Source organism: Alexandromys fortis, unplaced genomic scaffold, assembly GCF_014885135.2.
Source record: "Alexandromys fortis isolate MF-2015 unplaced genomic scaffold, M_Fortis_MF-2015_v1.1 scaffold_63, whole genome shotgun sequence".
Taxonomy (NCBI): domain Eukaryota; kingdom Metazoa; phylum Chordata; class Mammalia; order Rodentia; family Cricetidae; genus Alexandromys; species Alexandromys fortis.
The window spans coordinates 5807055-5929847 of record NW_026067953.1 but is presented as its reverse complement, the minus strand read 5'-3'; the positions used below and the strand labels follow the sequence as shown (position 1 = coordinate 5929847).

At 46.6% G+C, this 122793-nt stretch overlaps 3 protein-coding genes and 1 long non-coding RNA gene across 5 annotated transcripts in view; 1 reads left to right on the top strand and 3 right to left on the bottom strand.

Moving 5' to 3' along the window:
- Positions 1 to 7712: 7712 nt before the first annotated feature.
- Nrde2 (NRDE-2, necessary for RNA interference, domain containing) lies at positions 7713 to 41638 on the top strand. Of its 2 annotated transcripts, XM_050151504.1 has the most exons (14): positions 7721 to 7909; positions 13507 to 13615; positions 14590 to 14823; positions 19512 to 19664; positions 23909 to 24359; positions 26154 to 26559; positions 28271 to 28404; positions 30369 to 30489; positions 31532 to 31707; positions 33066 to 33452; positions 34351 to 35276; positions 36161 to 36299; positions 40877 to 40948; positions 41339 to 41638. In XM_050151504.1, exons 1-14 carry the CDS (start codon positions 7846 to 7848, stop codon positions 41462 to 41464), a joined length of 3498 nt encoding a protein of 1165 aa, XP_050007461.1. In that variant the 5' UTR covers positions 7721 to 7845; the 3' UTR covers positions 41465 to 41638. The 2 variants fall into 2 exon arrangements, with proteins under 2 accessions (XP_050007462.1, XP_050007461.1); XM_050151505.1 differs by lacking the exons at positions 40877 to 40948; positions 41339 to 41638 and having other exon boundaries at positions 7713 to 7909; positions 36166 to 36295.
- Positions 41639 to 43574: 1936 nt separating this feature from the next.
- Positions 43575 to 57558, bottom strand: Psmc1 (proteasome 26S subunit, ATPase 1). The gene is made up of 11 exons (XM_050151506.1): positions 57459 to 57558; positions 54203 to 54256; positions 53353 to 53449; positions 51915 to 52039; positions 51293 to 51478; positions 50993 to 51121; positions 50080 to 50176; positions 47596 to 47785; positions 46736 to 46887; positions 45772 to 45926; positions 43575 to 43923 (listed from the first exon to the last, which is right to left on the bottom strand). Exons 1-11 carry the CDS (start codon positions 57459 to 57461, stop codon positions 43789 to 43791), a joined length of 1323 nt encoding a protein of 440 aa, XP_050007463.1. The 5' UTR covers positions 57462 to 57558; the 3' UTR covers positions 43575 to 43788.
- A 13933-nt stretch (positions 57559 to 71491) lies between these two features.
- On the bottom strand, positions 71492 to 73613 carry LOC126507237 (uncharacterized). Its single transcript, XR_007593464.1, has 3 exons — positions 73557 to 73613; positions 72072 to 72182; positions 71492 to 71821 (listed from the first exon to the last, which is right to left on the bottom strand). It is a non-coding gene; the product is annotated as an uncharacterized lncRNA (long non-coding RNA).
- Positions 73614 to 108131: 34518 nt separating this feature from the next.
- The window catches only part of Kcnk13 (potassium two pore domain channel subfamily K member 13), a 93933-nt gene continuing 79271 nt past the window's right edge, over positions 108132 to 122793 (bottom strand). The window contains exon 2 of the mRNA XM_050151513.1: positions 108132 to 110852. Coding sequence (XP_050007470.1) covers positions 109969 to 110852 — 884 coding nt within the window. The 3' untranslated portion in view covers positions 108132 to 109968. The remainder of the gene's footprint in view (positions 110853 to 122793) is intronic.

Sequence of the window (122793 nt, the reverse complement as noted above, 5' to 3'; positions counted from 1 at the left end):
TTTTTTTTTTTTGGTATTTTGAGACAGGGTTTTCCTGTGTAGCCTTGGTTATCCTGGAACTCACTCTGTAGATCAGGCTGGCCCTGAACTCACACTGATCTCTCTGCCCTTTTCTGCCCTTGCCTCCTGAGTGCTGGACCTAAAGGTGTGTGCCATCACCTCCCGGCTTTTTTTTTTTTAATAGTTATTTATTATGTATACAATATTCTGTCTGCGTGTAGGCCTGCAGGTCAGAAGAGGGCACCAGACCTCATTACAGATGGTTGTAAGCCACCATGTGGTTGCTGGGAATTGAACTCAAGACCTTTGGAAGAGCAGGCAATGCTCCTAACCACTGAGCCATCTCTCCAGCCCCCGGCTTTTTTTTTTTTTTGGTATTCTTTTCTCAGTCTTTTCTCATCCCTTATACAGACACTACCTGTTTCTATTTCATTTTTTATTTTATGTGTTTGAATGTTTTGCCTGCATATATGCGAGTGTACTACCTGTGTGCCCAGGGAACCCAGAAAAGGATGTTGGATCACCTGGAACTGCAGTTACAGACACTTGTGAGCTGTCATGTGGGTTCTGGGACTTGAACTCCTGTACTCTCGGAGAGAAGTCAGTGATCTTAACCACTGAGCCATCTCTTCAGCCCCTAAAAATCTCTGTTATACAAAACCAGGAGTGTTCAGGCCATCCTCCTGGCTATTCTTCCAGGCTCTGATGGCCCCTCTCAGGTCACCTCAGTCTCCATTGTGGATCCTTGGGCACACTTGAAAATTTGCACACACTATTTCCTCCAGACGGGCCTGTCTCCTCATTTGCCTGTTTGGTAAATATCACATTTGAAGACTCAGGTAAAGAGTTCTAACTCTGTAGAGTCCTCTAACTCTGTAGAGGTATCTCAGTCCCTACCTCCCCTGTGCCTCTTGTAATCTGTTGTTCATTCATAGATGTCATATAACTATTACAGAATGCCACTGTTTTGGACCAAGCTCCTGCATAGTCTCCAAAGGACTAGACCAAAAATCAAACTGGAGTCACTTGTGCTAAAATTCTGAACCACCAAACCTAAACTTATATTACCTCCTGATGCACTGGTAGGGAGAGGTCTCAGATTTCCAGTCTCCATCCACGTGATAACTTAGTTTCCTCTGCTTTGATCATCACCCTAAAATAAATTTAAACTCACCTGGTGTTGGGCATACACCAGGTTCTGTCTTTCTGTCCCACCTTCAAAGAAAGGTCCACACGCTCCTTGGTCTTCATCTCTGCTTCCTTCCACCCTTTCCTGCTTGTGAGACAAGCCCCCTCTCTTGGAGGACTGGGAGGCTCACTCTAGTTTATAGAGTGAAGTGTTGTCTGGATCCACAACTGCAAATACTTTTTTAAATAGAAATGTCTTTGGATGCGGGCTATCTCTGTACTTCCCTCTCCAGGCCAGGACTGCCTGCTGCAATTCTCCGGTGCTACTGGGATATAACCAGGATCTTTGCTGAGGAAATGGACAGAGAGCCTTGCCTGTATGACTTGAAGCTGTGTTTGTCTTTGAGGCAGGCGTCACCTTACCCTCCTTGGCTGCCCATTTTGTCGTCTCATGCACCAGGGAAGTAGTCATCCAGTGTTTCGTCATTACAGACGCGCTCCTTGAATACTGGTGGACAAATTACTACTTAAGATCTCATGCTCGGGACTGGAGAAATGGCTCCAGAGGAGCAGGGTTCAATTCCAGTACCCACATGGCAGCTCACAACCATCTGTAACTCCAAGATTTGACACCCGCTCACAAATATACATGCAGGCAAAACACCAATGCATATGAAATAAATAAATATGTAAAGTTAAAAAAAAATCTCTTGTTTTTTGGGGCCAGTTTGTATTTTAGAAAACTTGTACAAGAATTCAGCTCTCCTGCAGCTGAATTCTACTAAATTGTGTTTAAAATGCCAGGAAAGACTAACTCCTTTGCTTTATTCCCAAATAAATAGGTATAAGGGGGGAAATCAATTTAATTAAGATTTTTTTCAGGGGGGCTGGAGAGATGGCTCAGTGGTTAAGAGCATTGCCTGCTCTTCCAAAGGTCCTGAGTTCAATTCCCAGCAACCACATGGTGGCTCACAACCATCTGTAAAGAGGTCTGGCGCCCTCTTCTGGCCTTCAGGCATACAGACAGACAGAATATTGTATACATAATAAATAAATAAATATTTAAAAAAAATTTTTTTTTCAGGTGGAAAATGCATTCTTTTGCTCTTTTTGGTAATGAGGGAAGATAATGACAAGAGAAATACAGGCGGGAAGCAATGGGGGAGGGGAAGATACTCAACCAATTGCCACAGCTATGCTTGACAGATAAGCACCAACAAGCCAGAAGAATTGCCAGAGAAAGGAAAGCCAGCAAGATGAAGGAGATTTTAAATGGAACCTGGGACTAACTCACTTCATAAAATGTCACTTTCCTAGGACTGGAGAGATGGCTCATCAGTTAAGAGCACTGGCTGCCCTTCCAAAGGACCCTCGTGGTGGCTCCCGTTATCTGTAAGATTAATCCCAGGGGATCTGATGTCCTCCTCTTCTGGCCTTGGTAGATACCAGACACAAGTGGTGTTAGACACACATGGAGACAAAATACCCATACAAATAAAAATAAATAGAAAAATTCAGCCCTGGCTTTCCTGGAACTCACTTTGTAGACCAACCTGGCCTCTAAATCACAGAGATCTTCCTGCCTCTGCCTCTCAAGTGCTGGGATTAAAGGCGTGTGACATTACCACCCGGCAAATAAAGAGTTTTAAGTGTTTCAAAATGCATTTTCCTATTCAAAGAAAGGCAGTCTGAATAGTGACGACTCAAGTCAGCATCATCAACCAAAAGCAAACTACTACGTATTGTTTTGGGAAGAAGTTCTAGTTTAAGAGTGATCAACACGGGGCTGGAGACGTGGCTCAGCAGGTCCGGTTCTTTGTATTTCTGAGGGAGTTCTCAAACCTTTTGCCTTTTAGACAGACTGTAGACTATGTGAATTATAAACTATGTATATAAACAGGCTGGTTTAACCAAAGAATGATCCTTGGGACTGTCTGGTCACTAAAACCTTTCTGGGCTGGAAAGATTGCTCAGTGAATTTTTTTTTGTTTTTGTTCTTGTTGTTGCTGGTTTTTTTTTTCTTTTTATGATTTAGTTCTTAGCATATAGATCAGGTGCTCATAACCAGGAGATTTTTTTTTTTTTTTTTGGTTTTTCGAGACAAGATTTCTCTGTGGTTTTGGAGCCTGTCCTGGAACTAGCTCTTGTAGACCAGGCTGGCCTTGAACTCACAGAGATCCACCTGCCTCTGCCTCCCGAGTGCTGGGATTAAAGGCGTGCGCCACCACCGCCTGGCTATAACCAGGAGATTTGATGTCCTCTTCTGGCCTCCATGGGCAACTGCATATATGTGGTACACATACATATACATACATACAAAATAAAATAAATCTTAATGAAGCCAAAAAAACAACTTTTCAACCTGAGACCCCCCTCACTGCAATACCCCCACACCCCCACCTCCACCCCCAACTCCACCCCATCCCCACCCTCTCCCCACCCCCATCCCCACCCCACACTGTGAAGCAGGTCTGGATCTTGCTGCTGGTTTCCCAAGGGCACATTTTCATTTACTTCATAGGGACTAACAGAAAATTCCTGAAGATTGAGTGGGTTGATAGACCCGTTTCTCCAGTTTCCCTGAGTTAGTGTGAATTCTTTCTCCAGAGAGATGAAAGGGAGTTTGACTTCGACCTATCATGGGTAGAGCAGTTTAGAAGGCTTTCATTCCTCAAACTAACTGGGAACAGATCCAGGTTCTGGGATCATGACTCTGAGTGTGGAAATTCATGCATTCATTTTGTATTATCTAAGACTCTTGGGTTCCAGGGGCACCAAATGAGCTGGAATTTGATTACCAAGATGGGAAAAATTGGGGGGAAATATGTGGCTGTTTCCTAGAGCACAGACATGCGGGTGGGTTTTGAGGACAACAAGAAGCAGTCCTTGGAGACCCCTAGGACTCCAGCTCCCATCCGGCCTTTCTTCTCTGCTTGGCTGGTGTGTTTCAGCCGAGCTCTTACAGTCTGGACGCACACTGAGTGACCAGCTTTTTGTTTGTTCAGTTCTGGTTTGAAATCCCTGGGAAAGGTTGGGCATGCTAACGTGTACCAAGCTGAGGTAGGAGGCTATTAAGCTGAAGGCTAGCCTTGGTTATGGAGTGAGACCCTGTCTCCGAGGCAAAAAATTAGAAATAAATAACACAAATCAAGAAAATTGCAGGGGAAAAACCTTGGCTTGGGCCTGGCTTAAGTCAGAGCAGGGCGGGACCCCGATCAACTGAAGACTTAGCTGTGCTGGGCCACGTAGTTATTATGACATTATGATGTCACAGGTGACAGGGTTGGATAATGAGACCATATCGTATCAACAGGGGCTTCTTGATAAAACATTGCCTTCCAGAAGAAAATAGGAGTTATGCTGGGCGGTGGTGGTGTACACCTTTAATCCCAGCACTCAGGCGGTGGCAGGTGGATCTCTGTGAGTTTGAGGCCAGCCTGGTCTACAGAGCGAGTTTCAGGACTGACTCCATAGTTACTTGGAAACCCTGTCCTGAAAAAAAAAAAAGAAAAGAAATGTAGGCTGTTTTGTTAACAGACAAGCACTGAGTAGCTCCATATTTCTGTGTCTGTCTCTCAGTGACTCTTGTGTCCATATCCTATCCTCTTATACTTGGAAAGGAGGGGGAGGATTTAAAATTTTTATTAACTATTTGATCAATTAGTTAATCTATTGTGAGTGCATGTCTGGGCTTGTGTGTGTGTGTCACTGTGTGTGTGTGTGGGGGGGGGTCAGAGGACAACGTGTGGGTGCTGTTTCTCTTCTTTCACCACGTAAATTCCAGGGATTGAACTCAGGTCATCAGTCTTGGTGGCAAGCACCCTTTACCCACTGAGCCATCTCATTGGCCCCAAAGGCTACTTCTGATGACTTCCATCTGATGCTTGCCTACCTCTTTCCCATCCCTCACGGCCACAGTGGCTGTCCCTTCACTAAATTCCAGCCCGGCTGCCTGTCATCTAAGCCCTCTGCAATGAACTGGAACCTTCCCCTATCTTCTTCCAGCTTCAGAGACGTTCGGGGGCGACCAGACAAACACAAGCTATTGAGGCGAGGCCAGAGTGCCAAACAGATGCCAGGACACAAGCGTGCCAGGTTAGCATGAGTTTTCGTTCCCTGCCTCCAACCACAGAGATGCTTAAGAAGTGGCTGAGCAGTGCACCCTCTGCCTGTAGCCATGCTCCCCACAAAGCCAAGTGGTGATTTGAAACCGTTTCTGGCTTATGTTGAGAAATCCCTGTCACATGCACTGGAAATACCCAGAATCACAACCAGAGCTTTGTTCTCACACGCTTTGTGGTGGTTTCTGAATGAAGAAAAGAATATTTAGAAGCTGGAGAGATGGCTCAGCAGTTAAGAACACTGAATATTCTTCCAGAAGACCCGGGTTCAATCCCCAGCACCCACATAGCAGCTTACAACGTCTGTAACTCCAGTTCCAGGGGATGTGACATCTTCACAAGTAAATACAGGCAAAACACCAATGCACATAAAATAAAAATAAATAAAGCTTAAAAAAGAATATTTAAAACTTACTGGGAAAAGTTAGGGGCTGGGGAGATGGCTCAGCGGTTAATGGCACTGGCTGCTCTTCCAGAGGTCCTGAGTTCAATTCCCAGCAACCACATGGTGGCTCACAACTATCTGTAATAAGATATGGTGCCTTCTTTGGGCCTGCAGGGATACATGCAGGCAGAACACTGTATACATAATTAATAAGTAAATCTTTAGAAAAAAGAAAAAAAAGTACTTAAATTTTTTTTTTTTTTTTTTTGGACAGGGTTTCTCTGTGTAGCCCTGGTTATCCTGGAACTTTCTCTGTAGAGCAGACTCTCCTGGAACTCAGAGATCTACCGCCTCTGCCACTGAGTGCTGGGTTTAAAGGCGTGCCATGCCCAGCTCAAAACTTCACTTTTAGTTTAACAGATGAGTAAATTTTGCAAAGGTCTAGCAGATACAACTATGGGAAATTAGGCCACTGCCAACTTGTGTGGTTCATGTAGCTTTCACCCTTATAAATGTTAAAAAATAGAAATAATAATATTTCATAGCATTTGATTTTTTTTGAGACAGGGACTCTTTATGAGCCACCAGACTGGCTCATTTTTTAAAAAATGTTTTTTTTTCAAATGTGAAAAATCATTTTTATTCAGCTATAAACACCATTTCCAAGCAAACGATAGTAAAATGATAACAGGTTACATGTTTGTAAATACACAAATACCCAGTATTCCAAGATTCCTTATTACCAATACATTATCATGGGTTTTAAAAACAATTCTGGCTAGGCAGTGGTGGCACAGACCTTTAATCTCAGCATTCGGGAGGCAGAGGTGGATCTCTGTGAGTTTAAGGTCAGCCTGGTCTACAGAGGTAGTTCCAGGACAGGCTCCAAAGCTACAGAGAAATCCTGTCTCAAACAAAACAAACAAAACAAAACATCCCCCCCCCCCCCAATTCTGAAGGCTTTTATATTTAGTTCTTATTTTTCTGAGCGGAAAGAGATGAAGTGATGGCAAAAGACCGTTACCATCTCCAGTCACTGGAAGTGAAGGCAGCCAGCCCCTGTCCTAACCAATGAGCTATTTTACTGCCTGAGATTTGGCTGGACGTGAGAGTCACAGTTGCAGACGTGGAACTATATGAGGGGATTCTACTGCCTTCCTCTCCCAAGTGCTTTTAAGAACCTGGAAACTTAAAGAATGTTCATCTTGGACACACACAATCTAAATATTACAAAGGGTGTTATTTTGAAAGATATCCACCTGTCCTTTGGTTAGATGATGAGAGACACATCTCTGGGTTTAAAAATGTTTTACCTGATTGCTATTGTAGGGCATGCGCACGCAACCCTGCACACTTGGAGGACAGAGGACAACTTTGTGGAGTCTGGCTGGAACTCAGGTAGCCATGCTTGCTTGGCAAGTGACTTTATCATATGTGCCATCTTGTTGACCCCTTCCCCTCCGACTTATTTTTTTAAAGGAAAATGTCAAAAAAAGTAAAAAAAAAATTATAAATACATAATTATACATATAACATAAAAATAAATAAATAGGCAAGTACATGTATTTACTATAAAAAGACCTTTGTTGGAATCTTGAACTACTCTGTATTCATAGAGCATTTATTTATATTATTATTATTATTAATATTTGGATTTGTTTTTTTAGAGACAGGGTTACTCTGTGTAACAGCCCAGACTATATTGGAACTCACTTATGTTCAGAGAGAGAGAGAGAGAGAGAGAGAGAGAGAGAGAGGGAGGGAGGGAGGGAGGGAGGGAGGGAGGGAGGGAGGGAGAGAGAGAGAAACATATAATTTCAGTATCTTGCAGATGAGGAAACTAAAGTTTACATAACTTGATTACTTTGACCCAGTTTACAAGTGGCAGTATGAGTTTAGGGTTGAGCTGGAATTACAGTTTCCACATTTTTTTCCCTCTGAACTTCCTCTTCCGCTTCCTGCTTTTCCAGCTTTCACTGAAGGCTTGGGCTCTAACTACCAGGAAACTGTCCTTCACTGTCCTCACTATTTCCCCCCCCCCTCCCCTCTCCACCGGGCGGGTCTCTTGCCCCGCCTAGCCCAGGGGTGAAGCCCCGGCGGAGTTCAAGAAAGACTACATTTCCCAGAGTGCATCGCGGGACAGAGTCCTCCAACCAGAGCGCTCCAGCCGGCGCCATTTCTGTGGAGGGAGTGTTGGTGCGGCCTGTGAACATGGCGCTGTTCCCGGCCTTTGCGGACGTAAGTGAGGCCTCCGGTGGTGGGGCATCCAGGAAAGGTAAGCATCCAGAGAGAGCCGAACGAGACAACCGATAGATATTAATGGCAGTTTTTCCGGGCCCGGGTCTTTGGCCGTTGTCTCGGATTTGTTTATCCATTTGTATCCCAGAGTTCTCCGCGGCGCTGCAAAGCCTTCTGGGTCTTGTCCGAAGTGTGGAGCCAAAGGCTCTTTCAGGCACTAGGTGGTCAAGTTAGGGGAGGGTTAAGCAAGACTATGGGGCTTATCATATTTTTGGACCTCATTCTCCTAGAAGCTGCAATGATACAACCCCATTGCACAGAGAAACCCACTTCAAACACTTGTAATTGTGGCTAGTGTAATTCTGGTTTCTCTTTCCTAAACTGTAACCCTCAACGAAGTCCGAGACTATTCGTTGTAGCACTCTTTCTTGTCAGCACAGGTCCAAAATATAGATATGTTCAGAGTGTACAGAATGTGTGGACGGATAATGCAACGCGTTGCATGAATGGAGCAAAAACTACACACACAGTGTAAGGTTGAATGCTGCAAATGTCATAGATGAGCCACAGTTAACAACATCATAGAATGGAACGTTCCAAGGTTTTGTAAGCGTTGACTTTGGGGTGGGTAGGATTCGGACAGATAAGAGTATTCAGGGACCTTCAAAGGCCTGTGGAAGAGAGGCATAATGCTTATTTAGGTAAATGTAAACCCAACTATCATAATGAAATTAACTGGTGTTTCGGTGCATAAAATATATTTAATACTGAAAGTGTCAGATCCAGTTTGAAGGGCTGCGCGAGGTGGCACACGCCTTTGATCCTAGCGTTTGGGAGGCAGGGGCAGGTGGATTTCTTTGCCTTCAAGGCCTGCTTAGTCTACATAGAGAGTTCCAGGACAGCTGGGGTTATATATAGAGACCCTGTCTTAAAGACCAAAAACAACAAGAAAATTAACTGTACTGATACATCATATAGCTACAAGTCACTGTTTAGCTTTTTCAGATTTGTCTCAACTTTTTACAGTTGGTTTGCTTGTGAGGATCCAAGAGAATTCCGAATCCTCATTGTATTTTTCTAGACAGGGCGTCAGTTTGTAGCCCTGGCTGGCCTGGAACTCTCAGAGATCTGCCTCCTTAGCATTGGGATTAAGGGCCAGTGCCACCATGCCGGGCACACTGCATTTTCCTCGTGTAACCCTTAGTTCTCTTTCATTCAAAAACCATGCTCTCCTATTTGCTCAGGTGATTTATTTGTTGAGGAAACTGGTTACTTGTCCTGAGGATGTTTCCTACCAAATCTTCATGTAACATGCTTCTTTATCCCATTTCCTACAAACTAATGATTAGATCTCAAGAAATGAAGAAATTTCGGTATAATTTTTGGTTGTTGAAGATAGCATGTTTGGAGTGCTACACGGATGATATTAAATTATTTTAGGAGGATCCAGTCATTGATTTCAGTGCTATTAAGATTGCCCAGTGAATTCATATGTTCCCAACTCTTATCTCTTGGGAAGTTGCCCACCAATCAAACTTTTAAAGTTTTTATTGGTCTGCATGTATATCTGTGTACCGTACTCATGCCCAGTGCTCTCAGAGGCCAGCTGAGGGCATCAGCTCCCCTGGACTGAAGTTACAGATGGTCTTGTCTCCACGGGGGTGCTGGAAATTAAACCTGGGTCCTCTGAAGAGCAGCCAGTGCTCTTAACCACTGAGCCATCTCTCCAGCTTCTCCATCACACTTTTTTTGGTTTTTCGAGACAGGGTTTCTCTGTGGCTTTGGAGCCTGTCCTGGAACTAGCTCTGTAGACCAGGCTGGTCTCGAACTCACAGAGATCTGCCTGCCTCTGCCTCCCGAGTGCTGGAATTAAAGGTGTGCGACACCACCGCCCGGCTTAGGATCACACTTTTATCTGATGATTTTGTGGTAATGATGTTTTTTATTTTCCTGTGACAGGGACTCTCTGCGGGACCCACACTAGCCTCCAGCTTGTAATCTTCTTAAATGAACAAAAGAAGGAACATAGGTTCTCCTGATTCTAGAACTTGCATTATGAACTGTATTGTTTTTATTGCAGTGCTGGGGGTATTGTAATTTAAACATTATCTTTGCAGTTGCTGGGCTGCGTCATAGGTTAGGTCAACTCCTAGGAAAGCGTCTACCGTGGCCATCTTGAATGCCATTCTCAGCTCTGTTTGCTGATGCTTTTTGTATAAGTGAGTTTGTGCTCCCAGCTTCGCTGAAAAATGGGGGTTCTGAGCAAACGAAGGGCTTGGCTTATTCTTAAAAGAGCAAACATCTTAATATCCTTGCTAATGTATTTGTATCATCTGCCCTAGAAATGCTGTTTGAAAGGTCACCCTGGAGGGGTGGCCACTCACCTCTGGAGGCCACTCAGACAGACTAGAAGCCAGTGCTACTTTGCAGAAATGGATGTTGAACTTGGATATGTTATCCAGTTGCAAGTGAAGACCTGTTCTTAAGGCTCAAGCTTATTCATGTCAGTTTGCTCCTCTGCCTGTGGTGGAACTGAGCAAAAGCGTTTCCAGTAGTGATGGAGAAGGAGGGTGCCATGGTAAACTCTCCTCAGAGGCATGTCAGCGTTGAGTATTGGTGATGGACCCTCACCTTGCTGCTGTCAGGTTGCCCTGAAGGGGTAGGGCCTGAGGGTCCCAGCAGCAGATAGGCAGGAGTGGCTTCTGTGTGGGATAGTTCCCTCTCTTCCTTTCTTACCTGTGTGTGTATGTGAGGTACAGTGCCAGGCAAGTTCTAACCCGAGATTTCTGTGCCGAGGCTTGTGTTTCTTTACATTTCTTCCCCTGCCATCCCTGTTAGAGTGTTGGTGGTGTGAGGGTCCACCGGATGCTCTGAGAACATCTCTCCTGCACACTGTTTGTTCCGTCTTTCCCACTTTCCTTTATGATGAAATCTGATTGCTGTGGAAATGTTCTGATCTCAGTGAGCAACAAGGACTATTTTTACCTAGCTTGTGCCAGGAAAGAGACCCAGGGGAAAGGAACCAGTCTCAGAAAGGACGCGGAGACAGAAGGAGAAAGAGTGAGTGAGCCGTTGGTTAGCAGTACTAGGTAGGACTTAGAGAGGACTTACTCCCTTCGAGCTCTATTTCCACATAAATACTGGTATAGTACACCCTAGAGCCAGCCTGTTGAGATTTGAAAGATGGAAAGGCCGTACATGTTTGTCCTGGTGTTGACGTACTGTGGACACTTCCGTTAGTTTCTCCTCCTTCCTTTTCCCCTGTGCTTTTTAATATTTCCTTTCTTCTTTGGAATCTTCCTGTCCTCATTCCTCTCTTTCCTACAGATATTTGTTGAACATCTGCTGTATGCCAAGTATTTCCTTAGCCGCTGGAAACAAGGCAGTGAGTTAGGCAAAGCCCATCTTCCCGAGCTTGCATGCTGTCTCTTTTCATTACGTGCAGTTCCATGAGGGACTAGATTCCAGAGTATATAAAGAACCTGTGGAACTCAATACTAAGAGGACCCTATTTAAAAACGGGTAAAGGTTTGAATAGCTGTTTCTTCAGAGATGATCCATGAATGACCCATATGTGAGTGAAGAGGTATGGACGTTATTGTCATAAGGAAAGTGGAGACAAAGCCACAGTGAAACAATCCACCCGATAGGCTAATGGTAATGGGAAACCAGTAGAACTGTTGGTTAGATACCTGGAAATGGGCTCCTTGCGTGCTGCTAATGGGGACCAGATAATGCAGCTATTTGGTAAAATACATAGTCTGGCAGTTCCTCGGAATGCTAACATGGTTTTATGATCTGATCCAGCAATTGTATAAATATCCACTCAGGAAAAATGAAAGCACTCATGGAGAACTTGTACACATATGCTCTTAGAAGCATGGTTGTAATAGCCACAGAAAAGAAATAACTCAAGTGTCTGCCGGCTGATGAATAGACACGAGTGAGCTACATCACCAGATGCCATGTATTTGGCAGTAAAAAGAACGACGTAATGATACACGGCTGTAGTTTGAATGAACCTTGCAAACCAGAAAGTGGAAAAAGCCAGTTACAAAACGCCACATCGCGCGTGAACTTATGAAATATGTACCACACAGGCAGATCAATTGAGACAGAAAGTAGACAAGTGATGATATAAGGAGGGAGCCAGGGGCATGGGGGGGCAATGAAGGAATAGGAGATGACACAGACTTTTCTGAGGATTCTTCTATATGCTGTCCGTGCTTTTTTCCTTCCTTCACAGTGTCAGTTTAGAAGGTTAGAAGGGACTCTGTAGAGGTATAAATTAGGGAATGTAGGAACAGTTCATAAGAAGTTAGAGGGACACAGAGATGGCTATACTGGTGAAGGCATCCAGAGTCCAATCTCCTGGCTCTACATGTTGGAAAGAACTGGCTCATAAAAAAAGCTGACCCTTCTACTAAATAAATAATGCAATAAAGATTATTTTAAAGGAAGTGGGGATCTGGAGAGATGGCTCAGTGGTTAGGAGCACTGATTGCTTTCTCAGAAGATCCAGGTTCAATTCCCAGCATCCACATGGCAGCTCACAGTTGTCTATAACTCCAGCTCCAGAGGATTTGACATCCTCACACAGACATACATGCAGGCAAGACGCCAATGCACATAAAATAAATAAATCATTAATAAAGAAGTTAGAAATTGTAGATAAGCCAGAGTTTTTAAACATTTAATCATACTACTCAGACGTAATCATTATTAATATTTATACATTTTGGTACTAAAGTTTGACATTTTATGGGCTTTTGTTTGTTTGTTTGTTTTTTTTTGAGACAGGGTTTCTTTGTAGCTCTGGCTGTTGCTGTTGTGGAACTGACTCTGTAGACCAGGCTGGCCTCGGACTCAGAGATCCCACTGCCTCTGTTTCCTGAGTGTTGGGGTTAAAGGTGTGTGCCATCGCGCCTGGCCCTTTTATTTTTATTTCCAAAGAATATTGTTGTAAGAAAAGGTTTGCTCTTGACTACACTAGTGTAGAACATGGAGTCTTTCTTGAGTGGTACCTTCTCTCTCCTGCTGGTAAGCGTGTGGACTTTTCCTGTTTTGGAAACAGGATCTTGCCGTGTTGCAGAGCGGGGCTGCATGCTGTAGCTCAGGATGGACTTGAGCTCATGGCCCTTGTTTCTGCCTCCCACGTGCTGGGTTCCAGGCATGTGCTGCCATGGATGGCTGGCTTTCTAACTTTTAGGAGTTTCCAAATGGAATTTGAGGGCTGGAGAGATGGTGCAGCAGGTTCGATTCCTGGGACTCGTGGTGGAAAGCGAGCACCGACTTTCCGAGACCAGCTGCGTTGACACGTTCAGACCCATTAGACGGCGGGTAGAGTGCATGAGCTCTTGCTATCTTTTAGGCCACGTTGGGTGTGTGGTTTTTGTTTAAGCCACAGCCCAATATTGCAAGAGCATTTCAATCTTAAATATTTTTAGAATGTGTTAAAGCGTGCCCTGTGAAATAAAAGTTTTATGGATTCCACTCTGTTCTGTGGACTGCCCAAGATTCTGGCTGATTGATAATGGCTGTAATTATGGATGCAGTGATAGGATGGGTGGTTTCCTGGTCTAGAAGGCCCATGGCACTAATGTCATTCATCTTTTCTCTCTTTTGCATGTGCAGAATTAGACTGGCTGAGCAACCCAAGCTTTTGTGTTGGGAATCTAACGTCTCTGAGCCAACGAACTGAAGAGGTCACAGCCCTTGCTGCTGAAGGGTCACCACTGACAAGGTACTTGTTTGACAGGTGGATTTAGCCTTGTGAACTGTTCATAGCCCCAGTGATGCTCCCGAGAAAACCCTGAGATGAAAGAACTGATAAGAGTTCGTCCTTTTGCTCAATGTCCAGGGGACCCGTGACCATCTTCCCTCACTTAACTCCTGTGAGTTCTGTGTCCCACCCCCACCTTTGTATAGCCGTGACAAAAGTACATGACACAGTTAGTGCCTATAATTAGGCCATGAGGGAAATGGCATCATTGTGACTCTCCAGTAACTTGATTGACCTCATTAGTGACCTTAAGAATATTGTTAATTTGGGTATTTCTTTAGTTTCATTTTCAACATTTAGATAAAAATAGCTGATATAAGGTAACAGAGGCTAAAGTCTCCTAAGCTCATTTGGGATCTAGATGACACACATCTTCCCTGGCTGTGAAGGAAGACTTTGTGTATCATTGAACTGAGAAGTGGACGTTCACAGTTACAGACTAGATGGCCTCATTAGCATGGTGAAGACATCATTCATACTCCACATACACAGGAAGCCCCTGGAATGATGGGTGATGACCAGGATGGAGTTTGTAATTGGTACAGTTCTGAGGAAGAAGAGCTGTTGTCACCTTTACAAAGAAGGACCTCAGTTAAACCTTTTTTCCTTTAGGATGTCCGCTGGGATAGTAACAGTCCCTAGTAATGCTGCCAGACAGTTTGCTAGAGGGACTGGTAGGTCACTTTCTCCATGAAAGCCGTGTACAATAGGAAAGCACAGGTATAGAGCCTTAGGATGGTGTCCTCACCTGTTTTGACTTTGGGTTCTGTCCTAAAGTCTCTAAGGCGAGTTTAACCCAGGAAGGTATTGTGTAGTGTACGAGCTAGTGGCGAGCGTGTGTCAGCACTTGTGCTTTTTTTGTACATTCTTTACTTATGTGTGATTTCCTCCTACTTCTCTCTTGAAAGTCGTCCCAAAGTTGATTTTCCCAACAGGAGCCCTCTGAGGTCAGCACTCTCCGGTGAGAGTGACACCGGCAGAGCAGCCGCCCGGCTTAGCAGAAACAAGAAGAGAGAGAAAAGGAAAAAGAGGAAACATCAGCACCGCAAGAAAACCAAGAGGACACACGAGCAGTCGAGCAGCGGTGGGTCTGAGTCAGACACAGATTCTGGGAAGGACAGGTCTTCCAGAAGCATCAAGGACAGGCAGAAGGAATCTGAGAAACCCAGGTGGGCGCTGCTTTCAGATACAGTGGTGTTTTAATTGCGATAGTTCTTTCTTGATATTGCCACAGTTAGACATTTGAATGATTCTTTAATCGGTTAGTTGATCAAAAGAGAGGCCTACTGTGGAACAGAGCCCAGCCTTGAACTCCTGATCCGACTGTTTCTCTCAAGTGGTGGGATTATTGGCAGGTGTTACCAAACCTGGCTTGATTCTGGGACGTGGCACATGTGCCATGCATTTGTGTACTGCCCGTGGAGTGGTAGGTTCCACACTTAGAGAGGGGCAGAGAAGTTCTGCGTCCCTCGCCTGGGTGTGTTCAGTTATTCCTGTGTACACACATGTACTACTTCCTTTTTGGTTAAAGTTAACCCAGTATTTAAATTACGACTTTTGTCCTTTCCTTTTCGTAGTTCATGTTTCTCTGGAAGCTCTGTTGATGACCACAGTATTCCCTTCTGTACGGCCTTGATTTCTTTCCATTCCCTTCTCTGCTTTCTACCTTGAGCAAGGTGTTCAAGTCCTACCTGGAACAGTGTGGGTGCTCAACATCGCTTTCCCTCTGCTTAGGTGAACATCCCACTCCATCGAGATGGATATTAGGTGGTATGTGAAGGCACCTGGATCAGGTGCTGGCCTGTTTAGATAAAATACCCTAGCCAAGCAACTAAAGGAGGAACAGTTTATTCCTGCTCACAGTCTAGAGTGTAGCCCATGGTGGCAGGGAGGTCACGGCAACAGGAGCTGAGGTCAGGTTGCACCAGAAGGAAGAGGTAGATGCCTGCTACTGCTCGGCTCTCTTGCTCCCTTTCCTTCGGTGCAGGGCTCAGGCCAGGAAACAGTGCAGTTCAGTTTTCGGGCGAATCTTCCCACCTCAGTCAATCTGGCCAAGGAAATGGCTGCCAGGTATTCCTAGAGGCTACCCAGATCATCTAGCTGATTCCGTACAGTTGTCTGACTTGACAGTCAGTGTGAACTATCACACTCCCCGATTTATTACTTATTTAATCTTTTCTTCTTGTGTGTGTGTGTGTTTTTAAAACATTTATTTAACATTATTTTAACTTTATTTTATGTGCATTGGCATCTTGGCATCAGATCTCCTGGAACTGGAGTTACAGACAAGTTGAACTGCCATGTGGGTGCTGGGAATTGAACCTGGGTCCTCTGGAAGAGCAACCAATGCTCTCAACCACTGGGCCATCTCTCCAGCCCCTTCTTGTGTGTTTTATAAGAGAGAAATGATAGTTTTTTTCCTCAATGGCACACATTAAGAATGTAATGCCATTGAGATTTTTGCATCTCTTTGGGGATTTTTTACTTTTGTTGTGTACTTGGGAGCCCTGCTGATGTTAGAGAGCCAGGCTTCTTTTTAATTTTATGGGTAGGAGTGTTTTGCCTGCACTTCTGTATTCTGTATGTGTGCCTGATACCTGTGGAGGTCAGAAGAGGGTGTTACATCCCTTGGAACTGGAGTTACAGATGGTTGTGAGCTGCCATGTGGGTGCTGGGAACCAAACCCAGGTATCTGCAAGACCAGCCAGTGCTCTGAACCCTTGAGCACTGTCCAGCCCTATTACTTTAACAGTCTTTACAGTTTAATGTCTTTAGATTGAGCTACTGTGTTGTAGCTTCCAGAAACTTTCATTTCTCTCTCTTTTCTAGAGCTGAGGAAAAGCGATTTTAACAGATTTCTTAAGACCATGCGGCTACCATGAAAACTTGAAGGTGGTTAATTTCAGCCTTTGATGGACCATGTCCAAGAAAGTCTTTACAGCACGCTTGTTGTTGTAGTTGGTAATTTTTGAGACTTGGTCTCATGTAGCCCAGGCTGGCTTGAACTCTTGCTCCCATCTGCTAAGCCGAATCTCACAGGCGTGCACACCACAGCCAGCTTCAGATCCTAATAACATGGCTGTTGTTCTTGTGTGAGAAGGCCAGAGGTGCATGCTGGGTTTCCTGTTTGATCGCTGTCCTTGTTATCCTTAGAGAGAGGTCTCGCACAGACCAGCTGGACTGTCTGACCAGTGAGCTTCAGGGGCTCTCCTGTCTGTGCACTGGGGTTAGAGGAATGTGCAGCTGTGACCAGTGTTTTTTTGTGGGTGCTGGGAACCTACAATTGGGTTTCATGTGTTTGCAGCAAGCATTTTACTCACTGGGCTATCTACCCATTTCCCTGGTACATTTCCTTTAGGTCATTTTATTGAATAATTTTATTAAGATAAAAGATTGTTCTAATCTTAGGCTTTTGTATTCTTACCAACTTTTATTTTGATTCTGGGAAAGCTGAGTCGGGAGAAGTGTTTGTTTCCATACAGTAAGGACTCAGATATTAGTGAGTTGTGAGTGACTTTCCATGATGTCAGGAGAGTGGGTTCATGGAGGGTGGCACACCATGTGGGACTCTACTTCAGGGGATCAAGGGACAAATTCCCCAGAGGTGACAACCACTAATTGACCTTTGTTTCCTGGGGTGAGCTCTTTAGCACGAAGTGGAGGCAGTGTCTTGTGCACAGCGGAAACCACACCCCTCATCCATCTTCCAGCTCCAGTCCCCCCTAGGGAGAGACGAGTGCTCACTTCCTCCCCAGGGGCGCTGCTCCCGCCCTTTGTGTGTCCTCTGTGGTTAATGTTCCTTCTTTTGTATATGTATTTGCTTGTTTCCAACAGGCTTGCCCTCCTTCTGTTGCCCCTTAGGGTTTGGTAGAGAAACCCCACAGCAGGCAGTTGTAATTTCCTTCACTATGTGTTTTAACCCAAGGCTTGCCATTCAACAGTTATTTAGTGAGTAGTTATCTTATGTCCCTAAATTACTATTCCCTTATATTGCCTGCCTTGAAGGACCTAGGAGTCTCCAGAATCTGTAACTGTGCCTGGGTAGAGCTACAAAAGGTGGTTTTGCACGCCTTTAATCGCAGCACTCGGGAGGCAGAGGAGAGGCAGGTGGATCTCTGAGTTCGAGGCCAGACTGGGCTACAAGAGCTAGTTCCAGGATAGGCTCCAAAAGCTACAGTGAAACCCTGTCTCGAAAAACCAAAAAAAGAAAAAAAAAACTTGTCGCCTTATGAATTTATTTCTGCAGAGGAAAAAGGATGTTAGAGGCCAGAAAACCTTCCTTTCTGCTTTTCACTCCTCAGAGGTACTGCATTCATTTGTGTCAGTTCAAGAGACAATCAGGGTCTTATCTTTACTGGGAGCTCTCGCTGTTCTGCTCTTTCTGTAGGAGGCCCGGATGTACACAATGCTTAGATGAAGAATCTGAGACCGTGCCAGAGCGATGCTGGAGATGCAGCAAGTCATGGCATGTCTTAGTTAGGGTCTCTATTGCTGTGAAGAGACATCATGCCCACAGCAGCTCTTATAAAGAAGACATTTAATTGGGACTGGCTTATAGTTTGAGAGGTTTAGTTCATTATCATCATGGTGGGACATGGCGGCATGCAGGCAGACATGGTGCTGGAGAAGGAGCTAAGAGTTTACATCTTGATCTGCGGGCAACAGGAGGTGAACTGGGTGTTGTGGCTGGAGCATATATGGGACCGCAAAGTCCACCCCCACAGCGGCACACTTTCTTCCACAAGGCCACACCTCCTAATAGCGTCACTCCCTATGGCCAAGCCTTCAAACACACAAGTCAGTGGGGGCCATTCCTATTAAAACCACCACTTGGCATTTTAAAAAAGCATTCACTTGTAATAAAATGTTTGAAGACTTTTAAAATAAGTTAGGTGAGGTAAGGGCAGTGCACTTTAATGTAAAGTCTTGTCACCTTTGGCCAGGTGGTTGTGTCCTTTGCCTAGTGCTCTAAAGTGTCTTAGAGCAGGAATAATTTTTCCCTAAGCCTTGTTTAGGAAATGCATTTGCAGTTGTCATGGTTTGAATGAGAATGGTCTCCATAGGCTTGTATTTACTTTGTTCCCAGGTGGTGAAATTGTTTGGGAAGGATTAGAAGGTTTGACTTGTGTCACTGGGGGAGGGCTTTAAGTTTCAGAAACCCCATCATGAACAGTTAGTTTTCTTTCTCTGCCTCATGGTTGTTATCTCAAGATGTGAAGTCTCAGCTACTGCCCCAATGCCATGTTCCCTGCCATGATAGGCATGGACTCTAGCCTTCGGAAACTCTAAGCCCCAACAGACTCTTTCTTTTATAAGTTGCCCTGGTCATGGTGTCTTCACAACAATAGGAAAGTATCTAAGACAATAGTTATAGGCATTTAAATATTTGTATACGTTTACTTGTTTATTTCCCAGGACTTCCTGCTAGGACCAGTAAGCTGGACTTCTTTCTCTTTTTGTATTTTTTTTTTTGTTTGTTTTTGTTTTAACACAGCATTTTACTAAGTTGCCCAGCAGGCCTAGAGTTTACGATCCTCTTTCCTCAGACTTATGAGTAGCTCGGACTGTATAGGCCTGTGCTGCCAGATCTGGCTGAAATGAAATCTTTCAAAGGAATGCCTGTATCCTTCAGGGTGTTACTGAGATGGCTTCTCTTCTTGATCAAGTATCATTTTGTGGTTGTAGGTGTGGCCTCATTTTTGAGCCCTTCCCATAGAGAAAGCTTCTTCTCTCTTTTCTTCTTCTGCTCATTGCCGGTGTGGTTATATGTGTACCTGGGTGCTTTTGATGTCATGAGGGTCTGGCAGCTTTAGCCTGCGTATAGTTTTAAATCTCCTCTCCCTTCTTTGTCTGATAGTCAGGGAAGTGATGCTGTTGGTGCTGCTGCTGCTGGACACCGGTCCATTTGGCTGGAAGACATTCAGACTCTGGCAGAAGTCTTCATGACAGATAGGAAACCAGATCCTGCCAACTGGGAGTATAAATCTCTTTACCGAGGGGATATAGCAAGGTAAGTATTGTGTCCTTGGTCTGCTTGGTAGGTCTCGGTCTCTCTCTCTCTCTTCCTCCTCCTCCTCTTTTTTCTATTAGAAGTAACATCTTTCTCCTTTGGCTCTCTCAGTACTTCTGTCTTACTCTCACAGATTCTTGTGTTTTACCCATTGTCGAGCTGTAAAGGCACACGTCCCTTCTGTATTTTAAAATGAATGCTTTAGCTGGAAGGTCATTTTGGGTTAATTTTATCCCTGGCACATAGCATAGTGCCTGGCCGAGTGGGTGTTCAATAAATGTTTGTTCAGGAATAAATCTAAAAATACCTTATAATAATTAACTTTGGTAGGGTATCCAGGAACTCTTTGGTCTGATCTATGTGCCATATGAGAAAGTGGCAAGATCATTTTTATTTATTTATTCAGGCCCACACATATGCCATTTAACAAATGACATTTGATGGTAATGCCTTTGTCACATTATTTCTAGCAGACACCAGCAGAGAGTCATAAAAGTAGGGGGTGGCATTTTGCTTCAGTAATGGTTAGAACTCTTTCTTGTAATCTGTCAAACATATTTGAAAAAAATATGCAGGGTGGTGCATTCCTTTAATCCCAGCTACTTGTGAGGCTAAGGCATGATTGTCAGTCTGAGGGGACTGCTGCTCCCAAAGAACAGCAACAGTGAAACAAAATCTGAGTGTTTACTGACTCCCTGTAGACAGTTGGGACTTTGTAGGTCTTGGTACATAAAGAACAAAGGTGCCACCCCTGCTCCCAGTTCCCAGGTCTTAAAGACCCAAGGTATTGACCCTGGGATTTAAACTCTGAGACCTTGGTGTTCAGTTTTCTTTTCGTTTGTTTGATGTCTGTTTTGAATGGGTAGATTTCAGCCTCCAGTGTGTGACTGTATCTCCTGTGTACTCGAGTCTCACTCATCTTGAGGAGCCGCCCTGCCAGTGTCCTTCACTCTAATACATAGGGCTGTGCTTGTTGACTCTTCTTCCTGCTCCTTCCCCACCTATCTAGTTTATTTATTTGCACTGGATTCATTTGAATTCATGACATTCATTGAAATTCTTAAGTTTGTGTGGGTTTCAGCTTCTGGGGTCAAGGGGAGCCAGTAGGTGATTTGATAAGGATCTTATAGGAAACATACCTTCATTGGGGTAACGTTGCCTTAATTACATACTAAGTTCTACTCAACTCAAGATTCTTGGACAAGTGATGAATGAGATGTACTCTAATGTTGAGCAGTATGGAAGTGTTAAATTATGCTTCACCCATACAGTTTGAAGGCAATAAAAACTATATTCTTGAGTCTGGTAGATGACTCAGCAGGTAAAGGTCCTTGCCACCAAGTCTGACAACCTGAGTTAGAGGTTCAGGACCCACATGTTGGAAGGAGAGACCCACTTCCCACAAGTTGTCCACTGACCTCCATGGGTCACTGTGGCACGCACCTCCCTGCAATGTAATTAGAAACTGGAGAGATGGCTCAGTGGTTAGGTCCTGTGTTCAATCCCCCTCCTGCAACCATATGGTGGCTCACAACCATTTGTAATGGAATATGATGCCCTCTTCTGGTGTACAGATGTGCTTGCACACAGAACACTCATACATACAACACTTACATAAATAAACGTAATTAAAAGTTGCAGTCTTGAAGGGACTGGAGAGATGGCTTAGTGGTTAAGAGTGCTGGCTGCTTTTCCAGAGGTCCCAGATTCAATTTCCAGCACCCATGAAAGAAAAGGAAAAAAAAATATTCTTGAAGAGTAATTGTGTTGAAGTGTATAAAAGCAGTGGGGAAGGTTCAGAGCTATATGATAGCTTTTAAAAGGATGTGTACATACAGCCATATCCAGAAGTAGGTATCTGTAAACAGTGGGACTTTATTTTCCTTCACGTCTCTATTACTTTGTTATTCATTTTTAGTTTTATTCTATGTGTAAGGGTGTTTTGTGTTCATGTGTATCTGTGCACCATGTGTGTGCAGTGCCCATGGAGGCTAGAAGAAGGTGTCAGATCCTCTGGGACTTGAACTACAGATGATTGTGAGCTATACCATGTGGGTGCTGGGAATCAAACTCAGGTCCTCTGGAAGAGTAGCCAGTGCTCTAAACCGCTGAGCTATGTTCAGTCCTCCTACCCCCCAGTTTGTCCTTTGGAGCTGAAGAGTCTGTTCTTTCAGGATCTCGTCATGGCTGCCTTTGGCCATGAGCTTCTAGCTCTGCTGATCAAGTCGCTCTGCATGGAATTCCATGGTAATTCCGCCATCCTACAAACCTTTTCTTTTGGATAACACTGGGTTTTTCAGTCTAATTACTTTAATACTCAAGATTTGCTATCATGGTGTTCAGACCTTGGCAAGATTTAGGAGAACTGTGTTTGAGAAAATATTTCCCTGAATTGGAATTCCCATCACTAGAGCAGGGATGGAGGGACAAGGCACACAGAAAAGGCAGCTGTTGGCAGTGGAGAAAGCAAAGAGGCAGAAAAGCCCAGGCTTGTCTGGGCGTCTTGGAGTTGATAAGGTGGTGGCATCTCTCCCCTATCCTTTTCTTTCTACGTGGCATTTTATTTTGCAGAATTTCACATACATGGCAAAAGTAGGAAGGATTCTATACTAGTATACACCTCCAACATTCTGCCTCTGACACCCGCTCATGCTTGCCTCCTGACCCGCCTGTCCATCAACCCATCTAAGGTTTGGACACATTTCAAAATGAGCCACAGACAGCACAGCACACTGTCTCCTAAGTATGCATATTAGTAACTAGACTTCAGAGCTTTTTAGGGCTTTTCTTTGGTCTAAATTTACGTGCGATTAATCTTTAGTCTTGCATATTGCTGAATACCTACACCTGTGTAACCGTGATCTCTGACACCCACACAGCTCTTCGTGCTCCTCCAGGTAGCTCACACCCCACGGGTGGGGGAGCAGTGTTTGCTGCTGTCATCTCATCTTCTGTTGGTCTTGTCTGCCTAGAATGTTGTAAGTGGGATTACACAGCATGTATGCTCCTGTGCCTGGCTTTTTTCACTCAGCATGGTGTTTCTGAAATCTAGCATGTGGCATTTGTCAGAAGCTTGTCTCATATATTATTCTATTTTATGATGTTACTGCTACTTGTTATGAGTTCTTCTGTTGATGACCACCTGGGTTCTTTCCATTTTTAGCTGCTGAGAATCTTTGAGTACAAGTCTTTGTGTAGACATGTGGTTTATTTTCTTTTGGGCAAATACCTTGGAATAGATTTGCCAGGTCACAGGGTGTGTGTATTTAGTTTTTTTAAAAGATTTATTTATTTATTATATATTATCTATACAGTGTTCTGTCTGCATATATGCCTACAGGCCAGAAGAGGGTGCCATATCTTAGTATAGAGGGTTGTGGTTGCTGGGAATTGAACTCAGGACTTCTGGAACAGCAGGCAGTGCTCTTAACCGCTGAGCCATCTCTCCAGCTGTGTGTTTAGTTTTTTAAGGTACTGCCATACCTTTCCCACCAGCAACAGGTGAGAGCTGTGCTCACAGCATTTGATGCTGTCCATCGTGAAAGGTTCAGTCACCTGGGGTGTGTGCTGTGCCCCAGCCTGGTTTATTTGGTCATTTCCAGGAGGGCTACTGATACTGAATGTTTCATGCATATTTTGCCTCTATGTCTCCTTGTGTGAGATGTCAGTTCACGCTCTTGCGCTGTTTTTAGTTGGGTCATTTGCTGACAGTTGTACACAGGTTTTGTGAGTCTCTGCGTGTTCTGTAAAAACACTTTAGAGCCCAGCAACCTCTTTTCCTTCATAGTAGAAAAGAACCAAATGCTATTTCCTTTGGCTCACTTAAAAAGAAAGAATCTTAAACTGTAGGCTGCCCTCTGAAGCCTGAAGCAGGGTATAGCATAGCACCGGGGAGGGGAACAATTGACCTGACAGACAGGTGCTCCGGGTTCCTGGTTTCAGGACGCTCATTTAAGAATGGGCATAAGGCTGTGATAAGCAAGTGATATAATGTATGTGACAGACCCCAGCTTCAGAGAAACATATAGATCTAGAAGGCTTAGTCTTAAATCCTTAGAGGTGTCACCAGCAGGTTGAAGAACAAGGAGAACTCAAGCCAGGCAGAGTAAGGCTGACGGCCAATCTCTTGGGGCTCTTGTCTATTCAAGGTGAATGCATAAGAATTAGGTCTCAGGATGTTCAGCTGCACACAGGGAACAGGCCACACATCTTTTCTCAACAGCTTGTTTTCTTTCTCTAATCAGGTACAAGAGGAAAGGAGACTCCTGCCTGGGCATTAATCCTAAGAAACAGTGTATATCTTGGGAAGGGACTTCTGCAGTTAAGAAGCATGCACACAAGCACCTGGAGCGCTATTTTACCAAGAAGAGTGTGGGATTAATGCGCACTGAGGGGATTGCTGTGTGTGCTAACACCGAGCCTCCCTCCTCTGAGCCAGTCCCATTTATCCCAGTGAAGGACTCTGCTGATGTGGCTGCTCCTGTTGCAACATGGCTGAATCCTCTGGGGATTTATGATCAGTCAACTACACAGTGGTTACAAGGACAGGGTCCACTAGAGCAAGAACCAAAGCAGCCAGACTCACAGCGGGACAGGGAGAGCGCTGTTCTTAAGGCCAGAGTGGAGGAGTTCAACAGAAAAGTGCGGGAGAATCCTCGGGATACTCAGCTGTGGATGGCCTTTGTAGCTTTCCAGGTAAGTGCCACTGTCCTGGTTCTCTTCCTTTGAAATGGTGATTCTGGTTTGGAGCTGATCCATTTGCTCTGTAGCATCCATTCACCCATGCATGCATGCATGCATCCATCTGGTGGTACTGGGGATTGAACCCAGGATCTTGCATATGCAAGCATTCTACCATTGACCTCCCAAGCTCTTTTTTACTTTATTTTGAGCCAAGGTCTAAGTTGCCCAGGCTGGCCTTGAACTAGCCATACTCCTGCCTCTGCCACCAAAGTAGTTGGGATTATAGGTATGCACCAATACACTTGGTCCTGTCCTGTAGTACTTTTTGAACTGCTCTGAAAAAACTTGGGCCTGGCTTCTTGTTAGTTGTAGCCTTTGACCTGAGCTTGCTCAGAGTTCAGTGAAGAAGCCCAATCCTCTGAGGAATACATGCAGCGTAGGGTAGGGATGCTGTGTTATCTGGGAGTGGAGTAAACTGAATAGATTAAAATCTTCCTTCCCTCCCTCCCTTCCTTCCTTCCTTCCTTCCTTCCTTCCTTCCTTCCTTCCTTCCTTCCTTCCTTCCTTCCTTCCTTCCTTCCTTCCTTCCTTCCTTCCTTCCCAGCCTTGTTTTCACCATGTCTCTTTATTGCTTTATGTTTATCGACTTATTTATTTTTAAGGATTTATTTATTTATTTTGTTTACAGTGTTCTGACTGTATGTCTGCCTCGAGGCCAGAAGAGGGCCCCAGATTTCATTACAGATGGTTGTGAGTCACCTTGGGGTTGCTGGGAATTGAACTCAGGACCTCTGGAAGAACAATCAGTGCTCTTAACCTCTGAGCCATCTCTCCAGCCCCCAGAATGTTTCTTTTTTTAGTGGGGCTTGGGGTGTGGAGTGTGGTTGGAGGGGCTGGGGATGAGCGTAGGGGTGAGTGGCTGTAGGGTTGCTGCTGGGATGGCACCCAGGGCCACATAGATGAGCACTCTCACTGATTGGGATCTCAGCCCAGGAGTGCAGTTTGGGGAGAAAGGCTGAGGACAAGGCAGCCCTGGAGTGCAGAGCACACAAGTGAGGGCACAGACCAGGAAGACAGGTCTGCTCGGAGTTCCTGACTTAGAGGCTGTGACCCATGTCCTAGTATGCACAGCTGTATCTTGTCATTTGTTTCGTTTTTGAGTAGTTAGTAGATTATGGCTGTTTTATTGGTGATATTGGTTCTGTCCTGTTCATGCCCTGTGCTAGTTATTGATGTATAAAACCATGTTGAGAACGACATGGAGGCTAAAGAGAGCTCAGTGGCTAAGAGCTCTTGCTGCATAGTTATGAGGACCAGAATTCAGATCCAGTACCCATGTAACAAGCAAGACATCTGTGTATACCTGTTACTCATCTCTAAGGTTGTGTGTGTGTGTCCCCATCTGTCTGTCTACAGAAAAAAGAGGCTTGCTGGAGAGATCCTGCGTCAGGAATAAGGCAGAGTGTGATAAAGGAGGACAGCTGACATCCTCTTCCAGTCAACAAGTATACACAGGCACATGTGCCTACACACATGCACATATAGTAATAATGTCTCAAAGCCCAGAATGACAAGGGCAGACAGCTCTGGAGATATAAAGGTAGAATACAGCAGGTGTCACAGGCACCCAGGAACTGTGTGTTTACTAAAAGGACTTGTCATAAGTAAGTGGTTTATCAACGGAATCTCACTGGTAGCCCAGTGTAAAAGCAGGAACTCCCTGAGAGTGCTGCAGCCTGAGCACGGTCGAACTGAGGAGCACATGCGTGTAGTTTGCATTAGTAAGCCGTTGTCGTTGTTGTTTAGGATGAGGTCATGAGGAGCCCTGGCCTGTATGCCCTTGAGGACGGAGAGCAGGAGAAGCACAGGAAGTCCCTGAAGCTCCTCCTGGAGAAGAAGCTGGCTGTGCTAGAGCGGGCCATTGAGAGCAACCCAAGCAGTGTGGACCTGAAGCTCGCCAAGCTGCAGCTGTGTGCGGAGTTCTGGGAGCCCAGTGCGTTGGCCAAGGAGTGGCAGAAGCTCCTCTTTCTGCACCCCAACAACACGGACCTGTGGCAGCGCTACCTCTCCTTTTGCCAGAGTCAGTTTGGCACCTTCTCTGTGTCCAAACTCCACAGTCTGTACGGCAAGTGCTTGAGTACCTTGTCTGCTGTTAAGGATGGCAGCATCTTGTCCCACCCGGTACTGCCGGGCACAGAGGAGGCCATGTTTGGTAAGGAGATAAACAGAAGTGGTTGTGTGGGAGGATTTCGTTTTTGTTTGGCTTAATGCTTATTTTAGAAAGGTCTAAATTATCAGAGCAGATTTTTTTTTTTTTATTTCAAGCAAGCATTACCACTCTGGCTATGACAGGTGGGTAGGTAGGATGCTAGAGCCTGCTCGGCTCACAGGGTAGGCGGGTAGATGTTAGAGCTAGCAGAGTTAGAAAAAGATGGACTGGACACCTTTTCTATTTTATCACCAAGTAAACTATTCCAGTCTTAGTTGCTTTGGCTGCCAGTGGTCATATCCGTTGAGACCCCAGTTACAGGGCGTCTGGCAGGGAGGGATATGAATCTTTACTACATACAAGTAAGTGACTGGGATTAAATGTTAATGTTTTTGGTGTGTCCCTTAAGGGTCTTGGCAGCCGTGAGGTACAGCAGGCAGCATATTATGCAGTAGGTGGAGAATGTCACTCTTCAGCTTGGGTTCTGGATTTACCCTTTATTGTGACATTGTGCAGATTCTGATCTGGGACAATGTGCACATTTCTGAACCTGTTCGAGCTTGTTCCTTATTGGGAATAGCAGAATAACATTTGCTTTACAAGACCATTGTGAACACGGAGTGAGATAATGCATGATGTACCTGCATATGACAAGCGCTTATTTCTTTGAAACCCCTGTTAGTAAGAATTAATTATCATTGACATTTAGAGACACAGATGCGTTGCTCTAGAAATAATAGTCGTTCCCCACACTGACAGAGAATCTTGTATTTGGGGCTAGAAGGTACAGTTCCATGCATATGTGATCCCCTAGGTCTAATCCATAACACCAAGACTAAATAAATGACATGAAAGTGTCTCATTTGATATTGTTCATGATATGCTTCTATAGCGTAGTGCTACTTAGTGAATGGAATTACACCACCATTAATATGAGCTGAACGTTTCAAATGTGGAGTTGTGGTCTGTTCATTCTTGGCTGAAGAGATGGTGAATGAATGGTGAATAATGCCATCTAGTGATGGACTGAGTTCAGCTCCTTGCCTTCTCACAGAAATGGATGCCATCCCCGTTTCTCTTGTAATAGTCAATTTGAGTATTGGATAGCTAACATTCAGGCCTACATTTTTAGCTTATTTTAGGATATATATATGGCTGTATTGTTAAAATTTGTGTTTTGTGTAGTTTTGTACAAAAAATAGAAAAACTACACTTTGATTACAGTACTGTTACTATTTTATTTGTTTATTAAAAAAATTTAAGCTGGGCATAGTGGTGTATACCTGTAGTCAGCACTATGGAGGCAAGGGCAGGAGGATCTCTTGAGTTTGGGGCCAGTGTGGTCAATGGAGTGAGTTCGAGGACAGTAAGGGCTACACAGAGAAACCCTGTCAAAAACCAAAAAGAAAAAAATTAGAATTTTCAGATTTCTTTTTGTGTGTGTGTGCACATGTGCACAGGTACCCGAGGAAAGCAGCATGGGTGGTAGAGCCATTGGAAGTGCTTTATAGGTGGTTGTGGAAGCCATCTGACGTGGGTGCTAGGCACTAAGTTCAGGTCCTCTGGAAGAGCCGTCCCTCCAGCCTGTTCGTTCTTTTAAGTCAGGACCCTGAAGATACGGCAGCGGCTTGCAGGTGTTCAGTTGCGTTTTGGAAAATTCTGTTTTCTCGCTGCCGTCAACAAAGACCTGTCCCCTTTGTGCCTTCGCTTGCAGCACTATTTCTTCAGCAGTGCCACTTCCTGCGGCAGGCCGGCCACTCGGAGAAGGTCGTCTCTTTGTTCCAGGCCATGGTCGACTTCACCTTCTTCAAGCCTGACAGTGTAAAAGAGCTGCCTACCAAAGTGCAGGTACAGCACACACTGCCTCCCAGAAGTACTCCAGTGACCAAGGAGAATCCCTCCATGACGCAGTGACAGCACTGGGTCATGCTGGGTAGATCCTGGGCCCCTTCCTCCCAGATACAAGGTCACAGAGAGGGTGGCCTCCTTCCCCAGCAGCCTGTTTAAATGCAGCCCTGTGTCCACGGTTCTCAGCCATGTGGAGCCACGTGTCATTTTCTCTGTCTGGTCTGGGTTGTGTTGCTGCCTCTTCCTTGCCTCAAGTCTTCTCTTGTACGGTAGATGAGGTCAGACTGGGCATTCTGTCAGCAGTCCTCATCATGAAGGGCTTCGTCTTTGAGGTGACAGGAGACGTTTTCAGAGTTCACTCCAGGTGGTAATGTAACACAGCCTAAGAGCTATGCCGCTGTGAAAAACAACCACTTCTGTCTGTCCACTGAAGAAAACTCCATTTTCTGCTTCGGGAAGGGGTCTGGGGGCAGAGGGAGAGAACATCTGGATTCATGGTAGGCCTTCGGAAGAAGTTTTGAAAACTCAGGTCTCATGTGAACTGCCAGGGAAGACCATTTTTATCATGATGCTACATTTAGACAAACAAAATCAGGTTTAAAGAATTCCACCTGTTAATACTGGTGCAACTGCTATTTAACTAGCTATTTAACTAGCTATTTAACTAGCCTTCATATGAAGCAAGTTAATGTGCTGCAATGTTTTAATTCCATGCTGTGCTTCAGAAGTGGCTCTGGGGTGCTGTGGTGAGGATCTGAATCCTCCTGTCCTCACCCCTCTGTGATGAGAGCAGTTTCTGGTGGAACAACACTGCCCACACTAGCAGTGTTTCAAGGGCCCCTGCTGTGTTGCAGATGTTAGATCCCAGCAGCACAGTTCCCTAAGCATCTGCATGCAGCTCAGGGAGGCTACCTATTCAGCAGTGTTGCACATCTGCTGTCTCCCAGGAGATGACATCACCATGACTGTAGCAGCCTAAGATGAAACAGGTAGAGGCTGTAACACTGGTCTGTTTCGGTGGAATAAACCAGCTCGTTATACACACATAGCATACTCTTAAAGAATCAGCCTTTGTTTGAGTGTGTGATTTATTTATTTGTTTGTGGCAGTAATAGGAATTGAACCCAGACCTTTACAATTGGTAGACATTGGTTTTTGTTTGTTTTTAATATCACAGTCTCAAAAGCCGATCTGTAGTCTTTGCAGCCCATTTCCTGAGGGTGACGGGCACTCATTGGCTGTCCATGGCGGTGTCAGCACACTCACCCTGCCCTGCGACTCTCAGCCTATGATGTGCTCCCAGAAACTCGCTTGCCCTCCAAAGGTTCCTTCAGAAAGTTTCCATTAGAGTAGGTTTTGCTGCCGTGAAGTCCTGTTGCTGGTCGATAACAAGATCACTAGCAGGACCCGTCCCGCTCAGGGCTCCATTCCTCTGTTGGGGTGATTGCCTGCCTGTAAGTTGCTGTGCATACTGCAGATCCCACAGTCCAGAAGACAGTAGGGCCCGGCCTTCAAGTGCAGATGGCCTTGTCCCACAGGTACCTCCCTCCACACACCCGTGCCTAAGGCATAGACTGAGTTCCTGCTGTGTGCTGAGCTAGAGGTTAGGGTTCAGGATGATAGGAGCTGCCAGTGGTTAGACTGCACCAGCAGGGGCCAGAACTGGGAAACGCTTTCCTACTCAGCTGCAGACCCTTGTCACCAGACCTTGATCAGCTGTTCACAACCTGATCTTAGAAGTCACATATACCAGGGGTGGAGTAATGGGGTCTTGGAGGCTGCCTGCCAAAATAATTACTTTTTCTGTTGTGGTGTGTGTATCATGAATTGACTGTAAACATCAGTCGTACGATGTTTTAGGGATCCTACGCTCCCCAGATAGCAAACCACCAGGGCTTATTTGGCCTGATGACTTGAGAGTTTTGCTTGTGGTTGGCCTAACTTCTGTATTTAAACTTAAACAGGTGGAATTCTTTGAACCCTTCTGGGACAGCGGAGAGCCCCGTGTTGGGGAGAAGGGCGCCCGAGGCTGGCGGGCGTGGATGCACCAGCAGGAGCGTGGTGGCTGGGTGCTTGTCAATCCAGGTGAGTGCTTCCAGGAAGTTAGGGGCATACCTTTCTTCTGGGGTTAGGTTCCCCTTCATGACTTTCCCTGTAGAATGTCAGCAGACTTAACCAGAGCCCGTGGACTCCCATCTCAGCGTGCAGCATTCGGGGCCTCTGAGTGTTCTACAGTTGCTGTCACCATTTTGTGTCCCTCCTGCCAGGTCCAGTTTCTCCATCCCACAGCGTCACTTGTTTTTGCTGTTCATTTCTTTCCGAGCATGCGTTGTGGTGTAGGTCAGCCACAGTCTGTGTACCCTTCTCTGAGAAGTCAAGGCTCTTGTGTTGGCTGTGATGAGTAGGACTGCCCTGAGCACAGATGCCGAGGCCTTGTTGCTTGCCTTTGTGTGCATGCGTGTGAACCTCAATTCTCACCTTTCTGCAGCTGTGGTGGGAGCCTGGGAGCTTTATAAGATGCAGCCAAACTCTTGCTGGATGTGACCACTCGGTTTTCCTAAGCCCATATTTAATACCACATGTGCAGACTTAGGAAACAAAGTGAAATGCATTGTCGGATACCCTAAATTAACAAACAGTTTCAAATCAACCTGCAGTTATAAGTCATAATTAAAGGTATAAGGCCACTGGCTAAGAATCAGATTGGTTAACCAGTACAGTTATAAATTTTCATTTGTTTAAACTAATTACCTCTAGCTAGCTATTCTTAAAGTGAATTAAAATGAAATGAAATTATGAATCCAGTGAGTCACATGTAGGTGGTGGCAACATTAGGACAGATCATGTTTTTGTCATCTCAGCAAGTTCTTTTGGGCAGTGATATTCTAGAACTTCATTCTCCATTCTTGCCCCCCCCCCCCCAAACGCATTAAACACATCACCGTCCGTCCTTTATCTACTTGTTTTTCCTGGGACCCTCCCTGCTTCACGAGAGTCCTTGAGCCAGGGAGGCAGCATGGTTGTTCTGTCTGTGTGCCACATGCCCAGTGTAGCTGGCACAGAAGACCGACGGGGGTGATGTTGGCTGTACTTTCTGCTCCAGTGAAACAGATGTTTCCTTATCTAGATGAGGATGAGGAGGAGCCAGAAGAGGATGACCAGGAGATAAAAGATAAGACTCTGCCCAGGTGGCAGATCTGGCTTGCTGTTGAACGTTCTCGAGACCAGAGGCACTGGCGGCCCTGGCGTCCAGATAAGACCAAGAAGCAAACAGAAGAAGACTGTGAGGACCCCGAGAGACAGGCATGTACCCTTCACTACAGCAGAAAGCGCTCTCTCTCTCTTTCTCTCTCTCTCTCTGTCTCTCTCTGTCTCTGTCTCTCTCCAGTTATGCCTGGTAGCCAGAAGAGGGCATCAAGTACCCTGGCTTCTTATTCTCTACTATTTCTTTTGAGGCAGGGTCTCTCACTGTTTTGATGCCTGGAATTGATCCAGTCTTCACAAGATACCAACTCATTGTTTGGCCTGTGATACGATGTATGTGTATAGAATGAGACTTTCTCAGTGGATGAGGCTCTCGTGACCCTCTCTTGAGGGGGTGGGTTGCTCTTGCCCACTTGCTGCTTGTCACCCGAGCCTACAGGCTGTCCTGTGGCGGTGCTCAGGCAGTGAGAGCTAGTGGATGCTGAAGTGTCAGATGCTGGAGCCTGCAGGCCTCGGTGCTGACAGCGTTTGAGGCCAGGCTCAGAGTAGGGGTGGATCAGAAGATGAGCAGCCTCTGCTGAAACCTCAGCAGGCCTGGTGCGGGGAGCAGAGAGCCTGGGAGCCCCCAAGCCCCTTTGTTGGTTGAACCTCTGGGATGTTTAAAGGGAGGAGGATCATTGTTTGGTGTTTGAGGATTTCAGAGAATTCACAGTCGAGCGGATTTCTGGAGCAGACTGTCTGAGCAACTTCCTGTCATTTTGCATCTTCTCTAAAAAAGCCCAAGGAGGAAAAGCTTTCTGGTCAGTTGGTGGTTCAGCTTGTTGAATCCTGGCCATCCACTTTTATTGTGCTTGGACCTAGTTTCCTCTACCGAGTGGCAGAGAAGCCAGTCCTTGTGAAAGAACCGTGGGCAGGGTAGTGTCCTTGGCTGTGGGTTAAGTAATATATGAAGTCACGTGCAATTAGGCTGCTAATTGCTCTTTACAGTCCTTTGCTTCTGCTGCCCCTCCTCACCTGTACCTGTGCATCTGTCTCTGAGCAGTGTTCTTTTCTGAAGCAGATTTCTAGAAAGAAACAACAAAGAGTGAGTCTCCCACCCTAAACTCAAAGGTCTCTGTAATGGTTGTCTGCCAGCGCAGCTGCCAAGTTCTTTGCTTCTGAAGTGAACGTGGGCCTAGGTTTTCTGTGAGTCCAGCAGGTTGCTTTGGAAGCTGTTGACTTTAGCCTATTGGTCTTTCCCTCCTTCCCAGCACTCCCTGGGTGTGCGCAAATTCTCATGGCACCTTCAGGCTGCGGCTTGCTGTTGTCCAGCCGCTCACGTTGCCTGGGGAGGCCTCTTGATTTTTGTGTTTTGCAGAAAACTTAGCTGCTCATGTTGGGTTAGTACTGTCTGTAAAGAGCCATGAAGCCTGTGACAGCTCTTGAGTCTCATTGGCTGTGTCTTGTCTTGCTTGCAGGTGCTGTTTGATGACATTGGGCAATCTCTGATCAGACTTTCCAGCCCAGATCTTCATTTCCAACTCATTGAGGCCTTTCTGCAGTTCTTGGGCGTGCCTTCCGGTTTTCTTCCTCCAGCCTCCTGCCTTTACCTGGCCATGGACGAGAGCAGCGTTTTTGATAGTGAACTTTATGATGAAAAGCCCTTGACTTACTTCAACCCTTCATTTTCGGGCATTAGCTGTGTTGGCTACATGGAGCAGTTGGGCTGTCCTCGCTGGACCAAAGGTCACAGCCGCGAGGGCGAGGATTTTATCCGCAATGTCTTCCACCTTGTGCTGCCTTTGTTCTCAGGCAAGCAGAAGTCTCAGCTCTGCCTCTCCTGGTTGCGGTATGAGGTTGCCAAGGTAACTGCAGCTGCCTCCTCCCTCATTTCATGTCAGTGTCTCAGGAGATCACTGCAGATGCTTTCCCCCCCCCCCCCCCGGCGTCATTGTCACCACACATGTGAAGGCAGGCAGGCAGGAGACAGTCCAGTGCTTGGTCTGTTGTCGGCGATTATCCAGGCACTTAGTGCTAAGAACCAGCGTCGGCCTAAGCAGGGTTAGAGGATCAGGGGCTCAGGGCAGGAAAATAAGCTGCTTACTCTTGTGCTCTATAGCTGTCAGCCATGCAAGGTGAGGTCCCAGACTCTGCTCTTCCCTCTGCTGGCCAGTATTAATACTGCCTTCTCACAGATAATATGTTCTCAATTCATTTTAAAAAAAATACATATGCTTTGGTAATTCCATACATGTATACAATGTATTTAGATCACATCTACAGAGTCCCCCTATCTCTTCATGAAACCCCCACCCCCACTTCATGTTTTAATATATAAGTCCTAAAACTATCTGCAGCTAACATACACCAGGTTGTATGAAAATTGTGTCTTTGAAAAGTTCCATTCACTGGATGATTGAATCATGAAAAACATGGAAGAGAGATGTGGGGTCCCAGTATATTTCATCGTTTTCAGCCCTCGGTGAGCTCTTGCCTTGGACAAAAGAGCAATGTGGCCTACCTCTTGGAGATAAATATTTGGAGTGGGTTGGGCCTGTCTGTTGGGAATTCAAGTGAAAACCAGGTTGTGTGCATGCTGGCACCTGTGGCCATGGTAAACCCCAATTTCCTTTCTAGTTCAGGGAGCTGGTGTTAGCCAGATTGGACAGGAAGTGTGGGACTGCTGCTTTGGCAGTGCCTCCTCAGCCTGACGGCAAAGGAAGTGCTTGGGGGACCCAGTGTTGTTCTTTTCTTTTGCTATAGGTCATTTGGTGTCTGCACACTAAAAAGAAGCGATTAAAGTCTCAGGGAAAGAACTGCAAAAAACTAGCCAAGAATCTCCTTAAAGAGCCAGAAAACCGCAACAACTTTTGCCTCTGGAAACAGTATGCACACCTGGAGTGGTTGCTTGGCAACATAGAGGATGCCAGAAAAGTGTTTGATACAGCACTCAGCATGGCAGGCAGCAGTGAGCTGAAGGACCGTGAACTCTGTGAACTCAGTCTACTTTATGCCGAGCTGGAGATGGAACTGTCGCCCGACTCCCCAGGAGTGGCCACAGGCCGAGCTGTCCACGTGTTAACCCGGCTGACCGAAAGCAGTCCCTACGGGCCCTACGCTGGGCAGGTCATGGCCACTCAGGTTCTGAAAGCCCGAAAAGCTTATGAACGCGCTTTGCAGGACTGTCTGGGACAGACTTGTGCCTCAGATCCAGCTCCTGCAGAGTCCCTGGACTGCCTGGGGAGCTTGGTCAAATGCTTTATGCTTTTCCAGTATTTGACTGTCGGGATTGATGCTGCTGTGCAGATATATGGACAGGTGTTTGCCAAGCTGAAGGGCTCTGTTCTCCCGGAAGTCCCTGGCCCGGAGGACAGTGCCAGGTCCCAGAGTTTGAGCAGTGTTCTCGAGGCCGTTACCCTGATGCATACCAGTCTGCTGCGATTCCACATGAACAGTAGTGTGTACCCTCTGGCTCCACTTCGAGAGACACTCTCAGAGGCTCTAAAGCTATATCCAGGCAACCAGGTTCTCTGGAGGGCATATATACAGATTCAGAATAAGTCCCACAGTGCTAACAAGACCAGGAGATTCTTGGACGTGGTCACCAGGTCTGCCAGACATTTGGAGCCGTGGCTGTTTGCAATCGAAGCTGAGAAGACGAGGAAAAGACTGGTAGACTCTGTTCAGAGGTAATTGTGCAGTCTCTGCTGGGCCTCACAGGCCTTTAGGGATGGTTTCTGTTCCCAGCCCCTTGTCAGGTCTCAGGCCTGCAGACGCGGACAGGGCACAGGCCCTGCACACCTGCGCGCTGCTCTAGATGTTTCCGCTAACAGACTGAAAAGTGAGAGAGGCACTTAGGAAGGAACCACTGGTAACCGTTCCTGCACCAGGCCTGGACCTGACCCTTGTTTCTGGTGTACTGAGATGTAATGAGAGCACTGTGCTGTCAGCCATGAACTCTAGAGTTTAGACTCGTCACCTGGGTGACTTTGGGTAAGCACTTCATCTCTTGGACAGTTTCCGCTTCTGTCAAATGAGAATTGTGGAAGAACTGACCTCATGGTCCTCTCAGGTCCCGTGCTCTGAGCTTGTGGCTGCATTAATTGAGTGGTACCATGCTCCACATGCCGTCTTTGACATAGCTAAAGGTCGTCCTGGAAACATGTAGACCAGGAGTCGTGTTTCTGGAATATGTGCTGCTGCTTCACGTTGGGCATACACGTTAGGATTGCTCTTAAAGATACCTCATTTTGCTTGGGTTTTGTTTATTCCGTTGATAGTTTCTTCACTCCCTCTGAGTCTTGTCTACTTTAAATTGAAAGACCTTTTTCTGTCCCCAAGGAGGACTTTGCATTCTGATTACAGGTGGGTTTGTGTACGATTCCTGGGCAGGCTCAGCATAGTACAGGAACAGCTCTGGCCAGTGCCTGTGCTCCAGTCACACCTGGGCACAGTGCTTCCCTGAGAGACTGATGGGTAGGTGGTGCTGACCTTTGTCGTTGCTGGTCTGTCTTCCTGCTGTGGTGTTGGGAATAGAATTTGTCTTAGAATGACCTGAATTCTTTCCTTGCAGAGTAGGTGGTAGAGAGGTCCACGCCACCATCCCAGAGACCGGCCTTACGCATCGGATCAGGAACTTGTTTGAAAATGCAATTCGGAGCGACAAGGGCAGCCAGTGCCCCCTTCTGTGGAGGATGTATTTGAAGTTTTTGGTAAGAAAACATTTTTTGACACTCTTGTTTTGCCAAAGCCCTGTGTCTGAATTTATGAGCAGGACAGATGCAGCTGTGTGTAGCCCCTGCCTGGAGAGGAGAGCCTGTTGTCACCTCTCACTTTGGCGCTGGTTAATCTTTATTGAGCCCGGTTGAGTAGTGTCCTCTCCTTCAACATACCTGGAGAATGGAATTCAGGAGTAGTTACTGGGCTTCTGTTTTCTCTAAATTGACTTCTTAAAAATTGCAACTTGGAAAATGTCCAGGGCTTTTCTTTTTAAAGAAGCTGATATTCTTGCCACTCGATCATAGAATTTGCTGGTCTTTATTTAATTTTGTTATTAAACAATAAGGTTCAGTCAAGAATATGAAGCTCTGAGTGGGACGTGGGGCTCCACAGCACAGGCCCCAGGTTCAGCCTCAGCACCACTGGAGAGGAAGGCAGGGGAAGACAATCTGGCCTAGCTCTTAGAAGTCACGTGGGTGCCTTTCCGAGGGACCCAGAGGACATGTTACCTAGGACAGCTCGGAGCATGCTGGGAAAATGGGCACATTCTTAGGTCGGAGCTAAGCCAGTCCTCATCACCAGGGGTCGCACCTTTGTCTTCCTGAAGTCTTTTGTGTCTAGATGTGTCCCCGTGGTATGCGCGTGTGTTCATATGTGTTGCATGTGGAGGCCAAATGTTAGCCTTGGGTGCCATTCCTCAGGTCTATTCACTCCCTCCCCCCTTTTTAAAATTGAAATAGGGTCTTTCACTTGGTTTAGAACTTGTCAGATAGACCAGGCTGGCTGGCCTGAGAGCCCCAGATCCCCGTCTCTGCTGCCCCAGGGCTGGTTTAACAAGTCTATGCACCACACTCATTTTCTTTTTGTTTTTTTACACAATGTTCTAGGAATCACTTTACCAGCTGAACTGTGTCCCCAACACTTACAGTACTTCTTTAGAGCCAGAAGCCCAGGTTTATGGCTGACTTCCATGCGGAACAGAGGGTTATATGCAGAAATGGTATTTGTGGTGCGTCCTGATTTGACTGCCTGGCAGCCTGGCGCAGCTAGCAGGAGAATCTGGTTTTAGACAGACCTCTCCCTGACTTGCCTGTCTCCCTCAGTCTTTCCAAGCCAAGGAAGGAGCTTTAGAGTGAGCAGGGGCACCTGTGCATTCACCAGTTTCATGTCCCCAGTGTTCAGATGAACAAAGGGAAAGGTCAGTTGACAGAATTTTTACTGAGACTGCAACGAGCCAGCTTTGCTGCTGTTGCCTTGAAAGGTCTGGCCCTTAAGGAATCTGTATCTTTGATGAGGTTGTGTAAAGCAAGGACTGATTAGAGCAGTGACATGGCCGGGCCGTTCCCGAGGCAGCTGGGTAGGCTCCTAGCACTCTGCTAATTAACTACAGGAAAAAGGACAAAAAAGCTCAATTACAAGTTGCGGTCAGCAAGTGGGGGGTTTGGGAGAGACTGCTGTGACAGGCCACCGGAGGGAGGCTTGTTTGTATACTGGGGCCTCTGGGTGGTGTGTAGACATGCAGTCTGTTAGTTTTCCCCTGCAGAAATATTGAGGACAACAAAGCCTACTGTTGCTTGAATCAGACAGCAGCTAAGTTTTCCTACGTAAGTTGGCAGATGGCAGCCTCAGTTTGAGGGACGTTCCAGCTGTTACTCTGTGCACATCAGCACTTTGAGCCCAGCTGCTGGTGTTGAGAAAGTGACGGTTTCGTCCATGACTCTGGTTGTGTTCCTACATAGCAGCGAAGGACATCTGAGTAGATTGCCAGTCAGCCATTATGTGACCAGCTGTGGCATTTCCGGGCTGTCCCCATTAGAATCTCTTTACCTTCCATGTAGTTTGCTGTTAATCTCTTGTCTGTCCATAGGTCTTAGGCCATTTAGAAAGGCCTTCATTTTCAAGGCTGGTGGGAGAGGAAGACTGCATGGGGATGAACCCCTCCCGAGCCTCAGTCTCACCTCAGGAGGTCACACAGGCAGTACTAGAGAGAGGCGGCTCTTACATCTGGGGAGGGCGATTCCAGTTTATGTGAGTGGCTTAAAAATGACATGAGCAGGGCTGGAGAGATGGCTCAGAGGTTAAGAACACTGATTTCTCTTCCTGAGGTCCTGAGTTCAATTCCCAGCAACCACATGGTGGCTCACAACCATCTGTAATGAGATCTGGTGCCCTCTTCTGGCAAGCAGGCATACATGCAGACAGAACACTATACATAATAAATAAAAATCTTTAAAAAAAAAATTAAAAAAAAAATGACATGAGCAAACAGATAGTAGTTAGATGCGTGTGTTTTGAGGTAAGGGTCAAATTTCGCAAAAGCCTGAAGGCTTTGTCTTTTTATTTTTTGAGAGCTGTTGTGTCCACCATCTGAAGGCACACATCAGCTTGGAAGGTACGAAAATGCCAAAGCAGGCGATTATTAAACTCTAGTTAGCTTCTGCAGAAGGTCCTGGCTGGCCTGGTGGTAGCTGCCCCCTGTGGAGAGCAGACCTCGTGTGAGTGCTGGTTCCTGAGCTAGAAGGTGAAGCCTCTGTGTAAGCTCTCCTTCCTCTGCACCAGAATGACTCAGACACTCAGAGACAGGGGTAGTGTGCCAAGCCAGGTCCATCTATTTTTTCCCATCCACAGTTTTTCTAAAGAGAAATTACCAACTGAGTAGACTGAGCAAGGAAATGGGAGGTGCACACTTCCAATCAGCCTCCCTAGGATGGGGATTCGGGCTATTCACAGGGTAAAGAAACACGGGGGACATGCTGCATGGGAAAGGTGATGCATTGTCTGCACTGTGCAGTCAGACCTCACCATTCTCCTCGGGATGCTGTTCTCAATATGCGGAAGTGTGGCCTCCTGATGTCCAAGGTCACACTAGTAATGAAGAGCCATGGCCGTACCAAAAATGGCTTTCGAGCCGGGCGGTGGTGTGCACCTTTAATTCTAGCACTCAGGAGGTAGAGACAGGCTCTGTGAGTTTGAGACCAGCCTGGTCTACAGAGCTAGTTCCAGGACAGGCTCCAAAACCACAGAGAAACCCTGTCTCGAAAAACCAAAAAAAAGAAGAAAAAAAATGGCTTTCGAGCCCCTAAACAGTAACTTGGCAACACATCAGAAGTGCTGTCTGTAGCTACACTAGTAGGAGACTGATAACACAGTCAGCTGTGGGACTCACAGAACTGGTGACTTAAAGCCAACTGAAAACAGGCACTGGTGTGGCGACAGGCCAGCTGCAGTCGGTGGCAGGTCATCATTAAAGCTGGGGTCCTGACCTCCAGGTCTAGGAGATCGTTTGATAGCTGCATGTTGGAGAAGGGCTCTCCCATCCTCAAAGGATGTTTTTGAGCAGCAAAACATCCACATTTACAGTAGTAAGCCCTTCCTTTAGTGAACGCTTGGTGCAAGACTGTGTTCACTAGTCAAGGCTGTGGCTTTGGAGCAGCTCCCTTCTTTGTTAGCTGTACTTCCTTTGGTTTGCACAGAGGCTGCAAGTGCTCTGGGATGTTCTTGGTCTGCCTATAGAGACATGGTTTCCTAGGTACAATACTGTGGGGTAACAGGGAGCTCTGGGAAGGACGGGCTGACCCTAGCATGTTTCTATGAGCAAGGACTCAGTGGACATGAAGAAGGTAGGGTCAGAAGATGCGGGTAGCGTCCAGGAGAAACTGTTCTAAGAGGGGCAGGTACATGCAAGGCCACGCCTTAGAGTTTGACATCATGGAAGGCAGGCTCTCCTGACTCTGGGTCCTACCACACCTGATCTGGGAAGGCAGCTTCCTGTGGTGACTTAGGAAGAAAATACCAGAGAGAGTTACTATTTGTGAGGCTAGCTTCCTTGTGCCTGGGCTTACTGGGGTTCAGGATTAGCTGTCCATGACTGAGAAAGTGCAGTAACAACATCATTTTCTTCTTCCAATAAAAGAAAAAAACAAAGGCTTCCACTTAGTACACACACACACACACACACACCAGTTCCAGGAGATCCAGTAGAGCAGCGTAGATGAGAGCTGTAGAGAGGCCAACATCAGGCTACCTCTAAGGCAGAGTGGCCTCTAGGCTCTGACAGAAACTTTTAATAAGCAGTGGGCAAATTTGCCTTTGAATCTTGATTTATTGTTTTACTTTAGTCTTCTTACTTAGTCCAGGCTGGTTTAGGATGTCATCCTCCTGCCTCAGCCTCCCTATGTGGATGTGCCATCGTTCTTGTCTTGAAGGCCTTTCAGAGAAATGATGTATTACCCAGGAGTCCTGGTTATTTCTCTCTGAAGGTAATTTTCACAAAATGGCAGATCATTTTCCATGCTTATGAAGTCATCAGCCTCACCTCATGGACCTGTCTCGTCCTAAACACTGTCACCAACACCTAGACACAAGGCTTCAGAAGTTAGCAGTGTTGAATGATCCAACACAGCCGTGGCCTAGAGCATTCTCTGGCACCTGGGAGCCATCCCACGGTTGTCAAGATGGTGTCAGCCCACACAGACCAGCTTTGGTATCTGAGGGCAGGTGCAGACTGCACTGTAGCCTCAGCCTCCCTGCCTCCACTACCCACCTTAAACCATCTCTCTCCCTAACTTAGGTTTCCTTAGGAAACAAGGAGAGAAGCAAAGGTGTGTTCTACAAGGCCCTCCAGAGCTGTCCCTGGGCAAAGGTAAGCTTTCAATTTAAACACAGGGCTGTCTTCAGCTTCTCACGGACCTTCCTGCGGGCCTCTGCCCAGAGGTGTTAGGGTATGGCCTTGCAGGGCAGTGCTGTAACCCAAAGGCTTTTCCTAGTGACAGTGTCCTGAGATGGGGCTCCATGGGGTTAGCTGCTTTCCCAACATTCTCCTGCAGTGCCCAGATGACGAGCTGTTGGGAAACCAAACAGGGTGAGCTGTAGTGCTGCCAACCCTGCTAGCCACGTACAGTGAGGGCTTCACTCTGTATCTGCTGCCATTTGTGGTTTCCTCTGGACATGCTGAGCGGGGCAGGGACTCGCTGGGACCCTCCTTGACTTTGTTCCATGCTTATGGCCAGTGTTGGTCTTTCTCTGCTGCTAGGTGCTGTACATGGATGCCATGGAGTACTTCCCAGATGAGCTGCAGGAGATCCTGGATGTGATGACTGAGAAGGAGCTTCGTGTACGCCTGCCCCTGGAGGAGCTGGAGCTACTGCTGGAGGACTAGTCAACCTCCGTAGAACAGAGCGAGCGAGGACAGTGGGGCCCAGGAGAGCCCCCGCTGTGCAAGGGCTTTCTCCACTGTTTGGGTGGGGTTTGGACTTACTGTTTTATACATATTATATATGTGATCAACCATGTACAGATGGAGCCAGGCCAATGATAAACCTTTTATGGTTGAGATGTGTGCAGCTTCTTATTCCTTCTGCTCAACCCCGTTCAGTCGACACTGGCCTGTCGCACAGCATGTGTTTATGATCCTGGGTTAGGCCTCTGACCCCAGCCACAGGCCTGGCTATTTGACATTGAGACCTCCTCCCGCTTTCCCTGGGCTGGTAACCATCCAGCACGGTAGATGGTTAAGTGTTTCCTGTCTTGCTCTGGTGACCAGTAACGTTTACAAGGGCCTTTGGGTTTGCCTGGCACTGCTCAGAATTTGCCTTCTATCAGAATCCAGGTGCCCATGTGCTCAGCAGGCAGGGTACCACCACCCTCTGCAGGAAGCTAGAGCAGGCTGAACTATGACCACAGCTGCTTCTAGTTCACTTTTTTTTTTTATTTTAAGCTGTACGGAGAGCTCTGTAGCACAGCTTTTCCAGTCTTGGTCTTCCACACTCTCGCCAGGTGGCATCCTCAGTGCTAAATTTTGCTGCTGTGTAGTGTCTCATAGGCAGAGGATCATTGAGAATTTAATGCCAACCTGGCCAACACAAGTTCAGATCCAGCCTGGGCTCCAAGTTCTTAACAAAAATAAACAATTTCAAATAGCTGGGCAGTGTAGGTGCAGGCACTCAGGAGGCAGAGGCAGGTGGTTCTCTGAGTTCAAGGCCAGTCTGGTCTGGCTACACAAAGAAACCCTGTGTTTAAAACAAAATCAAGAATACCAAATAAAGTGGGTTATCTGAGCAGGCCCAGTATGGTCTGAAAGTCCAAGGGGGATAGCCGCAGGAAGATGGAGAGGCCTGGGGTACTGGAGTAAGAGGCCTCTACAAGCTGCAAAAGGTCCTCGAGTGACAGCACGTGCTGGCCTCTGCCAGCGGCTACAAGGAGCTGAATTCTTGGACCTCAAGGCAACTGGTTCACCACTTGAGCTTCCAGAAAAGAGTGCAGTGGATACCAAGGTTATAGCTTTCTGAGTGGCCTTTTGACCTGTAAACTGAGATAATTTGTGTAGTTTAAACTAAGGCATGGTGGCTTCAGAAAAGGAATACGTCTTCTCTGCACAGGCCACCTGCCACCTGATGGCTTTGAGGAACCGTCTGTTAAGAAAGAAAATACGACGTGCTATGGTTTCTGAACCTGGAACCAAGGCAGGCACCAACGGGCTTAGATCATTCACTGATTATTTCTTTTAGAGCTCCTCAGCTTCATGGGAACATGTATTGCCCACTGTGGAGCCCTGCAGTCCAGAGAGCAAAGCGGTCTCTGAGAACACAGCCACATTAACATAGCCTTTACTAGTCCTGGCACTGGCTTTGGAGACATGAAGTGGGGGGCAGGGCTGTGGTTGCCAATAAGCTTCCCTAGTGCAGGATCCCCCCTCTGCTGCAGGGAGCTACAGGTGTGCAGCCAGACAGCTGTGAAGTGTTGCTGATGCTGACGACTCCTGTCAACCTGACAGATGCTAGAATCATTCGGAAGACAGAACTTCAACCAAGGAAATGCCTCCCCTCCATCAGACTGGACTACAAGCAAATCTGTTGGGTATTTTCTTCCTTTCTTTTTTTGATTTTTTGAGACAGGGTGTCTCTGCTTAGCTTTGGAACCTGTCCTGGAACTCGCTCTGTAGAGCAGGCTGGCCTCAAACTCACAGAGATCCGCCTGCCCCTGCTCCCCAAGTTCTGGGAGGACATTTGTGCCATCACCACCTGGCATGGGCATTTTCTTCATAAACAATTTATGTGGGAGGGCCCAGCCCATAATGAGTGGTACCATCCCTAGGCAGGTGGTCCTGGGTCTAGAAGCAAGCAGACCGAGCCAGGGAGCAGCCTCCTCCAGGGCTTGTTTCAGGTCCTGTCTCCAGGTTCCTGACTTGCCATCTGGACTGTAAGCTTGAGATGAAATAAACTCCTGCCCCCACCCCCAGGTTGTTTTGGTCATGGTCTTCGGCACAGCAGTAGAAAGCAAACCAGACAACCCTTTATTGGGAGCAGAGAGCACAACACGATGACTGACCACACACAGAGACACCTGGTGGGCACCCTGCACAGCATCCTTCCAGACAGGCTGTCTACTAGCAAACTCACTGGGAAATGGATTCCTTGGGCAGCTTCCCATCCTCCCCAGGGGGTACGGGGAACTCACTAACTTCCCTGAAGGAACTGTGGGTCGCTAGAGATACAGCCCCTCAGGGGTGCCTTCTTGTTTTTTATAAAGAACATTCTCTTTAGATTTTTTGAAGTCTTCATTTGTAACTTTCATTCTGCGTTCCCGCAGGGCCATCAGGCCAGCTTCTGTACAGATTGCCTGAAAGAAAGAAGAGTAGGAGCCAGGCATGATGGGCATCAAGGCCTTAATCCCAGGTCAGTCTGATCCAGTTCCAGGACAGCCAGGGCTACACAGAGAAACCCTGTCTCAAAAAACCAAACCAAACTAAACCAAGTCAAAGAAGAACAGTATGTTAGCCTGAAACGCTTATTTTTATCTTTTGGAATCCAGAGACATATTTTGAAATAAAGTATAAGACAGACTAAACACAAGTTGCTCATTTGGGAACAGGTTATTTTTTTAAATGTCTCATGCATCATAATTTCTAAAAGAATCTGAGATGTATAAACTGGGAAGATTTTAAGGGAGTCTACTGGCCCAGGGACCTGGGGTTCTGAGCTGTGGCTCAGGTTCTGACAGCTGTTGTGGTTTGGTAAATCCTCGTAGCTTCACTTTCATTAAAGGTACTTCTAGGAGGTGGAGAAAGTGACCCGCCAAAGGCAGGGAGTAGCGTGTGTGTCTATTTCATTTACTTACAGTGAAACACATTCCCATTAGCTATGCTGGCGAACAGTAATCATCCTAATGTGTTTTCTTGCCAAAATGTCAAACAAGAGCCCTTGTAACGCATACATTAAGACAATCCCGGGCACTGGGGAGATGGCTTAGGAGTTAAGAGTGCATGCTGCTCTTGCAGAGGACTGAGTTTGGTACCCACTCTGGGCCCACGACTGTAACTCCCCGTACTCGGATGCCCTTTTGTAGCCTCTGCAGTACCTATGCTCCTGTGCACATTCCTCCCCCACATAACTAAAAATTTAAAAAACAAAACTCCCCCCCCCCAATTCCTAAACAAACAAACTAGCAAAGTGAGAATTCCACAATCCTGGCACTGAAAGTTGTTGTGGAAATGGCCATCAGATTATTTACATGGTTCAACCAAAAAGTGGCTGTGTATGAGGATGGGAAAGGTCAGCCATGTAGATTTAGGTGGTGGGCATATAGGCATACACATGCTGGTGTCACAACTTTTCTGAATGCTTGAAAAACTTTAATAAAAGTTCATGTAGTACAATTAAAAAGCATTTTTTAATGAAAAAAAAAAACCCCACTAAACTAAGCTATTTACCCTACTTCTGCAGGACCGATGCTAATGCCCTCGGTGTAGGCACTGGCCCAGAAAAGCACTTGTGTGCCTCTTCTACCTGACCAAGGCACCCACAGAGGAGCACACTCTGCCCCACATTCATTGCTCACAGGCCTTGACAGAACGACTGGGCAGCAGGAAAACCGCTATTAACTCATATTTACTTTGTTTTGTTTTGTTTTGCGAGACAGGGTTTCTCTGTAACTTTGGTGCCTGTCCCGGAACTAGCTCTTGTAGACCAGGCTGGCGTCGAACTCCCAGAGATCCACCTGCCTCTGCCTCCTGAGTGCTGGGATTAAAGGCGCGCGCCACCACCTCCCGGCCTTTTTTTTTTTTGGCAACAAAATCAACAGGTAAAATCAAGTAGTCCATCAATACAAGGTGGGAGTAAGAACACAATGTGGGGGACCCTCTGCAGCTCTGGGGTGACCTTTCCCAGCGTGCACTTCCCTGACAGGACTAAAGGAAACGTCTCACTTAAAAGATCAGGTCACTCAGGCCTGGTACAGTGGGTGGTAAGCTTAATGTTAGTGACTGATTCTTGTGAGTTCACAGGGGTGGGATCATTTACTTCATGGAGGAATGTATTAAATGGCTTCTAATAAAAAGCACATCTTCCATTTGGATGCAGTATTAAACCCACAAATGGCTGTGATAGTAAAAGTTAGGCATCCACCCCTAGAGTTTGCAGTCCTTCCTACCAGGCCAATTCCCAGAAGCAAGCCTACCCAGGTACTCACCTTAATGTCGGCCCCAGACAGGTCATCCTTTGCCATGATCAAGTCATCCAAGGTTACGTCATCAGCCAGGGTCATCCTGCTTGTGTGAATCTGAAAGATCCGCTTCTTGGTCTTCTCGTCAGGCAGGGGGAACTCGATCTTCCTGTCAATGCGGCCTGCAGGTACAGAGCTTTCAGCGGCTTCCATCCAGACCCAGACTTGGCTCCCATCAGGCCTCAGCCCACCCCACAGGCATCAGGTGATGATGTGGGAGTGATACCCCAACATTTACTCCTATGCTTCCTGAACAACTGCATCTGAATTCACCCCACTTGAACCCCAATTTGATACCTTCAGGAATAAACAGGGACATCTCGAATGGCATTAGTGCCCTACCTTAGAAACATTACAAAAGCTAACAGCACACATGGCTTCCAGTGCCCCCTGGATGTAAAGATAAGCTACGCCTAGGACTCTTTAGGGATGAAAGCAAGTGCTCGAGTCTGGGAAGGAAAACATGAACAGTGCAAACCTAGACTGCGAAGGGCCAGGCTGCAGAGCATCCCCCTCCTAGCCAGGATCTCCAGGAGAGAGACTTGAACTCGTGCGTCCATGGGGAGAGGACGACTTCGGGCACCTATCACTTGTTTTCTGAGATTAGGGGCTCTCACTTGGAGCTTGCCAAAAGCAGCTTGCTAGGCAAGGAGGCTGGCCAGTGAGCCCACTATCTGTCTCTACCTCCCCAGCGTGGGGGTCACAGTTGCAAACCATCCACCTTTACATGTGGTTCTGCAGACCAAATTCAGGCCCTCCTGTTGATCGTCAGGCATTTTTCTGATTAGGCTATCTCTCCAATCAAGGAGACGTGTTTTTCGTAAATTATGGTGTACCATGGTATAACACCCCCCACCCCCAAAGCACATTTCAATCACAAACCCATTAATTTTCCACAAGGGAAAAAAAAAAAAAAACAGCAAAATTTGACCTGGTCTGATAAGGGCTGGATCCAAAGTTTCTATTCGGTTTGTGGCCATGATGACTTTTACATCTCCCCGTGAATCAAATCCATCCAGCTGGTTCAGCAGCTCCAACATTGTCCGCTGAATTTCTCTCTCACCTCCAGAGTTTGAATCATATCTTTGGAAAAAAGAGAATTGAAGACCCAGCCATTCTGTTACAAGATCAGGTACAGTGAACATGTAGCATGGAACTCAATGTTCTTTTCTCGGCCCGAAGGCCACTCCCTATCACTCTGGCAAAACAGCATCGGCACCCATGCTTTGGTCAGGACTTTCCTCTAAAGTTTACATCTAACAATGGCCACTGCAATGGATGAGTGGTTAATGCCTTCTGAAAGGGCTGGCGGGAGCCGGCACAGGCCCCTTTTCTCCGCTGTTGTGTTCAATGTTGGAAGACTGAGGACAAGCATAATCCCAGACAGAAGCAGCCGTGAGCAGACACTGATGTTAGATCCTGGTTTTAGACGTCACGGCCCAGAACAGAGGGGAAACAAGCTTTTGCCTTTTTAACTCCCCCTGCCGGGTGTTTTGTTTGCAGCAGCACAGATGAAGACACTTTTCAACTATTACAGATCATGTATCTGCACAGCCTCAACTGCCACCGTTTTTCCTGTCTCCCTGTTGGCCCAACCTACTAACTGGAGGGCAGAGACTACCATTATTATAGCAAGTCCCTGGAGTCTGGATGGCACTGGCTCCATCCATGTGCCATGACACGGTGGTTTCCAGACACTGCCTGGGTGGGTGTTTAGGCCCATGGAGGTCAGAGAGCAAAGTATACAGGAAGGCCTAGCACTGTTCATCTCAACAGTTCAAGCAAGTTTACCTTTTGGTCCCAATGGCATCAATTTCATCAATAAACACAATGGATGGTGCATGTTCTTCAGCAACTCGGAACAGCTCCCGGACGAGCTTGGGCCCGTCGCCTAGGTACTTCTGAATAAGCTCTGAGCCAACCACTCTCAAGAAAGTGGCTGAGGTTTGGTTAGCTACGGCTTTGGCCAGTAACGTTTTACCTATTTTAGAAAAAAAGAGTAGAGCAAAGGAGAAAGCCATGTAAGTGCTGCTAAGAACCCTCACCCTAATGGACAGACACACACCCCAGCAGCTGTCTGGTGCTCTGCTCTCCCAATCTTACTACATACTGTGACTACTTTGAACTCTCCTGAAAGTCATGATAATGTCAGCAAATACCTTTTACTTGGTTATTTTTTTACATTTAAACTGTGTGTGTTGTGCGTGTGTGGAGCATGTGCCATCGAGCACATGTGGAGGGAGGACAGCTTTACTGAGGCCATCCCTTCTTCCACCTTCATACGGGTTCTGATGACCACACTCAGGCTGCCAGGCTTGTGCAGCAGGAACCTTTATCACCGAGCGTTTCTGTGCCCTACTAGGTTATCTGTACACCACTAAAGCAGTGGCTCGCCATGGGTCACACACTGGCTGTCCTGCATAGCACATGTTTACATTACAATTCTTAACAGTAGCAAAATTAAAGATATGACATAGGAACAAAATAGTTTTATGGTTGGGGGTCATCACAACACGAGGAACTGCATTAAGGGTTGCAGCACTAGGAAAGCTGAGAGCCATGGCCCTAAACAATCACGATAATTACCTACAGAAGGAACAGCTCTGCACTAGCAATTTAACAGTCTGTTTTTTTCTGAAGGGGAGCTTTTTCCTGGGTCCCTTCTAAGTTGTATATAAATTTAACAACCAGACATGGTGGTAAAGGCCTAGAATCTGGCATTTGGGAGGTAGAGGCAGGATTAGAAGTTGAATGTCATCCTGAGCCATACAGTGACTTCAAAGCCAGCTTGGCCTTTATGAGGCCCTATGTCAAAACAAATAAACAAACAAAAAAAACTTGACCCATCCAACCCAGTATTAAAGACCAAATAAACTCCGATGAAACCATCAGTGATAAAATATTCTGGGAATCCTAGGCCTGACCCTGGGACACAAAGCAGCTTCCAGCACAGGCCACAGCAAGGCGGTACTGGGGGAGCTTGTGAGTGGCCAAAATACTGGAAGACCAGTCAGTGGAGCCCACAGATGTGAGGTCTGTGGTATGTCTTTCCCAAGGAGGGGGGAGGGGGACAGGTCCTCGATGGATTTCAAATAGTGCTTCCAGTGTTTCTAGTCCCTGCTAGTTTTCTTTCAGGTCACACACACACACACACACACACACACACACACACACACACACACACACACACATGAGTTCTCAACCTTGGTTGACTGTGTACACTGAATCCACTTTGGGAGCTCTAAGCAATGTGGTCCCAAGACCAGTCACCAGAGTGCTCAGTTCAAGGCTTGTAGAGCTGTTGAGACCGTGGCCTTTTGAAAGTGAGTGAGGAGGGCTGGCTGTTGGCTCAGGGTGCTGAGGCAGAACTGGTACAATTCTGGACAATGACTGAGGGCCAGGCTTTGTGACAACATGTGGTGATGATGCGCTCCTTGGTCATGGGGAGAATGGCAGGTGAGAAGTCCCAAACAGGACAGTACATACAGGGTAGGGCCTTTCGAGAGGATGAGATCTTAGTGTCCAAAAGCAGCCAAGGAAACCTGCCAGGTTACAGCGAATCACCAACACCCTCCACCTCCTCCCCCCCAGCCTGCCCACTCATGACCGCAGTGTCCACATCTCACCATTACATGCTGGTGGGTCAGCACTGCAGCTGCAGCCCTGCACCAGCTCAATGCTCTGTGGCCCTGGGCTCACCATCGGCCTCTCTGTAGCTTTACCTTGTCATGAGATGAAGCAGAGTGGCGTCTTGCAGCTTCAGGCTTCTGGGGAAGGGACCTCTCAGTCCCTTGGTAGTTGTTAACAAGGGTCAGTTAGAACTCAACGCCAGTTCTCAACAAATGACCACTCTTGCTCTAATAATGTGTAGAGTAACCAACTGCTAAGTATTGGTCTCCACAGCTTAGGACAACTGACTGCAACGAATTAAATGTGTATGCACACTTATCATCATCCAACAAATACTTAGTACTGCTGCACCAGTATACATAGACCTGATCCAAACACCCTGGAATAACTGAGTGCCATCTCCACTGCAGGTCTGATGTTTGGCCATGTTCCAATGTGTGCATGCCTTTGAGGCCAGGACGAGCATGATCAATCAAGGCTGAGAACTTGTTTATGTTGTGTGTAAGGGGTGGTACTGGTTTGCTGGCCAGAACCTGTGGTATTCAGCATGTTCCAACTCCTCCCCCCCCAGCCGCAGAGTTAAACTAAGGAACTGTGGTGTCCTCTATCTCGCCAGTGATGTGTCTAGTGTCTAGCATGGCATACCTGTTCCTGGCGGACCATAGAGAATGACCCCCTTAGGGGGCTTTATTCCCATCTCCTCATAATACTCAGGATGGGTAAGAGGAAGCTCCACAGATTCCTAAAGAGAAGAAACATTTGGTAAAAATCAAAGTCTAACTGAAGTTATTAGCACGATTTGACATGAAAAAATCTTGCTTTCCACAAAAATAAGCAGGGCTCCTATAAGGAACGCACCTGACTGCCACTTGGGCTAGGCACGCTGAGAAGGAATGCATCTCATTGAAGGTTTTATTGCCTCCCTTCTGAGCCATGCTGTTTCCATTTTTCTTTTCCAGAAGTTAGCCTTAAGCATTATTTAAGTCATTCTGGAGCAAAGCTAAGACTGAAGAAAGTTAAAACTCACCCTTTTCGATTAAATTACAGCTAGAACCTGGAAAGACATCCTGACGGCTGTTCCCACCTAGGGTATTATTACATTATGTGCTTAGCTCAGCTATTTGAGAGGTCAGCAGTGGACATCTGTGGAGCCCTGACTGACCTCCCTAGGGAAAGCAAGCAGAGAGCTGGCCCACAGTCACGGGATAACCACCTCTCCCCAGGTTCCAAGACCACACAGGCACAGGATTTTGTCCTAGGTGCCAGTACCTGTGCAAGCCTGTGTAAGTACACACACCTCTATACAACAGCACATGTCAGCACACCTAGGAACATCACACCCTCACACAAAACAACACTGAATATGCAAAGTGTTAAAATGCTGCAGGACTATCAGTTTACTGTGACGTCAGTTCCTAACAGTACAGAAATCATAGATTCACAGCTGGAATGAGTCAATCAAGAAAAACAAATATGCAAAACAACTCCAAAGCATCCTAGACATGACAGCTATAAGAAACCAAGAAGTCTGGAAACCCAGAGCTGGTCCCTGCCATACCTTAATTTCCTGGATTTGGTTGTCCAGGCCCCCAATATCGGCATAGGTCTCCTGGGGGGCCTTTTCCACCTTCATCACTGTGACCAGGGGATCTGTGTCATCCATTAGCACCCCTATCACGGCATGCACCTGCAAAGGATCAAGGCGTACCATGTGATCAGGAGGTCCCTTCACCCTGTTTATGACAAGCAGTAGCAGTCAGACTGTCTTTCTCTCCTGGTGATCTACTTCTGGGACAAACAGCCAGGTCTAAGAGGAAGAACATACTCTTCTGGGTTTCCTTAAAGACCAGCAACTCACCTTGTGGTTGAGCAGGACTGAACAGCCTGGCTCCAGCAGATCCTTGTCCACAAATGACAGGATGCTGACGTAGTGTTCTGAGCCCACAGATGTGGACACAATGGCGTGATTATCATCAATGATCTCTTCCAAGGTTCCTACAGACATGGGAGTACCCCTGAGATCATCCACTTTTGATCTTTCCTCCTACATAGTAAACCAGGAAGGAAAAGCACATTAGCTCTCAGGGCAGGTGATCCGTTTGTCTGCTAGTCACAAAGCAGCAGAGCTTGCTTCTTCATGGATTCGTTCCTGTTCTGTGGATGTGCATCTGTGTGCGCGCACATGGCCCCAGAGGGCTCTGGGTGGTTCTCTAGCCTCTGCTGCCTAGCTTGCTGTAGGGTGCCAGGACTACAGATGCCGCTTCTCCTGGACTTTTGCCTCTTCGCAAGGGTAACCTGGTTTCCAGGGTGCACAGCCAGTGCTCTTACCTGCTGTGCCACCTCCCTGGCCCAGAGCCACTGATGCTTTTAAAAGCTAGCCAGTAAGAGGCCTGCCTGTTCAACTACGTGAATCCCGCCTGCTGCCCTCTAAATCGTACTCATGTGGTATAGAAGACAGTCATGGAAACTTCTTCACTCACCTCTTGCTTTTCTTCCAACGGTTTCATCTGCTCCTGATTTCTGATGAACTCTTCCTCCATGAGAAGATAGTCTTTTATTCTCTCCAACTTCAGCAGCTTCAGGCGGCACTGAGTGTGAGGCGTTACTGGAATTAAAACATAGGGCTTAATTTAAGGAACCTAAAAACTGACAACCAAGTTTTACTTTATCTCATCAGAAAGCCAGTAAGGACCTGAAGTGCAGGGCTGGCAGCATGGCTCAGTGGTTAGAGTGCTTGCTGCTAAGCCTGAGGACCCGACTCTGTCCCTCAGACTCACAGTGGAAGGACAGAACTGAGTCCTGTCAGCTGTGCTGTGACCTCCACATGCTCACAACTGCGTCTGAGTGTGCATGCATGCACACACATGTACACACACTCTGTGATAAAGGAGATGAAAAGATGGCTAGCAGTTAGGAGCATTTGCTGCTTTTCCAGAGGACCTGGGCTCAGTTCTGAGTGTCCATATGGCAGCTCACACAGTGCTTGGCACACACACAGTGCACATATACACAGGCACACAAAACACTCATACACACAAATCTTAAAAAAAGAAAAAAACCCCAAACTAATAAAGAGTAAACATAAGTTCAGACATGACCCAAATTTCGATATTGAAACACTTCATTTTACAGAATGAAAATGTTTCCGGGCCTGGATTTGTACTTTAAACTGTGGGGCACAGTTAATCCCAGTCCCCAGGAAGCTAGGCAAGGGGGTCGTGAGCCTAAGGACAGCACAACTGAGACCATGTCTCACAGCAGACAGGGCCATTGAGATAAAGGCTCTGGGTAAAGGCACTTGCTGTGAGGCCCAATGACCTCAGTTCCACCCCCAGAAAAGTGACAGGAGAGAACCAACTCCCAAAAGTTGTCCTTTGACCTTTACACGCACACTGCAGCATGTGCGTGTGCCCCCTGTAAAATAATAAAATTTAACAAAGCAACAAATGATTTACATTTTTAATACCTCAGTGGGGCTGGCTATTTAAAGACAGTGAATGGAATTTCTTTCTTTCTTTCTTTCTTTCTTTCTTTCTTTCTTTCTTTCTTTCTTTCTTTCTTTCTTTCTTTTTTTTTTTTGAAAAAGGGTCTCTATGTAGCCCTGGCTGGTCTGGACCTCAGTGACCTTTATCCGCTTGTCTCTGCCTCCTGAATGTTAGGATTAAAGGCATGCACCACAGTGCACTGTGAATGGGATCTCTTAGCATGAGACAAACTCATATAATATTGCATTTTAAGAAAAACTATAACTTGTACACCAATGTAGTGGAAGGCACCACATGAGCTAAGTAGAATGGGGTTAAATAGCCCACACTAATGCTTCAGTCTCCTGAGACTTCCTACCTCCCCTTTATGTCCACGTGACATGCAGAGTAGTTTCCTGGGAGCTGGGAAGAGAGCAGGGGACAAGGTCCTTACCCAGTGGCAGTTTGCTGGCAGCATCTGGTCCCTTTGTTTTCTTCTTCTTTTTCCCCACTCTAGTTGGGACAGGAGGTTCATATTTCTTTTTCTTGTCCTTGAGTTTTTAGAAGAATAGGAAAAAGAAGTCACATGGAAATCATAAAATGCACATTTATTTCTGTATCATTACCATCTATTTCTAGGGGTAAAAATGTTGCCATCTTTTAGGATATTTAAAATAATTGTCCTTTTTATTAATACTTTAAAAAAATAAATTATATTATTTCCCCTTTCTCTTTCATCCCTCCAATCCCTGTCACCCCCATTCCTTACACTGATGGCCTCTTTGATTACTGTGACATGTATGAACACAACCCGCTGACTCTGTAAAATCACTGTCTTTTAAAAAGCAGATCACACATTCTTGCACTCCAAGGTTTAGCTGCACTGAGCAAATGTGATCTCTTTAGAGAGATGGCAGAGACTCAGAAGTTTTCCAGAAGTAGAGAGAGGTCAGCACTGAGTTACCTGCCTGAAGTCTGAGTACGGTGAGGCCCTTCTCACACCCAGCCTGTTACACACACAGGTGAGGCCCTTCTCACACCCAGCCTGTTACACACGCAGGTGAGGCCCTTCTCACACTCAGGCAATCTACTGTAAACCTTCCACGATGTTCACACTTTAGAAACCATTACCTCAGGCTAATATGCTTCTCAAAAACAGGAAGCAGCTGCTCCATCTGTATTCTGGGTTATTGAAATAACTACCACATCACTTTGATTTTTAAAGTTTGTGGCTCTAGAACTCACTGAGACCTAATGGCGGCGGCCACAGCGTGATCAGATCACGTAAGTATCTTCTTACTTACCTTGTCATCCTTCTTGCCACCCCCAGGACCATGGCCACCACTCTGACTCTGACCCTGTTTAGAAAAAGAGAAGAAAACAGAAATTCAGAATACAATCACTTCATAAGAACCCTACGGCTACTATGATTCTAAAACACAGCACTCCCCACTGTGACACTTGGAAACCCACGTGCCTTGCAGCCCAGGTATGCCCTCAGTGTGGAGAGATTCTGCAAATAACCCAACTCTCAGAACCGAGAACCATTCTATGATGTGGCTGTCACTAAGGAGGCTGACAGTCAGGGACCACTCCTCTGAACCAGGACATTCTCTAATATAAACTCCATCTCAGACTTCAGGAAAGCTGTCGCACATACTCCACAGCCACTTATCTCTCCAGAAGACTTTCAACAGCAACTACCGTGCTCCGGTCACGACAACCTGGCTTCTACACAAGTTTCTCTTCCCCACCTGAAAAGCTCTCACCTGAAGGCGTTACTTAACTTATGAAAAGCTCACTGGGATTTCTGATTTGAAAACTGCTTAACACAGGGCAATGACTCAAACTGAGGTACTTTAAATGTCAGTGCACATGTGGGTGCATGTGTGCATGCCAGAGCACACATGTGGAAGCCAGAGGACTTGTGGGTCCCAGAGATAAAACTCCAGTTGTCAGGCTTAACGTCAAATGTCATCTCATCAGCCAATGGTGGTGTTTTAAAGATGAGTAACAATGAAGTTACTGACCAAAGAAGCTATTCAGGCCCCAACCAACCCTAGGCAGGCACTGCTAACTAATAAACTGGCAGTTTCATTATCAAGACACAGGGTTACTGAGTAGAATTAATGTCAAACATATCCCACCACACTCAAGGTTCTTAAATCTTTGTGTTTTACTCTGACTGTAGTTAAGGGCTGAAAAGAGACTCTGGGAAACAGTTCTGCTGAAATAGGATGTACAAGTCAGAGCCTTCAACTTGTTTTCTAGGGAACTTTGCTCATGACTGGGCGACCAGCGCCTGGGAGATATCTATTACGGGCCTAACTCTGTGCTAGCTATTTTTCCTTCACGGCCATTAATTCAACACAATCCCAAGACAGGTAGGTCCAAGCCTGAAAGCGTTGTCTGTGGAATCTGAATTCTGGCCCCATCACTACAGACTGTGGCTGTGGTTAAGTCAGGTTTCTCCACTGAGCTTTGGTGTCCTTAAGTGGATGACAATAGCCCCTTCCCCTCCTGCTGAAGATGAATACAGCAAATATGCCCTTAGCACTTCTAGGAATTAAGTTCTAGTGATAGACTACTGGGTCAGGAGTCTAACTGCCACTGTGGCTTCACGGGTGTTGGTCCAAAGCCTGGCTGCATTCCTCATACTTCTCTCTCCCCACCCCACGCCCATTCTCTTCCTGTTCATGCCTTCTGCAGCCTCCCAAGAGAGAGCTAGTACCCTTGAAAATAATCAGTTTGTGGGGGAATATTATTGAGGTGTTTTGTTTATGTTGCATTTGTTTAACTCTGTGAAGCTGTGTTACTGTGCCTGTCTAAAACACCTGATGGTCTAATAAAGAGCTGAATGGCCTTTAGCGAGGCAGGAGAGAGGAACAGGAGGGGCTGGCAGGCAGAGAGGATAAATATGAGAAATCTGGGTGAGAGAAAGATCTGGGAAAGAGAGAGAAAACAGGACTTCAGGGACCAGCCACGGAGTAAGAAGAAAAGAAAAGGTATACAGGAATAGAGAAACATAAAAGCCCTGAGGCGAAAGACAGATGGGATAATTTAAGTTAAGAAAAGCTGGAAAGCAAACAAACTAAAACAAAACAAAGAATGCAAGCTAAGGCTGGGCAGACATTCAGAACCAAGAATAAGTGCCCGAGTGTGATTTATTTGGGAGCTGGGTGATGGGCCTCCCGAAAGCCCATGAAAGCAAAACCAACCGGCAGCAATCAGCTAATCTGTCAGTCCTCCTCAAAGCCACCAGTGGCTCTGTACTGTCCTTAGCTCAGCATGCCTAGCCTTCGTCTACCTGGCTACACCTAGCAGTCCCAGGCTCACCTCAAACCTTTCCAGTCCGGCTCCAGCGGATGACAGTTTCCTCACCTCTGGGACATCTTACATGTCTCTCAGTCTCAAAGAAGAGCTGCACCTTTAATAAAGCTCAGCTAAATATGCTGGGCAGAGCACTAAGCATTCTTGGATTATTATCTCATTTGATTTTAACAAGATTTCTTAAAAGTGGTTGTGTGTGTGTTGGGGGGGGGGTCCCAGCATACCAGAAGATGGTGTTAGATTTCCTGGAGCTGGGGTTACTGGCGGTTGTGAGCATCCTGGCACGGGTTCTGGGGACAGAACCTGGGTCCTCTGGAAGTGCAGCAAGTGCTCTTAACCCTTTCCCCATATAAAGAGACTAAGGTCCAGAGAGGTTAAAGGACTTGCACATTGTCACAAAGCTTGTTAGATAGAAAGGCAGAAATCACTCTAGGGTGTTTCTTAACTGCTCTAGAAAAGACAGGACCTGTGTTCCACCAATGGCCACTTGACTGCATTTCAGTTTCCTCACTAAAACGGGGCTGTTTTAAAAAATAACTACGGAAAAATGTCCGTCGCACGTTCAGAATACTTTTCAGGACCTTTGTGTGTTCTGGCCTTTGCAGCTCAGGCTGACCTCAAGGCTGTCTCAAGTTCTTGGCATCTTCTGATCCTTCTGCCCGGCCCCTGCTTCGCTTAGATATTAGCACGGATAACTCCCCTACTCCCTCAATCTAGGCTTCGACTCAGATTTCACACCCTCGGGGGTCCTTCGCTGACACCCCCAAAAAACAGCCACTTCTCACAACACAGCCCACACCGCTGGCTGGCCCGGCCCTGCCCGATCCTGCTCCCCGACGTGTTTACTGTCTCTCTCCACTAGAATGGAAGCGCCATGGAGGCGGCGACGTCGTCAACCGTGCTCGCCCGTTACCCTCACCGCCTAGACCGGACTCCGGCTCGACAAACCAAACGGGAGAGCACCGAGTCGTCGGCGGGTTAATTCGACGCTGGTTCCGGGGTTCAGTCACTGCCACCCGGCGTCGGCCAGGCTGCCCCGCTCGGCTCCCAGCAGGTCCATCCCCGGGATTCCGCGGGGCGCCGTCCGTTCCGCCCGTGTCCACTGGGGAGCACGCAGCGCTCCGCCCCGCCCCGCCCCACGTCCGTCGAGGGGCCCAAGCGTGGGCCGCGTCGTCTCGTCCTCCCGCCTTCGGTGCCCGCGACCACCCGCCGAATCCCTTAGTCACTCACCATCTTTCTCCAGTCGTCCGAGCCGCCACCGCCGGAAGTGCATCCACCAAAAACGACCCCGTCAGAAGCGGAAGTGACTAAGAAAAACTACGGAAGCCTATGAGGACCAACTCCTTCGCAGGCGCAGTTGCGCGCGAAGGTTTGGTACCGGGATTGGTTAAACACTTGGGGGCTGAACTTAAAAATAGTTTACTTGAGGGAATTCTAAATAGCTACTGTTGGGCTATTGTCAGTAACTTAAGACAATGATCTTTATTGTCTTTGGGCAATTTTGAAAATTCAAAAAAAATTATGCAAAAATTATTACCGGAAAGAAGTTTTAGCCCCAAGAACTGAAATGGTAAAGTTGATGTGTGCACAACATTTAAGTTCTTCTTTAGTTTCTGGAATTTGCTAAATCTCCTGAAAATGCTAAAGTTATCTAAACTTGCGAGATCCGGCTCCCCCACCCCCCCATGACAAGTGATGACGACGCTGGCAAATACTGTGTTAAAATTACCTTTGAGGTGCTGGAGAGAGGGCTCAGCAGTGGTAAGCTGGGGACTCAGGTGGCAGCTGAGAACCCTCTGTAACTCCCGTGCCGTGGGATCTGTCGCCCCCTTCAGGCCTCATCATGCACTGCAGTCACATGGTGCTTGTAATAAATGCAGGCAAACACTCATAAATCTGTAAAAACATTTAAAAAATTATTCATCTGTCAGTATTGGGAACGTTTATTATTGATGTATCCATGGTGACATCATGAAAATATCAACTACCCTTTCTACAGAAATTTCCATTAACAGGTACCCAAGACCTTGCCTTGTGTGATCGCAGCCAAAAACAAAAGAGTATGTTCTAGAAGGAAAGTCTCTAAGCCACCAAGAGCATGAGCAGAGAACATTTGGAAAACTGAATTCTAGGCCTAAGTCCTAAGAGACCAGGGTGTTTTATAATGAAAATTTTCAGAGGAGAAATACATTCTTCCCCTCCCCCGGCAACATAATGTTTTTACTAATTGTTTGGGAATTTCATACACGAATCCTGATCCCATTTGGGTCCTATTCCTCCCAGGTCCACCCTCCCATCCTTGTGCCCCCCCAACACACCTCGTGCAATTTGTGTTGCCCGCATACTCATTGGAGCACGGTCAGACTCCCAGTGGCCAGCTCCTTAAAGGACACCACCGAGTCCTTCCCCACCGCTGCCAGAAGCCATCAGCTGGGAAGAGCTACACTTTAGCGTTTTTATCACGGTTGTTAAGGACTCTTCCATAGCCTCATGTCTGGACTGGAGAAACTCGTTCTTGACACTGTCCCTGCACTGGCTGCAGAGAAGAAAGCAGGACATTGGGGCTGGAGAGGTGGCTCAAGGGTGAGGAACACCTGCCGTTCTTGCGAGGTTAGTCCCAACACTCATAATGGGGTGGCTCATGGCTTCCCGTAACTCCAATTCCAGGGGATCCCATGCCCTCTTTGGACATCGAGGGGACCTGCAAGCATGTGGCACGTAAACTCACACATGCAAAGTAGATAAAAAAAATTTTAAAAAGAGACAGAGTCCCAGTGAGATTCGGGAGGGACACCCGGGACACCCGCCCAGCTTGGGACCCCGGCCAGGTGTTAAGCGTTACTATTAATTAGTGCTATTAGTGTTAGTGAAAAGCTCTTTAAGTTATTAATGTAAGTGTTCCTTATGTTTTTTTTTTCCTAAATGAGGAGAGAGTTTGGGGGAGAGGAAATCTGACTCCCCAATTAGCAGTCTTTGGACTCTGTCTTGGTGACCTGGCTGCTTTGACCAAAAGGACTGTTAGCCAAAGAGCCAGCATCTTGGGTGTTTTGAATACTCCACAGACACCTTGAGAAAACGATACACAATTACAGTTGATTGCCTTGGTTGTTTCAAACGCTTTGTACGGGGCTTTTTGCTATTACCTCGATGAATTCCAGATGACATTTCCACCTAGGCCAGTTGGGGCTCATTTTCCCTGATGGTCTAGCAGAGGGGCTGCTGTAAGAGGAACGTTAAAGAGGCAAGGTGATTGGTGCAAACACAAGTCTTCATCAGCACACGAGGTGTATTCTGATGCTCTAATCTCCTTCTCTGCCTATGCATACTGGTTGCTCCAAACTTGCTCATTGAGTTGACTTGTCCACACTCCCCTGTGCTGCTGCCCAGGATGTTGTAACATTAGGCTCAATAAAAGTCTTCCTTTGAGTGGTCTTTTCTTGCCTGTTTTAGTTAGTGGTAAAGGAAGGAAGTTAAATGTACCCTTGAGGGGCTGGAGACAAACTGGTAACCAAAGGAAGAAGAGGTAGAAACAGCAGAGTTGTGGTGAAGGCAAAGGCAGAAAACCCACAATAGCAGCCACAGATTAGATGGTGTCATTGACAGCTGAGCAATCGGTAGGTGGCAATGGAATAGTTTGACAACAGCCGGAGCCAGATGAAGAGCAATGTGAGCAGAGAAACGGCAAGGAGTGGAGAGCTGAGGCTCTGAAAGGCTTGCAGGGACAGTGAAGGGAGGCTACAGCTACTGGCTGCTAGGAGAATTCCAGAGAGCTGTCACGTGCTCAGGGCCAAAGGTCTCAGAGACCCCAGCTTTAAGAGTGGCTGGTGTTAAGTACTAAGAGACCCTGGTTTCCGAGGTCTACACCAGAGCTGTACTAACACGGGGTGCTGTCAGCTGCTGAGCCCCAGTATTGCAGGCTCATTTGGATGTTGCCATGCCAGCTGCAGTCAAAGGCTGTGGGGTTCCTGACGTCCCTGGGACAGGAGAGCTATGGTGCTGCTGGTAGAGCTAAGGATCTCACTATCCAAGAACTATAGCAGGATCTGAACACTAGAGGGCACCACCTGCTGCCGCCACCACCTGTCTGCTGGGACGCCCACGGCTGCTGTCCACTGCGGAGGACCAAGGGAAGCCAAAGCTGCCAGAGCTAGCAAATACTTAAAGCACTTCTTCTTGTCTATGTGTGATTTCTGTCTAGGTAGAACAAAAGGACCTAATCTGGACACGGGAATAGGTTACTCCACAAAATTACATAAATAATATATATATAGTATAATAGATACACATATAGTATATACATATATGTCTATATAATTATATACATAATATGCACACATTATATACATATAGTGTACTCTATATACATATATGTGTGTATATACATACATACACATACATACATATAACATTTAAGAGGATATGGCCTCGTTAGCACACAGGAAAGAAATGTGGAGTCCCCCTTGCATCCCCTTACTTTGGTGATTAAAGTTGAAGTCGTGAGCTAAAGATGAACTCGGCCAGGGCAATGACATGCATCTATAATCGAATCATAGAGGCCAGAGGATTGTGAGCTGGAGGCCAGTTGGAACCCCACTGAAAAATGGATAAACAAGGACTTTTTTTTTTTTTTTTTGGTTTTTCGAGACAGGGTTTCTCTGTGGTTTTGGAGCCTGTCCTGGAACTAGCTCTTGTAGACCAGGCTGGTCTCGAACTCACAGAGATCCGCCTGCCTCTGCCTCCCAAGTGCTGGAATTAAAGGCGTGCGCCACCACCGCCTGGCCTACAAGGACTTTTTTTTTAATAGGCAGACAGAGTTTTGTGAGTTGGAGGCCAGCCTGGTCTACTACATAGCAAGTTTCAGGCTAGCCAGGGCTACATAGGCCCTGTCTCAGAGGAAAATAAGACAGCCAACAGGAAAGGTTAAGGAGCTCTGGTCTGTATTGAATGTGGTGTACAAGACAGGCCATTGCTGAGAGCAAGGCCAGCGCTGCCTGGGATGTCTAGGAATGTAACCATAATATAACCAACAGGACAGGAGGGGTCGGTCCTAAGAGGCCAGCACACTCAAAGGACAGGCAGGTCATTGACGCTTCAGACTTGCCTTCTGTGGGACATGCACAGGCAGAAGTACCTCAGTCACACAGTGTCCTTCTTGTCTCTGCTCCCTCTTCCCATTCTTGACTTCCCACCTCCACAAGCATCAAGGGCTTTGTTAGCTGGGCGATGGTGGCACACACCTTTAATCCCAGTACTTGGGAGGCAGAGGCAGGTGGATCTATGTGTGTTTGAGGCCAGCTTGGTCTACAAAGGACAGCCAAGGCTACACAGAGAAACTGTCTTGGAAATCAAACAAGAGAAGAGCAAGATTTTACTTGTATGTTATGTAGTAAACTTAACCTTTTTTGTTCTATTTCTTTTTCCTATTTCTTGGATCCTCTTGAGAGATGTGGTGTGGACACTGACCCAGGCAAGGAGAAGCTGCCAACTTTAGAAGCTCAGATGGAGATGGGGAGAAGGGGAGAGGGTAGGGGTGGGGAGAAGGGGAGAGGATGGGGGGAAAAAGGGAGAGGGTGAGGCTCACAAATAGTTGTATGTGGTGGTTTGAATGACAATGTCTTGGCTAAGGTCACCACATTGAGACCCAAACCAGAAGAAGCTGTAACTCCCCATGCCTGGGCATCTCAGTGGCCATCTTGTGGCTTTCCCTCTGACCCATGCCAGTGTCCCACCTCTTCTGTGAATGTCGTAGCTCAGCTCTCTTGGTCTCACCATGACATCCATGCGGCAGCCTGTTTGTGAGCATTCCTGACACTCCAGGTTTTCCTGGGGGCAGGTGAGAATACATTAATGAGCAGGAAGAAAATTTTTTTTCCCTAATTGATTTTATAACAAGCAAACAAATAAAATATATAGCATGCCATATGATAATAAATTCAACAGAGAAAATGAAACAGGATGAAGAATGTACGGCCGTGGTTGGGTGGTCCTGACTTTCAGTAGCAGGCGTTGATAGAAACCACTGGAATGTCTTTATCAAGGCTACTTTTTCTTCCATTTGGGTCTCAAACCCAGAGCCTCACACACGAGACAAAAGTGCTCTGCCTCACTTCGAGGCATGAACTGTGTATTTCGGAAAGCTAGTCCAAAAGGTCTCAACATTTAACCACGTAGAAATGACTAACAGCGAAAGAAATGGGTGCTCTTGCATACCTTCAAGCCTCACACAATGCATGCGTGTACTTTAACACCATACACTGTTACATTAATGCTCATAAGTTTTATGTCTTTAATTAAAAAATGTAAAAGTTTGTGTGTGTGTGTGTGTGTTGTGGAATATTACTTTAACTCGTTAAAGATGTGTTACATTTGTTTTCACTGCATTTGTTTAATGATGCAAAGATGTCTTGCTTTGCCTGCCTAAGGCATCTGATTGGTCTAATAAAACACTGAACGACCAATAGGTAGGCAGTAGAGGAACAGGCAGAGCTGGTGGGCAGGGAGAATAGGTAGTAGAGGAATGTAGGCTTGAGAGAGAAGAGATTGAGGGGGAAAGAAAGGGAGAAGCCCGAGGCCAGTCAGGCAGCCACCAGCCAGCTAGACACGGAAGAAGTAAGAAAAGTAGGACATAGAGAATGAAAGAAAGGTAAAAAAGCCCCAAGAGAAACAGGGCAGATTAAGTTCTAAGAGCTGATGGGACAAGCATAAGATAAGGTCGAAATTCATAATTAACATCAAGTCTCCGTGTCTTTATTTGGGAGCTGGCTGATGGCCCAAAAGAAAGCCTGCTTCATGTGTGCATGTCTGTGGATGTCTGCAGGTGTGCACATGCCGCAGCATGCCACAGCATGCATGTGGAGGTCTGAGGACGGCTTTCAGGACTTGGTTCTTGCCTTCCATCTTGTCAAGGCAAGGTCTCCCTTGTTTCTGCCCCTGCACAGCATACAGCAGGCTAGCTGTACATACAGCAGGCCCACACGCGTACAGTGGACTCTTCTGTTCCTGTCTCCCATCTCTCTATAAGAGGGCTGGGATTGCAGGCACGAGACACAGTGTCTGGAAGGGGTCCTGGGGCAAGTTTAGTATTCATGGTGTATGTTTTGGGTTAAAGAATTTTGAAATTTTTATTACATGCACTCTTTTAAATGTAATTTGGGTAAAATTACCTCAGATGATAATCTGGTATCCTAAGTAAACCCCAGCTTCAGAGTGTGTTCTGTGGGGAAATATATTGTCCTGGTGTCTGACAGGTTCCTGCTGTTCAGATACTTATCAGCAGAGGGCGCTCTGCATCCAAATACCATCTCAGGGAAACTATCTTTATAATGAATGCCCTGTGTGCAAGCCTTTAATCCCAGCTGTTAGAAGGGAGACAGGTGGATCTTTGAGTTTGAGGCTAGCCAGGTCTACTAGTTCCAGGTCTAGATAGTTTTAGGACAGCCAGGACCTCCACAAAGGAAAGCCTGTCTCAACAACAACAACAACAGCAGCAGCAGCAACAGCAACAACAACAACAACAACAAGGGTTTTCTGTAACCTTCTCTGCTCTAGGGCTGCCAGGGGACCCAGGAGCTCTCTCTATCCTGGCCCGCTCTTTCTCCCTGTGGCCCCAAGCCTTTTCATTCAGAGGCCTCATGTGGTGGTTTGAATGGAAATGGCTCCCATAGATTCCTGTGTTTGAATGTTTGGCCTACAGAGAGTGACACTATTAGCAGGTGTGGCCTTGTTGGAGTAGATACGGCCTTTTTAGAGGAAGTGTGTCACCATGGAGGAGGCGGGGTTTGAGGTCTTATATGCTCAAGATGTACCCAGTGTGGTTCATGGTTCACTTCCTGCTGCCTGCAGATCAAGAGGTAGAACTCTCAGCGCCCTCTCTGGCAGCATTGTCTGCCTGCACGCTGCCATGCTTCTTGCCATGATGATAATGGACTAAAACTCTGAAACTGTAAGCCAGCCTGAGTAAATGGTTTCTTTTATAAGAGATGTGGTCCTGGTGTCTCTTCACAGCAATAGAAACCCTGTTGCATGAATTCTAATTGGCCTTAATAATAAAAACCCAGAGTCAGATATTGGGGTAAATGTTGAAATATCAGAGAAGTAAAGGAGCCAACCTCTAGGCAGACAAGCAACGCAGGCGCCCGCAGACAGAGCGAGCAGACGCAGGCACGCAACGCAGGCCGCAGGCTGCAGCCGGGACGGCGCGGTGGCAGAGGACGCAGGCGGCAGGGACCAGCTCGCAACACCGAGAGCAGATCGCCCCACTACAATTAAATCAAAGAGGTAGGCCTTTGGTTGGTGAGGTCCCTGGCAAACGGGGAGCTGGGTCCTGTTCCGGAAAACCCTTCTGAGGGGTGAGAGAGTTCTTGGCCCCCGGCAGGAGCCAGGAAACAGAGCGAGGGCAATTAGTAAGAGAAGCCTCTGGCCAGCAGAGAAACCTGATCCGATTTTAAAAGACAAATTAGATAGCATTGAAAGGAGGAGATGGGCAGGTGCCAAGGCAGAACTTCACCCAATAATCTGAAAAACAACGTGAAAACACCAGAACCCAAAGATCTTACAACAGAAGGACTTGAACACCCTAACATAGAAGAAGTGGAAAAAATTGACTTTATGAAAGCAAACAACATGTAAAAAACAGCTTTATAGAAATGGATGAGAAGTATAACAAAAAGTTTGAAGAAATGAGTAAATACGTACATGAGACCCTGGGAAACCAAGAAAAAACGATCGAACAGGTAATGGAAACAGTTCAAGAATTGAAAACTGAAATGGAAGCAAGGAAGAAAACACAAATTGAGGAACAGCTGGATATGGAAAATCTAGGTCAACGAGCAGAGCCTACAGAAACAAGCATAATCAATAGAATACAAGAGATAGAAGAAAGACTCTCAGATTCTGAGGACACCATAGAGAAAATAAATGCACTGATCAAAGAAAACAGCAAAGCCAACAAATTCTCATCACAAAACATTCAAGAAATATGGGACACAATAAAAAGACCAAACCTAAGAATAATAGGAATAGAAGAAGGAGAAGAATCACAGCTCAAAGGCCCAGAAAATATTTTTAACAAAATTATGGAAGAAAACTTTCCCAACATAAAGAAAGATATCCTTTTGAATATTCAAGAAGCTTAGAGAACACCAAACAGACTAGATCAAAGAAAAACATCCCCTCGCAATATAATAATCAAAACACAAAATATACAGGTTAAAGAAAGAATATTAAGAGCTGCAAAGGAAAAAGGCCAAGTAACCTATAAAGGTAAACCAATCAGAATTACACCTGACTTCTCTATGGAAACCATGAAAGCCAGAAGGTCCTGGATAGAGGTACTTCAAAAACTAAGAGACTATGGATGCAAATCCAAACTTCTATACCCAGCCAAGCTAGTGTTCACTATCAATGGAGAAAACAAGACATTCCAGGATAAGAACAAATTTAAACAATACGTAGCCACAAATCCAGCCCTACAGAAAGTAATAGAAGGAAAATCGCAACCCAAGGAATCCAACATTGCCAACACGGCCTACAATAACTCAGGCATCTAGCGAACCTTCACCAGCACAACTCAATGGGGATGTTCTATCGGGAACTCACCAAGGCCAGCTGGCCTGGGTCTGAAAAAGCCTGGGTTAAAACCGGTTGAGTTGTGCTGGGGGTAGCATTGTTGTTGCCTTCTAACTTTAATCCGTGGTGATCTGATAAGACACAGGTGGACACTGATATTCTTTTGTATCTGTGGAGGTTTCCTTTGTTTCCGAGTATATGGTCAATTTTTGAGTAGGTTCCATGAGCTGCAGAGAAGAAGGTATTTTCTTTCCTTTTTGGGTGGAGTGTTCTTTAGATGTCTGTTAAGTCCATTTGTTTCATTACCTCCAATAATTCTCTTAATTCTCTATTAGGTTTCTGTCTGATTGACCTGTCTATTGGAGAGAGAGGTGTGTTGAAGTCTCCTACTACTAGTGTGTGTGGTTTGATGTCTGCCTTGAGTTCTAGTAATATTTCTTTTATATACGTGGGTGCTTTTATATTAGGAGTGTAGATATTCAGGAGTGAGATGTCATCCTGATGAATTGTTCCTGTTATGAGTATAAAGTGTCCCTCTCTGTCCTTATATTCCCCTCTCTGCCCAGTCATATCCCTTTCTGTCTTCACCCTTCACTGAAAGGTATGGGATCCCAAGTATTGTGACTAAAGGTGTGAGCCACCACTGCCTGGCTCTGTTTCTGTCTTAGACGGATCAATCTTGTGTAGCCCAGGGTGGCCTTGAACTTGTAGAGATCTGTCGGTCTGCTTTTGCTTTTCCAGTGCTGCGATTAAAGGTGTGAGCCACCACTGCCTGGCCTCTGTGGCTAACTAATGGCTTAGCTCTGCACTCTGATCTTCAGGTAAGCCTTATTTGTTAGATCACAAACAAAATATCACCACAAAACTCTAACTAGGACACCTGGTATTTGCCCCCTCTTGTGCTCAGACCCTGTATTTTGGCTCTGCTTTCTGGAGTTGGCCCCCTTCCTTAACCTTTAGTCCTGGTCCAGGCTCTTCCTGGCTGGGACCACTAACGCTGAATAGGTCAAACTACCCCAGTTCTGTCATCACTGTATCCCCTCATCCTCATTGTCTCTGGAAACCCCAACTCGGGAATCTGGTGTGGCCTCTCTGTATGCTCATGGAAGGATGGGTATCTTGCTCCATGTAGATAGTTCTGTGCACCCCAGGGCCTCTAATGGGCTAGGGGACGCCTCAGAAGAGATGGTAGATTTCCATTCTCTCCACTCTGCCAAAATTCTTTATTTTCACACCAGCAGCCTCTCAGGTCCGCTAAAGTAAATTTAAATGTAGAGAAAAAAAGAAATGAAAGAACACAAGCCAACCCTTGTTCTACCACACTGAGATCACCGGAGTCAATTTGATGTGTTCCTTGAAGCGTTTTCCTTCCAGTTGTATAATAAACAATTATTGCAGCCCCACTGTATGGTGGCAGAACCCTCCCTCTGTTTTTCTTTTTTGGGACAGATCTCATTACACACCCCGGGGTAGCCTTACACACACAGTCTGACTGCCTCAGTGTAGAGAGACTGACAGGCACGCACTAACATCCGGTTGCCCTCTCTGGTGTGTTTTCTAGGTCAGAAGTCAGCGCATTTTGTGTTGTTTCTCGGTCGCTTTCCACCTTGCTTTTTTGAGACAGAGCTCCTTGACCTCATAGCTCACTGATTGAGCCCGGCCGGCTGTTGGGAAGCCCCAGGGACCCTCCTGTCCTCAGCTACCCAGCACCGGGGTTACAGGTGCCGCTGCCACGCCTGGATTCTTTTTCGTGGATACCAGAGTCCAAACCCAGGTCCCCATGCTTGTGCAGGAAGCACTTTACCCACCGACCCACCTCCTCGGCCTAGTTTTCTGCTTCTAACTGAAGTATCATATTACCATAAATAGCTCCTCCATGCTATCAGCTATATTTTGAAAACCATTTATCGACAACCCCGTCTCACTGTATGAAAAGGGAAAGGAACTTGAAAGTTGTCAGAACCAAAACTGAATCCTTGTGCCATCTTTACGAGGAGGCACCTTAGGCATGGTGGCCTGATAGACAGTCGCCATGGCAAAGGACTCTGCTGGAGCCACAAGCCCGCCCGGAGGCCAGCTCAGCCTCACTCAAGGAATACTTGTGTAAGCGCAGCTGCCCAACACCTGTCTGCCAAGTCTTAGGCAGATGCCCCGTTCTAATCCTATGACCAAGGGCCACTGCCTAAAATTGCCTGCTGTAAGGTATTTCTCTCCTTCCCACCTTTAAGGCATACCCCCGTGGCAGCCTCTTTCATTCACCAGTGGGTTAGTCGGGCATATGTGTTCCATTGCAATGCGTGGGGATTCCCAAAGATGCACCAGTATTCTTTAGAGACTTGCTTTTGGGCTTTAAAAAAGATTGACATTTAATACGTATGTACCAGAAGCCTCCTCCATGCCAAGCACTGTTGTAGGCATAGGAGAATCAAGCAACGTCACCACCTTATAGAACAGACCTTCCATCAGTAAGGAAACATTCCACAAAGTCCTATCTCCCTGTTGGGGTGGAGCCTGAGATCCCAAACCTCTGTTTCTTTAGTATTTTGGAATATTCACAACCAGAATCTGTGGATGTTGGCTGGAGATAGGAAGATGGCTGGATCTTGCTGGATAGGAGCCTAGCTCCAGCCAGGTTCAGTGAGAAACCTTGCCTCGGAGGAATCAGGTTGAGAACGACAGGCTAGCTCATGTTCTTCTCTCACCTCTGTACACATACACACAGGTGTGAACACCCTTACACACAGTGCTCATACACCACACACACACACACACACACACACACACACACACACACACACACACACCAAAACACCCCAAAGGAAAGAGAAGGGTACACACAGAAATAACAAGCAAATAGAAAGTTCTGGATTCCTTGCTCTATCTGCTGTTCCATGAGTGAGACTCAAGGAGAATCACCCTTAGCTACTTGGGTTCCCTTAAGAAAAGGGGCTGGTGTCTTGTTCCCCGACATAGGTTCCCATTACAGACCAGTGTGTGCCAGACGACAGTGTACGAGAGCTGCTGGTGAGAACTCAAGCCAGGGACTCAGAGCGACAGAGAGCCTGCTCCCTGGTTCTCACTGCCTTGACCATATGTGACAGTTCACGGTGACAGAGGGAGGAGATGACAGCTGCCGGTTTCCTGTACACCTGTCACTTGTCAGGCACAAGTGGAAACCACCCAAAGCAGCTGCTGGAGATTTCTGTGGATCCCAGCCAAGAGACTTTGTTGCAGCCCCGGCAGGGAGAGGCCTGAGAGGCTGACCCTGGAGGGAGTGGCTGGTAGGGATCACGAGAGGTCATTCACAAGTCATAATGTCAGAGGACAGGCTGCATGGAGGTCCCCAGTGGACTCTACAGACAGAACCTAATGGAATTTTTGAAGGAGCAGGCACATGGGCCAACTGAAGTCAGTCAAGAGATTGGGGGAACATTTCCCTCCACGACTTGGTTCCTAAGGAAAGGTCACCTATGTAGAGTGTGTGTCAGCAGGAAGGCTGGTCTTGCTCTCAAGACAGTCATGGGTGACTCTCTGAGAACAAGACTTCTGCTTCTCCGACGGTCCCTCGGGCATCTTATGGCTCCCTTAGAACGCTGGGGCATCAGAGGCTGTAGGGGCGGGGCAGGTGCAGGGCGGGACAGGTGGAAGGAAAAGGCTCCATCTCTGCCCAGTGGATTCTTGAGCCAGGGTTTGGGTCTGACCGGGGTAGGTATTTTGGAGCAGACTGGACTTCTGAAGCAGTCCCCCAAACATGTGATCATTCTTAGCACTGGAGATGGTCAGAAATCCTGCGTGGGAAAGGGTGTGGCTCAAGGTGGGGTGAAGGAAAGCTGAGGCTGGAGCTCAAAGCCACGTCAGCTTAGAACTCTCCCGAACTATACTGAGCCAGTGCTCATCCACCCGTCCCTCAGTGCCCATCCACCCGTCCCTCAGTGCCCATCCACCCGTCCCTCAGTGCCCATCCACCCGTCCCTCCGTGCCCATCACCCGTCCCTTAGAGTTTATGGAGCATCTATTGGGCAGCCTCCGGACAGAGTGCTGAATGGCTAAGCTCCTGGGAACACATCCTTGTCCCTCAGTATTCCATGCTCTGGCCATGCCCCATGACTGTGCTTTGGTATAGGTGGCTCCTCAGCCTGGAACCTCTGGCTCTTCAGGGCAGGCTCGCTTCTGGGAATCCCTTTTGTTCTCTCAGGACACACTGGTATGCTTCAGTCACTGGCTCAGGTGTCATGTCCTCTCAGGCATAGGATCCCTCAGTAAAAACAGCTACTGAAAGTCAGGGGTGGTGTTGCGTGCATTTAGTCCCAGCATGTGGGAAGTGGAAGCAGGCAGATTTCTGTGCGTTCCAGGCTATCCTAGAGAGTTCCAGGACAGCCAGAGCTACATAGTGAGACCCTATCTCAGAAATGGATGGAATTAGTAAGGATGACTCTGACATAGCCTGCGAGACCGTTGGGAGCACCTGGCTCCTACTTGTCGCTCTCAGAGCTTCACTCTGGAGACCCTGTCTTGTCTCTCAGATGCCATGAGGAAGAAATAGGAGAGAGCATATTAAAGGGATCCTGGGTCCGGGTGGCTCGGCACAAAGATGTCTTAGGGTAGAGTTGTTTCTAGCCACAGCCAGATGGGTCATCATCACTTGACAAAACCTCTGATGAGTACCCTCTACTCCATGAGTACTTGTGGATTAACAGCTCAGGGGAATGATGAAGGTGGTGGTGATGGTGGTGATGATGGCAGTGGTGGTGATGATGATGATGGTGGTGATGGTGGTGATGGTGGTGATGGTGATAGCGATGGTGGTGATGATGGTGATGGTGGTGATGATGGTGATGGTGATGGTGGTGATGGTGATGGTGGTGATGATGGTGATGATGGTGAGGGTGGTGATGATGGTGATGATGGTGATGGTGGTGATGATGGTGATGATGATGATGATGGTGAGGGTGGTGATGATGGCAGTGGTGGTGATGGTGATGGTGGTGGTGATGGTGATGATGGTGATGATGGTGATGATGATGATGATGGTGAGGGTGGTGATGATGGCAGTGGTGGTGATGGTGATGGTGGTGATTGATGGTGATGGTGGTGATGGTGATGGTGGTGATGGTGGCGATGATAGTGGTGATGATAATGATGGCGATGGTGGTAGTGATGATGGTGATAATGATGTAATCTGTATATGTATATATGCATTACATATTACACAAATCTAAATATATATTATTTATCTATTTATTTTTATTTTATGTGTTTGTCTGTATGAGGATATTGGATTCCCTGAAACTGGAGTTACAGACAGTGTAGGCTGCTATGTGGGTGCTGGAAATTGAACCCAGGTCCTCTTGAAGAGCAGTTGGTGCTCTTAACCTCTGAGCCATCTCTCCAGCCCATGTAATACATATCTAAATATGTAATAATTACCTCTCTATTTGCTTTACCCATAATTCTTGCTTTTTTGAGCAACCCTTGTTTCTTGCACCTATTTGGGGATTCCCATTTCCCTGCATTTATTTGTAATAAATAATAATTTATATTATTATTTATTAAATATCATTTAGCATTCAATATTAATATATTCATATTATACTGATAATGATTAACCATAATAATTAATGTTATGTTAATTGTAATAAATAAATAATTAATATTTAATAAATATATTTATTAAATAGTGTGTTGACAATTTCATACATGTATGCAGTGTCTTGGTCATATCTACTGCACAGCATCTCCTCTCCCTCCTGGAAACTTACCCCAATGTGTTGCTCTTGCACTATTATGCTCTCTTCATTTTATGAATTAAGCCATTGAGCTCAATTAGCACTTTACTCATGTACATGAGTGTGGGGCCGTTCACTAGAGCAGGGCAGTCTACCATGTGTGTACATGTGTGTCGCAGTGCACATATGAAGGTCAGAGGGCAACCTTCTGGAGATGGTCCTCTCCTTCCACCGTGGGCTCCGGGGATAACACTCAAGTCCTCAGGCAAATGCTGTCATCAGTTAAGACATCTTGCTGTCCTTTATGTTATAAATTAATTACTAAATTAGCTTACAGTTTAGTGAGGTTCCAAACGGCCTTCCATGTAAATCTTTAACTTTGGTTAGCCTTCTCCCAATCTTTCTCCCCTGTTTTCTCGCTCCCATCCCCACTAAAACCTTTATTATTCCTCTCTACTTTTAAATCACTATATATTTTGCTATCCTCATCCCACCCCCTTTAAGGCCTCTTCCCTCCCCTCCTTTCATGGGCCTTGTCTAACTTCTTCACCTGCACAGATCTCTCCTCTTATCGGAAGACTTTTCCATTCATGGCTTATGGAGACAGCTGGGGGTCCCATTCTCTTTCTGAGGCCGTGTTCCTGTCTGTTCCTTGGAACATCTGTGAAGGAAATGCAACGGGCTTCCCTGACGATGGGATAAGGCCCCAAAGGGTCTTGAGTACACCCTGGGACAGGAGCTAAGCAGCCGCCATCTGAACTCCTCTGCCTTATCCCAACCCAGGCTGGGCTCTGCCTGAGCTTTGCTACCCCAGGCCATCAGAGCCACCCACCAGCACATTCCTGTGTCCCCACTGACTGCCTCCAACCCTCAGAAGACATCAGCTGTGTGCTCAGGGAAGTCCTCGCGGGGGTAAGACTAGGTGTGATGTGTAAACAGGAGCGTTCCCCAAATGTCAAAACGTGCCACTCTGGTTGTCTTGGCAAAGCCTTCTTGACAGATTAACCTCCCTGGGGAACCTCAGCAAGCAGCAAGTCCCTGCGGTATTTTAACAGCTGAAGCACCAGCTGCCTAACGGATTCCAGGCGGCGGGAACGGAGCCATCTATGGAATGCTGTTGGTGTGGTAGGCACAGGGAAGGCTCAGATTCAGGTGTGTCTGTGGGCCTTCCCTGGGGCAGAACAGTGGGTGAGGCCTGGCCCCACCCAAGTTGAGCAAACGCTATCTTCAACTGAGCCTAGTCTGTCCTAGCCACTCCCCAGCCACAGACCCTTTCGTCAGCTTATTGCTCTTGTTTCCTTTGAGGCTTGAGACTCGTACTATATTCGGTGCTATTATATATTTATATGCAGCGGTACTATAGCAAGAACAAGCAGAAGGGCTGTAGGTCAGTGGGAGAGCCCTTGCCTGGCATGTGTGAGGCTCTGGGTTCAATCCCCAGCACTGCCAGAAAAGAAACAAATAAATAGATACAAACTTCCAGGGATTCCTTTCTTTGTATCCAGTCTTAAAGCACTCTTTAGTCACTTGGAGTCATAACAAGGCGTGAGTCTCACAGCAGGACAGATGGTCCTTGGGACCCCCATGGGTCCTTAGGGAGAGACCGCAGGGCTCGGAGGCTGGTATGTGCCTCTGGGTTTCACCTAGGTGTCCTAACACATTTCTTGAGCCTTTATTGTGGGCACAGTACTCTGGTTCAAGAAGTGGAAAACTCAGTCCTGACATTGGGGGAGGATGGTCACTGCTGCCTCGGGGGCCTCTAGTGGTGGTGTTGACAACAATGGCCTCTGTTTGATGAGTGGGTCCAAGGAGCCAGGCTCTGCGGTGAGCTTTCCACTTAATGGTGTTACGGAAAGCCTGCCTGTAGCGGTACAGTTGGAAAAGAGAAAGCAAAAAACAAGGCTCGGAGAGGGTGCTGGGTGGGGAGGTGTAGGGAAGGGGCTCAGTCAGTACAGTGATGGATATATAGGGAGGAGGACCCAAATCTCATACCCCCGAACCCACACAAACCAGAGCCACGCTTGGCAGCACATACCTGAAATCCCTGCTGGGGAGGACCCTGAGGCTTGCTGGCTCCAAGCCAGTGAGAGACCTTGTCTCAAAAACTAAGATGGGTAGTGACAGAAGAAGAAACCCAGGTGTTGAATTAGGAGCGGCAGGGCTGCGCCCCCCGCACCCGGCCGCCCACATGGCTAGCTAATGCCCCGAAATAATTACACGGAAACTGTATTCTTTCAAACACTGCCTGGCCCGGCTAGTTCCAGCTTCTTATTGGCTAGCTCTTACATATTGTTCTAACCCATGTCTAATATTCTATGTAGCCCACGAGCTGGCTTACCAGGGAGGATCTTAACCTGTGTCTGTCTGGAGCGGGAGAATCATGGCGACTCCTCGACTAAGCTTCTTTCTCCCAGAATTCTCTTCTGTTTTCTCCACCCACCTAAGGGTGGGCCTATCAAGGGGCCTAGGCAGTTTCTTTATTAATAAGAAATCACTCCCACATCACCCAGGCATGACCTCTGACCTTCACATCACGTGCACACACATGTGCAGACCCTCATGTGCACCCATACACCTGCAAATACACGCAGTGCCCCCCCCCCCAATGAATGAAAGTCAGAACGTGACCTTATTTGAAAATAGGGGCATTATAGACTTTATTTGTTCAGCTGGGTAGGTTAATATGGAATTATCATGAGGGCAAAGTGACCCCCTTATCCTAACACGATGGGCATCTTTAAAGAGGGCTTCTGGTTTCCCAAGCTGAGGGAGACCGTGTTTCTATTGTAAATCACTCTGATGGGGATCATTTGTAAGAGAAGATTTGGGAAACAAAACCAGAGAGGCTAGGTAAGTTGCCCAGGTCACACAGCAAGAAAACAGGTCCCCTGGGATTCCCAAGCAGGTTCTGACCTCATTGCTCTAACTCATCATTGAGAGATGAGTCAACAGTCAGCGATCCAGTTGTGTTAGTGTGGGAGCAGGGCGGGAGTCAAAGTGGCACTGGCCCTATTATCACCGTCGAGTTAATTAATTACCCGTCATCCCTGATCTCTCCCTGCTCCGTACACTTCCCCGGGTTGATGTGGAGATCAGAGAGATAATGAACGCCTTGTTCTCTTTCAAGGCCCGGACAACGGCAAATTATATTATCATTAACGGTATCACCAGAGCAATGGAAGAAAGAAAAATACAGCTAACATTCTTTTTTTCACACCCTCTGCAGTGTGTTTATCAAAAGCAGTAACAGTTTGTCCTGATTGGGAGAAGAGGAAATCAGCCACTGTGATGTCCCTGGAACTGTGGTTAGGAAGAGGAGAGAGTGACCCTGAGCTGTCACTCTTGCTGCGTCCCCTCCTATGGCCGTGTGACTTTTATTGCCCCACCTTCCTCCAGCGGGGTCCAGTCTGCACCAGCAGGTCCTCTGCCCTTCAGTGCTATCAGTGCACGTGGTTGTTGCCTTTGAGGCTTGGGGATGTAGCAAGAGTAAACTGTCACAGTGTCTAAGGACTCTCATCGGTACCCAGCTGTGCAGCTGAGGCTGCCGTCACCTGGAGCCACGACTCAGATGGGACTCAGGATAGTGGTTCCCTTGACTATGCAAAGGGACCTGAAGGAACGGTCACACGAGCGGCATCTCAAGACTACGAGACCCTTGGGCCTCTCTGGGTCTGGTTTTCACCTGTAAAGATGGGAATGAGAATAGGTTCCTTTGGAAGTTCCTTTGAGCCTAGGATGGTGGCACACCTTGTAATGCCAACATTCAGGAGGCCACGGAAAGATAATGACCTGTGCAGTGAGACTCTGTCTCAAGAAGCCAACAAGTCTGGTTGCTTTGAGCAGTGAAAGAAGGAACTGTGCAGCTGGGTACCCGGCATACAGGACACCAGAGTAGTGTTGGCCGCTTAGTGAGTGGGATGGTTGCAGGCCCTTCGGCGGTTGAACACAAGCACACAGGCATGGGCACATCTTCTTGGTTTTCAGTACGAAGGCTGAGAGTGAAGGAGGGCTGTTTGCAGATGTACCCAGATATTTGTTCGAGTCTTTACAGTGTCTAGGCTTCTTCTCCACTGCCTACTCTATGAGACAGGAAAAGTTCAACAACAGTTAGTTAAACGCTAGGCAGCATTGCATTAGATTCCCTACTCTGCCACCTCTGGGCCTCTTTCCTCTCCTGCCAGATGCAGGTAACTCTACCTTCCTCCTGGGATGGTGGTGAGGGTAAATGCTGTAGTGTATGGATGCATGTAGTACGATGTCCCCATCGCTAACCAACGGGGCAGACCAAGCCGTCGTCTCCTTCATTTTAGTGATGCAAACAACCTCACACACCTGTACGCACCTGCTGGTCCATCTGTGGAAGGAAGAAGGGAGGTGAGCCCCGCAGAGGTGACGTTAGAACGTTTCTGGCAACTGGAGCAGCTCTCTGTCTGTCCTTTTGTATCTCTCTTGCTCCCTTGTTTTTTCTCCAAGCGGTAAGCCTGCTGTTGCTATGGCAGCGCACTCCGGTGAGTCTGTTTAGAACAAGGAGAGGGTGATTTCGCTCACAGTCTTGGAGGTCTCAGTCGATGTGACTGGCTGACCTGCTGCTTGGGGGTCCGGTGTGGTCACACAGTGCATTATGGAGGAAGCACGGAGTAGAGGAAACTGCTTATGTCATAGTGGCCAGCAAACACCGAGGGGTGGGGTTCCAGTATCTCCTTTAAGAACATGTCCCCCAATGACCTAACTTCCTCCCACTAGGAACCTTTTAAGTCACCTGCCTGCCACTAATATGACAGACCAGTTACCAAACCTGAAGAAGTTTTGGGGGACCCCTATGCAAACCATAGCACTGACGCTGTGACTCCTGGCCCTAAAGCTCATACTGAAGTGCAGGAACCCAGAGGAAAACCTCAAAATAAAAGGGTGACTCTGTGACTACCATGCTCCAGGCTCGGGGCCAAGCAATGTCTCTGCATTGACAGTCTGTGTCTTATCTTACATAGGAGGAAACCGACAGGCCTCCCATGTAGATGTAAGGGGAGAGGTTGCTATGGCAGTGGGTAGGGCTAGGCCGCCTCTGGAGGATTTAATGTTTACATCTCATTTGGGATGAGAGGATTGGAAAGAAAGAGATGGGGATGGAGATGGAGAGATAGAATGACTGAGACAGGAAAAGTATGCACATGGGCCCAGGAAAGCAGAATGCAGGGATGATGCTGAGGTCAGACCCCTAGTGGGATTCTGCAGCCCAGACCAGTAAGAGCTCTTGATGCTGTGTGCTACTGAGACATCCGTTTAGGCCACAATAGTGACACTGTAAATTATAAGGTGGCTTTTTGTTAATGACAATGATAATAATACAGTCAGATTACTGAAGTTTACAAAACCTGCTGCCACAGCTATCAACAGGCAGAGACAGGAACTGAAACTTTATGTTGTGTTTTATGCAGAGAACTGAGAATCAGAGAAGACCTTGGATTAACATCTTGAAAACTGGCCTTTTATCTCACCTCCAGCCCAAAGGTTTTGTATGTATATGGAGAGCATGCAGGGGTAGCAGGGTGGGAGCGGGTGGGAAGGAGGGCAAAGGTCATCAATTACTTTGGAGCTCAGGGCTCAGACAAGTGTGTGTGTGTATGTGTATGTGCAATATGTGCATATGTGTATGTGTGGTATGTGTGCATGTGTATGCATGTTTGCATGTGTGTGGGTACATGTGCATGTGTTTGTGCACATGTGTGTGTGTTTGTGTGTGCATATGAGGGTCCAAGATGACATGTGAATCTTCCTCCACCACTCTCCACCTTATTCACTGAGGCAGGGTCTCTCAGTTGGATTCAGAGCCTGTTGATATGGTTAGTCCGGTAGCCAGATTACTCAGGGGTGGGGGTGGGTCTCTGTCACTGCCTTCAGAGCTCTGGAATTACAGGCAGGCTGTCATGTCCACCTGGCACTTATGGAAGTTCTAGGGGACATGGACTCCTGCTGTAGAAAAAGCAATAGATAATAAAAATTAGTCACATAAAGATACAGAGAGTCTGGATTATGTATATTATCGTGTTTGCTTTGAATCTTTTGACTGTGAAGGAGCTAAGTAACCAACATTTATATATTTTAAAGGTATCTTGGCTTCAGAATTTGGGTCTAGGGATATGTTTCTTTGGCAAAGAGGTTCTTCTTTTATTTTCACAGGGGATGAAAACCTGTGCATTGCTTCCAGACTAATATGGTTTGATGGACCAAGACCTCATGAAAGGTCTCTGTGAACACCCCCAAAAATTATTTCTCCCAATAAACAGCAGAAAGCAGTTTGGAGAATTATGCCCATATTCCCAAATATTGTTTATAAATGTTTCTTTACATTTAAAGGGGGATATGCGATAGAGATTTGCATTGGTATGGATCTTGGTTTACTGATACAAATTTAAGGTCAATTTTGTTATACTGTGTGTGTGTGTATATATATATTTCTCCTCTTGACTAAGATATTGTGTTTGTACAGCTCATTTAAAAATGTAATGTATAAAATTAAGAAATATAGGTTAATAGAGAGGTATCTATAATAGTCAAGTTTGTAGTCATGTTAGTTAGGTTTTCTAGATGTACAGAGATGTATTTCAGATGGATACGTATTTTTCAAACCTATCAAAGACTACAGAATATGTCATTTAAAATGTTTAAGAATTTAGGACTTTTTTTTTATTTTTTAATCTTTTATTTATTTTTCTTTTTATTAAAAATTTCCACCTCCTCCCCTCCTCCCATTTCCCTCTCCTTCCCCCCACTCCCCTTTCCCCTCCTTCTCCAGTCCAAAGAGCAGTCAGGGTTCCCTGCCCTGTGGGAAGTCCAAGGTCCTCCCCCCTCCAGGTCTAGGAAGGTGAGCATCCAAACAGACTAGGCTCCCATAAAACCAGTACATGCAGTAGAATCAAAACCCAGTGCCATTGTTCTTGGCTTCTCAGTCAGCAAATTTAGAACTTTTCATGACAGTGAGACATTTCTGCTCCTGGCAGCACCAGTCTACTTCAAGAGAATGATGGGCATCAAAGAGGCTGTTTATGGAGTTTGTTAGCCATTTGGGTAAGAGACTGCTCTTGCCTGGACTGTTTGATGGTATGCTGAGTGAACTGGACACTCAGGACCCACAGAAAAATGATTGCTGAACTTGCCTAAAGGTGAGATGGCCCTTTGGGGTTCCTGCTTCATGGAAAAGTCTGCTGGATACTATGGGCCTGAGGGCTGAAGATGGATGTCCCAATGGTACAGAACAACTTTGGGTGACTGTCCAGGCAGCAAGATGTCTCTGTCAATTCTAGTGTTTTGGAGGTTGCTTATAATGCACTTCCTGTTTACTTAGGTAATATTATATCCTTCTGGAGTCTTTGATGGAGTTGAAGAATTTATTGTTATAATTATAGTTTTCCTTAGTTTTGACAAAAGATAAAATAGATATAAATATTGTAACTGTAATTCTTGCTTGATACCTGTTTTGTTATATGTAATTTTACTATGTTAAAGTTAAAACCTTCCTTTTCATTTAAACAGAAAAGGGGAGGTGATGTTGGATTTGTCTCTGTATGCTGTGAATACCATTGATGAATAAAGAAACTGCCTTGGCCTGTTGACAGGGCAAAAGAACAGAGCTAGGCAGGGAAAACTAAACTGAAGGGAAAAGGAAGGCAGAATTTGAGAGAAGCCATGGAGTCACTGGAGACAGATGTGCTGAAACTTTGCTGGTAGGCCACAAACTCGTGGTGATGCACAAATTAATGGAGATGGGTTAAATTAAGATGTAAGAGTTAGCAAATAAGAAACTAGAGCTAATGGGCCAAACAGTGATTTTAATAATATGGTTTCTGTGTGATTATTTTGGGGCTGAGCAGCCAGGAACCAAGAGGCCTCTAACAACAGACTCCTGTTCTCATTTTTGCACAGAAAGTGCCTTAACACCGAACCATCTCCCTAGCTCAAGGTCAGACATTTTATGAATTGCTAAGTTTAGTAAGTGTCCATTGACATCAACTTTATACTCCTCCAGGGGCTTCTTGACCGGGAGTACTTAATGCAGAATAAACAAACCATTAACAGTGTGCATGTTCTAAGCTATTAATAAAACACTCCTGTAGATTTCTTTCTACAATATGGAGTATGAATGTATCTTTGTAATTCAGAGTAGGAATTGCCTCCATCCATCCTGTCTTTTCCCCTAACAATAGTAGCAACTGCCTCCACGGAGCTGAGCACTGTTGACCCCATCTTCTCGCTCCTGTGTAATTCTCACAAGGCTTTGAGAGGTCAGTGTCCCCACGCCCATCTTACAGGTCTGAGGGTCTAGAAGCACATGTGACACAGCAGTGGTCTCAGAGTAGGACTTGAACCTGGGCCTCCTGGCACTCGGGGAAGGGTGGCAGATGGGGGTGAGAATGTGGCAGGGTCATCTCCACACACCCTCCGTTTTCCTACCAGCTCTCCCTGGAGGTTCAGGCTGGGCTCCCATCAGTGCAATCTGGCTGGGATGCCAGGCTCCTCAGGAATGGTGGCTGGGGGCTGGCAAGGATTCAGCTGGTCTTGTATTTGAGTTTAGGACCAGTGTGCACATCACCTGTGCCTACTTTTCTCAGTCACCTGCAAGGGCTCCTGCCTGTTTTCTTTCCGCCGCTCTGAGATCTTTCTGTAGGTGGACTTGAGTTACTGTCGTGGCCATGTTCTAGGTCTTCTCTTGCATGTTTTTTTTTTTTTTTGGTTTTTCGAGACAGGGTTTCTCTGTGGCCTTGGAGCCTGTCCTGGAACTAGCTCTATAGACCAGGCTAGTCTTGAACTCACAGAGATCCGCCTGCCTCTGCCTCCCGAGTGCTGGGTTTAAAGGCGTGCGCCACCACCGCCTGGCTTTCTCTTGCATGTTTATCACAAACAATCTAGCAATGAACACATCCACTCATCCATCAAACTGTTCATTCTTCTGAACAGACATCCCATGTGTAATTCCCTCTCTTCCCTCAAAGTACATATCCATGCACCAACACATTCCGTAAGTGTTTATGATGCTTACACTGTGTTAGGGACTCTGCAGGATGCCCACTCTCCCTGGGGCTCTCATTCCAGTGGGGGAGCTGCAATAGAGATATAAATCCATTACACATAATATCAAGGTCAGTGGAGGGCAGAGCCGGTCTGCTCTTCCCCAGCTCCATGCCCCCATTTCCTCTTCTCAGTGTCGGTAACAGCAGTAATAGCTGCCATTTACGATGGCTCGCTCTATGCCGGGCATTTTACCTGCATTAGATTTGTGTATCATAACAGCATATCATCCCAGCATAACTGGGCTGTCGCAACTGTGGAAAGGCTGAGTTAGTAGCCCAGGGTCACATGGCTAGTAAGAAGCCACATGCAGGGCAGGGCCAAGGACTGAGCTGCATGAGGCATCTCATGCTGGGGGATTACTTAGCCTCCTTATGTCGGCACTATAGTCTCACTTCCAAGACTGGAGAAGACGGAGCTCTGATACTCGCTGCCTCTTCCAAGCCCTCCTAGCTGGAAGGAGGAGTACAACTTGCTGCCTTTCTCAAAACCAATCTTCTGGCTGGAAGCTTTTCCCTTGATGGCCCAAGCTCACTGCCCAGAATACTACAAGCAGGTGGCTGTTGGCGGTTTGACTAGTGGGATTAGGTGCCACCGAGAAACCTTGAGACTGTGGCCACAGTCTGCCACCGCCATGTGCCTTCTCCTCCTTAACGCTATTTTCTGAAGAGGTTGGGAACCTGGAGACTCCAGTGATTACCCTCTTAATCGAGCCACAGGGCCAGCATGGGGAGCCACAGAGTTCCCAGGGGCACCTACTCAGCTTAGCGAGAACCGAGTTTCTTTCTTGACGTGTTCCCTGGTTTCCATAGCCTTCTCCTCAGCACCGTTAGGGTTGGAAGTTCCATTTTGGTGTGTGATGTTATCATCTTCCACTCACCTCCTCTGTGACATACTAGGACCCCAAGGATGAGGATGTCCAAGTTTGTTTTATTCATCACTATGTCCAGCCACGTGGCAGAGAGAAATAAGAAAGAGGATGCGTGATCCAGGCTGTGTGCTGCCGTTGGACCCTCCCCTTGCTCCTGGATGGAGGGAGAATCCGGCTGATGGTGGTGGTGGAGCATGAATTCTAATTGGTCTTAACAATAAAACTCAGAGTCAGCTATCAGGGGGTGAAAGGTGAAGGGGCAGAGAAGCAGGGCGGCCAGCCACTGGAGTTCTTACCTCTACCAATGCTCAGACCAAAGGGGTGATCCTGCTTCTGCTAATCCTTACACTGCATCTCAGACTGCTGCCTTAGTCTGTCTCCTCCCACCTTGTATTCCTCTCTCTGCCCAGCCATACACTCCAGTCTCCACCTCCCGAGTCCTGGGATTAAAGGTGTGTGTCACCACTGCCTGGCTTCTAGTGGCTTAGCTCTGCACTCTGATCTTCCCGTAAACTTTATTTGTTAAAACACAAGGTATCACTACACAGTGGGATTTGTCACATGGTGGCAATGAGATAGGGGCGTGTCCTCTGCTACTCTATGCCTGATGGAGTTTGCATGCTGGGAGTAGGGATTACCGGAGAAGCCACAGACTTCGGAGAGTTTTAATCCAGGTTCTGAAAGTCCAGTGGCAGTTCTAGAAATAGAATATACCCCTTATCCTGTGGTCATGTTCTCTTACCTGGCGTGGTTTGTAGGTGGTCCTGGTCACTGTGACAGGTGGCTTAGCTCTGAATTACAGAGTTGCCCACCGTGAACCACAACTGGAAGATGTGGCCATGGGTCTCTAATCTTTCTTTACTCTGATCCTTCCTCCTCCGTCATGAGCCTCTGATTTCCAATCCTTTCTCTTGGCCAGCCCCCTCGTTCCTGCTTTCTGCTGTATCGGACTGACTTCATCTCATTGCAGTTAGTCTGTCCAAACATTCCCCACCCCCTTTCTCATTTCCAAGGACATTGTAGACAGCTTCCACTTGCAGACAACTTGACCACTCTCTGTAGCTGGCTAGTAAGAGAGGCAGAGAGCCATGCTTGCTTAGAGATGGAAACTGGTGACCCTTGGGCTCACGATGGGAGGGGACAGTATTTGGCAGCTGAGTGTTGACGAGACACACACTTAGATGGATCTTCCTCGCAGCTGCCGAGGCAAAGAGATAAGTGGAACCATCACCAGACTCAGGTGGAACGTGACACCTACATATAGGTGAAGACTGAAGAGGCTGCCTCTGTGACATTTGCTAGAAATGCAGATGGGGTCACACACTGAGTTCCCCCTTCAGAAGTACTTGGCTGGGGTCCTGGGCTCCGGAGGTGCCGTATAGGAACCCTTGCTGGTCAAGTCGGTTACTCAGGCCTGTAACCTCCTATGGGGAGGCTGAAGTGGGAAGGTTGTGAGTTCAAGGCTTAACTGGGCTATCCAGTCAGTTCCAGGCCAACTGAAATATTTAGAAAGACTCTGTCTTCAAATGAAAATATAAAACAGCTTGGGGGGGGGGAGGGTACAGGTCAGTGACCCGGGCTTGTCCTTGGCTCAATCTCTAGTAATGCGGAAATAAAAAAAACCCCCAGACTTCGTCTAAGTCATGACTAGAAACATCCCCTGATTGAGGACAAGATGTTCTCCAAAACAGGAGCTGAGTACGCAGGAGATTTGAGTAAGGAAGTGTTGTATGGTGCCAGGCTGCGGAGAACCTTCTAGAAATGTGGAAGTATGATTCAAATGTTCTGGGGTTTGTAATGTCGATTTACAGCTACCGTAACTTTTCTCCAGAACCATGACAGGGCAAAGGTGTCATCCTCTTTCCCAACGAGGGACAGGAGGAGCCTGCGCAGCTGCTCCTTTTGATTTGTGTCGTGGTCACGTGACCGCGTCCTGACACAAAGCTGCTCAGGCAAGAAAGGCTGACTTCAGCTCACAGTTCCGGGTTACAGCCCATCACCGAGGGGAAGTCATAGCAGCGGGGAGCTTGAGACAGCTGGTCACCTCACAGCCACAGCCAAGCGTACCGAGAGTATGAACGTCCGTATGCTTCGTGCCAGGCCACTTTCCATTTGGAAACTAGAATCCTGATGAAACAGTCCAGTGGGTAAGCCAGTGCGGTGGGCCCGGGCCCCACTCCTCCAGGCCACAGTGCTGATTCTGTACTCTTTGGAAGATGGCTACGCCCAGAGGATCCCACTCCTTTCTCTGCAAGGACGTGGGGCTTTCTAAAGGAGAAATTGATCCCAGCTTGTATTGTGCAAAAGAGGACAAGGAGGTGGAGTCTGAGACACCAGAATGTAGTAGTTTTTTTTTTTTTTTTTATCTCTTTGGGAGGACTACCACCCAACTACCAAATGAACATACAGAGACTTATTTATGAATGCCCAGTCTTAGCTTGCCTTGTTTCTAGGCAGCTTTTCTTAACTTAAATTATCCCATATACCTTTCACCTCTGGACTTGTACCTTTCTCTAGTCAATATACTCCTCTTCCCTTCTTATTCCATGGCTGACTGTGCGGCTGGCTGGCTGGCCCCCGGTGTCCTCCTTTTCTCCTTCTCTTGCTCCCTCTCTTCTCTTTTCTTCTGTTTATTCTCTCTGCATACCAGCCCCACCTATCCTCTCTCTCCTGCCTAGCTATTGGCTGTTCAGCTCTTTATTAGACCAATCAGGTGTTTTAGACAGGCAAGGTAACACAGCTTCACAGAGCTAAGCAAATGCAACATAAAAGAATGCAACACATCTTTGCATCTAAACAAATATTCTACAGCGTAAATGAATGTCACACATTTTAAACTAATATTCCACAATACCAGAAGGCCTGGAGGATTGGCTGCCCAGGTCAGCAGCTGAGGACCACTGTGGACACCAAACTGAGCTATCTGTTGAGGGGACACACGGTCTAGCCCTGACTAAGATCTGTCCTGTATGCTGTGTGTGAGTGTCTAGGGTCATTTTGTGGCTAGGCGTGATATCTCGTCAGTGCAGTTCAAGCTACACACCTTCCTGAAACTCCTACGGTTTACCTTCCCTGGGCGGAGCATCTCAGGGAAGGCAAGAAAGACACCTTGATGTCAGGGCTCAGGGCTCAGCGGAGGAGACAGAGCACTCGCTGAAGAGGAAAGCACATGAGCGCTTTGTCCGCTAGACCGTCTTGAGGGTCAGTGCGCTGTGGGCAGGGCTCACTGAACTCACAAGAGCTGATGCGCCCACAGTTCCAACTTATTATGGTGAAAGGAATGAGTAAAACCAGCAAATGCCAAGGGAGGATATAGGTGAGGTACATAAGGAGATGCCCGATGCCAGCTTTCAGGGTCCTGTCCCAGAGGAGTCCCGACGAGACAATCTGTGCAAAGCTGGCCAGATGGACCTTGGCATTCAGAATTTTACATGCAGGTTGGTGACTGATGAGTTTTTCGGTTACTGGCCCTTGGGGACTCTGATGCATGCTGCATGGCCCCAGGCCTCCCTTCCTAGTTGTATATTGGCAGCATGAAGTATCTGGATAGCCCAAGACTCCTGGTACATGTGGACGCTCTTAGTAGGCAGGGCATAGCCAGGGTTTAGAGGCTATCTCCAGGGAGCCGCTTAAAAGCCAGAGCTTTCTTTGGACTGTGTCAGCCCTTCTTATTTTCACACCAGTGTGCACCCAGCCCTGGTGTCTGATTGGCTATGGGTTACAAAGGGAAGGAGTCCAGAAGGATGATCTGGTGGATTCTGGGTGGACTGGGATGGACATAGAGAAGGTGATGTTGAGTGGATGCTTGGCTCATGTAAGTTTACAAATGGTCTACTTTAGTTCCCCCTAAATCATAGGCATACAATTGTTTAAAAATTGTTTAAAATGGAACGATGGGGAGAAAATGACATCAATTTCCCAGTATCCTCCTTCTCTGACTTCTGTCCCTGGGTCATCTTGTTTATGGAATGAGTCAATGGTTATTCCAACATCCTTAAGCTCCCAGAGAGAATTGCAGAAAGTATACATAGACACTGCTACCTTCTACATAGACACTACCCCCTGAAGGTAGCAGAGGCAATTCCTCATTCATTGTGTGTGGTGGGCCTTAAATATAACCAACCAAGGCAGCAGCGTCTAGTTAGTAGGACAGGAGACACTCCATTCACAGTGGTCCTGTCCAAGGAGGGCCTAGAACTGTTGAAAAACATTCCATCAGAGAAGCATGGATTCTTCTAGGCTACCTCTTTCAGGGTAGTGACATCAGCAACCAGGGCGCTTCCTTCATAGGGGTTTTATTTGATATGGTACCAGAACAGGGCACTGCATGTAATTCCTGATATCCTCCGCAGCGGGAGAAGTGAGGAAGAGAGTCAGGGGGTAGAAACAGAGGGTATTGAGCACCGCCCTTCCATCCCTTCCATCTGTGAAATATTTCAAGGTAAGTCACACCCGTGCTCGTATTTCCAGAACAATTCCAAACAATACATAGACATATTCTCACGCATAGGAAGCAGCGCTTCGTTCTCCCTCCTGGTGTGTGGGCTGGACATAGTGATGTATTCCAAGGAACACAATATGGAAAGTGAGAAACACATTTCACAGTGGACAAACACAGGGACGCTGTCTTATCCAAGGGTCAAAGTTAACATCAGCTGTGGCGAAGTATATGGGCGTGGTGCCTCTACCGGCTTCTGCCAAACTCGTAGCCTCAACCTAATGGCAAGAAAGCCTCAGACTGCCCCAAACAAATGTTTTTGTTAGGTGTTCCCTTGCTGTGATAAAACAGTGTGACCAAAAGCAACTTAGAGGAAAGGGATTATTTCAGCTTATGCCTCTCAAGTCACATGAGGGAGTCAGGGCAGGAACTCAAGGCAGGAGCTTAGAGACAAGAACTGAAGCTGAAGCCATGGAAGAGTGTTGCTTACTGGTTTGCTCCTCATGACTTGCTCAACTTCCTTCCTTCCTTCCTTCCTTCCTTCCTTCCTTCCTTCCTTCCTTCCTTCCTTCCTTCCTTTTCCTCCCTCTCTTCCTTCCATTCTTTTTTTTTTTTTTTTTTTGAGACAAATTAGCCCTGGCTGTCTTGGAACTCACTCTGTAGACCAAGCTAACCTCAAACTCACAGAGATCACCTGCTTTCGCTTCCCGGGTGCTGGGATTAAAGGTGTGCGCCACCACTACCAGGCTTAGCTTGCTTTCTTGTACAACCTAGGACCACCTGCCCAGGGCTGGTACCGTATCAACCACTAATTAAGAAAATGAAACCCGAAGACCAACAGGGTTGGGGGCATTTTCTCAATCGAGGTTCCTTCTTCCTAAATGATTGCAGTTTGCATCAAGTTGATATAAAACCAACCAGCACACTGAAGGACATTCCACAAGAACACCTGAAAAGCTGTCCTCAAACAGATGAGGCCCAGGAAAGCAAAGAAAGAGCAAGAACCATTACAGAGCAGAGAAGGAGACAGGAAGACAAGATGCAGTAGCCAGGGGCAGATGCTGGAGCAGGGGGTGGGGAGGGAGGGAGGGGGGGGGGGGGGGGGGGGGGGGGGGGGGGGGGGGGGGGGGGGGGGGGGGGGGGGGGGGGGGGGGGGGGAAGGGAAGAGAAGGGAAGAGAAGGGAAGGGAAGGGAAGGGAAGAGGAGGAAGAAAGAAATAGCTTAGAACATACCTCTGATTTACAAGCACCAAGCAGAGAGAGGGAGAGAGAGGAAGAGAGAAGAGAGGAGAGAGAGAGAGAGAGAGAGAGAGAGAGAGAGAGAGAGAGAGAGAGGNTTACAAGCACCAAGCAGAGAGAGGGAGAGAGAGGAAGAGAGAAGAGAGGAGAGAGAGAGAGAGAGAGAGAGAGAGAGAGAGAGAGAGAGAGAGGTTTAGTTACTAGCAATGGTTCCTTAACTCAATGTTGCCTCTTTTGGGATGGGGAACTATGAGATGCAAGCACACGAGGAAGTAAGGCAAAGGTCTAAGGAACTCTGTGAAATGTTACAACATCTCTGGAGCTTTTCTGTGAATTTAAAATTATTCCAAAATAAGATAATTGTTTTAAATTTAAAATGCACTTGCTAGGTGATTTTATGGCCTCAGGAAGATTTGCCCTTCCCAAAGAGACTGTTTGGGGTTCAGTGCTTGTTTGGTTTGTTGACTGAACCTGGGCAGCTGCTGGCTTCTTCCTAGGCCTTCATTTTTTTTTCTTTTCTAGTTTCTCCTGTAGTTTGTTTGATTACGGTGGATGATTATATTAAACGGTTAAGTGTGCAGAACTTTGACACAGCCAGACCTTCCTGTGAGTGACTCTAACTCAAGGGGTTGGTTTTTGTTAAGTATTCTGTCACGGGAAGGAAGAGAGAGAGAGAGAGAGAGAGAGAGAGAGAGAGAGAGAGAGAGAGAGAGAGAGAGAGAGAGAGAACCTCTTTGCCTGGAGATCAGGAAACCCAAGAGCATGAGAGGAACTGCGGAGCTTAAATTACTGAAGAAACTGGACAGTCAGGGTGGGATGTCAAGGTGATAACTCCAAAATAGGCAAGCTATGTGCCTGCCTCAACCGTGGCAAACTGTGGCAGGCACAGGCTACTCAGGAGTTGGAATTCAGTCAAGCGACTGGACCAGAAAGAGCCACCAGGCCTCCCTCCTATGAACCCGTCCCTGAGCACGGCGAGCTACTTCCTGACGGTGAGATGCCCTCTCCTCTGCCCATCCACTACCATTCCCAGAATTATTTAAAAGAAGCAAACAGAGTGTTCTCTGAGGTGGGGCTTTCAAAATGGAACTGATTGAGGACACTCTGCTCAAACTATCTTTGAGAATCCCTGGATAAGAGGCGATTTCAGTCGCTAAGAACAATTGCTTCCACACTCCAGCTCAGAGAATGCATGCTTCAAAGTTTCAACAAGCAGCCGCCTGCCTGACAGGAGCTTCACGTTATATATATATTATCAGCCCCCACACTGAGCAAGGACCCAGTTAAATAAACAAAATAAGAAGTGTTTGGGATCAAAGACAATAGACAGTTGTAACGTGATGTTCCCGCCCTCAAGAGCTCCATATTCCAGAAGGATCTTCGACTACAATGTATAATGACATTCTCATGGAAAGCAATTTTTAAAGAATTCTTCTCCTCTGTGAAGCTCATTAAGAGATGTTTATTGGAGACAAAAGGCGTTAGGCCCTCTTTTTGCTGAAGGGGTTGAATGCGAAATGGAAGTGAGCGGAACCGTGAGCGGAACAGCTATGCTTCTCCACAGAGAGGGAGAACTACTGTTGAATTAGGAACAGCAGGGCTGCGTCCCCGGCACCCGGCCGCCCGCATGGCTAGGTTATGCCCCGAAATAATTACACGGAAACTGTATTCTATTAAACACTGCCTGGCCCAGCTAGTTCCAGCTTCTTATTGGCTAGCTCTTACATATTGTTCTAACCCATTTCTAATATTCTATGTAGCCCACGAGGTGGCTTACCAGGGAGGATCTTAACCTGTGTCTGTCTGGAGTGGGAGAATCATGGCGACTCCTTGATTCAGCTCCTTTTTCCCAGCATCCTGTTCTGTTTTCTCCGCCTACCTAAGGGTTGGCCTATCAAATGGGCCTAGGCAGTTTCTTTATTAATAAGAAATCACTCCCACATCAAACTACCTGTTCTCAGAATAATCCAGGAGGTCGTGCAAGTGAGGAGGGAAGGGAAGAGAGAAAGAGAACACACACACATGCCACCCCCCCCCCACACACAAACGCACACTCTCAAGGAAGACACTTAGGCGTCCATTAAAAGTCATCTTTTAGACCATTCAGACTCAGTCAGAGAGGATCACAAGACCCTAGACTGGCCATGCAGTACAGTCAACAGAGTGTTGCCTCCTTGCTTAGTGTGTAAAGTCCTTGCCTTGTTCCCCGTTATCTCATGAAACAGGATGTGGAGGTACACACCTGTAATGCTAGTTAGAGCTCAGGAGATAGAGACGGGGGTAGGGAGTTCAAAGTCATCCTTGACGATATCATGAGTTTAAGGTCAGCCTGAGTTACCTGAATCCCTGCTTACCCTCCCCGACTCCCCAGAAAAAGGCCAGCTTTTATCCTAGAACCCACAGCCCCTGCAGGAGATGGACAATATCTTGGAATTCATCTAGATCACTGGTTCTCAACCTTACCGATGTTGCGACCCTTTAATACAGTTCCTCATGTTGTGGTGACGCCCAGCCACAAAGCATTTTTCTTGCTACCTCATAACTGTAATTTTGCTGTTATGAATCATAATGAAGGCATCTGTGTTTCCCAACAGTCTTAGGTGACCCCTGTGAAAGGGTCTCGAGCCAAGGGTCGGAAATTGCTGATGTAGATACTAACGGGCTAGGAATCCCTTCTTTTTTTCTTCACTTTTTTTTATTACTTTATAAATAATACCATTCGCTGGAGAGATGGCTCAGCGGTTAAGAGCACTGGCTGCTCTTCCAGAGGACCTAAGTTCAATTCCCAGCAACCACATGGTGGCTCACAACCATCTGTGATGAGATCTGGCACCTCCTCTGGCGTGTGGGCATACACGGAGGTAGAATGTTGTATACATAATAAATAAATAAACCTTTGAAAAAAATAAATAATACCATTCAATATTTCCACTTCCTCCCCTCTTCCCAATTCCCTCCAACTCCCCCACTCACCCTCCTCCTCTCCCCCTCCAGTCCTAAGAGAGGGCAGGGTACCCTACGCTGTGGGAAGTCCAAGGCCCTCCCTCCTCCATCCAGGCTTAGGAAGGTATGCATCCAAATAGAATAGGATCCCCAAAAGCCAGTACATGCAGTAGAGACAAATCCCAGTGCCATTATCATTGGCTTCTCAGTCTGCCCCAATTGTCAGCCACATTCAGAGGGTCCAGTTTGATCCCATGCTCGTTCAGTCCCAGTCCGGCTAAAATATGAATATGATATGTACTCACTCATTAGTGGATTCTAGCCATAAACAAAGGACATTGAGCCTATAGTTCACGATCCTGGAGAAGCTAAGTAATAAGGTGAACCCAAAGAAAAAAACATATATAGATCCTCCTGGAAACTGGAAGCAGACAAGATCGCCAGGCAAAAGTTGGGAGCATGGGGGTAGAGGTGGGGTGGGGGGAAGGGGAGAGGGAGAGAGAGAAGGGAGAAGGGGAGGGTTGGGGAGAGCTTGGGGGAGTGGGATGGTTGAGATGGAGGAAGGATGGATATGGGAGTAGGGAAGAAAATGTCTTAATAAGGGAGCCATTTTGGGTTGGCAAGAGGGGTTCCCAGGTATCCACGGGGATGTCGCCAGCTAGGACCCTGGGCAGTGGAGGAGAGGGTGCCTGAACTGGCCTTGTCCTGTAGTCAGACTGATGACTATCTTGAATATCACCATAGAACCTGCGTCTGGCGACAGATGGAGATAGAGACAGAGACCCTCATTAGAGCATTGGATTGAGCTCCCAAGGTCCAGCTGAAGAGCAGAAGGAGGGAGAATATGAGCAAGGAAGTCAGGACCACGAGGGGTTGGTGCACCCACTGAGACAGTGGGCCTGAGCTAATGGGAGCTCACCAAATCCAGCTGGAGAGGGACTGAACGAGCATGGGATCAAACTAGGAATCCCTTTTTAAACCCTTCAAAGGCTCCTGCAGTCTTCCTAGGAGTCCCGTATTGTGGGATAAGGGCTGAAGGATGTATGTAGTTCTCAAAGACTGGACCCTGTCTTATTCACCTTTTTGTTTCTATTGCCGAGGGCCGCACCTTGCAAGTGGCAGGTACTTAGTGACTGTTTGCTAAATGACTGGATGATTGGGCGGACACAGCTGCACACAGATCTCGCTCTACGCTGCTGGAAAGCCCACCAGCAAAACCAGGAATTTTCACTCGCGTCTTCTTTTAGTCTCATTAACTTGAGGTAAAGAACTAACTTAAAACACGTTTAAGTGTCTTGTTTTTGGAGCACGGGCTAGGAGACCAGTGGAGAGGGCTGGTCTGGTGGGCACAGTTGCACCTGGGAAGAGACAACTGCAGCATTGTCATAGGATTATAAGGGGACAGGACTTTGACCACAGCACAGCTAATGCCTTTAATAGCAGAGTCAAACTTGACCCTTTTGTGGAGACTGAGTACTCCTATGAGTCAAGATTTTCTAGTCCTTCGACAGACTATTTTTTTTATATCAATATCTACATATATGTTTTGGGGTTTTTGAGACAGGTCTTGCTATGTAGACCAGGCTGACCTTGAACTTGCAGCAATCATCCTGCCTTTGCCCGCTTAGTGCTAGGGTTACAGGCACGCACTGCGCGCTTGCTCAGCCATTGTATGATTCAAGGTCTTCAGCCCAGCTGCAGGGGCAACACAATTGCTGTTTTCCACTCTGGGGCCTGAGATTTTTTTCTCGTTGCTGTGGTGAGGTACTCTGATAAAATCACCTTAGGGAGAGCTGCAGAGGGGACCCCGACTTCTGAAGACAGGATTTTCAGGTGCAGAAATTGGCCTTCCCATATCTGAACCAACTAGGGTCCTTGTGACTGGAGCAGATGGTCAAATTACGTGTCCACTCTTGGGCAGTGTTGGAAATGGATCTGTCTTCAGTAAAGACCAGCCTATGATTCTCGTGCTGTTGGGTACCAGGCCGATGATGGCTGTTCTGGATGGTGTCCTGGTGGAACTGTAAAACTACCCATCTTCTCCTGAACGATGTCATTGCAACGAAGACGAGGTTGCCTTCAAAGCCCTGGATGCGACGGTCCACGCCAGGGAGGGAAGGCGAGGAGAGGAAAGACCAGCTGAAAGCGAATGGAAAATCTATTGGATTTTCTGCGCTACAGCACTGGTGCACTTTCATCTATTTTATTTTTAAATATTTCAAAATAGTAGAGAACTTCAAAGAAGCAATTAAGACCCAACCATGTGTCTGCAACTCAGAATTAATGAAAATTAGGATCTAAGTGTTTGTTTTTGCCCATTAAAAAAATCCCTCTACTAGATCTACAAAAGTGTTCCCCATAAGGAATGAAAACTGCAGAGAAATTCAAAAGTTAAAATTACCTCAAATTCTTCAGCTCATTAAAAACATCGTTACTGTTTAGCAAACATAATTTCAAATATCATTTAAAGAGTCTGAATATAGCTTTATAAATAGGTGGGTGACTGAATGGATGCAGAGCTGGGGAGACAAAAGCTATTACAAAACAGCATTAATCTATACGTGACATTTTAAAACTTTAATTAGCTTTAATTTTACTTCAGTTCAACAGGAGAAATAGCTGACAGGAAATAGAAGGCCCTGAATTTCGATCGTGTTTCTTCTCTGAAGAGACAAGATTTCTCAGAAGAGCCTCACGGCGTTAGAGAATTAAAAGTTCCTCAGAGGCTAGCCACACGTGTGCAGGTGGGGGGCACACCTGTGATCCCAGCTGAGGCAGGAGGATTGCTGCAAGTTTGAGGCCAGTCAGGGCTACCTAGCAGAATCCTGTCTCAAACCACAACAAAAACCCAACAGGCAGACAGACATAGCTAGAGATAGGTAGATGAGACAGATGAGAGATATATGATAGAGTTTGAGGTTGTTGGTTTCTTAAATTCTTTTTTTTTTTTTTTTTGTAAACTAGGGAGATAACTCAGTATCTGCCTCTTAAGCATGGGGATCGGAGTTCAGATTCCAGTCACTCAAGTAAGAAGCCACGTCTGGTGGCACCAGCTTGTAATCCTGCCATGGCAAAAAGTAAGGAGACAGGCAGATTCCCGGAGCTCACTGGCCAGTCGGCCTAGCTAATTTGGTGAAGTTCCAGACCAAGGAGAGACTTTGTCTCAAACAAAAGGTGGGAGACGCCTGAGGTCATCCTCTGACCACCACACACGCACATGTACACGTGCGTGTGAGCACACACACACACACACACACATTTTATTAGATGGTTTCCTGCCATACGCTGACTGACCTCAGGGTTAAAAGATAAGCGCACTGGCATTTCATTTCATGTTTTCTTTCATCCTTTCCCCAAGACTTGAGTTTCCCCAGTATCTTTCATCTTTACACTTCCCATCTATGACGATCATGTTCTTCCAGGTAACCATATATCCTCACGGTCATCTTCGCGTGGGAGTCATTACCCTCAGCCACGTTTGTCCCTGTGACATCATACTGGGGTCTTTGCTGGCTGGATTCCATAGCAGCAGAAATAAAAGTTCAATTACTTGTATTTCCTGCCAATCGCTTCTCCCGTTAAACTGAAGTAAAGTTAGATTTAATCCCTGTGTTCCTCGAGGGCTTTCATAGTGCCAAACTTTTGCTTGCCATCTTGCATGGGTCCTGCTGGTTTGAGTCTCGTGTTCCTAGGGAGCACTTTTGGTCCTCTGGGGGATGGCAGCCATCACCTTATCATGTCTTGGCATGTGGTGCTGTTGCGAAGCCAGAAGTCCACCCCTTTTCTGGGCAGTTTTGTTTTTCTACATATTAAAACATGCCAAGCATCGGGTTTCCTTTCCTGAGCCTTCGTTTTCCCGTGTGTGAACTGTGCATGTAAGCGGCTGCTCATGTCAGTATTAAGTGAGATCATTATTTAAAGACTTGGCACCGTGCCTGGATCAGAACTAATACTTAATAATTGTTAGCTACTGGTGGTGTTATAATGAGGGCGCTGAAGTTCAAGAATCCACACAGAATTCTTCTGAGCTGGGGCTCCAGAATATCCAGTGACTAGGGCCGGCAAGGGCCTTGGGCAATTAGGGGCAATAAAAAGATTATTAAGGCAAAGCAATTAAAGTGACTAGAGAGGGGGAAGGCGTATAAAGAGTCTGAATTAAGGGTAATTAAAGACCTGAAGTAAGAGAAGTCAAGAAATAAGAACTTTATTTAAGGATAAAATAAAGGTAAATTCTCCAAAATGTCAAAAAGAGTGAAAAATATACTTCAGTCTAAATCAAGAACAACAAAAAGGTAGTGTGTGCCAGGCTTGGAAGGCTAGCAGTGTGGGCAAGTGGGTTCTTGTCCCATCCTCACTGACTCCTTCAATCCCTGGCATGTGGTCCAGGGTCACTCAGTGTCCACAGGGCTAGAACATTCTTTATGCTTTTGTTTGTTTATTTGGTTGTTTTTTTAGTACTAGCCATGGCCATGCTTTTTGTGAAGAGCCTTTATTTTGGTTAAACAATGTCAGTCATGGAGACTAGAGTAATTTTGGGTCCCAGGATTAAAGCAACTTGTTTTCCTAATTTTTTTTTTTGCCATTCCCAACATTGCCAAACTCTTTTTTATGAGGCTACAATTATCCTGATACTCAAACCACATAAGGACATTACTAAGAAAGAGAATTACAAACCAGTCTCATTCATGAACATTGATGTGAAAATGCTAAATAAAATACTGGCAAATGGAATCCGAGAACACATCAGAAAAATCATCTACCATGACCAGGTAAGCTTCATCCCAGAGATTCAGGGATGGTTCAAAATACAAAAATCTGTCAATATAACCCACCATATAAACAAACTGAAAAAAATAAACCACATGGTCATCTCATTAGATGCTGAAAAGGTCTGTGAACAAAAGACTACATTCCTTCATGATAAAGGTCTTGGAGAGAGTAGGGATACAAGGAACATATCTAAACATAATAAAGTAATATTCAGCAAGTCAACAGTAAACTAAATGGAGAGAAACTTAAAGTAATCCCACTGAAATTAGGAACAAGACAAGGTTGTCCACTCTCTCTATATCTATATAATATAGTTCTCGGGGTCCTAGCTAGAGCAATAAGACAATAAAAGGAGATCAAGGAGATACAAATTGGAAAAAAAAGAAGTCAAACTCTCACTATTTTCTGATGATATGATAATTTACATAAGTGACCCCAAAAATTCTATAAGGGAACTTCTACAACTCATAAACACTTTAAGTAATGTAGCAGGATACAAGATTAACTCAAAAAAAAAATCAGGGCCGGGCGGTGGTGGCGCACGCCTTTAATCCCAGCACTCGGGAGGCCGAGGCAGGCGGATCTCTGTGAGTTCGAGGCCAGCCTGGTCTACAAGAGCAAGTTCCAGGACAGGAACCAAAAGCTACAGAGAAACCCTGTCTCAAAAAATCAAAAAAAAAAAAAAATCAGTAGCTCTCCTGTACACAGATAATAAATGGGCTGAGAAAGAAATCAGAGAAACATCACCCTTCACAATAGCCAAAAATAACATAAAATATCTTGGAGTAATTCTAACTAAACAAGTGGAAGACTTGCATGACAAGAATGCAAGCTGGTATAGCCCCTTTGGATATCAGTGTGGCAATTTCTCAGAAAATTAGGAAATAACCTTCTTCAAGACCCAGTAATACCACTTTTGGGTATATATCCAAAGGATGCTCAATTGTGCTACAAGGACATGTGCTCAACTATGTTCATAGCAGCATTGTTTGTAATAGCCAGAACCTGGAAACAACCTGAATGCCCTGCGACCAAAGAATGAATAAAGAAGACGTGGTACATTTACACAATGGAGCATTACACAGTGGAAAAAAAAATGACATCTTAAAATTTGTGGGCAAATGGATGTGTCTAGAAAATATCATTTTGAGTGAGGTAACCAAGACCCAAAAAGACAATTATCATATGTACTTGCTCATAAATGGCCTTTAGACATAAAGCAAAGAAAAACCAGCCTACAATTCACAATCCCAGAGAACCTAGACAGCAATGAGGACCCTAAGAGAGACTTACATGGATCTAATTTGCATGGGAGGTAGAAAAAGACAAGATCTCCTGAGTAAATTGGGAGCATGGAGACCAAGGGAGAGGGTAGAGGGGGAGGGGAGAGGAAGGGAGGGGAGCAGAGGAAAAATATATAGCTCAATAAAAACAATTAAAAAACATTCTTGCCATTCACACCTTATCGACACCCCCATAATGGCTGCCATAGAGATCTCAGTCACCTGGCATTCTGTAACTTACCATTTACCTTATTTTCCCAGCTACCTCTGGCAACAGCCAACCTTAGGCCAAAAAGAGAGTTTTTCTTTCTCCGTTTCTCTTTTCTGTTTTATAAACACCCCTGTCTGTAAGCAGCCCATGGGCTCCGATCTGATGCCAGAGACCCCCCCCCCCAGGCTTCTTCCAGAATAAAGCCTTCTCAGCCATTGAGTCCTCACCCCACTCTCTTCCTTTCTGCCAGCCTTGCAGTAAACGTTCTAACTTACTTGCTATGGTTTACCATTTCCTTGTGAAGTTCATTCTGCTGTGTTTCTGCTTTGGCTTCCTGTTTATCGATGTCGTGTTCTTTTACCAGTTTGCTCTGTGAAACAACCCTAATAAACTTTTATTTCTTCATCATCATTTCTACGTTAGGTTCTCGCCTCTTCTTACCCTGTGTGCCGGGTTCTTGTTTTTATCCCAGGCTGTGATGTTCTCATCTGGATGTTCCTCTCCACCTCCCTTATGCGGAGGTTTTTTCCTTTGGGATGGTTTCTAGTAAGGTAGCCTTTGATCTGTCTTCCCATCACAATGGAGTTCAGTTCCTTTGTTTTTAAGCGTGTGAGTCTGGTTGTGACGATTCTTGTCCTGGCTGCTTTACTATGGCACGAAGACATGTGATGTTCTCGGCCCGCTGTCTGGGACCCAGTTCTCTCTCTTCATTGATGTTTTCTCATGTGTCTTTCGCCAAGATATACCTCACTAGTTGGTTTGAGATGATGCCCTTCATTATCAGCCTGGCATCTTAAAAAGGACCCCCTGGCTTATTTGGCATGTAGCTATTTCTTCTTTGCGTGTGTAAGAATAATTGGAAGAACCCTGGGTCATTTTGCTTCATCTTGGATCTACTCTTATTCCTGAGGCTCTTGCTTGCATACGAGACAGATGTTCAAAAATGCTGCTAGGTTAGATGCAAGAGCCAAGATCCTTGGCAGTAGGATCATCTTTCTTCTATTGCCCTGCCTTTGCCTACTGCCAAAAGCTTTTCACTTCCTGTGAACATCACCCCGACCGCAGGCAACCTCTCCCCTGACTGTCGCATGAGACTCTTGACCCCTTCCCTATCACTCTGGCACCTTTTCTGGAGCCTTCCCCCAGCCCTCAGTTATATGATAGGGCTGCCCTTCCTGAAGCTGGCACTCACAGGGCTTGTTCTGAACCCTCCGAGCAGCTCATATGGGCCACACGGTGAGTTTCACCGAGTCTCAAGCAGAATTCACTCCCAGGAGGCTGTGGGGACTCAGTGGTGAGTGGCTTAATTGTACATGGAAAGCAGGATGGAGTGGTACCCAAGATCACACTGGTGGAGAGATTCAGGAGACACTCATGGTCCTCTGGGCTGGGAGATGGAGACACCTGAAAGGTTGGTGTCTCAGTGGTGATGCTCCCAGGCAAGCTGGCTGCATGAAGCTGGCTACTGTGATGCTCCTGGTGTCTGTGTCAGCTTGTCACATTAAATCGGGAGGCAGATCCAACATCTTCTTTGTCCCCTCACTGTGTCCCACACAGCCTGTGTTCTCAAAGGGTGTGCTTGGTGGGGAGAGGGGCAGGAGTGAGTACAGAGATTCTCTGGCTTCGCTCTAAGCCATTTTGCGTCAGAAGGTCTGGGGACTGCACGAACACCCTTGTCTAGGAGGAAGTAACTCTTGGGGCTGGTTGAGAGCACTTGCTGCACAAGCACGCGGACCCGAGTTAGGATTTCCAGCACCCACATGCCCGCAAGCCCAGTTCTGTAGGGTGGCTGTGGGGACAGAGGCAGGAGGACCACTGGGACTTGCTGGCTGAGAACCCAGCTCCAGGCTCGGTGAGAGACCCTGTCTCAAGTGAAGAAGGCAGCATGACAGAGGTCACCCCATGTCCTTCCCTGGCTTCTGCACTTGTGTAAAAAGGAACACTCCACACACTATCCCAGGACTTGTGTGCCTTTGTGTTTGTATGTGTGTGTGCACATGCGTGTGTATGCACGCGTGCACACGTATACACATAGAACTCTTGGAGCCAGGCATGACGGTGCATACATTTACTCTCAACACTCAGGAGGCTGGGGCAGGAGGCTCATGAGTTCAAGATTAGCCTGGGCCACATAGCAAGACCCTATTACAGGAATAAAACAAAGCAAAACACTCCCAAGAACTGCTGAGCTGGGGGTCCGGCAGCACAGTTAGTGCAGAGGATCAGAATGTGCCACCGTGAAGTATGTTACTTGGGCATGACCGCTATTTTGAGCTGAAGTCAACTGAGAAATGATAGATGGGGGAAAGAGTTGATAATCTTCCCCCTTTCTGTCTGAAAGCAGAACATAAGTGTCCTATTGTAAATCTACCAAGGAGAGGAGGGACAGTTATTACTGGAGACGACATTGACTGGAATCTACATACACAAGCATTGCTGCAATGACATCATCGCCCTCCATTCCCCTCTAGATCAGTCTGTCCACAGAGAGCATCCAACCCTCGCTCCCCTGTCTCGTCCTCTCCACCGTGTGCCCCCTCTGCTACATCAGCTCTCAGGCTTAGCGGCTTCCTTTAGGTTTTTCTCTTCTCCTCCATGAACACTCCGTGTGGGGTAAAAAGTGCTAAGTAAGCTCAAATCAGATACCAATGCCACGCTTTCTCTTTTGTCAGTCTCTCTGTGGTCAATTTAATTTGTAGGCCCCAGAGACCGAATAGAAGCAGACAGGAGAAAAAGCTGTTTTTCTTTCTTTAAACATTTTTTTTTCATACAGTATATTCGGATTACAGCTTCCTGTCCCCCAACCCATCTCAGATCCTCCCCACCTCTGTACTCACCCAAATCTACACCCCTTCCTTCTCTCTTTCATTAGAATACCAACAGGCATTATTAATAATAATACAAAAATAAGCTAACACAACAGAACAAAACACACAAACAATGAAAAACATACAGGTGCTGAAATATAGATATTCACACACATAGAAAACCCATACAAATAAAATAGGAAGTCCTAACATACAAGCAAAAAGATTTGCAAGGTTAAAAAAGTGTAGACAAGGCATTTGAGGCAAAAAAAAATCTGTAAAGCTGCATTGAGTTAGTTCTTGTGTTGGTCATTTACCTCTGGGCCTGGGGCCTGCCCTTAAGTGTGGTTTGCATTCACGGTGAGCCTCTGTTGGAGAAAATGAACTTTTCCTTTGAGGGGTTGACAGTTGGAGGTAACTGTGGGATAGGGGTGGGGTCTTGTGTCTCCTCCCCTCTCAGCACTGGGACCCCATCTGGCTTAGACCTGTGCAGGCCCTGGGCATGATATCACAGTCTCTGTGAGTTCACGTGTTTGTCAGTCCTGCCATGTTGGAAGGCCTTGTTTTCTTGGTGTCTTCCATCCCCACTGGCTCTTACAATTTTTTTTGGCTCCTATTCCAGAGAGTTCCCTGAGCCCTGATGCCGACATCCCATTCAGAATTGAGTATTCTGAGGTCTCTCCCTCTCCACACACTGTCTAGTTTTGGGTTTTGGGTTTGTGTTCTTATACTGTAGGAGGAAGCTTCTCTGATCACGGCTGAGAAAGACACTGATCTATGAGTATGGCAGAATGTCATTAGGACTTATGTGTTGCTTTGTTCCTTTCGCAGAGTAGTAGTTGGTTTTCCCTTAGGTCCATGGTCTATCTAGTTTTAGTCTTCTGGTCACCCAGACAGTGTTGGGAATGGGTTTCATCTCATAGAGTGGGCCTTAACTCTAATCATACAGTGCTTGTTGGTTATTCCAGTCAGTCAGACAGTGGGTTGGTTACTCCAGTCAGACAGTGGTTGGGTACTCCAGTCAGACAGTGGGTTGGTCACTTCAGTCAGGCAGTGGTTGGGTACTCCAGTCAGGCAGTGGTTGGGCACTCCCCAAACTTTGGTGCCATATTGCACCAGTGTATCTTGCAGGTTGGTCACCATGGTAGACCACAGGGTTTGCAGCTGAGTGGTGTTTACCTTTATCCTCTGATAGTATGCAGAGAACCTTCCAGTATCATGAACACTAGTTAGTAGGGATGAAGGCTCTAGGTAGTTACCGGCTTGAGTTCTCTGTGTTCAGTGAATTATGTAGGTGCCGTCTTCATCAATATGACCTTACCATCAATTTGTAGAGAGCAATCAATAGCTTTGGCAATAGTCTTAGTTATTTGGGGATTCCCATGGGACCCCTTTAGCCAACAACTCAATTCAATATAACCCATTCCTGGTTATCTCTGGAGGCTTCATTTGGTGATGAGAGATGCCCAGTTGGGAATCGGTCTCCTCCCTTGTTTGTTGACTTCAATTTAGATTTTTTTCATACAAGCATATATTTTAAAGAGCTTTACTGTACTAGGTTTCTATATAGCCCCAAATGACCCTTAGTTTTAGCTGTTCTTCCTTGTATTCTCTTCCTTTCCCGCCTCCCCTCTCCTCTTCCCATCTGATACTACTCATCTATAACTCTCTATTCTATTTCTCCTTCCTAGGGAGATCTTTCCCTCCCAACTAGTCTTTTACTCCATACATTATACCTGTAGTAGTCATATGAACTTCCTTATTGAAGACTTAACAGTTAACATCCACATGAGTAAATACATACCTTATTTTTTTGGGGGGGGGGATCTGAGTTATTTCACTCAGGATGATTTTTTTTTCTAGCTCCAACTATTTACCTGTGAATTTCATGATTTCAGGACTTTTTAAAAAAAACCATCTGAGTAATATTCCACTGTGTGAATAAATGTACCACGTTTTCTTTATCCAGTCAGCCGATGATGGATATTATCATCCATCTTATGGCTCTTATGAACAGAGCAGCAATGAACATGGATGAGTGAGAGTCTCTTCACTAAGTTGTAGAGAGTCCTTTGGTTATACGCCCAAGAGTGGTATAGCTGGATGTTGTAGTAGGGCTGTTAGTTCGTTCCCACTGCTCAACCCTAAAGTAACCACTCAGAACTATATTAATTAAAATGCGTCTTGGCTAATAGCTTAAGTGTATTGCTAGCTAGCTCTTACATCCAGAATTAACCCATTTCCATTATTTTATATTTTACCATGAGGTTCGTGGCCTACTGGCAAGGTTCCAGCTGGTAGCTCACGTCTTTCCCCCTGGTGGCTACATGGCATCTTGCAACTCTGCCTTCTTTTTCCCAGCATTCAGTTTAGTCCCCCCCCCCCCAGCTCTACTCTGCCCTATCACAGGCCAAGGCAGCTTCTTTATTCATTAACTAATAAACGCAACACATATACAGAAGGACTTTCCACACCAGCTGGATCTTGAGGTAGATTTGTTTCCAGTTTCCTGTGGAACTGGACACTTATTTCTACAGTGCCTGTGTAAGTTTGTACTCCCACCAGCAACGAATGAGGGTTTCCCTTACCCCCACATCCTTGCCAGCATGAGCTATCATTTGTTTTATTGATCTTGTCCATTCTGACTGATATAAGATAAAATCTCAAAGTAGTTTTGATTTGCATTTCTCTGATGATTAAGGATGTTGAACATTTCTTTTAAGTGCTTCTCAGCCATTTGTGTTTCCTCTTTTGAGAAGTCTATTTAGATCTATACTCCATTTTTTAATTGGGTTATTTGTTTCCTTGAATTCTTTATATATTTTAGATATTAGTCCTTTATTGAATATATAGTTGGTAAGCATATTTTTCCACTCTGTAGGTTGCCACTTTGTCTAAATGATGGTGTCCTTTGCCTTACAGAAGATTTTCAGTTTCATAAAGTCCTATTTATTAATAATTCCTCTTAGTGCCTGTGCTAACAGTGTTCTGTTCAGAAAGTCTTGCTGATGAGTTCAAAGCCATTCCCCACTTTCTTTTCTATCAGTCTATCTGACCTTATGCTGAGGTCCTCGATCCATTTGGAGCAGAGTTTTATGCAGGATAACAAATACAGATCTATTTGCCTTCTTCTGCATGCAGCCATTCAGTTTGAACAGCATTTGTTGAAGATTCTGTCTCTCCCCCAACCCAGTGTGTATTTCTGGCTTCTTTATCAAAAATCAGGTGCCTGTAGTATGTGAACTTGTGTCTGGATATTCAGTTCAGTTTCATTGATCAATGTGTCTGTTTGTATGCCAGTGCCATGCTGTTTTCATTACTGTAGCTCTGTAGTACAGTTTTGAGGTCAGGGATGATGCTGGTCTAGTTCTTTTATTATTCAAAATTGTTTAAGCTATACTGGGGTTTTTGTGTTTACATATGGAGTTAAACATTTTCCTTTCAATTTCTATGAAGAATCGTACTGGAATTTTGATGGGGATTGCACTGAATCTATAGATTACTTTTGATAGAATGACTGGAAAGCTTTTTTCTTCCCTTGTGGTGAAGCTGCTGTCCAGGTGACAGGGGCTCGTTTCTTTCTGTCTGGCAGGACTGATGTCCGGAAGCACATTGTGTGATGGAATAGGGCTTTTGATTTTCCCGTCCCTACACAGTTTTGTCTTAAAGTACATTAAATACTGAGAAAGATAATAAGCGTGGCTTCTAGTCTGGATACCTTAGATCTTTTCCTCCAAGGGTGAATAAAAGACTGTTATTGATCCTTACTGGGCCAGCAGGAGAGAGATAAAACCAAGTTATAACCTTCAAAGAGCTTGTGGATTAAAAAACAACAGGGCCCTAAGCTAGCAAAGAAGAATATTCTACCAGAAGTCTGGGACAGAAATGGATAAAGCACAACAAGGCTGTTGGTGAGTGAGCAGGTGGCCCAGGGCACACAGAGCCAGGGCCCTCGCAGGCCGAAGTGGACCCTGTTAATGGTGGAAGTTGGTAAAGAGGTGAGAGAAAGTTCTAGAAGGCTGAAAGGTGGACTCAGAGACAGTGATACCTTTAGAATTTTGGTGGAGGCTGGTTCTCAGGGCTAGGTGTCATTCCACAGTTGCCTCCCCTCAGGTGGACATTCTCGGCAAGACTTAGACCCTTAGTCCACTTAGAGACAGTGGGATAGTACTGGCCTGTGAGAGGAGGAGTCTGGATTCCAGACCCCAGGGCACTAGCCTAGGCCACATCACAGCTCTGTACCCATGATGCAATGGGACCATGTCTGCCTTCTTACCACATGGCTAATAAGGTAGGAATTATTTATTAATTAATTTACCTCTCTCTCTCTCTCTCTCTCTCACTCTCTCTCTCTCTCTCTCTCTCTCTGTGTCTTTCTCCCTCTCCCTCTCTTTGTATTGACACTTAGGAACTCTAGGCTAGCCTTAAAATATATAGCTGAGGCTGGCCTTGAAATCCTGACCCTCCTGCCCCCAAACAAAACAGAACACTCCCAATAAATCCAAAACAATATCCCACATACAGTAAAAGTACATCCAAAAAAAAGCATCATTTAAAAAATTAATTTTTTTTTTTTTAACCAGTGGCTTCCCAATTTTAGCCCACCAAAGGCTCGCCTGCAGGGCCTGCTGACATTGGAACTTGGAGTTCCTTCCTGGAATCTGAGAGCTGAGACTTTGCATCTGTAACAAGCCTTGGTCACTGATGCTGCCGCCTCTGGCCTGAGAAACCCGCCCCCCCACCAGACTTGACTTCAAGCTGGTGGCCCCACCTGCAGAGGACATGAGTGGGAACTTGAGTCTCAGCTGTGAGCTCCAGTCACACCCCAGTCCAGGTGTGCCTGGCTGTGCCAGCTGCAGGAAGCCTTGTTTTGTTTCTCCTTAATTCTTTTACTTTGCGATAATTTTAGACTTATATGCAAGTTGTAAAAATAGCGCAGAGTGTTCCCGTATACTTGTTACCCAACTTCCCCTTATGGGAACGAACACGTTACATAACCACAGAACCCTCATTCAGACTAAGGCTTTAAGCATGGGCAACACTATTACCAAGTCCACGCCATTTACTGGACTTCATTCCTCTTTTAGTGTTCCCTTCATACTCCATGACCCAGCCCAGGACCCTAAACTGTCTTAGTTCCAGGGCCAATACAAATGACATCATTATTCTGTCTCCTCTGCATCCTCCACACAGCTCATCAGTCTCCATGACGCCGAGCCTGAAGAGTCCCGATCAGTTACCGCACAGGATGCTCTTCAGTGTGGCTTCGGCTGATGTTCGCTCGTGGTCAGATGGTGGTGGCGGGTCACTGCGAACACGGGGCTCTGCTCCATGTGCTGTGTCAGATAACACAGATGCAACATGTCCCACAGTGAGGTTAGCTTTGTTCTCTTGAGCAACGTGGTGTCTGCCGGAATGTGCCTCTGTGATCATTTTTTTCATAACTAACAAATGGTTATCATTTTCCGGAGTTGCTGGAGGTTGAACCTGGTCCTCACATGTGCTAGGTAAGCATTCTCTGATGGAATTATACTTCCGGCCCTAACTACCAAATACTTTAATAGCCACTCCTTGACACTGCAAATACACTATTTTTGCTTAAACTTCTACATCGTTAATTTTAATATTCATTGATGGATCTTGTCTGTGCTTATCATTAATCTTGTGTCACACACACACACACACACACCATATACAAAGTATAGAAAACAAAATACAAAGAGAAAATCCAGAAACCAGCTAGAGCCAAAAGGAACACTATGTTCTCAAGAATTAGGGAAAAGACTACAGCACCGTTCTTATTAGGAACCACACAAACCAGAAGACAGCCATGTGGTCGTATCTGAAGGGATAAGTTATTTCCTAACACCTGGCAGCACAGACTTCTGTTTCCAGAAGGCGAGGAGACGGTGTAGCGGGTAAAGGGCTGTGTGCAAGAGTGACGGCTGGAGTTCGGGTCACCAGCACGCACAGAAGTGCTGGGCAGGAATGTGGCCCACCTGACATCTAGTGCTTAGGAGGAAGAGAAAGACCATCCTTGGAACAAACTCACTAGCCGAGCTAACCACGTCTGTGAGCTTTGGGTTCAAGTGAGAGACCCAGCTTCCATATATAGGTGGAGAGCAATTAGGACGACGTTAGACATCGACCTCTGGCCTCTATATGTACACACATCCACATACATGTGAACACACACACTCACACAGACACTCACACACATGTACAGAGAGAGGAGGTGAAGCAAAGACTTTCATCAGACAGAACACAACTGAAAGAATTAATTCATTGCCATCAAAAGGAATGCTACAGAAACTTCCCAACCGTTTTAAAACAATGCAAGATGGGAGGAGAACCATTTCTGTGTAGAAGAATTGTAGCTGATATCTGTGGGTAGAATTAGAGCCATAGAGAATCACCGTCAGAACATGGAAGTCAATAATTTCCAGGCATATTCTCAAACTCCTGTCAATGCAAACCTCGGCTAACTGGCCCATAGAATGTATTTCAGAAAAGGCTAAAGAGAATTTGAAAATAAGGACCTCCTACTCCACAGTATGGTTATGAACGTCAAAATATTACAAATATGAGTGACTAAGCTTCAAGATCTTAAAATTGTGTGTGTGGGAGTGTGTGTGTGTATGTGTGTGTGTGTGTGTGTGTGTGTGTGTGTCAGNGTGTGTGTGTGTGTGTGTGTGTGTGTGTGTGTGTGAGAGAGAGAGAGAGAGAGAGAGAGAGAGAGAGAGAGAGAGAGAGAGAGAGGAGAGAGAGAGAGGTGCTGTTTCTAAAGCACTGTATTATATCAAATGGTCTGACGAGGTCAGCGGATACTGGAAAGCTCTCTGGACTAGACACAGGGATTTGGGGGTGGTGGCATGGGAGGTGGTAAACTAAGGTAATACCAGTGAACAACAGAGGAAGCACAGTCAGAACCTTCCTGATGCTCTGACCCTCTAATACAGTTCCTCATGCTGGGGCAACCACCAGCGCAAAATTATTTTCACTGCTACTTCGTAACTGCAGTTTCGCTACTGCTAGGAATCACAATGTAAACATCTGTGCTTTCTGACGGTCTTAGGCGACCCCTAAGAAACGGCCATTCGATCCCCAAAGGGGTCTCACCCTACAGATCGAGAACTGCTGATTTAAATGCTATAGTGAGCAAGGGGTGCCAAGTGCTACAACCCTGCCCAGTCTTCCCTGGAGGAATGTTATGTGCCTCCTCTCCTGAAAACAAGCAGGCCACTGCCCACACAGTTCCCGAGGATCCCGACGCCTTCCCCGGCCCGCACCTAATTGAATCCTCCCACCAGCTTGCAGAGGAAGCTAGCCTTCCTGGCATTACCACAGAGATGGGGCTCAGTGCAGTAAGAGGCTGGCTCACCCCCTCCCATACTGGGGTTCCACGCCTGGTGTTCTCATAGGCAGAGCTGCTGCTCACACGCTGGCTTGACCTCAGAAACAGTACTTTGTTATCTCTGTGTTGTTCCAGATGCGGACACCAAGGGTACGGGCAGAGTGTGAGATGACGTTAGGGGCCTTCAGGGATGGAATTCACGCAGAATCACAAGGTGAGGGTCACTTCCTTCCCAACTCCCTTCTGGTCCCCTTGGCGTCATCGTAGAATAAGCCCTACCACCTCCTGATCCGTTGTCTGTTGTCACTTAAAAGATGGGAAACGACAGAGGTTTTTCTTTTGGTTCACGTGTGTGTTTGTATGTGGGTGAGTGTGGCGTAGAGGTCAGAGGACCAATTGGAGCCAGTGTGGGTCTCGGGGATTGCATGCAGGTTGTCAGGCTTGGCAGCAAGCTTTTACCCCCTGAGCCATCTCATAGGCCTTTTGTTTTGGGACAGGGTCTCACGTGGTCTCGGCTGGCCTGGAACTTGCTACGTAGCCAAAGATGGCCTTGGGCTCTGGATCCTCTCGCCTCAGCAGGCACCACCGCAGCCACCTATTCCCCCCCCCCCCTTTTTTTTTAAACAGAGAAAATCCTTCAGGCTTCGAGCCTTTGCTAGGATACAGGATCTGGATAGAACTAAATAACACAGTCTGAGCTTTCCTTCATTTCCCCTCATTTCTGGATTTCCTATTTATAGCAAGTGCTTACAGGCTTTCATTTGGTATGACAGTCTCTTTGAAAAACAGAACGAATTATAAGCTGAGTTGACGAGAACGCCAAGGCGATGGAAGCATGGGGTCCTGCCACGGTTCAGGCAAGCCACGTGGAATGACGCTCACAAGAGACACAGGCAGGGCTGCCGGGTCACATTCCTGGGCCACAGAGAACCCAGGACCCTCTAGACAAAGCCTGAGATCATCACGGTGGGGAGACCCTAAACCCCTGACACAGGATCCTAGGCCACTTGCAATGCCTTCTGGGAATAGCGCTTTTTCTCTTGGCCAAAGGCTTCTAGGGCGGCCTAACTCCCTGAGATCACAGGGTAACAGCCTGAGGGAAGTGTCGAGAAAATGGCCAAGGAGAGCGGAAGGCATGCTGGGTGGGAACAGAGGTGACCAGAGGAGAAAACTGTAAAGAAAACCATGGCTGTTGTCACCTGGGAAAGGTACTGTCCACAAGCTTGCTTCCTTCTTCTGTGTCCCTGCCTCCTGGGACTCTCTCCCATGATTACTGGCTAAAATTCTCTTCTCTTCTCTTCTCTTCTCTTCTCTTCTCTTCTCTTCTCTTCTCTTCTCTTCTCTTCTCTTCTCTTCTCTTCTCTTCTCTTCTCTTCTCTTCTCTTCTCTTCTCTTCTCTTCTCTCCTCTCCTCTCCTCTCCTCTCCTCTCCTCTCCTCTCCCCTCCCCTCCCCTCCCCTCCCCTCCCCTCCACTGTTTTTCTAACACTAATTTTTCCAATATTCCCATGAGGGAACCCTCAGCCCAGACCCCCCCCCAAAAAAAAACAAAAACAAACAAACAAACAAACAAAAAACACAAGCTCATTCTCTGACACTCAGAGAGGAATTTTAGGAAGCCCAAGTTCAATTCTCATAAGCTTTATCTGACCTGGGCATGGCGGCTCACACCTGTAATCCTGGCATCTGAGAGGCTGCAACAGGAAGATCATTAGTTCACGGCCAGCTGGGACCACATAGCAAGAACCCGTCTCAAGGAATAAGCAAACACAGCTGAAAAGCTTAAGCCGATGTTGGAGCCCACTTACGGGAATCCATGGGTTGTGATAGAACATTACTGTAAGCATCCTCTTTCAAAGTGGACCCTCCTAGAAGATGAGATGTGGTTACAGTGGGCCTCCTGGTACACTGCCATGGTTTCTAGGGATCAACACAGAGAAGCAAAGACCTGCTCTATGCTTGCTCTTGTACCACAAATACGGACACCAATAAACTGCTAAGAAGCAGCACCCAGTGGCTGGTGGAAAGAGCTCAGGTGCAGCTTGCCTTCTGGTGACAGCTACCTCCCAGGATATTAAAGGGCGATACAGATACAAGCAGGAAGAAAGAGAAAAGGCCTCTCTGTAGTCAGGAAAACAATTCAAAGTCGGGAGGAAGAGGGGCCGAGGGACCCACTTTCATCACCAGGAGCTCCGAGTCCTCCTCCCAACTGCAGCAGTTAGGCCTGAGGCTCAGATGAGGAGCCATTCCCTGAGTTATCTACTGCTTCCTCTGTAAAGTCAAGGGGGTGGAACAAGATGGTGCCCAGGGGTCCGCTCAGCTCCCAGGCTCGGCTCGCCCTTCCCTAGACAGTCCGGTTTTCAACTGTCTTTACTGGTCCACCTAATTGCTTCCAAAAGAGTTATGTGTACCCACTCTAACCTTGCAAAAAAAAAAAAAAATGACCCCTGAAGCTCTTTACAGGTTCTCTCTTGCATTTATGAAGGTCAGCAACCTCCATTCCCAGGAGGGATACTCTCATGGCCTGAGAAGTTCGCCTCACTGGCCTTGGTACAGCCCCAGAAGCCAGCCCTGCAATGTGTGAGACAAGAAAGTCACACTTCATTATGTGACCTAGGTTGTTGCTGCTCCAGCCCAGACTCCAAGATGAGGCTCGTATTTCCACTGTCCACAACGATTACCCATGGCCTCTTAGTTAACAAAATGAGAATTTATTAAATTTTCAGTTCTAATAAATAGTCAGTTGCCTCTACAACAGGCTCCAAGCCCTGGTGAGATGACAGTCTGTGTAGCCATTCAAAGAGGACACGTTAACTAAGCTCTGGGCTCTAGTTACACAGGGAGCTGCTCTCCTCCCTTGACTCACTGCTGTTACCCCGCTGCGCCTTAATGTCTCGAAGATGAATTAATTGTCTTATCGCATAAGATCCCAAAGATACATTAGCCAAACAGGAAACAAAAACAAACCAAAGAAAACAATAAACCAAAGACTCCCAAACCGAGAAGCGGGTGTAAAGAGAAGATTGGATGCTTTCCCCATCTATGGAACCAACAACAAATATGCTTGGGAGGCCCAGACTGGGGCTGGTGAAGTGGTGAACTCGGCCATTTACAGTTCCATGCTAGAATTTAGGCCCTTCAGGGCTTTGCTTCCCAAGTGACGGCCCATCATGGGGAAATTAAAGCTGGAGGGAAACCCGTCTCCCGCAGACAATTAAAACTCTGGGGGATGGTGAGGACCTCAGCAATATATAACTTGGAATTCAAGAGTAAAATAAGAGGCAGGCAAGGAGGCTCCAGTTCCTAACCTTGAGAGGTTGCTGTTGCCTGAGGCCAAGATCAGATTTCAAAAGCTGGACTTGAGAAGTGGATAGCAACAGCCAGGGACACAGCTGAGCTCACTAGGGGCATGACAGTGTCTTGTCCTCCTCCTGCCCCTGGGTCTCTTCATCTAGTAGCTACTCCTGGTTCCTACCTATCTCCGCTTGTCTCTGCCAACCTGTTATTCATTACTGCAAAGGCTCCCACACCCCCTGAGAACTCATCGTCCCTGGAGGATGAATTGGACGGGTGGGGTCCACCATTGGCCATCTCGGACAACTGCTTCTGCAGGATAGCCAGTGAGACCTTGTTGGTGTCCTTCATGGAGATCATCTCCCCTGAGAGACGCCGCCCATCCGTGTCACTCTCCATCATCCCATCTGTCTCTATGGAGATGTTGCACCTGTTCCGGATGTTGCCGGGCATCACCATATTCCTCCTGGACCGTAGGAGTCCTCTCTGACACTGTGGGAAGTACCCACTATCCAGTTTCCTCAGGATCCAGTTCACAGTCTGTTTGATCAGGATGGAGATGACATTAAAGAGGGAGTAGATACAGCAGACACCCATGAGGATGAAGAAGAAGTTGGCGAAGCGGTAGAGCCCTTGGCTCTCATACTGAGCATTTTGGCTGCTGACCAGGTCCCCAAAGCCAATAGTACTGAAAGCGACAAAACAGAAGTAGAGAGAGTCAAAGTAGCTCCAGCCTTCCATGATGGCATACAGAGCCGAGGCGCCACAAGAGATGGCCACGGATGCCAAACATAGGATCAGCATGACATAGTACACAGAGGGCTTCCAGCCGGCCAGGCTGTCAGCTTCACGCTTCTCAGGGGCCTTCATGTTGTCCTGGGTCACTACTCCACGTCTCCGCAGCTGCTGCTGGTGACAGGATCTCATGACGTAGGCGATGACTGTGATCAGCCGCTCTAGGAAGAGGTTGAAGAAGAGGATGGTGCTTGCACATCCAATGAGACCGTAGAAGATCAGAAAGATCTTCCCTCCTATTGTGGCTGGTGTTGTCATCCCAAACCCTGACGAAGACAAAAAGCAGAGGAGACAAGAGTGAGCGAGAGCTTGGCTGAGAGTGGGGATGGTGTATGGGTTTGCAGGCTGCTGAAGGGCTGGAAAAAACAGTGTTTTAAAATCCCTTAGCCCCAGCCTTTCTCGGAAAGCAGAGAACCCCCATCTCCACTGGAAGGTTGTTGTTCGGCCTAGAGCTGCCCGATACAGGCCCATATGGTGCTATTGTGCAAGGCAGGAAAAGGCTCCTCTTCGCTGAGTGGATCCTGCCAGGAAAGAAAGGGTTAGAGAGGAGGATATGACTAGGTTTCAGCCTCCTGCCCTCCTTTTGTTGAATGTCCCTTGTACACGAAGGAACGTGAGCAGCCACAATCAACTGACCTTGCTCAGAGATACAAAGACTCCTACAAAAATAAAGGCTTATGCAGACTCAAAAAATTCATACATTTTACTAACAGAACTGAGAAAAAACCAGAGCTCTTGTCTCCCTGGATCTCTGGTTCTGCAAGACAATTGGTATAGTGTGTGTTAAGTAAGGGGTTTGGAAGTGGTACAAGGTTAGCTCTGTAGCAGCTGCTGCAAGGAGTACCCACCTAAGACTTAGGGTTCTAGGAAGATTATACAGAAGGTCCTTGAAACCAAGGAGGCATTGTACAGGCAGATGGTACATACGAATAGTGATGGCCGTTCCTTTTCTCCTTCCTCTTGTTTGTATGTGCATGTATGTAATAAGTGTGTGTGTGTGTGTGTGTGCGCGCACGCGTGCACTTGCATGTGTGTTCATATGCATTTGGGGACCAGAAGTTGATGTTGGGTATCTTCCTAAACTGCATCCCACTTGACTTATTAAGGCAGGGTCTTCGACGGAAACTGGAGCTCACTGATTGCTGCCAGGTTAGCCGGTCAGCTTGCCCTGGGGATGCCCAGTCTCCCCTCCTGAGTGCTGGGATACAGGCAGTTGCCATGCCTACCTGACCTTTTCATGAACTCTGAGGATCTAAACTCTGGTCCTCATACATTTTCCTTCATTTTCAAGTTCAGCTCTCTCATTGTGTCCATCACAATGAGAAAGCCATCGTCCTTTGCTTGTAAATCCCAAAAGCCAGTCACTTTTCTTGTTGCTATGGGTCAACCAGTGGCTGCCTGTCATAGGTTCCCCTGGGAAATGGTTAGATGAGATCTTTGGATGTGTGGGTTTCGGGTGTTATGAGCTCACGGCAATGAAGTCAAGGGGACCACTTTTCCCAGGCACCTGATCTATGCATTCATAACTACTCAATTATCCAACTAAAGTCACAGTTCTCAGCATGCATGGTTCTCAGCTATGTCTAATTGGGAAACTGAAGGCTTCAAGTCAAGATAATGAAAGAAAACATTGAGTTTTGCTTCTAGAAAAATAGGATATAGTGGAATAGATGGGATAAGGGTAAGGAAGGAATGAGGGGCAGGGAACAATGGAATGGAGATTTTGAGGGCTAGGACCCTTAATGGAGGAGAAAAAAAATCAGAATATCATCTCTCCTTGCTTTAAAAACCTAAGCCTCCTTCAGTCACCTTGCAGTGGAGGAGCTTATGTATCTCCATCATGGAAAGAAATGTCTTGTTTTCTTTCTGGTTAAAATATTCATTTGTATCCCAAGTTCAGATGAGGTGGTTAGAGCTGTAGAGAGTCCTTGGCTCTCATACTGAGTTTGATGAGTTAAGCACACTGAGTTTAACAAGTAGGTTTCAAACAATGTTGTGTTCTATTCAGTGCAAAAGAACACCACGGAGTCACCAGTGTGTCAGGAAATTAGCTCCTCATGGTCGGAGGAACTTGGTGCTACTCTGATGGCCTCAGTGGAGTCCCTGAACCAGGAGAGCGTGTGACTGCTCCCTGTGGAGGACAGAAAGCAGATGACTGAACCCATGCAGTGTGTGTTCAAGTCCCTGCCATGACAGGAGTGGTTTATCACCCCAAATTCCCATGCTGAATTTCACCCACAAAGTGATGGTTTTTGAAGATGAACCTTTGTGAGGTAATTAGTCTATGGGGGTAGGACCTTCTGGGAGGGCATCCGAGTCCTTGAAAATGATACCTTGGGGGCTGGAGATGTGACTTAGTTGGTAGGGTGCTTGTCTGATAAGCTAGGCATGGTAACAGGTTCCTGCAATCCAGCATGTAGGAGATGGAGCCAGGAGGATCAAATATCTTAGATCACACAGGAGTTCAAAGGCAGCCAGGCCTAGACAACAGCAACTACAACAAAAGACAGCCCAGAGAACGTCATCCTTCCTGCCATGTGAGAACACAGCAAAGATTCTATGAGAGACTTGACTTTGAACTTTCAGAACTGTGAGCAATCTATTTCTCTGTTTAGAAGCCAGCCCAGGGCATTTGTTACAGCACCCAGAATGAATTAAGACAGCCATCTAAGATGACTCAGACCAGCTCCTTGTGAGTTCCTTATGAGAAATAAACAATGTCTATTCCTTGCTTATGAGGTCAAGAGACATCTCAAAATATGATCCTGCTTACAAGGTCCCAATGACAAACCAGATTATGATCCCACTGAACTTCACCCCGGGGAATCAGAAAGTTGACTGGGCTTACCTAAAGCACACAGAGTGAGGGGTTGCTTACACCAGAGTGGACTGTCTTCACCCAGCCTGGGTGATGGTCTTCCCATAGCCACATCAATGGAGTCCTCAGTTACCTTCCCCAGCCTGGCCACAGGAGCACCTCCTGAGACTCCAAGGCCATAAGCAACTAGGGCGGAATTGCACACAGGTGGCTGAGAGGAAGCAGCGGCATCTTGGACAAGGTCCACGGATCCACTCCACCTCTCCTTCTCTGGGGAAGTAAGCTGTCACCAAGCTCCATGTGCTGGTCTCCTGCAAGCAGGCACAGTTGATCTAGGGAAAATGGTGACCCTTGACCTCAGAGAGCCCACATCAAGGCTAGGACAGATGAGCTATTCATAAGAGAAACCATGATGGGTCAAGGAGTAAATGCAAGCAGAGTTCTCTCACCACAGGGGGTCTGAAGCCTCACTCCAGGCAGTGTGACCCCGGCACCTTTGGGTACAGTGCATGGCACTGAGAAGCTGGGGGGACTGACTCTTCCCCAATGAACAAGGCTTTTAGCGACTCGGGGACTTGTTCCAAGAATTGAATGTTTCTGGATTCCATCTGTTGATTTGGTTTTAGAAGAGTTCTTAATTAAGGAAGAAATCGTTATGACTTTTGGTCACCTGCTGGGCTTACTAGATCACAGCCATTGCTTCAATTAGTCAAAGTAACAGAAAATGGTAAGAGAGGCGGCACCGTGGACAGCTGAGCACTGAAGGCTTGGGAAATAGCGCTGAGGGTAAAGTGTAAGATCTGAGCTCAACCCCAGAACCCGTGTATTAAAGACCCGGGTGTGGCATGTGACTGTAATCCCAGCACCGGGGAAGAGGACACAGGGGGATCCCTGAGGCATCCTTGTTGGGCCAGCTGGTCTACCTGGTGATTTCCAGGTCCATTAGAGACCCTGTTCAAAAACCAATAGTGGATAACCCCAAGGAACAACACCCAAGGTTGATTCGTACACACACACACTCACTCACACACACACACACACACACACACACGCACACACCACGCACTCAGCAAGATGTGGTCATTATGTTCTTGAACTCTTAGCTTCCCTGGTTCTCAGTGCAAGGGCCACACAAGGCTAGGCCCGTTAACATTCTGTCACAGTGGGGAAAGGCTCACGAGGCCCCATCCCTCCCTAAATAAATACAATTAATGGTTGCCGGGGAAGAAGAGACGTTTTCTTTACTGGTATAGCCACTGAGAAGTTGCCCGTGCTCCTGTGAGAAACCCTAAATTCAGGGGTCACGCTGCCCTGTCCAGGTTTCACCTACTGGCCTGAGTTGTAGACTATTTAATTATCTGGAAGGAAGTTTGTCAATGTTTACACTGACCCGAAATAATAAATGTCCATAAATGTTCAAACAAAAGAGTGACGCGCACCGTGAATAAGAGCCCTCAGGGGTCTTCTTGGCAGAGGACAAGGCTACCTGCCTCGCCACCAAGGCCCTCACCATGCTTGGCTGGCTCCTCACACGGCGTCACGGGTTTGCATGGAATAAGTATGTCCCAGGGCCTTCCCAGAGAGCTCTCTCTTGCTGTCACTCCTTGCGGGTGGTCTGTGTCTCCCCGCCCCCCGCTACTGGTGCTGTTACCACCCTTTGCTGACACTAGACTTCTTACCAGTCCAGTGTGAAAACACTGAATCTTCTGGGCATTTAGTACCAGAGTGGGACTTCTGAGGTAACCAGCTCTGCGTGTTCTCGTCTCTTCAGCATGGAAACGGCCAGTGTTGAACGACCCAGGCGGTATCCTGTAAGCCAATCTAATAACACATTGCAAGATATATTTAATCTGTCAGTGCGTCTCTCTGGAGAACCCTGACTACTTTGGACAACTTTGCTGAGGGCTCTTCTGCTCTGCAGCATGTCATGGCAGATGTGATTATTGAGGGAGCAAGGGTAAGAGAGAGGGAGCGATCGTGTGGCAAGACAGGAAAAAGAAGTGAGGATGGTGGCCATCTTGCTTTTTTTGTTTGAGATAAGAGTTTCTCAGTGTAGCCTTGGTTGTCCTAGAACTTACTTTGTAGACCAGGGTAGCCTCGAACTCAGAGATCTGCCTGCCTCTGCCTCCTGACTGCTGGGATTAAGACTGTGATCTTGTTTTTTTTTTTTTTTTTTTTTTTCCTTAAATAGTAATTCTCTCATGAGAACTAACTAGAGTCTCATGAGAAGTAAATTAATTTTTTATGCAGGGCAACACATCCTATGGCTTCCCACTACAAATCTCCGCAGTACTAGGGACCAAGCCTTAACACACAAACCACTGGGGATACAGCCATGTAGACCACCCTGCCTTCCTCTGCCTCCTGACTGCTGGGAAAATCTCTGTGATCTTTTTTTTTTTTTTTTTTTTTTTTTCCTTAAATAGTAATTCTCTCATGAGAACTAACTAGAGTCTCATGAGAAGTAAATTAATTTTTTATGCAGGGCAACACATCCTATGGCTTCCCACTACAAATCTCCGCAGTACTAGGGACCAAGCCTTAACACACAAACCACTGGGGATACAGCCATGTAGACCACCCTGTCTTTAGGTGCAGATCCGTTTCCATGTTGTAGCTTATAGGAGATGGCAAGGACGAAGAGAGAGATACAGATCCACAGACTGAGGTGGACACTGGTCTAAAGGGGGTTTCCGAATGGGTGTCTGCTTGTGGGCTGTACTCTAGGTTAAAGGTGACTTGTTTTAATGCAGGTCCTTGACTCTCCCTACATTTGGGCCCGAGTCCAGTTCCTCACTTAGACGATAAGGACAGCCTTGGGGCTGAAGAATTACTGAGACTTTTCCCTTCCCAAATAGAAAAGCTGGTTGATTTGGCCACGGGGCACTCGGAATCCCATAGCTGAAGTTGATCATCGCAGTTGCAGCTACTCTGTGTAGCAGAGAAGAGGGGCCGACTCAAAGATTTTCCTCCTCTGTTTTGTTGGTTCAGAAGTACTGACCCTCTCCTAGTCGCTGAGAGGAAGGCCCCTTGACTGTCGTTTCAGCTCTTAGGGGTAAAACAGCGTCACGAGGAGGAGGAGGCGCTACGATGACAGATTACATAGGCAGAGCCCTTAGCTGGAGTCAGACACTGTCTTCAGGGGTGGTGACCGGGTTTCACATGAGAACTCCTTGCCCATCACAGTGAAGGACCCTGACAGGCTGAGTCCTACAACCCGCTCAGGGCCACCCGCACTAGTTTGGTGTTGCTCTGCACTCCCGTCCCAACCATCCGTAACCTACGTACATCACGGCACAAATCTTGTTCTGGTCTTCCCGTCGATAAAATGAGGGTGGGGGACCTAGGTGAACTCTAAGACCTGTTGAGTTCAAATGTTCCACGGTTTGGATGCTGAGGCATGGATCTGGCTCATTCTGTTGATTTTTTCAGTACAGGAAGATGAGCCCTGGGCATCTGTCGGGGTCTCACCACGCCCGCCAGGCAGATCACCTTTCCACCTGAAGACCAACTCCATCCATGACACCTCTCAAGTGAAAAAAGGCATTGCAGACCGATTGAACGTGCTCTCCAGGGTCCTCAGCGAGCCAGAGGGAAGCAGTGTCTCCCTCATCCCTCAAGCACTAACGCCCCACAGTAAGCACTGCGGATGGAGATGTTACATGTCCTTCCTAAGGTTAAAGGTATTTTTGGAATTTGATATTCTTAAGGTTATAACTCCTCTTTATTTTAATAATGGCAAGCCACCTTTGACAAAGGACTGGGAATTCTTTTAATAGAGTAAGCCATTTCCCAGATAACTTCTTGATTTAAGGACTAAAGACTTTAGCGGCAAATACTTTACAAGTAAGGCTTAAATTATTGCTATTTAAGTATAAAAGCTGATAACTGGGATGTGACAAATTGGGGTTCTCTAAATCAGTTGCCTTACTATGGATTACAGTCATTTTTGTACTCAAGTTACAAAAACTGGCCTCCTGGGAACCAGAACACACCAACTCCCAAGGAGGAATTTAAAATTTCATTTCCTTGAGACACAAGAGACAGGGGATTCTGGCTATGTGTTTCACGCTTTTGCAGACCGTCTTCCTCCTCGCAAACATTTGCTGGGATGACAGCTGAAATCGGCTCTGGCGGCAATATATTCCGTCATTATTTCTGACTTCATCCTCATCTAAAGCGGGGGGGGGGGGGGTGCGGTGGGGGGAGGACCATGTGATCTACTTATCTCAAGGCAGCATCCTGATTCTAGCACTTCCTAACTTTTAAATCTTGAAAGTACTTCTTAAAAGCAAGTAGATATAATTATGTTCTCTCCTGAACTAAATTGCCCTCCCCCAGACTTGGAAGAATTGGTTCAATTAAATAGAATGTTACCACAGTGCCTGGCACATGAGGGAGGCTGCCTCTTCCTCAACTCCAGGGAGATGATCTGGCCAAGGTGTCTTGAGGAGTTATCAATTCTTTATTGAAAGAAGACAGTGTTGTTCTCTGGGCTCCTGGGTAAAGCCTCTGGAGCGCTGTCCGCCATTTTGAATTTTCTTCTGCACAGTGTCATCATGGAAGGGTCCCCTAGACTGGTCCTTGGTACCCGCAAAACTGATCTCTGCTTCTGGATCCAGGATGGTCCTTACCCCACCCTGCTCAGAACCCCATCTTTCCTATCTAGCAGCCTCTTAAATATCTTCAGGGTACCCTCATGTCCTCAGAAACCTAGCTTGAAAGCCAAAGCCAATGCTACAGAATCTACGGAACCATGAAGCTCTCTGCCCTTCGTGGTTCAGCCTCCATGTGCCATCTTGTAACAAGAGCAAGGGTGGATTAGGGATGCTGAGTGACACCATAGGGATGTGAGGTAGAGAATTTTGCACTTATGGAACAGGCATGCATGCATGCAGGACTTCATGAGGAACCTGAGTCCGCAGTTCCTGCGTGACCTCTTTTGCTAGCCAGGACCTTCATGGAAGCTTAGTCTCCAGCAGTATCTCAACCCCCAGAGGATGGGCCTAAAACTCAGCTGGCAGCTACTGCAGCAGTGTGGCCACAGACTCTGCTGCTGGGCACACACTGGCTCATGCCATCATTGCGGGCTTCACTGTGGGTGGATACTCTGAGCCTAGCAGGCATGGCATTGCCTACCAGGAACCCCAGGGCACTGGTTGGTGCATCCACAGCCTGGTGGTCCTTGGTTTTCAGGAGGACACAGTTTTTAGAGTGTGCCCAGAACCAGGGGGATGTTAAATTCCTGGGGGGTTTCAATGAACTGTTGAAATAGTGCAGACATGCAAATGAGTTAGTCTAATCAAATTCAAGCAGAAGAAATGGAAAACCATCATTGAGGACATTTTGACTGCAGAGAAGTTCACAGAGATGGTATAAGCAGGGGTTCGACATTTTGACAGGATGTCATCATATATGGATGTGTTGTGCCACCTTAATAGATATTCCAGGACATGTGTGACCCTAGGGCCATAGGTTGGACATATCTGGATGGAGTTTGGAGTGGGCATATGATTTGAGGCCTCTTTAGAGAAGTCAGTGTGTGATGTTCTTATTTTGTAAATTATTCAGAAGAAGTATTTTCTTTTTTTTTTTTTTTAACTTGTGGGACAAGGTCTTACTTTATAGTCTTGGCTAGCCTGGAACTCACTAGGTAGACCTGGTTGGCCTTGAACTCACAGAAATTTTCTGCTTTCCCTTTTGCCTCCCCAGTGCTGAAATTATAGCTGTGTGCCTTCACACCCAGATAAAGTGTTTTTTTTTTTTTTTAAAGGATTTGAAACAAATGAGTTATCATTACACTGCCGTTCAAATGCTTTTCCACATTGTGGTAGTTAGAATGTAATTGGCCCCCATGAGCTCAGAGGGAGGTATGGCTTCCTTGTTGGAAGAAGTGTGTCACTGTGGAGGCAGGATCTGAGGTCTCATAAATGCTCAAGTCACACCCAGGGTCTCAGTTCACTTCCTGTTGCCTGTGGATCAAAGATGTGGGATTCTTAGCTCCTCCTCCAGCCCCATGTCTGTCTGCATCCCTCCCTATTCCACCAGGATGATAATGGACTGAACCTCTGAACTGTAAGCCACTCAATTAAATGTCTTCCTTTAAAACAGTTGCTGTGGTCACGGTGTCTCCCCACAGCAATAGAAACCCTAATCAAGACACACAGTCTTCCTTATTTCCTTCAAACATGAAATTTCCTGTTGCCATTCTATGAGCAAGTGTACTATATGGTCTCGGAATGTGAGGCAGACTCACATTCACTATGACGGTAGCTCTTGAACCAAAGTTCTTGTCAGAAAAAAATCTCTTCCTTTTCCCCTCACCTTTCCTCATTTTCTCATTCCCCCTTTTATACCTTTCTCTCCATTTCTTCCCTCCACTTCTTCGAAGGAGCCTTTTGCGGTACACAAGACTCCTCATTTCTTTTAGAGGTAGCAGAATAAATCACTGCGCTGTACTAAACTGGTCTTCCAGGGAGCTGTGTTCAGGCTTTCTCTTTATAATGTTTAATTTTGGTAATATTAGTTTCAGAAAGTAGTTATAGCTTTCCTTTGCCCAAAGCCACAAGAGAAACTATTTTAATTAAAAAAAAAACACACTTATTTATTTTGTGGTTCACAGGCACCACAGTGTAGATAGGTAGATCAGAGAACAACTCTCTGGAGTTGTTTCTCTCCTTCGGCCATGGAGGCTCCAGGGATCTCAGTCAGGTCATCAGGCTTGGTGTCTACTGCCAGCCCACGAGAAACCTTTTAAAAAAGTATTATGGTGTTTGTGGTACAATTGGGATCAGCCTACATAACTTAGCTGCCAGAGGGGATGTTCGAAAGTATGATAATGCCGTGGCGTGTTAGTTACTTACAAAGAGAAAAAAGAAAAGGGTGCGGGGAGAGAGAGAGCCAGCACAAAAGAGGTATCTGTTAGGATTTATTTTAATACGCAGGGAACAAACAATGACTTCAGCCACTTCTGTGAACTCCGAGCTGGTAACATAAATGCCAGGGTTTCAAGTGAGTGACTTCAGAAGTCCAAATGTGAACCCTCTGGGGAGGAGAGATGGCACATTGTCATCCACCAAGGAATGGAAGGGATAAAATGCTGGGGGCGGCGGCGGTACCAGCCGCAGATGCAGACAAAGGATCCAGAAGACAATGGCTGAGAGCATCATCTGAGTGCACTGCCGTGGAGGCTCTCTGTAACCGACACAGAGGCATGTTCTTCCGATGACATCATTTCTAATTCTGCTGGCAGAATAGGCTCTACCACATAACTTCACCTAACGTGCCCTCTTCCCCATAAAAACCACTCTCTACCCCCACTTTTCTCCTAACTGCATCTCGACTGTATCTTCAGCTCGGCAGGTCGCCTGTATTCTTTATCTCCACGTACCTATTCAATACGCATTCGCTATCTAAGGCCAAATCTTGCCTCGCCAGTGAAGATGCGGGCACTTGCTGTGCACGACTGGACCGACCTCTGGATTTCGCCTTTTCTGCCTCTGCATTTCCCACTCCATTCCCTATATTTTCCTTCATGTTTTGTTTCTTCTTTTGTGAGTTGTATGTTTTCATCTTTAGTCCATTTCCTATGAAAACATTTATCCTTTTTATTGATTTATAGGAACCCTTCTTCATATGTTAAGAAGGTTTAAGCTCTTCTTTTAAGAATATGACATTTTATTTATTCTTTGAGAATTTCAGACAAGCATATAATGTATTTGGATCATATCCACCCCCACTCCTCCCAGGTCTACCCTGCCTTCCCATCCCTTTCAACTTAAATTCTGACTTTTATATGTATTGCAAATATTTTTTCCTATGTGTGTTTGCCTTTTATTCTCACATAAATGTTTTGTAGTTAGACAGAAGTTTGATTTCCACACAAAAGAATCAATTTGTTCCATTATAGCTTTTGACTTGGAGGTCATGAAAAATCCTTCCTTGCCCTGGGAATATACTTAGGGTTCTAGTATTTTAAAAATATAATATTGGTCCCAAGGTCCAAATGAGGAGCAGAAGGAGGAAGAACATGAGCAAGGAAGTCAGGACCGTGAGGGGTGCACCCACCCACTGAGACAGTGGGGGCTGATCTAATGGGAGCTCACCAAGGCCAGCTGGACTGGGACTGAAAAAGCATGGGATAAAACCGGACTCTCTGAACACGGCCGACAATGAGGGCTGCTGAGAAGCCAAGGACAATGGCACTGGGTTTTGATCCTACTGCATGTACTGGCTTTGTGGGAGCCTAGCTTGTTTGGATGCTCACCTTCCTAGACCTGGATGGAGGGGGGAGGACCTTGGACTGCCCACAGGGCAGGGAACCTTGACTACTCTTCAGACTGGAGAGGGAGTGGAAGAGATGTGGGGGGAGGGGGAGGGAAATGGGAGGCTGGGAGGACGCGGAAATTTTTTCAATAAAAAAATAAATAAAAATTATAAAATAATTTTCAAGTTAAAAAAATAATATTGGACTGAAGAGATGGCTCAGCGGTTAAGAGCACTAGATGCTCTTGTAGAGGACCCAGGTTCAAGTTCCAGAACCCCATGTCTGCTCACAGCAACCTGAAACTCCAGTTCCTGGGGATCTGATGCTCTCTTTTGGCCTCTGTAGGCACAGAGCTCATATGATAGACACATGTACAGGCAAGACATTCAGTTACAGAAAATAAAATTTAGAAAATCTTAAAAAATAATAAAGATGTTAATTTAAAATTTCAGCAGTCTAATGTTTTAAAATAGTTTGTACCATTTTAATTAAAGCTTTTATTTGAGATAATTGCAGATGGACACGTATGTGTATGAAGTAACATGGGAAGGCATTGTTTCCCTTTTACCCAGTTTCCTCCAATGATAATTTTTTTTTTTTTGCAAAATGATAGTGTAATCTCACCACTGGAACACTGGCATTATTCCGCCCTTGGTGTCATTCATATGTTCATAGTAGGACTTTGTTCTGCACAATTTTTGACACAAATGTAGGTCCCTCAGCACCATTCTTTTAAAAAATAAATTCCATTCTTTGGCTAATCTCTTGAGATGTAGCTTTTTATTAAAAGCGATTTTTAAAAGTTTGTTTCTGGATTCTATATTTTGTTTTACGCTTTAGTCTGGGGTTGGTACCCCAAGAATGAACAGTTATTTTTTTAATGCCAGTGAGACCCTCTCCTCTACCTCCTTCCCTGCTTCTCCTCCGTCTCCCCTCTTCCCTTTCCTTTGCCCATTTTCTTTACAGAGCTGTTCTTGCTTATTTCGTGCTTAGTATTTATGCTAGGCTGTAGAGTCGTTTGGTTTAGTGCCAAAACGGTATCTGGGTTTTGACTGGGGTTGCCTTATATTTAGAGATGCATTTGTGGAGAAATGACATCCTTACCAAATTTGAGTTTTTCCAC

Coding starts and splice junctions, on each gene's coding strand:
- Nrde2 (XM_050151504.1), top strand. CDS start 7,846: ATGGCGCTGTTCCCGGCCTTTGCGGACGTAAGTGAGGCCTCCGGTGGT. Junction 7,910..13,506: donor TGGTGGGGCATCCAGGAAAG/GTAAGCATCCAG, acceptor TTGCATGTGCAG/AATTAGACTGGCTGAGCAAC. Junction 31,708..33,065: donor GTGAGGACCCCGAGAGACAG/GCATGTACCCTT, acceptor TCTTGCTTGCAG/GTGCTGTTTGATGACATTGG.
- Psmc1 (XM_050151506.1), bottom strand. Junction 52,040..53,352: donor TGCCAGCAAACTGCCACTGG/GTAAGGACCTTG, acceptor TTTTAATTCCAG/TAACGCCTCACACTCAGTGC. Junction 47,786..50,079: donor CTATGGTCCGCCAGGAACAG/GTATGCCATGCT, acceptor TTTCTAAAATAG/GTAAAACGTTACTGGCCAAA.